General features: G+C 42.1%; 2 protein-coding genes across 4 annotated transcripts; both read right to left on the reverse strand.

Moving 5' to 3' along the window:
* Positions 1–5,347: 5,347 nt before the first annotated feature.
* On the reverse strand, positions 5,348–64,915 carry CCDC88C (coiled-coil domain containing 88C). Of its 3 annotated transcripts, none has more exons than XM_029911469.1 (26): positions 64,862–64,915; positions 62,929–63,012; positions 60,960–61,100; positions 59,925–60,109; positions 59,096–59,177; positions 58,469–58,627; positions 50,338–50,484; positions 48,131–48,275; positions 44,873–45,054; positions 42,059–42,196; positions 39,380–40,450; positions 37,150–37,274; positions 35,692–35,833; positions 34,720–34,908; positions 33,919–34,080; positions 31,703–31,980; positions 26,441–26,584; positions 24,550–24,736; positions 23,084–23,229; positions 21,447–21,536; positions 19,705–19,946; positions 15,733–15,918; positions 13,622–13,690; positions 12,618–12,686; positions 10,749–11,050; positions 5,348–7,757 (listed from the first exon to the last, which is right to left on the reverse strand). In XM_029911469.1, the coding sequence occupies exons 1-26, from the start codon at positions 64,910–64,912 to the stop codon at positions 6,744–6,746; spliced, it is 5,730 nt and encodes a 1,909-aa protein (XP_029767329.1). In that variant the 5' UTR covers positions 64,913–64,915; the 3' UTR covers positions 5,348–6,743. The 3 variants fall into 3 exon arrangements, with proteins under 3 accessions (XP_029767329.1, XP_029767330.1, XP_029767331.1); XM_029911470.1 differs by lacking the exon at positions 5,348–7,757 and adding an exon at positions 9,123–9,506; XM_029911471.1 differs by lacking the exons at positions 5,348–7,757; positions 10,749–11,050; positions 12,618–12,686; positions 13,622–13,690; positions 15,733–15,918 and adding an exon at positions 17,691–18,210.
* A 44,436-nt stretch (positions 64,916–109,351) lies between these two features.
* Positions 109,352–130,365, reverse strand: LOC115271202 (protein Daple-like). The gene is made up of 4 exons (XM_029911472.1): positions 129,740–130,365; positions 128,197–128,297; positions 118,783–118,891; positions 109,352–109,458 (listed from the first exon to the last, which is right to left on the reverse strand). The coding sequence occupies exons 1-4, from the start codon at positions 129,797–129,799 to the stop codon at positions 109,396–109,398; spliced, it is 333 nt and encodes a 110-aa protein (XP_029767332.1). The 5' UTR covers positions 129,800–130,365; the 3' UTR covers positions 109,352–109,395.
* Positions 130,366–144,179: the final 13,814 nt, after the last annotated feature.

A 144,179-nucleotide genomic window follows, 5' to 3' on the forward strand; every position in this document is an offset into this window, starting at 1 on the left:
AACTGTGCTGGTACAAGGCCTACTTGGTGCATACTGCTTGCTTTTCTCCATTTAATTTTGTATTACCATGAGACAGCTTCTTGCTTCAAAGCCCTGCAGTCAGGCTAAAAACCCCTAAAATCTCCAAGAGCCTCCCATATCAATACGTGTTCCCTGATCCTTGATGGTTTAACGTTTTTCACTCTTCAGCATACAAATTTGCAGATTAAATGGCATTACATAAATCCACAGTGCCCACACACAAAAATTCAAATTTTCAGATAACTAAAGAAAAAAATATTTCTAATCATTCACAAGCACTTACAGCTTTTTTCATAGGTTCACAAGGAATTTGAGAAATGTTTGTAAAATATATTTAAAGATGCAGGAAGACAATCTTGTGAGTCCCATAACCTTCCAAATGCCCTGCAGAATGATAAATTAATCATAATTCAATAGTCTCTGGAGATGCCTTAGTTTTTGTCATTTGGTTCTCAAGCTGAAATATCCTGCTAAAAATTCTCATGGCTTTCCCTAGTAATCATAATTATTGTACTATTTTCTTCTCTTTCCCATACACTCCTTACGTTCAGCTGATCCACAGGTTGTAAATCATTCCATGACTAATTGGAGATTCCCTCTGTATGTTTCAGAGATTTTCCTGGTTTAAAATTATTTACCTTAAACCAAACTTAAAAAAAACCAACCAACCAACTCACCCACCCACAAACCATCTGGCTGATCAGAAATAATTTCCAGCTATGTGGTGTGTCTCTGTCAATGATCTAAACATACATGCTTTAGCCATTTTTAAAAAGAGCTCCTACTCTGCACTCCTTTATTATGGAAAAAAATAACTTACATTTGGTATTCTGCTTTTTCAATTTCCTACACTTTAGTCCCAGTTAAACTCAGAATAAACAGTCTGTATATTTGAAAGACAACTTCAAACTTTGGGGCGCAGGGGCAGAATATCCAACAGAGCAAACACTCCTGTCACAAGGCTGCTCCTTAGAGGAGCAGGGCTTTACATTTCCTAACCAGGCCATACTAGATGAGATAGCATCAATGAACAAAAGGGGTTTATCAAGAAGTACTGTACATATGAGTTGCTTTTTTAATTCAAGAGATTAACAAGGTCACTCGGGTGGTGGTGGTTTTTAAAATAAAAATTACTCACTTATATTTAACAGCCTCGCCCAGTTCTGCATATGAGTGCATTGCATAGTGAGAGTATTTCCACGGGCACAAGCCTTGACTACAAATCTAGTCACACTTATGGACAGATTCTCCAGAGCTCAGCAGTCAAGGGATCGATCTCTTTGGAAAATCTGTCCACTTATTTGGGTGCCTAACTATGAACAGCACTTCTTTGGAAAATCGGGCCCTTACTGCAAAACGTGATCACCAGGAAAAAAAAAAAAAAAAGCCATGACTATTGCCCTCTCACTAGACTGTTCTTCACAGTACTTTTTCCATTAGTTTGTATTAGGAAATCAGCTTATCTAGCCTATTAAATTTCTCAAGTGTTGGGGATTCCACTGCTTCCTGAGGGAGTTCTATTGCATTGAGGCAGGGGATTCCTTGTCTCAAAGGCCTTTTTTGAGGGAGGGAAATCTTTCAACTGCTCACACTGAATAGAAAATTAGTGGACTGATATACTCTGTAGGAAAGATTTTATAGCCACCAAGTCTATTAAAGGTCAAGTGATAATGATGTATACATTGAACAGACTGCAGTATAATGGCCCTATATCAGAGCACTCACCTTTGCCTATTCAGTCTTTAATGTTAATTCTCTTGATACTTTGAGTGTTACAGCACAGGATATTAGGCTCACAGTGGCTTTGGTTTTTAAGACCACTTTAAGAGATATTCACTGTTACAATTCGTGTTTTTAAAGTTATGTGATGCACTTAGATATGAGATAGAGGCAATATAAGTTTAAATAAGACAAATAGGGATTCAGAGGATAATTAAAAACACCTCGCATGCCAGTTTAATAAATAATTAGAAACATTGGTTTTCAAGTTGAAGAGATCAAGGCTGTGATGAAACTCATGGGTCTCCATCAAATCAGAGCTGCTACGACTGTAAGCTCCCAGATAGGGTTCTAATTCTTTAGCAGTTTAACCTGGAGGTCAGTGAATATATTCAAGCAAACTCCTTGATGAAGGATTTTTAAAGAGAGGAGAATGCAGTAGATAAAGACATATGCCTTTTTGGGGTTCTAGATTGAAATAACAGGGAATATTGCAAGTCACTTTACTACAGTTCCTCAGTTTGGAGATAATGTTTATCCACGTTTGTAAGATGCTTTGAGATTGATGCATGAAAAGTGTTATGTAAATTCATACTTGTTAAATATCAACAATGTGCTTGGTGTTGTTTAAAATGATCTCGGCTCAGAAATGCTTAAATCTAAGTGCCTGCTCCTACAAAGACATGCCTGTCATTTAATTCACAATTCGTTGCCCTGAAGCCCTCATTAAGATTACAATCTAAACAATATCAATTTACGATAAAGCTAATATGGAAATATTGTACAGAGAAGTTGTAACAAGTCCTCTGCCCGGCCTTCTTCCTGGGGCCCACTGGCTGCCCCAATAAAGCACAGAGAGGCGTTTCCTTCTGCAGCACCCGTGGCTTTATTTACAGACTTCTCCCACCACCAGTGATATACTATATAGTTTGCAGGCCTTACAATCTCCCCTTCCACCTAGAGCCTGCCCTCAGCCCGGAGACTGACCTTCCCCGGCCATCCCCCCTTCCTTCTGGCTGCCAGCCAGCCTTTATAGCCCTTGAACCCTCAGATTCAGCCAGTTCAGGTGCAGCCAGTTCTAAAGGCCAGGCACCAGCCTTCTCCCCAGCGCCAATCTATTTCCCCTGATTGGGGGTGGCTGAGCAGGGGCTAATTAGGTGCCTCTGCACCAGCACCCTGCTACACACCTCCCCCCTTAAGCTGGTGCCAGGCCTGGTCTTCCTCGGCCTCGCTTTCCTCATCCGGGAATTTTACTCTGGGGTTGGGCCTCCTGCCCAGCTGAGGGATCCCCAGGCACCACCCCATGGGGCTTTGGCACACCCCACCCATAAAAGGTGCATTGGGTAGGAGGTGGGGCACCCCACATGTCCACACTCACCCAGAGGTCCTCACACCAGTCACATGGTTGGGCCGGCCGCCCCGGAGGCTCCCCTTCCTTTTCTAGTGGGGGTGACGGCTCAGAGCCCGCTGCCCTGAGTCGGCCCCCCGTCTCTGGTCCAGGCCCTCTGTCCCTTTGATGTTGGGCCTCCCCCTGTTGGGTTTCTTCCACCCTCCCTGGAAGGTGGTCCTGCCCAGGAAGCTCGCTTTGCTCCTCAGTTACTCCCTCAGGCTCCTTATTTTGGCTTGGTTGTCTAGGCTGCTCGGCTTTTCCCCCTGGAGGTCGTGGGGCCTCCCCTTGCTCCGGGTCCACCTCCACCAGGGTCTTGCCCTCTCTTTCCAGGGTTCTCTTTCCCCCTTTCTTCGATAGTCCCTTCTCCGTGGTCTCTCTCCCCTTCTGGGGAGGGCGCCAGTCCAGCCCCAGGACCACGGGGTAGGCCAACCCCTCTATTACCCCCACCCGCTTCCAGGTAAACCGCCCTTGCACTTCAAGGGGTACCTGGGCCACGGGACAATATTCCCTATCCCCATGGATGCATTCTACTAACATGCATTCCCCAGGGATGAGCCAATGCGGCTTCACTAAGCGCCGCTGTATAAGGGAGCGAGTGGAGGCTGTATCCACTAGACCCCTCTGGGGCCTTTTCCCAACCCGCACCAGGATAGTGGCCAATCCGTGCCTCTTTTTCCACCCCCCAGTCTTAATCCATCCACAAAATTCAGCTGCCCCACACTCCATCACCGGGCAATCCCGGCTTTTATGTCCCAGCTGTCCACACCGCCAGCATACGAGCTGCCCCAGGCGGCTAGGGGTCCCCTTGGGCTCCTCCCGTCGCCTGTCTACCGGCTTCACCCTGGCGTGCTCACGGGGTTTCCTGCCCCCCTCTGTGTCCCACGGGGCTCGATGCTCTCTTGGTGGGAAGTCAGCCTCTGCATACTCCTCCATTCTTTGCACGGCGGCTTGTACGGTGGCCGGCTGATGTCGCCGCACCCAAACCCACATGCTATCGGGAAGGCACTGGATAAACTGTTCAAGGATCACTTGATTCATTATCTGTCCCATGGTGTGGGCATCGGGTCTCAACCACCGTGTTGCCCAGTCTGTTAATTTTTGAGCAAAGGCCCGGGGTCGCATGCCCCCCGCCCACCAGGCTGCCCGAAACTTCTGCCGATATTTCTCAGCCGAAAGCCCGAGGCGGTCCAAAATCGCTGCCTTCACAACATCATAGTCCCTGGCTTGGGCATCCGTCAGGGCCATATATGCAGCCTGTGCCTCCCCCGCAAGATAGGGGGCCAGCCGCAGGGCCCAGGTTGTCCAGTCCCATCCCGCACCCAGGGCCACCCGCTCGAAGGTACCCAAAGAGGCGTCGGGGTCATCTGCTGGGGCCATCTTACAGAGGCTGAGGCCCGGGTGCCATCTCCCCCAGCAGGACTCACCAGCTTTTGCAGGAGCTGCTGCTGCACTGTCGACTGCTCCTTGATGAAGTCCTGTAGGGCCCTCTGTTGCTCTGCCTGCCAAGCGAGTAGAGCCTGCCTCTCCACCTGGTGGGACTGCTGGAATGACTGCAGTGCTTTCTGCATCTCTGTCTGTTGCTCGGTGAACCACTGCAGGGTGCTCTCCATTGCCGGGTCGACAAACTGTGTCTTTGGCACTAGATCCCGGACAAGCCCCCACTTGTAACAAGTCCTCTGCCCGGCCTTCTTCCTGGGGCCCACTGGCTGCCCCAATAAAGCACAGAGAGGCGTTTCCTTCTGCAGCACCCGTGGATTTATTTACAGACTTCTCCCACCGCCAGTGATATACTATATACAGTTTGCAGGCCTTACAATCTCCCCTTCCACCTAGAGCCTGCCCTCAGCCCGGAGACTGACCTTCCCCAGCCATCCCCCCTTCCTTCTGGCTGCCAGCCAGCCTTTATAGCCCTTGAACCCTCAGGCCCACAGGTGCAGCCAGTTCTAAAGGCCAGGCACCAGCCTTCTCCCCAGCCCCAATCTATTTCCCCTGATTGGGGCTGGCTGAGCAGGGGCTAATTAGGTGCCTCTGCACCAGCACCTGCTACAGAAGTGCAACTATATTGTTTGTGAATACTTTTCAGTATTAAAATAAATTTACACAAATCTCCCAGACTCAGATCTAGACCCATCTCTGTGAATCTGGGATTTTCTAAAGGAAAAAATATATCGCACCTATTTGTTTTTTTAATCTTTTATTATAAACAATCCTGTAGTTTTCAGAATGTGATTGCTACATACTATATAACAAAAACATTCCTAGCTGACCTGATATCAGTTTAAAATTGCTTACATATGTCTTTTGCTATATTAAATCGGAACCAGTGTAAGGAAAATCTTTAAATTTTTTAGGGATTTAGTCTAATACAAGGAAAACACCTTTACAAACATGAAATAGAATTAAAGATACATGTTTCATCATATATACATAAGCAGCTGATGAAACTTGACAGACACATATGAGAAATTTTATTTGAACATAAATAGATTTTTAAAAGTAGATTTCTTTCTCATGTATATAACATTATTTTGGTTTCTACACTGAACAAGTTCTTTAAGACAGAAACAAAGACTTCATCCTATGAGAGAGATTCCTGTATATTACTTCGGACATGGGCAATCACGCACATGGGGATGCAAGAAGAAGTGATAGCACATTAATACAGTTTACACAGCAATCCTATACAATGATTTAACTTTTCATTTACATGTGTACAAGTCACCTTTGTAGATGGGATGCCATCTTTGCAATGCCATTGAAAGCAGGCATCTCCCTGAACAGGCTGTATCAGTTCCAGTGTTTGTATAAAAGATAAAGCAAGTGTCAAAAGGCAGCACCACTTGGCTTTCAGAATCAAGGATCCGCTGAACTGTGCGTGTAGTGGAGGCAGCGAGGCAAGTACACTGACCTCTTTGGGTTCAAACAGTTCCCAATGTGAAAGGTTAATATGGGACCCTTTAATTCAACTCCTCCTATTTATAAAATGCAGCTGTTACAAACATAATTGCTTTTCTTAGATCCACTGCAAAGCCATACACTTTTGCCCTTCAGCTTTTCTTTAAGCTGCTGCAAGCGTCTGGTTCTTTTCCCCAGAGAGGAGTTCGGCTTTTACATGATCTTTTATGCAACTTAAGCCATTTTTCAAACTGAGGGCTGAATTCAACACAGTTAAATTTGACCCATGAATGTTTCTTTAATGCAGAATCTGGGGGAGCATGGGAGAGGGCAGTACAAAGATAGGGAGAGGCGGTGACCAATTGTCAGAGTGTGGTGAGCCCTCACAGATCCCCTTGTCTTCAGCTGGATTTGTGGGTGCTCAGCACTTCTGAAAATTAGGCCTAAAGTCTTGTGGGAGTCTGTAAGGGGTCCACTTTGTTTTAGGCACTATAGTGTGAAAGGAAAGGCCCTGGTTTGGCTGTTCAGTTCTTTGTTTTAACCGTGAAAATGTCCTTTGTTCCATTAAAAACCAATGCCTGAAAGGCATTTAGACAAACTAGAAAATGAGGTGCAGGTAATGCCTTTTAAGACCTGCCACAGTGTTTAGACAAATGCCACTAGCAAATTCCACCCAAATGTCACCAGCTTAAAACACGTTACCAAGAGAATCAACGGATTACACACATCCATATTCATACCAGACAGTCTGCTGGTCCCCATGGGGATCTGGAGAGCCAGGAGTGCTCCTGGAGCTGCCCCCTCTGTTGGATTCCTCTATTCCCCCTGCACCAGTGTGGCCTTCTGGTGACCTACTCTGGCATTTGGTAATGAGGGCATCACTCCGACTTTGCCCTTGGGTAACATCGCCCTCACTGTTACTAGAGGCAGCTCTGACAGGAGTCACGGTGGCCACTTCCCCAGAGCGTGCGGCTGGCTTGGATTTGACTTTAGCCGGTGCATATTGTGTGGGTGAACAGTGTTGCCCAGGCACTGCACTCACTCGTTCCTGCTGCTGCATACTGTTGGCACCGGCAGAGGAAGAAGACTGATGAAACGAAAGAGGCCTCTCCTCCTTTGGAGGTGCCAGAGAAAGACGTCTCACATCAAGCTGCCGACAACGGGAATCGACAGCTTGCAAGGTGCACGCTGCCTTTGCAGACTGTGGTCTGTCTCGTACAGTAGCATGAGAGCCCGGGGGCACAGACAGCCGCAAGGTCTGACTGCCAGAGTCTTTGCCCGCACGAACATCTGCACCCAGCTTCTGAGGGCTCTCCTGTCTGTATGTCTCTGGGCCTGTGGCTCTCAGGAGGTCTGCAGAGGCCAGACTAAAGGCTCTGCTCAGGGAGGCATTCCTCTGGCTCATCGTACTGGTCTGCTGCGGTTGTGCCATCGGCCTCAGCCCACTGAGCGGCTGATGTGGTGGTGTGGGAGGAAGTTTAAGAGATCCTGTGGCGTTTGCCAGCGCCTCAGATTCAGCTGGTCTAAGGTTGGGTTTGACATAGTGTCCAGGTTTAGCCACTCTCCCCTCTTCACTGGCGATGGTCATTTTTATAGTTGGTGACACATAGCTGGTAGGCGTCTTAGCTGTCTCCTTTCTACCTGGCTGACCCAGCTGGTTCCCAATAGGAGGGGGTTCATTTGCTTTTCTAAAATAATCACTCAGCAAGTCATCTCTGCTACTGGAAGTGTCCTATGGGGAGAAAATATATACATGGCACATTAATGGCAATACTGTTATAAGGAAAATGTGTTTAGCGAGCATTTTTCCTCTCAAGGATGTCACAACATAATTCCACACATCAAGCAACCCAGGGATCAACACAAAGTAACTGTAATGACAGAGAGCACTTGGCACTATGTACAACATGCCTCACCTTCAAAGTGCTTTACGCACTAATTGGTGTGTCAGTGTCAACTTTTGAGGGACCCTCAACATCTTATATAAAACCACTTATTTCATGCCTATAGCGGAGAGCACTGGGGGAAAAGAGTATCTAAATGTATATCAATGAGTTACATGATGATCAAAATTAGATTGTGACAGCCTTATTTGCCAGTTTAATTGTCACCAGTTAAAGAAATTCATCTTGATAGCACCCTGGGCTGCAGCTCTTTTGCTTCATTTAGTATCGGCCAATTTAGTGCACATCAGTGATAGAGTGTTTGTCGTTCCTAGAACGCAGGCTGTTCTGAACAACACCTTGTTCCAATATTAGTGAAACAACAGGAGATTACTCTAAGTGGAGATGTGCTAGCAGCCTACTATAGGGCAATTTCATTGGGCTTGGGTTTTTTTGGACCAAGACCAACATACTGCGTGTGTTAAATGCTGTATGTACAATAGATGAATGATTGATCATCCAGAAATTAATCTGCAATATTCTGAAGGCAAATAATTAACCTGGCCGCAAAAGAAAATATACAATAAATGCTTAATGGAGATGGACTCATGCAAAACATACGGATGACACTATCAACTGCTGTTGAGATATTAGTACAAGGCATGCTGTGAATAGTTAATGGACGTGTTAGTTATAAAAAGAATGTGCTGAAACAACCTGATGTACAGACGCTCCCCGGGTTATGCAAGACCCGACTTACGGAAATCCGCACTTACGGAAAAAGTTCCGTAAGCTAGAGATAGGAGGGCTTTTTGCATAATGGTCAGAGATACGTTTCCGACTTAGGCAAAATTCGAGTTACGCAAGGCGTTCCGGAACGGAATGCTTGCGTAAGTCGGGGAGCGTCTGTACTTCATTTCTTTGCTCTTCTCTGGGGAAGTATGTCATGGTTTAATATATCTTTTCATTTCACTAGAGTTTACAGAGAAGGTTACATCCAGTAGCAAAACCCATTTTGCTCATAGTAAATAGTAATAGTTATAAAACGGCAGCTCATGATAATTCCTTACTGTGTCAGAAGCATTCCAGGTTCAATCAAATGCTAAGAGCCTGGGTTATTTTTTTATGTTAGTCTAAATCTCTGTAGTGCATGTTAAAATTAGAGGGCCACCATATTGTGCTATTACAATCCTCCCAACAAACAGGGGCTCATGCGCAACACTAGAAATACTTTAGGGATCATTAATATGAGTAATTTGGCTACTTTAGTTTTTAAACTAAAGTAGCGATGAAACATTAAAACAAGCTTCCATAGGCATTAATGTGCTTGCAGGCTGGAGTGAGGGGTGAGCTGTTAACTGCAGAGTGATAGCGATGGATACCCTGGGGATATACAGCGAAGTTGCTCTCCTATTCCCCCTGCCAGTTCTGTGCCTCAGACTGTCACGACACGAATGACTGAGGACTGGTTCGACTGAACGCGAAGGTTCCTGATGGAGGGAATGAGATGGGAAATGGCAAGAGGGATACAGTGCATCAGCCTCTAACAGAAATTGGTGCAATGAGATAATTTCGGTCTCATTTAAGCTGTGTCGCCGCTGAAAAGGAACAAGGATGACAGAAAGAATGAAAATGGAGACATGATCACATGGTTACAGACAACAAGTGTTTTGCATTCAACTAATTTACCCCTAGGGACTCAGAACAAGGGACTACGATACATTTTAAAAGGTTTGTCTGAAACATTGAGGACCAAAATTCGCTGATGTCATAAGAAGGTGGGACTCCAATGACATCAGTAATGCTACTGGGCTGTTGATGTACCATTAACTTTCACTCACTTATGCCAGCAGTGAATTTGGTCTGAAGACATCAACATGTTTTGTACTGCGACATTTCACGTGACTGGTATGCATCATCACTAAGCGATACAAGACATTTACAAACAAATGCATATTATTTCCTACAAAACATCTTTAACTGCACAGTGAAATATTGCAGCATTGATTTCACCAACAGCACAACAGTACCACATGGTTCATAGAAACAGATAACACAATCCAGGGGAACAGAGACTTCCCTCCCTCAAATCCTTAATAAAATCCTCCTGAAAAAACTGGATCATAAGATTTTTTAAATAGAGCAGACCTTCTTTAAGATGCACACTTTATAATTCAATTAATGATGGTCGTCAAGCTTTAGTTTTCGGCAGAGATTTAGCAGCCGAGAACTGTATCAAAGGCTTGGATGATTAAAATTTAATTCTGCAGAATACTGCACAGTACAGTTACTAGTTCACAAATAATTAAAACTCACCTAAACTTAGAGCTGGTGGAATAATGGGAAAGTTTAATCACAAAGAATTACTGGATGAAAAAAATACCAATATTCCAACAAATATCACTTACAATGAATTATTTCACTAGCTCTAGCTACAAATATAAAAATAAACTAACAGGATATTTGTGATGTATTATCCTGAGGTTTTTTGTGGGGGTTGTTCGCTTAAATACTGATTTGCAAAATTCATAGCTCACAATGAGTTTTGTGTAGCTCGAAGGCTTCTCTCACCCAGAAGTTGGTCCAACAAAAGATATTACCTTACCCACCTTTCCACTGTAATGAGTCTCACAGTCATTAGTGAGGATCGCACTGTATTTCACTGTATTGGGGATTGGTCCTGCTTTGAGCAGGGGGTTAGACTAGATGACCTCCTGAGGTCCCTTCCAACCCTGATATTCTATTCTCTATGCTCCTATTTCTTATTTGTCACTTCCCTGTCAGATCAGCTTGGAATATTTTCATGTCACCTGAGATAGCTATAGTTTTATTTTACATACACTCGATGGGGATAACTTGTTGGTCTCTTCCAGAAACTCTTCCAAAGTCACCATGTCACTGCCAGGAGAAGCAGATCGCTGCCTGCCAGCATAGGATTGGCTTGGGTTACTCCTCTGAGGTATGTCATAAGAAATCGAGCCATTCCTGTGAAGGGAGGGGTCTTGTCTGTTGTTAGAGCTTAAGATGGCAGAAGTGGAATGACAGATGTAGCTGTCTCTGGGCAAGGCAGGTGTCTCTCTACTTGGCACCATATCTTCACTGCTGAGGCTCTCAGCTCTGCCGTAGATACGATCTGAAGAACCTGAGGAGGGGAAAAAGCAACATTAAAAACACTTATTTTCCTCTATTTTAGAAGAATGTCAACTCCCTACTGAGGTAGGTATGTATGATTCAGTTCCTTTTCCATGCTGAATATGTCAACTAAAATTGGACTTTACAATCATTATTTCTTCCTCCCCAAAACCATATGAAATCAGAGCTTCAGAATACCAGGAACAGTACATATTCCAGAGCTTCAAAAAGGAATCCAGTTAAATGAGCCGAGGTACTTGCCCCCAGAACAGTAGTAAGAAGTTCTACTTCATGAGCCAGATTCTGAGCCATAAACAGAAGAGCACACAATAAAAGTCAGCTTTGCACTACCTTGATCTCGGGGCTGGTGTGTGCAGGGCCAGTCCTCAAGTACAAAGTACAGCAGCCTTGATGCTCCTCTAAATTACGCTGGTTGCTAATGGTCCTAAGGAGCTGAAACAGCCGCCAGGGGGTTGGTACAGTGTGGTAGTGTCCTGGCCACATCCCTTCCTATGGCCACACTCTTTGCTAGCAGCAGGGATAACAGTTGAGCCTCTGTGTCAGCTCTGTGGCACTAAAAGAGCCTCCTAGCCCTGGCATTGTGCCAACTTGAGAGCCACAATTTGCCAGTGAGGCAGCACAAAGTGGTTTCACCACGTTTAGCCTAATATGTTAATCCTTGTTAATAGACAGAACTCTAGCAATCTAGAGAGCATAGAATCATAGAATATCAGGGTTGAAAAGGACCTCAGTAGGTCATCTAGTCCAACCCCCTGCTCAAAGCAGGACCGATCCCCAACTAATTCATCCCAGCCAGGGCTTTGTCAAGCCTGACCTTAAAAACCATTAAGGAAGGAGATTCCACCACCTCCCCAGGTAACCCATTCCAGTGCTTCACCACCCTCCTAGTGAAAAAGTTTTTCCTAATATCCAGCCTAAACCTCCTCCACTGCAACTTGAGACCATTACTCCTTGTTCTGTCATCTGGTACCACTGAGAACAGTTTAGATCCATCCTCTTTGGAACCCCCTTTCAGGTAGTTGAAAGCAGCTATCAAATCCCCCCTCATTCTTCTCTTCTGCAGACTAAATAATCCCAGTTCCCTCAGCCTCTCCTCATAAGTCATGTGCTCCAGCCCCCTAATCATTTTTGTTACCCTCCACTGGACTCTTTCCAATTTTTCCACATCCTTCTTGTAGTGTGGGGCCCAAAAAGCATGTTTATCTTACGAAGTTGTGCACAGAGTGAGAATGCTGGAGAACTGCTTGTATATACAGACAGAGTTTAAATCTGGACTTTCATCCATCAGAATACCCCAAAGTGATGCCTTTGATATGGCAGAAAAATCGGTCTCTATCTCTGTCCTAGAATTCATGCCCCGTTAGTCATGATCATGCTTTAAAAAAGTCATTCTTGCTAACATTGTTTCAAGTCTCTGTGGTAGCCAGGCCCCTGCTCAGGTAACAAAACCATGTTATTTGTTCTAGCCCAACTGGAAAGAAAAGAAAATGCTTTGCATGCAATTCAATTTCATTTCCTATTCGTCAGAAGGCATCTCAGCTCTGAAAATATCTTACCTTTCAAGTTGAGAGGTGAACTACTGCTAGATGCATTTCGACTGCTCTCTAAACTATTTGGCTTGGAAACTGTAAAGAAAGAGGAATATTAAGTTCATGAGCACATAAGGTCTGGACAAAACGTAACATTTTCAAAAATGCCTATGTGACTTAAGAGCCTAAGTTCCATTGACTTTCAGTGAGACTTAGGATGCTAAATGCCGAAGTGACTTTTGAAAATATGACTGGCACTTTTGAAAATTTTACCATAATGTGATGTACATCAAGTGAGAAACACAAATCAACCCTGTTCTTCCTTTGTCAGGTGTTTAAGAACATCTCATTTTCTTACTATCATTTTGTGCAGAGAAATGTATTCTTCAGTTTGCTTCTACAGTAATTAGGTTTGCCACAAAGAGAAATTTTAATGATGAAAAGGGCTAATGTGATGTTATGTTTGATATACTAAGGTAGTTTTTATTGGTCCAACTATGAAACATGCATTTTTATTTAAAACGTTAAGTTTTCTCTTCCTTCTCCTCTATTTTCAAGTTCAAGTTTTAGAGGTGAGCTAGTGAATTTTTAGTGCTGTTAACCAGCTTGCAAATTCAAACTCCTCCAGGAAGGCACTTATTACCCAGTGCTGCTGCTTCCACCCCCGAAGAAATCTACTACGGCTGATTCCTTCCCTCCCTGTTATATGCAAATATTGATCTTAAAAATCAGTGCATGCACCTGTATTGCATGCACTGAACATGCTGCTGCTGAGGCAGGTCAGTTTGTCTTGATTAGGAATTTCTTCTTCTTTTTTTAAGTTTCATTGGGAAATAATGAATTTTTTAAAAAAAATCTTAAGATAAAAATAAAACATTTGGATCCAAAACCCCGAAGAAATTAATAATAAATAATTTCAGATAATTTTATAATCCAAGTTTAACTATAATGGCCTATGAGGGTTTGTTTAGACATTATGAAGCAGGCCCCAATATAGGGAGTTAGTGTAATCTTACATTCCATAAACTTACCATGTTGTCTGTTTCTTGAAAACTCTACCTCAGGGGATTGGTCACAAAGATTATCCTCTGAATTATATCCTGGAAAGAATATAAAATGTAGTAGGTAACATTAAGTTTAGGAAGGTCAATCCCACAGATTTGCCTCGAACAGGCCATTACAGTATAAGTGGAAGAGCCTGTTGAGTGACTTTATAAAGGTTACATGGGAGAAGTATCCATCTCTTTGGCCACCATTTTGAATCAATGGGCCCACAGTCAAGTTGAGTTGGAGGGAAAGACTAGTGCATTGTAATGCGACCTCCCACACGATAGCTTTGCTAGTGTAAAGAAGCCCTATAACTAGGGCCCTACCAAATTCACAGTCCATTTTGGTCAATTTCACAGTCATAGGATTTCATGATTTCAGCTATTTAAATCTGAAATTTCATGGTGTTGTAACTGTAGGGATCCTGACCAAAAAAGGAGTGTGTGGGGGAGTTTGTAAGATTATTGTTGGGGGGTTGCACTACTCAGGGCCGGCTCCAGGGTTTTGGCCGCCCCAAGCAGCCAAACAAAGAAACAAAAAAGCCGCGATCGCGATCTGCGGAGGCAATTCGGCGGGAGGTCCTTCGCTCCGAGCAGGAGTGAGGGACCGTCCGCCGAATTGCCGCCGAACAACTGGACGTGCCGCCCCTCTCCGAAGTGGCCACCCCAAGCACCTGCTTGGTAAGCTGGTGCCTGGAGCCGGCCCTGGCACTACTGCTACCCTTACTTCTGTGCTGCAGCTGGCAGTGGTGTTGCCTTCAGAGGCTGGGCAGCTGGAGAGTGGTGACTGCTGGCCAGGACCCCAGTTCTGAAGGCAGCACCGCCACCACCAGCAGTGCAGAAGTAAGGGTGGCATGGTATGATATTGCCACCCTTATTTCTGCGCTGCTGCTGGCGGGGCACTGCCTTCAGAGCTGGGCACCCGGCCAACAGTCACCACTCTCTGGCCGTCCAGCTCTGAAGGCAGCCCAGAAGTAAGGGTGGCAATACCATGACCCCCCTAAAATAACCTTGCGATCCCCCTGCAACTCTTTTGGGGCAGGACCCCCAATTTGAGAAACTCTGGTCTCCCCCATGAAATCTGTATAGTATAGGGTAAAAGCATACAAAAGACCAGATTTCATGGTCTGTAACACGTTTTTCATGGCCGTGAATTTGGTAGGGCCCTACCTATAACTTATCAAAGGGACCACTGTGTTACAGCTAGAGCCCTGCGTGGATACAAAAATGTGGATCCGCATCCAATCCTCATCCACCAGAATCAACATGCAGCCAACCCACGATCCGCTAGCCTTCTTGCAAGGGCTAGCGATGGGGAGGGTGGAGGAGGGAGCGGAGATGAGCGAGCGGGGGGTGGGGTCTTGCAGGGTGGAGGCGGCACAAGGACGGGGACTGGGGGTAAGGGGCGGTGCAGGGCCGGGGTCTTGAGGAGAAGGGACGGTGCGGGGGTTGGAGGGAAGGGGCGTCGCATTGTGTGCTGCTCCCGGGGGCTCGCAAGTGATGGCAGCAGCAGTACGTGTTGCATCAAGTGGGGCGAAGGGGTGAGGCGCTGGGGCCCTGCCTGCTCCAATCCCTGTGGCCGGAGCCAGCGGGCCAGGAGCGTGGCCAGTGCTGTCAGGACGAGTCATGGTGGGGACGCCGGCGCTGCCCGAGGGACCCGAGTTGCTGGACAGGAAGCAGCGCAGCGAGTGGGTGCTGGAGAGCCCTGACTCTGGACTGCCACCCAATCCTAGCCACTGGCCGCTGGTCCCAAGTACACTGTACCCCTCGGGCTGCCCATTTGGATACTGCGGGGCGGGCGCCGCCAGCGAGTAGAGCCGTGCGCGGTTGTATCCGCATCCGATCCACTATCCACAAAAATGGTCCGTGGATATCTGCATCCGGGGATTCGGCTATCCACAGATATGAAGCGGATATCCATGGATTTGCAGGGCTCTAGTTATAGCATGTGCTGAGCTTCTGTAACTGTAGAAGGCCTATTATGTACCTTGCAGTATCTGTTATGATGGGAGGTCACATTACAGTGAAGTGGGGGCTCCAAGTACTGGGAGTTGGACTAGCTGTAAATAGACTAAATACTAGCTTACACAACACACCTTTGGGTTTGCTTTGGTGCCTGGAAGTGGGAGTAGAACTTGAAGTGGTCAAATGGATGGCTGAGGTAGAGTAAGTTCTGGAACCCAGCTCCACGCAGTGCTTAGTAGCAGAGTCTGCTGAATTTTCAACATTATCATTGCTGCCTCCACGTTGGGAAATTCGGTTTTGTTTTAGATCCATTAATGCTGAGTAGGGGAGAAAGAGGTAAATAAATGAGGCAATAGAGGACAACACAATCAAACATGTATCTATCCACTTTCATATAGACACAACAAGCAGGCACACACAAAAACGCACAACAGAGGCGCTAGTTTTGCAAGCTTTTCAAGAACCAGTTCACTCTTGGGGAAGAGATTTCTGTAACCAGTTTTGCAATCATATGTCTGCTCACTACGGAGCTTAGGAGTGACAAGGGCTCATTTAGTGTCAGTAGGAAGGTTGTTTTTTATACATGCAACACATATTGTGAAAGGAAGAGGATAGACATGGGAGCAAAGACATGAAAGCAGAAAAAATAAGTGGGATATGAAATGCCTTAAGGTACATTTTATAAGCACTTGCTTCAGTAATAAAAGGGAATAAAGCTTTGATATACTGACAAGTCAAAGCCATATTCAAAACAAAGGTTCCTGATTTTAAAATCACCTAACAGGATTCATGCGAAGATATAATCTCTGTCCATACAGAATTCTGCTGTGATAAGAGCTCAGACTCTCCAGAGGGTTTAAACTCTCCTCCTTCAATGCACTGATTTCTTAAACAGCATTTTGGGATAACAACACATACTGCCTGCTAAAATATTAAACACCCCTAGATGGACAGAAAGGCTTTTTTCCAGTGATGAGGTGGAATGTATTAAAACCCCAAAATTAACACAGCTGATACACATTTTAAGGCTCAAATAAAACAGAGCGAAATGTAAAGCCTTCATTTTAGAAAACAGCCTTGATGAGAAGCAAGATTCTGGTTTCCTAAATTTTTCTGAAGTGAGGTTAATTAATGGTAATTAGATACTGAAAACAAAGCAGAGCAAGGCGGTCAAAATAAACAGCTGGCAGGGACAAAACAAAACTGGTTAGTTCAAAGGCACAGGGCAGCAACAAAAATGTAGTAGAGAAGGTGGACTAGGGTACTATTGGGTTATGCTGTTTCTGAAAGTTTCTCTCAGAAAAACAAATGTCTTTTATAGCAGAGGTAGTCTGTGTGTGCTACTACAGCATGGGGTCTGCACCATTTTTACTCTCTCCCACTTTTTATAAGTTTATAGCACAGCCATAAAAATTGTTATGGGCTAAAATTTGCCATGCAAGTCGATATTTCAAATTGCCTTTGAAAAATGAATTTAGTGCCTTTCAAAGATGCTGAATTAATAGCCCTGGAGACTGATGCTCTCTATTAATCCAAAGAACAGGTAGTGACAGTGCAAACTTCTCTATGCTGCTATACCAGTGTGCTCAGCTCTGGTATGGAGGAATCACCTCTAGGAGAGAAAGGGGAGTTTGGCCTCTCTGCTGAGGATGACCACAAGGGCACCAACTGTGATATGGACACCTGTCCAACAGGAAGTGGATTGTGACCATGAGTTCGTTTCACAAGCCACCAAACAGCAATGACTATTAGATGGTAAGGAGTTTGGGCAACTAAAAGAGATCAAATCACCTTTTTTGACATAAAAACACACTCAAAAGCCAAATCTTACCCCCCCCCCAACTTATAAAACTTCTAAAAATGGATGTTTAGACTGCAAATGTTGAGACATTTGGACAGTAGCATTGCTAATGAGTGCCACTATATTTCCAGATTTAGACTGCCTGGAAGCACAGAGAAATTGTAATAAGTTGGCCATCTTAAATTTAGCTGCACAGAGGACTGGAAAAATCTCCAAGATTTGAGCGTGCTTATATATTAGCTTCGTATTTTAGTAGTGATAATACATTGTAGGAAGCATAGCAAAAGCAATTTCCACATTTCAACTGGACATGATGCAAGTCTGTGATTGCAAGAAGACAATGAAGCGCACAGCAACTTCACTTACTTATAACGTGCACCACAGCCAGTATACATACGCATACTGTATGTCATGAGGTCCCCTAAAAGTATACTGCATTGAAGAAATGATCCATAGTGTGCAATAATGATTCATCTTCTACTGAAAAAATTAAGTCCACATTCACTAATCTGTGCTTGTATTTAGTTTATTTTAAGGACATGCTGAGTGTTTGTACCAATGTGTGTGTTCATTTAAGCATGTGGGTTTTTTTGTTTTAAACTGGAGAAATATATGAAAATAAAGACAAGGTGTTAGAAATCTCCCATTTCCGAGAAAGAAAGAGTTTCATTAGGAGAGGATGGGATGTCGGAAGAAGACCAGAACCGCAGACGATTAGTGAGAGACTGATGATTCGATGGAGACTTAGGAGACTTTTCTTTGTCCTTGCTTTTGCTTCTCAAAAAGGCAATCTTTTTGCGTTGAGCAGCTAAATTGTTATCACCCAGGTATTCCAAAAAGAAGAAGAAGAAAAATAGTGAACAAAAAAATAGAAATATAACTAAAATGTCTTAAAACAGCTAAGTGACAACACAATCCAGTGAAACATGAAAAAGACTAAACTAACACTAAATAATGTTTAGGAAATCAGAATCATGATTAGTTAATACAGTACACATGAGCAACCTCTACCTAAAATTGCCAATAATGTCATCCGTGATATAAAATGTATTAAAACATATTTTATATATATATATATACTTGATATAATTCATGTTCATCGATACATTACTTAGTGGTACCATACACTGATTACTTAGGGTTTTATACAGATGTCCACCACCGCAGGATCTGAACACCTTCCATGTAAAATCAGTAGTAACAGTGAAGTCCTTAGAGGACTTCATGGAGTCCCTGGCACTCTGAATGAGCCTGACTCTACATTTCTTGCTCATCTCAAACTTTCCTTTAGGTCAGTGGGAGCTTTGGATGCACACAGATTGCATTTCACATTTTCTGGAATTACACAGTGCTAAGATACAGATGATTTTAAATATGCCTTTTCATTGTAAATTGATCACAGACCATGCAGAATGGTGAGGGAGGAGAGGAATTAAAACAATTAAAGACTTTTCTAAATTGCCATTTGTAATAATGGAGCCCTCCGTTCTTCCCTCACACCCAGCATGAAACCATGAGTGTAAGGTGTTGAGACCATTAAAGTTGTTCCTTGAAAAATATTCTTAGAGGACAAAAAGTTAAAGGGAGGCAGATCTGAGCGATCTCAGTAGCAGCACCGAAGGCTGGAGATTTTTTTTTTGCAAAGTTAATAATTCATTACTTTTGTGGGGTTTCCATTAAAATTCTGCATTATTGAGAACATCTGATTATTGTACAAAATAATTCTCCCAACTGCACACAAAAACACCACACTACACTACATATACATGCACAAAATTATATACCTTTTATATCACATTTTTGCAACATCACAGAAATCACTTATTATAACTTTGCATTAGGAAACTCTTAAATCAACTACAAATGGAAACACTCCATTGTCTCCACAAATAATAGGCATTTATTAGAAATTAAAATTATTTTACTCTTCTTGCATTTATTTTCTGAGAGTGCCCTCTACTGGTGCCAGACAATACCACACCAATAACTTTAACAACAGAAAAGGCTAGTGAATTGCATAGTTTCACAGATGGACTTTATTTTCGTTTTGCAAGCTAACTTAATTTTGCCCATCATCTTATTAACTAACATGGCACATATGCAGGGAAAATGTGAAACTGAAAAACAAGTCACAGATAAGGAAAACTAATAAATATAAATACTGGTTTAATATTAAAAGGGTATAACACATGGTGACATAATATATTATATAAGAATCATGCCTATTAAGCCTTCCCAGCAAATAAAATGCCTAGTGTGTGACTTCTATTTCATTAACTACCTCTCTAAGCCAGACATATACCTTTGTTTGAAGCTCCATTGTGGCTCCCTTTCTCTTCCATAGAGTTTGACCCCAGAGAGGTGTTATCCAGACTTTCCTGCTGATGCTTGAGTATCTGAGAAGCAGATGGAGATGATGCTGTCTCTGTGGATTCAGAGTGCCATGGAGGACTCTCCATGGATGATATCAATCGCTCCTTTGTAGCCTCTTTCTTTGGCTTGATCAGTTTGACTAAAGCTCTGGCTCCAATCCAGTGGTTTTTCCTGTTAGAGGCACATTTTGATAACGGAAGATCATAAAATACTTGAATTTTTTTCCTTGAAATCTAGAACTGTGCCACAGCTTCCCCTCTCCTGCACTTTTAAATTATGCTGAAAACTAAGGCATGGTGCAGGGTCCCCAGAGCGTGAGATGTGGAGATCTTATCATTAAACACATGGTCAGGGAATGATTTCACAAAATGAAAGTGGCTGGTTCTACTCCTTCAAGGTCAGCATCAGTCTAGGGAAATATTTCTCCAGAGCTAGTGATCTGAATAAGGGGACTGTCCCATGGTTAGAAGCAAAACCATATGTGTGGACCCACATGAAACATTTTAATAGGGTGGGAGGTCTTGCTACATGAACAGGCTGAAAAGTTGTGAAATCAAGGCTTCTAACCATTAGTATGGATTCTCCTGTGCACTGGACGTGTCCGACATTTATGTTGGGGTTTACATGGCTTTGTTGTTTAAATTATTTTTTTTAAAGGCCTATTCCTCTTTTTGGACTGCTTATTCCCCCACTGAAAGAGCAGCTCTGGGAGCAGTGCTGCTGCTTAATCATTGTCTGGTCATATTGTCTGTGATGCCAATTCAGTGTCAATGGGAAGATGCAGTTCCAAAGACAGACAGAGGTGGCTTTGTTGATTAAACCATCCCACTGGTTTGACAGCCCAGATTAGTGGCCATTCATCGCTTAGCAGCCCCTCAGATCTGATACACCAGCTTGAATTCGAGCACAGGATTTGAAACAAAAGCTGACAGATTATATTGTGAGGCTTTCACAAACAGATTAAACGACCCCAACCTGATCAGCAATTCAGCATCCTTTGGATACCAGGATCTTATATGGCCCTCACCACTGGAATACCTCTGCCTCTCCCATTACTAAAATACGATAATTTCTCTCTCTCTCTCTCCTCTGCTACCAGGAAGCAGGTTTAGGGATTGGTCTTTTAAATAGATGAATCTGAGATTTTACTTAATAAACAGTCACTCAGGCCCCGATTCAGGAAAGCATTAAAGCACCAATGGAGGCACTGTTCTGTCCCCGCCCCCGGCTCCCTCACAATGATGGGTTCTGCTGCTTGAAGCTCACTCCTGGAGGAAGAAGGTACTCCTCAGGGCAAAATGACTCCCTGTAGAAGCTTATATTGACTCAGATCCCGATATGAAGTTACTGGGACTCCGCATGTGCACAGGGGTCTATGTTAGCACATGCTAAAGCAGGATTGCTGCTTGAGTCAGTTAACTTTTGTGTGGCTGTCCAATGGAGTTTGTGGGGGACAATGAATAGGCTCCCATCAAGGAGAATCCCAATTAAAACAAGAGGCTTCTGGAGTGAGAGGAGGAGAGCGTAGTGATGACCAGACACACCAGTTGCCCTCTTTGTCACCTCTCCTGACAGGGAGTCACAGGGTTTTGGTCCTCTCCGGCTATGAAGAGCCCCTTTTGTTCTCAATTCTGTATTGCAATAGTGGCATTGAAATGGAAGGGAACTTACTTTTTTGGAGCAGGATCATAAAACTTGTACTGATCCATTATCTTCTCTTCCAGTTTTTCTTTGTGTCTCCTTAATGTATTTAATTTATCACTGTGAAAATAAAAAAATAAAAAGGTAGATCGTGAAGGATTTGCTTGGATTTCACAATGGTTACAAAATGGAAGGGCAAGGCCAACAATCACCAGGAGAAGAAAGAGGTCATCCTAGAGGTTAGATCTTTACAGATCAAAAAAGCCTTCTTATCCAGTGCATTCAAGCAGCAGAAGTAATTTAACCCTAGCGATCTTATTCACTAACAATCTGGGAAAACAAAATGCAAACACACGTTAACCTTACTGACAGGTCAGTTTGATACAGTTGTCATAGATAGAAGGCTCACCAGTTACGGTCTCAATAAAGAGAAGACAGGAAGTAGGAAACCAAAATGCCTTGTATTTTGAACAACGCCAGTGTTTCCAGAGAGTCATGCTACAATGCTAAATTATTTCTCCCAGTTCTTTTAGCTACCATTTAATTGACATGCTAGCAAATCTACAGGCACAGTTTTTCTTTTCAGAAGCGGGGCTGGTTTGTGTCTGTCATATGTTCATCCAGGTGTTTCATTTACAAACACAATTTCAATAGTTTTTCATGGTACTGAAGTAAAACTCAATCAGTTATTCCCAGGATCGCTCCTAGCTCCTGGGTCTGTAAATCCAAGGATCTACCCTAGATAGGAACAAGAATGTATTTTGTTCATCCTCACTGTAGTACAGGGAGAGCCCACATATCCCTGTGAAGATTAGATTGTCTGTAGATGTAAAAAAGAAGGAAACAGTGCCATACTTCAGTGAATCAGCCTATTTAAAAACGAGATTGTGAAAGTGGATGAAGAACTTGGACCCTTAGAGACTGTGTCCTTTAAAAGAATATTGTGTTGAATATTTATGGTAATATAAATCAATAAAATGATCTTAAATATTGCTTAATTGGCAGCATCCCATGTTTAGTGCCTGGAACACATGCTATCTGCCCCTGCTCCAGTATTGTACTTATTTTAATGAGAGGCTACAGGTGTTTGTTAGCAGGTCAGCCGCTTCGTTCTTAAATTCCTTCAGAACTCTTGGATGCTGCTCTTTAATCATCTGGTTTCAGCACCTCCTGTTTTCACCCCTCAACATCCCACAGTGCCTCATCTCTATTACTTGAAAAGAGTTGGTCTAGGGCAGGGGCAGTCAATTATTTTTTGTCAAAGTCCAAATTTCTCGGACAAGGTATAGTCAAGGTCCGTACTCCAAAGAAACATTTTTCACACCGTAATAACAATAATATGTAACTAAAAAGATTTCACAGTCCATTCAAAAGCGTATGCTTGTCCAGAGTTGGCCTGCGGCCCAACTATTGACTATCCCTGGTCTAGGGTAGGTATCTCCTCAAAATCCTCTGTGGTGGAGGCATGGAAAGATATAGCTTCTCTACAATGGCTTTATTCTCCATAAATGGTCCTTTACCTACCTGGGGAATCCAGTGGGCCCACCAGTTCTCTTGGTCTTTCTGCTTCTGATATATAACATTTTCCATTTTCCACACTCATCATTTCTTTTCTTGCCTACCAGATTACTTCTAATTGTCAAAAGTCAATATTTCTAGTCTCTTACATGTATTGCTTCTGCTCTTCATGATACTGTTCCTTGTTCTCCATGTTTTGCTCCAGTAGCATTTGGTTCTGCTGACTCAGCATCTGGATCTGGCTCAGGAGATGATGGTTCTCTTCTTCCAGATTTCCCTTTAGACGGGTAAGCAGCTAGTCAACAGAATAAGAGGTGAATTTTCCTTTTGCACTTGACTTCACTCTGAATGCAATATAATAAACTAGTACGAGTACAGAATTACCTGGGTACAGAGTCAGAGACTTTTAAGGCCAGAAGGGCCCATTATGATCACTTAATTTGACTTCCTGCATAACATAGGGCAAAGAATTTCCTTCGGTGATTCCTGAATTGAGCCCATCTCTTGTGGTAATTTGTCCTCACAAATCCTCTTTGGAGTAGGGGAGTGGTGTATCCCCATTTTATAGATGGGGAACCGAAGCACAGAGATTAAGTGACATGGCCAAGGTCACACAGGGACTGTATACCACAGCCAGGAACTGAACCCAGTGTCCCAAATCTCAGTTCAGTGCCTTACCTACAAGATCATCCTGCTTCCCAATATCCTGTACTTCCCTCTCTCCAGCTGTGTCTTGCTAATATTGCCCTACTGCTACCCAAAAGTCCAGCACCGCAGTGTGCTGAGTATCTCCTGAGCATCACTGGACACCCTCAACTCCCACTTAAGCAAGGGGAGCTGAGGGTGTTCAGTACTTTGTAGGACTGTGCCCTAAAAAAATGTGGTAGGAAATTCAACTCAACGGAAGTGGATCTTTAGCCAGTAGTTTAGAACTCATTCAAAGCCAAAAAGGCCAAGGGGTAACTGGATTTCTCCCCCTCCCTCATATTTTGGTAAATAAACCATGTACAACTTTTACCACAGGCAAATACTCTTGGTCTTATCAGTTCCTTCATGCTGGCTGTCACTGTTTCAATCATGTGGAAGAATTCAATATTGTCATCGGGTTAAGGACAAAACACTAGTCCTCAAGCCGGGGTCCTCAACTGCAAGGGCAAGCAGCACAGGAAGGTGGTAGAGGGGTGGCTGGTTCAGGAGGTCAGAGGATTCTTCACCTTCCAAATAATTCCTGCCTCTGGGTTTAGCCCCCTCTGAAAGCCTTTTTCTCCTGCCTTGCCTCAGCCCACATCACACATACTCCCCAAGGAGCAACATCTACAGTGCAAATTTCCTGCTACTCAGTGTTGCGTAACCAAATCTTCCCTACGGACAGCGCATCACCTCTTTGATGTGCCTGCCTCGGAAGTAATAATGCAAATGCGCGGCATGAGAGGCAGCTGAGCTGGAAGTCCAGCTTCCATTTCAACGGAAAACTTAACCGAAGGTGATTTTCTTCTGTTGCTTAGAGCTCAAGGTCAACAATTTCCAAAGGACTGGGGCACAGACACCCTTTTAACATAGAGGGAGATGGCCCCTTTGGAGAGGCTGGGAAAATGTCCTGCTGCTAGATGCTCACCTCACAGTGGTTATCAAGCTTGGTCAGGGAGATATCCATGGACTGGTGCTGCTCCTTCAGTTCATCATAGCGAGCCTGCCAGCGGTTCAGCTCCAGCTGAGAATTATTCAATGAGGTTTTCAGCTCCTTAGTATGTGCATGCAGCCCCTCATACTCTGCCTTTAGCTGGCTATGCAAGAAATTTACCCTGAAAATGAAGAAACCAGGAAGCTTACAAATAATAATCAACAACTGAAAGTCACAATACCAGTATACTGAGCCACGGTTGTTAAATCTAAACTGAATTTGTCAAGGCCAATTTTTAAACATATCTTTACTTGATCGTATCTTACATGTTTGCTACAGCACCGACAGTGTTACAAAATGTTCCATCTCTACCAAAGAATTGAAAGGAAAAGAATACAGAGCATAATGCTTACTACCCCTCTTTGGTACTTAAGCATTTAGGATAGGTTACAAGTTTCCACGATAAAAATACATTTAAAAGCATTCTGATGTAAAAACAGCCCCACTGGGCACAGGTAAAAACTATCCATTGGAATTTATTTTCCTGATGCATGAAATGTAAGTGTTATTGTGCACTGTATGTCATAGACATTGCAATACTTCAGTAAATTAGACAACTTGTTTTTTTTTTTTTTTTTAAGTCAGTAGTAATGCTAAAAATATCTACTATTCCTGGATGCCTTTTAAATAAATAAATAAAAAAAAAGAATGAATTCTGACTCTGTTGACAAATAAAGCAAACAAACCTACTTCTCCCCCAACCCTCTGCAATTTTGGGACACTGTTCCCAAGCCCTGTCCACATAGGAAAATTACCCGTGGTTGAAAAGAGCAAGCTCAGAGAACCCTGGCTTGCACAGCAGTAGTGCAATAACCTACATTCCATGAGAAAGAACAGCATAAGGGTATATCTTCAGCAAACTCAAAGAACGTTTGATTTTTAAACATGGTTCAAATTATGATGTAGACATAAAGCCTCAGGTCTTGCTTACACCAAGCTACTTCTTAAAATTTCCCCATGAACCCGCCTGAATGGTGCAGGTTCACTGGTAGCACAACTGTAGTGCTACCAACCTGAAACATTTTTATCACCGTCTTGTCTAAACCTGCTCAGTGGGTTCCAGCATGGTTTAAAATGTGCCCAGCGAGTATACAAACTACTGAGCCCACTTTTAAACCATGTTTAGTTCTTGTACTTAAGCCTTGACAGTGTTTCTAGTCTGGACAGGCTATTACAACTTAAAATAAGGAACATCAGAGCTTTAACTCCTGGCACCAGACCACGAGAACAAATCAGAAATAATATAGTTACAAATGTAAGGGAGACAATATTGGGTATTTGGGTAGCAATTTCAGCTGACACTGAATACAACATTTCTTCTACAAACTTTTTGTAACAAAGCACCCTCTAGTGATTCCTCAACAATTGGAAGGCATGTTCCTCCTGTTCCCCACCATGGGGCAAATTCCACATTGATTTATGCCCCATGCAATCCCCTGGATTTTCATGAGATTGCAATGGCCAGAAGTCAGCACAGAATTTGGTCAGTAGACCCTTTATAAAACAGATACACATGCAAACAAAAACCATAGCCCCAGCCTATCTGGAATGAGTTCAAGTCACAGCAGCAGACTACATCTGAATCACCGACTAACAGTACCCATTTACAATTATTAGAAAGCTGATTATCTACCAGCGATTAAGCAAACATGAGCAGATTAACAAAACAGAGCTATTAGGGAACAGAAATTCTGTTATGACTAGACACACTGATGAAGGCTTCCAGGAACCTTATGTTAGCACAACAGTGGATTAGAGCAAGTCTGTATTGCATAGGATTGAATTTTTACTAATATATGCAAAACACAGTTCCAAGCAGCCATACCTGTCCAGTTCTTCTCTCATCTTTTGATTTTCTCCAGTGGCTATTGCATTTGTTCTCCTTTCTTGCTGCAGAACCTCTCTCTCGGTTTTTAGAACAATTTCCAATTCTTCCAGTTCTGCCTTGTGTTTTACTAAACTGTTGAACCTACAAGAGACGAATAATCATCTTCTGGGCTTTGCCTACAAAATTTTATTCCTTTAGCACAAGATTTCTCAGTAGATAAAAATGCATCTATCCGAAAACAAGACTTCTTCAATATATATATATTTTTAGTTGAGTTCAAAAGAAATCTATAGTAAGTGAGTGAATTCAGGCTAGTGTATAATCCTACAGGGAGGCTGCACAATTATATTTTTGACTGAACTGAAATGCAAGTTGTAACTGTGATCACTGTACATCCTGATCAACTGGTACAAAGCAAGGATTTCTCTGGGGTGAAGGAAACCTAAAGGGAGGGTTCCCAGACAGTGCTGCACCATTTACTCCAACACACCATTCAGAATCAATTACCAGGGGCAGGTCCCAAAGCATCTGTGCAGAGCATAAAGAGGCAGCCAAAAACAAGAAAGGAGTGAAATCAACTACTTATATCAACCCTCAAATATTATATATAGGAGGCAGACAATGTGATCATGACACATGAGTGCCAATGGAGTGTTGTTGAAGTGTTGTAGCCTTTTGTAGTGGTTGCTCAAATGGTTCTGCTTGTTTGCTAATGAGAAATCCCAGAGGGTAGCACAGGGGTTTATTTGCCCTGAGACCTCCACTCTGCAGCATTCTATTTCACCTCCTGATTTGTTCAGTTTGCCTATGGAGCCATCAAGGGCGTGAGGAAGGGAGTGAGAAGGCACAGTGGTGTCTTCTCTGTGCTGAGGATACCTAGCTTTATAGTGACATCTCTCCTGACCCTGCTGGCACTGTGGAACAATTTACCTAATGTCTAAAGGAGACAGGCATGGATGAGGGGGTTGAGTGCCCCTTCCAAGCCATGGCTGCCCATTTCTCAGATAACACACTTAGTCCCTTACTGCCACTCTGACATAAGGCAGGTTATGGCCACTTTGCACTGTAGTAAGTTGTTCTTAGGTGGATTTTCTGCAGCTGGGGTCCTCTGTCAAGGTTTATGTTTGCATAAACTGGGGTAGACTATACAGGAATCTGGCTCAGTGAAGTAGAAATGACCAGTGTCTTGACTTAGCACAGCTTTGTGTGACAATGGTGTGCAACCATTGCTGGAGGTGGGACAGCAGATTTTCACCCCCATAGCATGCTCTTGCTGGGGCAGGTATATCTGTTGTGATTCATGGAAGAACTCTGTTATAAGAAGTGTCAAAAACAGCAGCCAAACAGAGGATAGAGAAGTACATTAAAAAGGTACAGTGAACAAATAGACTTCTACTGCATTCATCCAACCAGGCATTGGCAATTCTCATTTCAAGAGAGGCGAAAGCAGACCAAGGATAGTTGCTTTGCAGCCACAGTAAACAGTAAAAACAAAACAAAAGAGAGCAGCACCAAATGTATTGACTCTTGCCAAGTTATTTCTCTTTCAGAATACCATCCCTCTCCCTCGGGTCACATTACAGCCCGTTCCAAATTCCAGCCCAGGGAGCCGCCTCACAGAGGAGTACCTGTCTACCAGACAAAAGGCTGCTCTTTACTATTCATCACCAGGGGCAGTGATGGAGTTGAATTAACCTTGTTTATTTCTCTCATTCAGCTGCAGGACATTTTAAATACTGAGCATTCAGCATCCACATGATGAATGGAAGATCCTGAATGTGGGGGATAGTTTCTCATGTAAACCGGAGGTATTAGGGGTTAGATTAGATGACCATTGCGGTCTCTTCTAACCCTATGATTCTATAATTATTTTCTCTTCTGTGAAAACATTTATGGATTTAAATTTTTTTTTTTTTTTTTTTTTTTTTTTTTTTTACAATCCCCTTTCTTTATACCTCATCCTTTGCCTTTGCATCTTGGCTCTAGTTGAGACTTTTATGTCCGTCTTCAAGAATTATTTTCGAAAGACAGCCCATGTCAATCCCAGAGTTTGACCAAACCAGCTCTACGTCAATATCCTGACAGAGGTCATCAAGGCCTTGTCTGTATGGAGCCTTTCAGAAACTCTTATCACTGCCCTCGTGTTTCTGCAGCTTGACTGGCACTAGTATAGATTTGCTACCAGCAGCTTTACACCAGGTGTCCAACTCTGAGCAGGGTTAGACAATCTACAGATAAATCAGTCAATGGCCAGTCTTCACTAGTATCCCCACCATTGGTGTAGCACTGGTGCCAGTCCAGTGGTGGGAAGATTTCACTCTAGGCACAGACCAAGTGCATCCCAGTACTGATTCAGCCCACACTGATCAAGGACTTGAATGGCCATATTCCTCTACACTCCTTCTGACAATATTACTTGGCTTCCACTTGCTGCTGCTGTGTTTGTACCGATACTATGAGTGGATATTTGTGACTGAGAACATTTTTAAAATGCACAGCCATGATGAGAAACATATGTAGAAGCAGCCCACAAGCAGGATTACCAACCAGCCTTGGTAAGTTAATAATGAAAGTCCCTGCAGCATGTAACCCTGCCTGGCAGGACCTATTTTCTCCAGTGGGAAGAGTTATTTCAATATCTGTGATGGATTACAGGTTTCTACACAGCAAGCCATACAGAACTGTGTAATCTCTAGCAGTGGTGGCTAGTTATTATGATTCCTTAGTCATAAGTAGTATCCAAAGTACTCAAAAAATGCAGAAGATGGATCCAGTTCCTCTCAGCACAAGCCAGCCAAACACACGACAGCATAAAGAAAATGTTGTTTTTAAATAGACGCCCTGTAACATGTCAACTACTCTTTTCCCTGCCAAGTCAAACCCACAGCTTCTGTGTATGGCTAGGCTTTGGCAGACTATTTCACTGAACTTAGATACAACCTATGTGGTGGGACTAGGATCTATATTCATGATCATCATTTGAGAAAAAAAAAAAAACTATTGCCTGGAACAAAGAAACCTTGTCCAGACACGTTCTAGAGTAGACAGTTACTTCATGCCTACTGGACATGCTGAGGAGCACTTACAAATTTTGTGTGCACTTCCTGGGTGGTGCATCCTAGTTGAAGGTGAAAGTGAGAAATTTCCTGTCATCAGTTAAATACCTCCTGAGTAGCAGAAGAAAACAGATGACTTTGCTGCCTGCTATTTTGCTAACTTCCTCCCCGGACTGCTCTCAGCCAGTTGTGCCCCATGTTGCACACAGATTAAAAAAAAAATGACATGCATATTTTTTTCTGACAGCTGAACAAAGATACAGGCTGGCCTTACACAAATCACCTTGACTAATATCTTCCCAACTTGACCTGAGATGAGATGAGATTATGGAGAAGCGCATCCTACTCTTAAAACTGCCTAAATCAGTCTGTTCTGAGTACACAAAAAGTGACCATCTGTTTCCACGCCAGCATTTTTCACTGGTAGTTATATCCCAGCAATAGTTGGGGCAAGAGAGTTTGAAACGTTATCACCGGCATAGGCAACGATGATCAGAGCACTTATCAGTGACAACAACGTATTTTTCAGCAAACCACTGACTCCTCAGGCTGGAACCATTTAATTATTGATACTCATCAAGAAAACAAGGAAGTCAGCAAATTGTCTTTGCACACGGCAGTGTGATGAGCTAAGGCAAGGCTCACATCAGTGGGAACCATTAATCAGTCTGTGAAAGACACAGCAAGCAGGGATGGTGCCTGTGTAATCACTTATAGCTCGTTTAGCTGAGTCAGGGAGCTGTCGTGTCATACAGCTCTAATGCATATTTTCATCCCAGCACATACCCTATCAAATCCTGCTGCACATTGTATGGCCAGATCCTTCAAGTTTAGGAAAGAAAAGTTTCTATTAATCCACTTCCTAGGACACTGTCAACTTAATCTGAGCCTCAAGTTTAGCTTTTATATAAAAATACAGATATGTTGTTGGGAAAAATAATCAAAACATTAAAATTAAAATTTCCTTTTTTTTCCTTTAGAGCAGCGAGTGGGAAAAACACATTCTCGAGTATTAGACCAATACACGATCACCAGAAAGTGAAAACGACTCGCAACTAAAAGTGAAACAGATCAGTCTAATTTCATTGTGCAAACTGAAGCACCTAAATGGCACAGATGGTGAAAAGTAGAAGGAGAACAAAAAATATAAAGAACATAATTTATATCTATCCCAACAGGGTCTCTGAGGGTATGTCTACACAGCAAAGAAAAACCTGCGGCTGGCTCATGCCAGCTGACTCGGGCTCACTGGTCGTGGGTCTGTTTCATTGCTGTGTAGACGTTTGGGCTAGAGATGGGGTACAGGCTCTAGGATCCTGCGGGGTGGGAGGATCTCAGAGCCCAGGCTCCAGCTCGAGCCTGAACATCTACTCTGCAATTAAACAGTCCCACAGTGTGAGTTCTGTGGCCTCCTGACGGGGCCAGCCACAGGTGTTTAACTGCAGGGCAGACATAGCCTCTATGACAGTGGTTTTCAACCTATTTTCATATGTGGACCCCTAAAAAATTTCAAATGGAGGTGTGGATTCCTTTGGAAATATTAGGTATTAGTCTGCAGACCCCTATTGGTCTGCGGACCACAGGTTGAAAACCACTGCTCTAAAACAACCTCTTTTGTCACAATAATCCAGATCTTTCCTCCATACAATTCTCAGTGATTCATATTGTTTCACAATATTGTTCTCAAGGTACGCATCATTCTCACTTTACTAGTTAATTAGCTGATTTAGAGGTTTTACCCTGTGACTCTACCACCACAAAACAGGACCAGGGAAATCTTTTAAGGGTCTACATTTTAAAGACATTAAGGGCAAAATTTTCAGAAGTACCTAAATGATCAAGGATCCTAAGTCCCATTTTCACAAGTGCTTAGACACTTAGGATCCTACATTTCATTGAAAGGCACGTGCTTGGTAATTCCCAAATTCACCCTCTTGCAACACCTACTCCTTTGCAGGCAATTATGTTTCCAATCTTAACCCCTTGATGAAAGTAAGAATAGGAAGGAAGGCTTCCAGAAGCAATGAATTACTCTAATGAAATGCTAGTTATGTCTACTCTCAGAGAACAAAAAGGAAAATAGAAATCTGCAACATGAGTACTTAGCACACACTAGCCATGCAATTCCCTTGGGTACTGCTGAACTGTAATTCCCTTATTAGTGACTATTCAGCACATCGTAATGTATTTTAAAAATTCATACCTTTCCCCAAGAGCTTTGTGCTCCAGTTCCAGATTTTTGTGCAATGTTTTCAGGCAGCTGTGCTGCTTTATTAGCATTTCATATTCTGTGGACTGTCGCTCATGCAGTGAGGCAAAGTGTTCGTGGTCCTGCAGCAGTGACTCGAATTCAGCTTTTAGCTGATCTTTCTGTTTCAGTAAATTTTCATTCTCATTTTCCTTAGCTGTCTGCTGGTTTTGGAGTAAAGCATTCTGGGCCATCAGTGAAGTGCTCTGGGAGCTCAGGGTTGAATTTTCTACCTAAAGTTTCTCAAATAAAAAGTAATTATATTTATATACAAATGCTGGTACACACCACAGACATGCTATGCAGTATACACTCAGACATGGGTAAACATACACAAAAGATGCTTATACAGTTATTGGCAATATGAAGAAATTTGGAAAGGAAACTTGAGCAACCTTTTAGTATTACTGGTAATGTACAGGATATGAAGTCATGGCATATGTGAGATCAATGTTTGTCCTGTAGCAAGACAATCTCAAAGCTGGTACAGCAATATTAAGACTAGATTTGTGAAAGGTAAGTAACCTGGAACATTTGGGTCCCATGTATAACTCTGACAAGAGTGTACAAGAACTGAAATTGCTCCATGTTTGTATACAACTGAATGGAAGCTTGTTAATTTCATCTAATGCAAGTGGGGATGAAATTCACCACTGTGCAGGGGGCCAGTATGAAATCTATATCTCAGTTAAGATCACTTTTGGTACTTACGTGGTACATTGGCTTTGTGGTGACCACGTGCTTATGAGTAGGACTAAGTGAATCTAAACTGGTGTAAAGTGCATGTTGAAAAGGTGGAAGAAAGTAAAGTTGAAGTAGAGGGCAGAGTAGGGCTAGTTAAAAAAGTTTCCATTGAAACTGCTTCGATAGGAAATTGGGTTTTCAATTAAATGAAATTGTTCTCCAAAAGTTTCTGCTTTTCATGGAAAATTCTGATTTTTCATCAAGAAATCAAATGACTGAAAACTGAAATATGTTGATTTGGATATGCCGCCTCATTCTCACTTCCCCGGGGAAAGTTCTTTCTGGGACACAATAGGAAAAGAAAAAAAGAACTAACATGAAGAAGGAATATATGATAGGCTAGTTGGAATAGCAAAACTGGATAACTACCGTATAGACTCGTTCATTAGCCCGTTTGTTTATAAGCTGACCCCTCCCCCCCCAAAATGGATAGGTAAAAATAGCAAAAACTGTATGACCCTTTCATAAGCCAGCCCTATATTTCACGGGTTGGAAAACTTTGGCTCCCGGCCCGTCAGGGTAAGCTGCTGGCGGGTCGGGACGTTTTGTTTACTTGGAGCGTCTACAGGCATGGAGCCCCTCAGCTCCCTGTGGCCGCGGTTTGCATTCCCAGCCAATGGAAACTGCGGGAAGTGGCGTGGGAAGTTCCCATTGGCTGGGAACAGCGAACCGCAGCCACAGGGAGCTGAGGAGCCTGCAGATGCTCCAGGTAAACAAAACTACAATGTATTAGATCAGGGATCGGCAACTTTAGCACCCTGGCGGGCCGGTCCGGTTTGTTTACCTGCCGCATCCGCAGGTTCGGCCAATCGCGGCTCCCACTGGCTGCAGTTTGCCGCTTCAGGCCAATGGGGCGGCGGGAAGCGGTGCAGGCCGAGGGATGTGCTGGCCGCCACTTCCTGCCGCCCCCATTGGCCTGGAGCGGCGAACCGCGGCCAGGGGGAGCCGTGATCGGCCGAACCTGCGGACGCGGCAGGTAAACAAACCGGCCCGGCCCACCAGGTTGCTTACCCTGGCGGGCCGCGTGCCAAAGGTTGCCAATCCCTGTATTAGATATTTAATTCAATGATTCCATAGAGTTTAAAATCATCAAATTTTGGTGTAGACCCGTTTATAAGCTGACCCCTGCTCTTTGATGCCTCATTTTTTTACCAAAAATATTCCGCTTATGAACGAGTATATACGGTAATTACTTCTTCCCAAGTACTATAAATAGCAATTTCTTAATAGTGATGAGCCACGGCTGAAATTTTGGATCCAAACCCTTTTTAATTTGAAGGAAATTCAGATCTGAATCTGAATTCTCTTGCTTCAGCACCATCTGATTATTGTCACCACTGAAATCTTCCTTCTCAGCTTCCATCCTCTCTACACAACTAAAATCAAATCCAAAGTTTCCTGAGACATTGGCATTTGGTTCTTCTGACCTGGAGCTTGGCTGTTTGGGTCTGCAGAGCAGTGTTGTGCTCTTGAAGGAAGACATTTTGCTTCTGTAGTGTCAGGATCTGATTGTTGAAAGAGACATTCTGCATTTCCAAATGCTTCAGCTGTTCTTTAAGCAGCTGCTTCTCAGCATGGAGGGCTGCATTCTAACAGAGAAATAGAATGGAAGTGTTGGGGGAGAAAAAAATTAAACAGCTGTTCTGATTATTTAGAGCCCTATCAAAGGTGAGAAAAAACTTCTGATACCCCTTAAGCCATGAAGTTTTAGTAGCAAATACTTCACAGCATTAAATCAAAGGTCGAATAGATGTTATGGTGCAAGATTCACCCCTAGACAGAGGACAGCACAAGACCCATGTGTCATGCAAGTCCCACATAGCCCCTAAGGTGAGGGCTTAAGTGGTGCATAGGCCTGGTGTTGGTTCTCTGCACATGGGTAAATTTCCCCTGCAATGATAAAATTATTCCAAACTGTAGTACTTGTATGATCCATTACCATAGTATCTGAGCTCCTGACAATCTTTAATGTATTTATCCTCATAACACCCCTGTGAGGCTATCAGCCCCATTTCACAGATGGGGAACTGAAGCACGGACTTCCCAAAGGTCCCCCAGAAGCCTGTGGTGGAGCAGGGAATCAAACCCCTGAGTCCCAGGCTAGCACTCTGACCATTGTACCATTGATCCTCTCTGAATACACAGAGCTCGGGGTTGCTTCCTACTTTAAAGAATGACACAAACATCCCCAAATGCCTTATACCCGCATTCTGAAGGAGAAGACTTACATTCCTTTCCAGCTCTATAGCCCTGTCTTTCACTTTCAACAGCTCCATTGTTGTTTCTCGGTGTCCCGTTTCCCATTTCTCTTTCATCTGGTGGTTGGAAATAAGTTTTTCTGCAGGAGATTTTAATGAGTTTTGCACACATTGCCCATCTTCTTGACTTTGCTTAAGAACTTCAAAGTCCTTCTTTATCTGTGAAGTAGACAAGAAATATGCTTGTAAAACTGGCTTTTTGGAAAGTAATTGCAGCACACTCAAATAAATAAAACATTAATAATAATAATTAGGTCTTATGCAGAATTTTTTCTCACGATTTCAAGATACTTTATAAAGATGGGGGGGGGGAGTATCATTATTCACATTTTATGGATAGGGAAAGTGAGACACAGAGGTGAAATTATAAATCAGGAAAAGAATGCACATCCCTCACTCCCAGTCAGGTGCCCTCTCCACTTGAACTCCCTGCCTCCTAATAAATAATAATAATATAAAGGTGATATCTGGTGTGGGGATTTTTAAAAGCATTCAACATTGGCAGAACTCTGCTCTCATTGAAGATTATTATTTTTACTTGTATTACTGTAGCACCTAAGAGCCCTAGTCATGACCAGGAACCCACTGAGCTACGTGCTGAACAAACAGAACAAAAAGGTGGTGCCTGCCCCTAAGAGCTTACAATCTAAACATAAGACAAGAGACAGCAGATGGTGGTAAAACTCCATGACTTCTAAAGGAAACAGGACTAAGCCAAACCTGAGCACTTTTGAAAATCTCATCCTGGACTCCAAAAAAACCAATAATGCCGGTATTATTATTAATTATTATTATTATTGGCTAGGATATGATAGAAGAAGGCATTTAAGTCAAATAGGGTTTTTGTTTTTTGCTATCTGTTTCTCTGGAGTAAAAATGCATGTACCATGCCAACCTATAGAATAGCTAAACCTTACACCTTAAAATGGAGTTTCCTCTTACCGTATTAAGCTCATTCTGCAACTGCTGATTCAAGCTAAGAGACTCTTCCACTTGAGCCTCTAACAATACAATCTTTTCTTCTTTAATAGCTAGTGTTGTCTTTAATGCAGAGTCAGTTTTGCTTTCCAGAATCTTATATTTGCTGAAAGACAATGAGAACAACATTCCAACATTTGTCACTGGAAAACATGCACCCATCTGGCTTGCAGACATTTCTCTCCCACATCATATATCTCATAATTACATGTATTTGCTCTTATATACACCTGGTTTCCATCACTACTCTATATTTTTGCATTTGGACAAAAGTAAATTGAAAGATAACTAAGGAGGAAAAAAATTGCTTATGGGAAAGTTCAACAGATTTTAATGGGATAAAACCAATTCAGTTCTATAGAAGAAACAAAAACTACAGAATTCAATATAGAATAACTTTTCTAATTTTCTTCCTAACCACACTGTAGAATTTAATAGAAAATTATATCCCTGCTGTGGATTTCTTTAGCTTCGGGGGAAACCCAACCCTACAAAATTCTGCATTAAGGATATAATTATCCATTAAATTCTATAGGACAGTTCAAAAAGCCTATAGAAAGAAGATCTTTTTTGTTAAATTCTATAGAACTTGCCCATCAGGGATGTTCCGTGCCACACCTTTACACCTTGTATTTATTTTCACATCTGGTGGATCACCACTTAAATGTTAGAGGCATGGAATGCACCATATAAAGGATAATGGTCAAATACAACATCTTTTACCTTGCCAGCAGAGTTCAACTATAAATTCAGTTAGCAGGTGGCAAAAATGGTTGCCCATCTTAAATCTAAAAACCACCTCCCTTCTCAAGTGAAGGCAAAACTTAGGACACTAATCACCAGAAGGGTTTCCAGAAGTAGGTTTCATGAAGATAAGTGAATAGAAAACTGGTAAGTGGATATGTACATGCAAGCCTTGATTCTGAATCCACACTAATTTCTACACGGGTATAAACTCCTTTGACTTCATTGGAGTTACTCCTGGTATAACTCACTGTAAAAGAGGTCAGAATCCTACTCTCTACCTGCTAAATTTATAGGGGGACACAAAACAGCTGTAATCCAAATGTACTGCAGTAGGAAGCTATGTAATGATTTTACAAAGTTAATGTCACCAGTACAGCACATTGAACTGGAATTCACTTCTCCTTCAAGTAGATACAGAACACCCATCTGTGGTCGCCTGCCTGCATGATTTCCATTAAGACTTGTTACCGTGGCTTTGCTATTGTTAGAAAACAAAATCTAAGACAAATGGTTTCATGTAGTCTCTCTTGTCTAGGACATGAAACCATGATTTCAATGCGAGTGGGTGGAAGTGGGAGGGGCACAAAATGTGAAAATGAAAAAAGCAAAAGGCTGTGGTTAGCAGGGTTTAAGGAGTTATGGAGTTACACTGTTAAAGGAGCTCAGTTTCCTCACTTGTCATTGCCATTATCATCCTGTAGCAGCAGCTCTTTGTTCAATCCAATCTTCTCCAGCTCTTGGCTCAGTTTGTCCATTTCACTAGACAACTGTTGGCTCTTTAACTTTTCAAGGACCAAATCCTGTAACAAAACTAACATCATTAACCATCATACAGAAGACAGTGATAATTACACAGTACCAGTGATTTTAAAAACCCTGAGGTATGATAAAGGCATTGGGTGAAATCCTGGCCCCATTAAAGTCAAAGGGAGTTTTCCCATTGATTTCAGTGGGGTCAGGATCTCACTCGTTTTTTGTGGCCTGTTTCTTCTCTCAGACCTGTGTAAATTAAGAGCAGCTGCACTGTACATCACTGTGAGAGAAGAATCAGATGCTTTGTTTTTAAACAGCAATCTATTTTCATTCTCTATTTGTAGTTTTCTCAAATAAAATAGAAGGATTTTTCCTTCAGATTTTGGCCTTTGCTAATTTATATTTAATTCCTGATGCTTCCATTAGCATCACTGTTGCTAGCATATTGTAGCACTGAGACAGGTTTTAGTAAATTGATATTGGGCCAGCAGAGGGAGCTCACAGTCCTTTGAATCCAACCAAAGAAGAAGAAAAAACATTTTAGAATTACATGTAAAAGTAATTTTTTTTTAAATCTTCTGAATAGCACAAAAATTAACTAATGAAAACCAAATACATATACAGTGGTGGGACTTCAATTTGCCAATTTCCTGTGATAATTAAATAAGAATTTCAGTTTACTAACCTCTGCATTTACAGTATTGAAGGTATTTCCTAAACCTATGTCGATGGGAGGGCATCTCCTGTGGACATAGCTAACGCCTCTCGGGGAGGTAGAGTGCCTATACCTATGGGAGAAGCTCTCCTGTAGGTAGCATCTTCACTAAGTGCTAAGGCAGGGGTCGGCAACCTTTCAGAAGTGGTGTGCCGAGTCTTCATTTATTCACTCTAATTTAAGGTTTCGTGTGCCAGTAATACATTTTAACGTTTTTAGGTCTCTTTCTAGAAGTCTATAATATAGAACTAAACTATTGTTGTATTTAAAGTAAATAAGGTTTTTAAAATGTTTAAGAAACTTCATTTAAAATTAATTTAAAATGCAGAGCCCCCCGGACCGGTGGCGAGGACCCGGGCAGTGTGAGTGCCACTGAAAATCAGCTTGCGTGCCGCTTTTGGCGTGCGTGCCATAGGTTGCCTACCTCTGTGCTAAGGTGCTGTAATTGTAGACAAGCACTAAGACTACTTCCTCACCGAGATCCTTTCTTAAATCATCCTTGGGAGGAGAGGGGCAGACAACTGATTACAGCCTTTTCCCCAAGAAACATTTTCTAAAACTAAAGAAAGTGGATGTTGAACAGCAGCTAGACTGAATTAACAAATGTGGTTTTTTTAATTAAAAAATTCAAATGTTATCTCCCCAAAGAAATTTAGCCCAATTTGTACATATGAAATCATTTGTTTAGACCACAGAAGACTAAGCAGAAGTATAGATAATAACAGCACTCAGGTTTTCACTTTATCTTGTTTAAAGTAATTCTGAAAAACATCAGCCTAATTTGTAAACTAGAAACTGGTGGCTTGAAGACTTTTAAAATAAAACCAACTTTATAATAATAATTATATGATCTGTGCTTATGCTGTGGCATCCCTTAAAAACTTGGTCATTTAACTAAGTTATCTCAATATCTACAATATTCCCTTACATGTCCTTATACTTTCTACAGAAAATTCTTTGAATACTAGAAATATTTCCTAGGACACCAATCCTGCAACCACATCTGAATGTGTCCACGCAAACCCCATTAGTTTTAACAGGGCTCTGCCTGGGCTGAAGGCTCCAGCCATACGGCTACGACTGCAGGAACAGGTCCTTATTAACCTTGTGCAACAGAGCCACTACTGTATAATACACGAGGCACAATAAGTAGTGTTGCCTTGTGACACAGCAGAACAGGGTCAGGACTCCACTGTAGTGAATGCAAAGCTAAGCCTGATTATAGAGTTATGGACACAAGACAAACTGCAGTTCTAGGATTCCACTTCCTCGGGCAGCACAACCTGTGATGCCTAGAGTCACAACACAGGGTCTCTTGGTCTCCCTAATTCATGGTCTGGATCAAACTGGCATGGAATGGACCACTGTCTACACTACATAGCATAAATTAAATAAATAAAATGCATATGATGAAGGCAATATTATTATTTTGATTACCTCTCTCAATGTAGCTAGTGTTCTTTTATCAATGGTAACTTGCTTTATAAGGTCTTTATTGTCTTTTTCAAATTCTTTCATCTTATTAGACGAGTCTCTGAATCGAGCTACTTCTTTTTCAAGTGTTCTGTTTTCCTTCTCCACAGCCGCCAGCTTTACTGTGTTATCATCCAAAATCGCATCTTTCAACTCTACCTGCTGCCAAAGCCTTTTTGTTTCCTTCTCTAGCATCTTTTTGTCTTTCTCCAGTTGGGACACTTCTTGCTCCAGCACTTTGTTCTCCTTTTCTAACCTCTCCTGCCATTTGCTGGAAATCTTCAGCTCTTCAAGTTTTCTCTGGAGGACCTGATTTTCACTTTCCATTCCCTGTAGCTCTTTCTCTAGCTCTTGGGTTTTTTTGCTGCTGTTCTCCAGGATCTGCTGAAGCCTCTGATTCTCAGAGTTCACACTCTGATAGCTCAGCTCCAGCCTTTCCGACTTCTTTCCCAGTGTTTTTAACATCTCCACATTTTTTCTTAGCTCCTCTTTCTCCCTCTCCAGCTCCTTATTTTCTGCCTCTATCTGTGCCATTTTTGTGCTGGTGAATCTCATGGTCTCTACCATCCTCCTGAGCTCCAGGTTCTCTTCATCCAGTTGCTTGTTGTCCCTCTGCAGGTCCTCTAGCTGGATGGAAACATTCTGTAAAGTATCCAGGGACTTTCTCAACTTCCTGTTCTCCACTTCCAGATCCCCATTTTCCTGCTCTAGAACCTCAACTTTTTCTGTTACAATTTTCATGGCTGCTGCCTTCTTTGTGAGCTGTTCATTCTCTCTCTCTAGCTGATGGAGCTCTTTCTCCATTTCCTCCACACGTTCTACCTTTTCTTTAACCTGTTCAAAATCTTTATGCAATTGTTTCTTCTCAAACTCCAGCTTGCTGAGTTTGCTACTAGTCTCTGTAACTGTTTCATGGAGCATCTTGTTCTCTTTTTCAATGTCTTTTACTCTGGCCTCGCTACTAACCTGAGCCCTCTGTCTCAGGGACAAAACCACTTGGTTGAGGTGGTCATTCTCTTGTTTGAGGTCCTTTATCTATATTAAAAATAAAACAAGGAGAGAGTTATCTATAGTCAAGTAGACAGTACCTGAGGTGTTCCTAGTGAGTATGTTTTTTTAGAGCAATGTACAGTCTGGCAATTTACCCTCGAAGCAGTCAGAACTCTGTATTAACAAAACAACGCCTATTTAACACAACACAAATTCTTCAACCATTACCCATTGTCATCCCTGACTCAAACCCTCCCCACCAATCCAAACTAAGGAAGAGGCTTCTTGAAGAAAATTTGGTTTTATCTAGCCCTTTTAATACCATACACGAGGTATCTCAAGGTACTAGTGAGTTAAACATTGTGCTTTATTCTTTTCAAATCTTGAACTAAGCAGGTCTAGGCAGAGTCAGTACATGGATGGGAGATCTCCATGGAACAGCTTGGACTTGATTTCTGAGGAGCCACTCCTGTCTCTGAGTCAGATTGAACCAATGCCCTAGCACAGTGCTCAGAGGCACTGTTCCCTCTCTTTTTAGGTTCATATTCTCCACTTATCACTGTGAAAACTGAAAGCACAAGTGCCCTTTTTCTTATAAGATGTAAAATTAATGTGCTGAACACTAGTAGTTGTTAAAGAGTTCATTAAAAAAATATTCTTTGTAAGGGAAGAGAGTTCATCACAATTTCTTGGCCAAATTCCAGCTGAGGTAGTTACGTTGGACCAAATACTCAAATCTTTAGTCAGATTTTTACCTAGTTCTTACTCAGGCAGAACACCTACTGAAGTCAAATGGAGTTAGGCCTGAGTAAAGGCCATCCCTACCCTAGTCTGTGCCTACTCGAGTTTTCTTCACTTCCTTTCCTAAATGTGAAGCGTCCACTTCCTATCATGTCATGAAGAATTCCTGTGTGCTTTTACACAGCAGCTGTGCTTCACCACAGCTGTATTTCAGAGGTGGAGTTTTCCCGGAGTATAAATCTGTAAAGCACTTAAGAATGCTTCAGGATGAAAGGCACTACATATAAATGCAAGGTTTACTTTTATTATTTAACCTCACCCCAGCCTTGTCACACAAATCAATTTAATATATTTTAAAAGCAAGCACACCATTCTCCAATGACCTACACATCTATTCCCATTATTAAATTACTAAGTATGAATGACACCTTGTAAGCTTGTAAAATAGTGGTATTGTACTTGAATTGCATCACAGCAGTAAAGGCTGCAGGGTATTTAAAATGTCAGTCTTGTGGGTGTAGTAGCTTTCTCAGCATTTTTTTACTTAGATCAAGGAAGTCTAAGAAAACTACCATGACACATAGCTGGTATCAATCCAATCTTTTTCAGCAAGATGGGATTTGAGTTGTACATCCTAATCTGTCTAGTCAAGGCTTTTTGAAGGGCAGGGAAGAACCAATGTTACAAAGAACCTGAAGGCTCCCAAAGAGCAATGGGATGAGCAGCAGACACCATCACATGTAGTTATTTTTGCTCAAAGCCACCTTGACTTGTATTTGAACAAGTGTTCTGCATGCAATACACTCTGCGGGCTATTACCAACCCCCTGAGCCATCGAGACCCTCTAAATGGCCATGGTAAAATGACCACTACTGAGCATAAGCTTTTGGATCACATCTGTGAAGTCGGCACCTGTCTGTCTTTGTCGGCTTTTACAGTCTCCATGACACCCTGTAGCTGTTCTTTCTCTTTTATCAGCTCCTCGCTTAAGGTCTCCAAGTCTTGGTTGCTTTGTTTCTCTTTTTCAATCTGATTTTGCAACTTCTCAATCTGCACGGAGAAAGCACCACAAAATACATCAGACAACAAATTGAACCATGACTATTTTTATTTCAGGGCATTTTGAAAAGAAGAGATTAAATAGATGGCCAAGATGCTATCTATCTGTTATGTCAAACCAACAAGACTGAGCAAACTAACCCTTCCCTTCTGAAAGTTGTTTAACGAACTATACAAATTTAGGTCAGAATTTTCAGAAATCTGAAAGTTCGTCAGGGACTAGGGGTGAAACTCTGGCCCTATTTAAGTCAATGGTAAAACTCTCATTGTTTTCAATGAAGCCAGGATTTCACACCTGGTACCTCAAGTTGGACACCCAAAATGGAGGCACATGAAATTAGAAAAAACGTCTAAAAATGTGGCTGCTAGTTCTTTGATCTCTCCACTTACATCAACATTTTGCCCTATTGTCTTTAATAGTCCTTACACTCAACACTATAGTGTCCTTTTCTTCCTGCTTGCATTAACTATCAAGCAAGTCTGAGGGAACTATGGTTTGGTTTACCATTGTTTTTTAAATTACCTCTTCCTCCATTAAAACTTCCTCTATCATCACCCCTTTTCCACATTCCCTATATCTGACACCCAGGCCACTTGTGTACAAGTTCTGAGTCTCCCCCACCATTAATATTTGCTTTGCTGCTGCATTAAAAACAAAAAATACTTTCCCACTCTACAAAAATCCCATTGATCATTCTTGGACATGCAGTTTTGTCAGCATCAGGAATCTCAGGATTATAGGTCTCCACACAGCATGTGTGAGGAAGACACATTTTGTTAAAAAAAAAAACAAAAAACACCCGATAAACCCAATGTAAGATACATTACAAGCCTTATATCTCTTAGTATCAACAGACCATGTACCACTGACACAGTAGTTGAGCAGGCAAATGACTGTGCAGTAACTTCTTTTCAAATCTCCTTGAATAGGTGACAGAGTCACCAGCAATATGATCAGATTGTGATATTCAGTCAACACTCGCAGACTAGGTTGCCTCCCATCATAGTCTAAGTGATGCATCATTAGCAAAAAATTTTAGTTCTGTTTCATGAATCTCAGCTGTTCTTGATCACAACACTTTAAACCCACTGGCATTTTTGCTCTGTCTCATGCCCACACATTCTGCCCTGCCCCTGCACTGACACACTCTATTACTGGGTAATCCTACTCATTTAAGGGTGGGGATCAAACCTTTAGGTAACCCAGGCTTGGTAACACTCTCCCACTGCCAAAACAGTAGCAAATCAGACTAATGCTGGGCCCACAAGTGCTGGTACTGATATAGTGCCACAACTTGAGGTATCAAAGAAATATGTATGTGGTAAGCCAAAGTCAACTGCAGCTGTTCAAATGACTTAAGTTGCTGGGCACCAGAGACATTTGTTGGGCACTTTATACCCTTAGATCTCAAGTTCTGAGTGTTTTAATTACAGAACCTAGTTTGAATGACTGTCACAAAGGGGCCGTGAGGGAATGGAGTGGGAATAGGGAGAGATGAATTTTTGCAGACTCTCTCTCTTGCCCAGATAGGGACTTTGAGAAGTGGATTTTGTTCTCTCACCTTGGCAAAAGCATCCTTCAAAGTGCTCCCTGTAGTAAGGGGATGCCAACCCCCTCTCACTGGCATAGAGGCAGGTACTGTGCTAATTATAATCAGCCAATCTACATCTAGACTACTATCTACAAAACAGCAAATGGGCGCTCTCATTTAGGGCATCCTAATGGTCCAGCACATCTTTAACGGGAAGCTGAGCAAAGAGGGGAGCTCAATATGTTTCAGGGCCAAAGTGTCGTATAACCTTGTATCAATACCACAAAAGACATTAGTTATAGCAGCAAAGAGAAAGGCAGGAGTAGGCCCCATAACACGTGTAGTGTTATATAGAGGGGTGAGGAGAACTAAGTCCCTTACATGGGAATTCTTCAAATGCATCAAACTAAGAAGCATCCTGTTTCCTCGCTGGCACTGGGTCTGTTACTTGGAGATCAGAATGCATGCTGTAGCCAGACAAAACCAAAGCAGGTGGCTGTGGCAGAACTGAACACTCCTTTCCAAAGGCAGAGCTGGGCTGGCACATGAGCTAAAAGTATTAACAGTTGATAAGGGAGTGTAGCAAAAAATGTGACTAGCAGCACATTCATTACCAGGAATGAAAAGAACCCGTGGCTTTGTGGGAAGGGGAGATGCAGCAGAACGCTGTGATAGCCAGAGAAGTCAATCAAGGACCCTGAATAGCAGAGGACGTTTCTTTAAAAATATATCGGGCCGAACTCACCTTTCATGTAACTTCACTGGTTTAAATGGAATTACACAAAGGATGAGTGTAGCCCATGGTTTTCTCCTCTGTAACAGAACAAGCTGAGGAAATACTTGTCATGGAACAGGCAGTGGGACAAGAGCACAATCTGCCAGTGGCAGAATAGCTCCATGAAGTGCATATATAAGGAAGAGGACAACTATAATTATCTAGGCAAGCACTAAAAAATGAGTTGAGAACCTCATGCAGAACATGCATGAGCTCTCCAGAGTTGACAGTACTGCCATCAAGCATCACTCAGGAATGCTGTAAGCTGCAGAGTGTAACAGGTCTAGTTCCAGCACACCGTTAGAAACAGCAGAATCAGCTCCCAAATAGCTAGGCCAGCATGAACCTAGAGAGAGTTACCTTCTTGCTAAGTTGTTGATTCTCCTTTTCCAGCTCTACAAACTTTAGGCTGCTCTCTTCCGTGGTCAAAGAGAGATCTCGGAGCTCTTGGATGGTGGTTTGCAGGCTCTGATTGTCCTTTTCTAGCTTCAGAATGCGACTCGATGCACATTCGTTTAGCTCAAACACAAAGGACTTTCTAGCTGTTGAAACACAAGAATCAGAATGCAGGAGTTTATACACATTCATAAACATGTTATCATTTCTAGGATCATAAAACATAGATAATTAGGGCCAGACCCCTAGGACTTCAGCTGATCTTAGGTGGTAGAGTGGTCCCTAAGTAAAAACACCTACATAAAAAAAAATGAAACATACTTCCATAGATAATAGTTACACCCCTTCATGAACAGGAAAGTGTCCAAAGACATATCGCAAAAGCTGCTTATTTTCATAGTCTGATCTAAGAATCAGGTTAGCTACTAAGTTGAATGGTTAACTAGAAACGTTTGGTGTGACACACTTTTGCTGAGATAGAAATTCTTTAAAAAAAATCAACATCTGAAACTAGGAAAAATGCCATTTTCAATCATTTATACCATGAAGTTGCAGCTTCAGCAGATGGCCAATTAAAACTTGTATATTAACCACCGAAATCGCTCACGTGAATGGGTGCCAGTGCTCTGGGTTACCCAACTGCTTTAACAGGCACACACTGAAGCAGTGTGTGTATTTTAAGGCTGAATACACATGCACTAAGCATCAATCACAGAGAATTCTCTATGAGTGTGAGTTTTGCCACTGACTTCAACAGAGCCAGGATTTCACCCCAGGTGTTTAGAGTTCACAAGTTTTATCACATTTCATGTGACATTTCCCAATACCAGCGTCTCCATTGCACATTTACCTTTTTCACAGTGCTTGATTTTAGTAACTCAGCACTGGAGTAACTAAAATTCTACTTCCTGTTTCAAATGTAACAGATCTACTCTCTACATAAAAATCATATGTTTAACATGCAAGTGACATTAACTCTGTGTTCTAGTCTTAGAAAATACTCATCCTTGCAGGAAGAAAGACAAAATGTAGTGCTGCTACAGCCCCTTAAATAGCACTTACAACTAGGGTGAACAGATGTCCCGATTTTATAGGGACAGTCCCGATATTTGAGGCTTTTTCTTATATAGAAGCCTATTACCCCACACCCCCGTCCCGATTTTTCACACTTGCTGTCTGGTCACCCTACTTACAACTGGCAGAAACTCCTGGGAGGTTGAATGGTTTACAACATCCATGATCTTTATGAGCAATACGCTGGTGAGTTTTGGTTGCATTGATGTTTAACACTAATACCATCAGCATGGTTCAATTTCAATTATATTCTGAAATAAAGACTTTAAAAGTGGCTTTATTGGTTTCCATGCTTATTGTTGCCCATTGATTTCTGTATCAACTGTGCTCAGTTTACAAGTAAAAAAAAAAAGGGGGGGGGGTTTCTATGTGTCATCCTTCCAAACTCAACCTGAGATCCAACAGTCAAGCTGGGTTCTTTACTGATCATCACCACAGCTAAAATAAAAGTTCTGGAGACCAAACTGTGCTCTCAGTTACATCTGCACAATTCATCTGTCCTCAGTGGGATTAAAGTGTAACTAACTGGAACTTCATAAATGGAGCTGGCTGAAAAATAGGAAAACATTTTTGGGAAAGATTTTGAAATTTTTAAGTTATTTTCATTTCACAGGGTTCAAAAAAATGAAATAACTTTTTGTTTTTTTCCAAAATTTTAATGATTTTTTATTCAGATTTTCATAAATTTGCCTCTCCCCCCCCCCCTTTTTTTCTTTTGCCACTGAGTGCAATAAAATAAATGATGTCGTTGACTCCCCTCCACTTTTCTTTTGCTACTCTGGTGAAGTTTTGAAAAGCTACAACTTTTGAAGAGTTACAAAGTTTATCATTAATTATTATTCCCCCTTTATAACTTTTCTAAAGTTGAGGACGTTTTGAAAGGTTACAAAATGGACAAACAAAAACGAAAAATGGGAAAGAACCTTGACATCATTCATTCTAATATATTCAGCGGCAAAAGAGAAATACAGGAAAAAGCAAACAAAGGAGGGGAAAAACTAGAAAAAAAAACAAAAAAACCCTGCAATTTGAAACGAGGCAGAAATTTTTGCACTGTTTCAAATTTGTCATAGAAAAATTGCATTTCCCAAAATGTTTCAATGTTGATGAAACCGTATTTTTGCTGCACAAGAAGAACCAGAATACAGTTCATCCTCTCTGAACTTGCTGAGCTCGCTCTGCAGGGCTAACAAAGTAACAAGAACTAATTAGTCACTACTGTTAGTAGATATAGCTCAGAATACATACAGCAAGCCAATCGGAGGAGCAAGGTGGTGGTGCCATTTTTACATATAGTCACTTTACAAGACCCTGATTTTACCAAGACACGTGCACGTGCTAAGGTTTACATAATGTGATTTGCCCCACTGACATCAACGAACCTACCCATCGTGTGTAAAGCTAAGCATGGGCATGAGTCTTTAAGGGATTAGGTAAGTGTTCAGTAAAGTTCGGATACTGAAAACTTCTGCCAGTAACATCCTGTTATATATACCAGGATTCTTTAAAATATGATTTTGTACCCTAGTATTATAAACTGAATTAATTTTATGAAAGAAACCAATTATCAAGCCTATGATACAGGGCACTGATTTTTTTTTTTATGTCTTGCATATAATTACTGAAAGTGAATCACCCACTTAAAAAATATCCAGCCGGTTATTTCCCCTCCCTCCCACTCATTTTTCGCCTACTATTAAAAATAGTTACCTCACAGCATAGGCTTTTTCCTGGGACTTAAAGATCAGCTGGGAGTAGAGAAGGGTCATCGACTCCTCCCAGCCACTAACTATTTAGTTAAAAATACCTTGTGCTGGGATCATTACTGTGCAATATACGGGCGTGTTTGTTTATTTTTGGGCACTTTCTCAAGGGAGGTTTAAATATAAAGAAGTCATTGTTAATAGTTACATAATATAAGGAAAGAAGCTGGAAACTGTGGCATTGTTAGAAGCTTTTTGTTCAGTTTAAATAATAAAAAGTCAAGTGGCTAAATATGGAAATTTATTTCCCCATGTGAACTATTGAGCCTGGAGTTTGAGGTTTTGCTCCTGCCCAATGCAGTAACTTGTTCCCCCCTCCTCTTCTACAAGGAAACCTTGCACAAGCACAATAATAATTAAGAGTCACCTCATGACTGCTACTTACTATCTGCGAGGTCTGTGCTCTTTGACAGCTGTTCTAGTTCCCAGCCCAGGTGTGCAGACTCATTCATGCTCTGTTTTTGCGCGATCTCCAGTACCATATTCTCTTCCAGCAGCTCTTCAATTCGCTTCTTGTCTGTGTCCCGGTCCTGTGGAAAGAGCATGCAAATGGAACGTCATGCTGAGCGTATTAACTAGGGAGCCTGATCAGGCTTGCACAGTTATTGTTACTAGGAGTGATGAATGTATCAAGAATTGAACGGACCCCTCTACACAACATGTGTGCATATGTTAATATACACATACAATATTAAGAGAGACCCCACACAGATCCAAGATTAAAGCCACCCTCTGGATGGGCCAGATCCCAAATGAAACTTCCCCAGGTTCAGAGGTACAAAGATCCAGGGTTTTGGTTTAGACGATTCAAGACATGTTTAATCAATCAAGCCTGCATAATTTCACTACTAACTTGACAACTTTTTGACACTATCTGGGCTCACAATAAGCTCTCTGCTCTTCCTAAAGCTGAAGATAAGCATCACAGAATCAAAGATATTTTTTCTTCATTTCTTGAAATGCCAAGAAGTGAAATCTTCATGTCACATCATTATCAGTTTCACACAGCTTTTTAACAAAGAAACTGTGTGAATAAATGGAAAATAAATTCATATAATTTAATTAAAAAAAAAAAAAAAAACTACCATACCAGGTGACACCACATGCTGTAATTAGAACTAAGTGCTGTTAGGGTAGGAAATCAGTAATTTCTAATTGACATTAACTTCTTGATTTAATTCTTGCCTTTCACATGCAAAATGCACCAAATATGCATGGGCTCAATGAGACACTGTTCAACGTTTCCCAATGGAAGTCAGTTTTTTACTGCTGATTGACAAAATGGGAATTATTCTAATGAACAGATGAAAAATAGGCTTATATACACAGAACAATTTCCATTAAAGTGAGTTGGTATTGAATGGGATAGACTTTAGAGAGTGATGAATAGTTGTCCCAGTCACAGTACTGGTGTAGCATATAGATGCAGGCATGCTTTTTTTTATTTTTTCCTCTCTCTCTCTCTCACACACTCCCCACCCCTTTCTCCTTATAAGACACTTGCATCACTCCGAATAATATTTACATGCATGATATTTGCATTGAAATGAGAACAACCATCTCTATATGCTACATAATACGCTAATACATAATACACTAAGACAGGCAAAACACACCTAACATGAAAGACATCAGCTAGGTTAGTGATTTGGGGCAATACATTTTTGGTTGCTCAACTCGAGACACCTGAAAGGCGCGCCAGCCCTCTGCATGTTATGCCTCTTCAAGGTATCTCAAGATGGGCACCCAAAATTTGAGGCACCCAAAATTATGAGCCAATTTTGAAAATCTTGGGTATCATTCATTTCTTAATTTACAGTGTTCTGAGCTATGCATTTAGCATAACACTAGTGGATCTGACCAAGACCTCCATTCCAGCAAAATCTTTTTCAGGTTAATAAATGACCACACTTTGCAAGAATTCAGAACAACGAACCCATAAGAATGAGGAACACTAGTAACTAAAATCACGGCACATGAAGTAACATTTCTTATGTTTAATGCAATAATAAATGTCCAATGTAATTTATTAGCCTTTTAGTTGTGAGTGATAAACTGCCAGGTCTTAAGTCTCTCATTTGTGTTCAAATGAATAAGCCCCTTTTCTCTGATTTATGTAGTATTAAATATTGAGAACATTTTATTTTTTGCAGTGGTCAATGCCTCATAGACCTGCTGCAATAACTATAAATTTTATTTTCAGCAAGAACAGTTGTTCATTGCAGCAGATTTTCATATCCCATGTGTAAGATACATTCTAAACCCTCTAACATCCATGTACATAGGTTCAGTATTTGAAACTTGGTGATATATGCTCATGTAACCTGAAATCTGTCAAACCGTTTGCTTCTCCCAAGCAGATCATATTTTTTTATATTTATATAAAATATAAATATATTTTATTTTAAGTCGAGTGTCACGCTATTTTAAGCATGCATGAGGCACTGTGCACTGACACAAAGTTCACATGGCCTGAGACACATTGAAAACGGGATTTGTCCAACTCCACTAGATTATGTAAAAAGAGTATGAAACCTAGTTTAAAAATATGATTTAAAAAAAAAAAATCGCATAGTTAAATAAAGAGTGTACCAGCTCTACATCATGAAGTTTGGATTTCAATTGCAAGTTTTCCTTCTCTAGTTCATGCAATTTATCACCACGAGCTCTTGCTACTGTTAACTGTTCTTCTAGCATAGCCTTTGTTTCAATTAATATGATGTTGTCTTCTCTCAATTCCTATAACACAAAAAGAAAAACAGCATATGAAGTTAATAGTTTCAGAATTTTACGTTTCAAACAGCCAACTTTAATAAACTATAGTTTGAAAAAAAGGATATATAGCACACCTATAACAAGGGCATTGAAATACTGGATATTTAACTATGAATAGCATCTTTTAATCATTACCTCTAAAATTACAATTTTACATATGAAGATCCCATGAAGACAAGGATTTACACTTTAAAATGTTCCAATATCAACGTTGGTGAAGCACTTGGAAGACAGAGAGTGCACATATAAATAAACAGACCTAGACCTTTAGAGGTTACGGGAACATTTACATGAAAAGGTCCTTTCAATAACATGTCAGAAAGAATTCTCTTTCCCTCTTTCTCATGTACATGGCTTTATTTCACTTAAAGAAGCACTGGTTTGCAATGACCTCTTAAACACCTGACACAATCATTAACTGTATCAACAGTTTTGTTTTTCCTCTAGGCCAGCAGCATTTTTGGTTTGTGTTTTGTACACCACAAACCAATCTGGTCCTGCAGCTACAGCAGTTCTAGCACAGCTCTAGGAACAAGGCTGGTGAATTATATGGTGCTCCCCTTGTTGTTTGAACCACAACAAAGCAAAAATTGCAGCATCATGCATTCATATACCTTATCTCCAGAAATAATGCATGTGCACAGCATAAAATCTGGTTGACGTTTTTGACCAGGTCAGAACAGCTTTAAATTGTCTGATTTCAGGTAAAAAAAAAATAAATGACTGCTTACTTTTATCTTTAAATGCTTTTGATATCAGAAACATACATGTAAGGCCTGCAATTCTCTCACTCAGGAATGCGATGGCATTTGAAAGATGAGAAAGAGCAAGATGTTACATAGGGGAACCGAGGGTGGAATGGGGACAAAAAAAACCAATAATTTACCTTGTTCCGCTAAAAAGATTTGTACACCTCTACCCCAATATAACGCTGTCCTCGGGAGCCAAAAATTTTTACCGCGTTATAGGTGAAACCGCATTATATCGAACTTGCTTTGATCCACCGGAGTGCGCAGCCCCGCCCCCCTAGAGCGTTGCTTTACCGCGTTATATCCGAAATAGTGTTATATCGGGTCGCATTATATTGGGGTAGAGGTGTATTAGTTTATTTTTTCCTCCAACACACAGAAAAAATGGAACATGCACACATCCACGGAGAAATAATTATGGGTTGACAGTTTATTGCTGGACAATAGCCTTCAAATTGTAAAGCCTCTGCTGATATCAGTGAATGAGTTTGCTCTCTCGGACAACAAACCTTCAAAACACATAGACTACTGAAAGATTATCAGGAATGAGTAAGTTGTGGTGATCCGTTGGACAACAGCTGCCTTCCCATTTTTGGAAGGATACGATCAGGGGCCTCAAAAGTCTCATAGCAGCTCAGTAAGACTCACTCCCGGGTTTGAATGTCGCATTTCAGAACATAGTTTGCAGAGATTGTTATGAAATCTCTAACATGCTCTAACATGCATACAAACCTAATATATACATAACCCTTAACCATAACCCATAACCAGTCTATTAATGCTGACCTAAAGAGAAAGCCTACAAAGGCTTTCAATTTAACCCTAATTTATCCTAAAGCCAGTGGGAAGAGTCAGCAGTTGACCAATTAATCTTCAGGCATTTCTTGCCATTCACATAGGACTTTCCCGCAGTATGCAAAACTCTAGCCATCAGCTACCCTCCTTAGAAATAGAGAGTGCTGTGGGGTGGAGATGTGCTGCAATTTCTTGGAAATAAACTTTGGCAGGGGAAAAAAAATCTCATGGCCCATAGAAAAGAAAAATCCCTGGTTATTGTTGCTACTGCTTAGAACCAGCACTTCCATCACCTATTGTGTGGAATGGCTTTTAAGTCCCCATCACACTGAAACTGATTAGTGCAAAGCTGTTGCAAAACTTTAGATGAATGTGTTTTTGGAACAATTCCAGTAGTAGTAAGAATCCATGGAGAAACATTTCTATTAGTTTTAGGTTTTATAAAAAGAGAAAGGATGTTCTTGTGGTTAAGGCTGGACTGGGACTCAGGAACTCTGGATTCCGTTTCCCGGCTCTGGTACAAACTTCCCGTGATATCCTAGACCTAGAGAAGTCCCTTAATCGATGTGTGTCTCAGTTCCCCCCATCTGTAAAATAGGGATGATTGCACTTTGTGCTCACAGAAGATACTATGATGGTGACTGCAATAGAGACGTCTGTGAGTAAATGAATAAAGAGAAAGTGTTGAAACTCTGATATTTTAAGACCTAAATTTTGGACCAAGTTTGACCAGAGTGGAGGGATATGTTAAACTGTCTGACACCAAAACAGATGAGTGTGAGTGGAGTTAAAAACAAACAGGCAGCATGCTGGGTATAAAACAAGTACCAAAAATACTCATATTGAAACAATGGGTCAATCAGAATATATTTAACAAATTGTCCTGCTCAGTCTGGACCACAGCCGTGAGAAGTAAGATGGTGTTTGACCTCATAAACATCACCTCAGAACTATCTCTGAAACTGCTTACCAAGCAGGAACTGATTATTTCAGTGTCTCATGAAGAGTCTAACTGTGTGCCAAGTAAGGTATACACATATTTGGTCTCTGTTTGCAAATCACATATTGTTGGGAGCCATAATATCTGAGAAATGGGAGGTACGCACTATGCATGTGCCTGAGGGGCGAGGGGGAGGAAGACCTGTCAGATCAGAAGGTTTCTGATGAAATCTTAAATTAAGAACCTTTTGCAGAAGCCTGTTAAAGTTGGGCCAACATTATTTACTTGCACCCATTTTCTGAGGTCATCTTTATAGTGCAAACTTAATTTAAGTAATTACTCCAGGATAGCTTTATAAAGTTATATCTCAGAGCCTGGAAGGTAGAATTGTTCTTAGCACAGCATATTATAACTAATGTCACCACAGATAACCCTAGAGTAGCACAACTGACCTGAGAATTGGTTTGGCTATAAATCATTTTTGTATTAGATAAGCAGAATGGTTGAGTGTATTCTTCATGGGAATGAAGATTTTTTTTCCTTTTAAATTAATAAAACTCTCAAAATGGTTTTATAGCCGTGGGGTATTTTTAAATCAACAGCACAGAATAGTTATCTATGGTCTTTTAAGATTTATAATATGTTTACTTATAAGAGATTCAAAATCAATTAGAGGAAATTTACCTTAAAACTAACTATGACTATAAAATATCCAACAATTTCTGATCTTGCCTTCATAAACCTCTCACTGAATTAAACCATAGAATTTGGTCTGCAGCCTTAACAACATGGGCCCTGATCCTGCAAACACTTATGCCCATGAGTAGACCACTTAAAATTAAATCTTGGCATAAGTATTTGCAGGATTGGGGCCCATGTTGTTAAGGCTGCAGACCAAATTCTATGGTTTAATTCAGTGTGTTTAATATTCAGAGTGTTTAATATTCAATTGAAACTGGAGAGTTCTCTCTCACACACACACACCTGATGCTATGGAAGTTGCTCCCGCTGAGCTGCAAAAATGTTAACGAATGCCCTGGAATAATTGCATTTTGCATCCATCAAACTAAATGAAAATGTAAAAAATGCTTTTTTTTTTTTTTAAATGTTCACAGGAATTTCTTCCTATTATCCTGTGGGGAAACTTATTGCAGTTGGGGGAGGAAAAAATGCAAGTAAGACTCCCTGGCTTCCAAAAAGAATCTGATCTCCTGGAGAGGCACTAGACTCAATGGAGAGGAATGCTGCAGCAGGGTTTTTATGTTGGAGGGACCCACCTGCTCAGAGGAAGCACTGCATTAAGCCTGCCCCTGCACATTGATAGCTATGACCTCATTAAGCCACCACAGCGGGCAAATCCATAGACTGCATTTGCATTGTGTTTTCTTAGAGCTATAATCAAATTAAAACAGTGTTTGGTAATTTCTTCTTGTCATGAAAGACGCGGAAGGAAAACATTCACCTGCTCAGACATGTCAAGTCTCGCTCACTTGCAGTGAGGCTTGCTCCTTTTGCACTTGTTCTAAGACAGCTTCTCTAATCTCCCTCCTGCCATTAGGGACTTTTAGCCTGTGGTTTAAGGAGCTATTTAAAGTCTCACTCCAATTTCTCTACTCTTACCTCTTGTAAACTGCCTCACATGGGCTGCCCTCCATATGGCACTTTCATGACCACTGCCCGGAGATGACATTCTTTAGGGGCATGTTTTCATGGCTGTACTTCAAGTACCAGAACTAGAGGCTTGTTAAGTGCCCATCATATGTTTCTTCATTGAAGTGCATGCAGTTAAAATGGCCCCATCTATGTGAAATTCGTTTCAGAGTCTCGGACCCTCTGAGCTTAGGAAGCTACCAATAAGCGTCAGGGGAGTTGGATCAGCTTTATAGCCTAGTGGTATCTCTCACCGTCAAGTGAGAGACTAGAACTAGACCCCTGCTCTGACACTGGGAGTGGTTCTGAGGAAACTGTAAATCCAGCTATTTTTCAAGGGGGTGAGAAAAGTGTGAGCAGGCACAGCTCTGAATTAAGTCCTATTCATTACACCTCACTTTGAAGGACAGTTGCTTGAGGCAGGGGGGAAATGGAAGGGAAACTGAGGGATAACACTGTCTGAAGGACATATACATTGTCAGATTCTGGCCTCATTGAAGCCCCTTTACATTGGTACAGCAACATAAGAGGGCCAAAATCCCCCCTGCGGAATTTCCTGAATGCAGCCGGCAGGAGCAGCACAAGGCCAAAGGAGACAGAGTTATGCTGCCCTTCTACATCTTGGGATGTGCTGGGGTATTTAGGACAAGGAGTGGCTGGAATGCAAAATACTGGGAATTTTACACTGTGGAGCAGCCCAAAGGCAGCTGAAGCAGCTCCTAACTTATGCCAGAGGACACATTGACCCCCTAGAGCAAACAGAGTTCGAAAGGTGCCAAGAAGATGTAAAATGACCTTTGCTCCATCCCCATGCCTCCAGATTGCAGCTCTTAGAGATGCAGCACAGAATCTCACCTATGATGCAGAACCTTGACACCCAACACGGAAGAGACAGAGGTGGGAGACTGCATAAGGGATGGAAGAAAAGACATGAAGGAGAGCTCTGTAAATTTTACATTATGGATCAAGTTAACTTAGCACATATGAAGCAGAAGTGGTTAGTTTGAGGGTATTGCTGGCTCTAGGGCAAGCCACAGTGCTGAGAACCCAAGTACAGTACAATAGAATGGCTGCCCTCTTGTCTCAGATGAAGATAAGAGGAAGCACTAGCCTCTCCCATGCTACCAGAACCAACTCCTCTGCATGCTTTGGGCAGCAGACTAAAGTACAGCAGCACAAGACGTGGCTCTGCTATCTAGTGTGCATGATAGGGTTAATGCACAACTGATTTGCCAGCTTGAGGGGAGTAGGAGAGAGAGACGACTTACAGTAAGAGATTCCAGTAAACTGGAAATTGCCTGCAGAGAGAAGCCTGCCTCAGTTTGCAGTTTATACATTTGATACTCAGCACGCTTAGTGGACCTATTCATAAGACGCAGTGGACAGCTGGTCCCCTAGGTTGGCAAAGAGAAAAATGTATTTACAAGGCGAGGTTTGCAAACTATAAAGAACTGCCATGTTTTCAGCAGGGAGTGTTATGGGCATATGTTTTAGTGACACTCCATTATCTCAGAGCCAGGAGCTTTATATACTTACAGTTTGGGCCCAATCTTGAAGTCAATTGCAAAATTTCCACTGGCTTCAATGTAAGCAGAATTGGGACTACATGATTCCAAGATTCAGCCTCCAGAATCCATCTCAGACAGTCTTTTGATTGCATCTGACTCTGGCTAAAGTGCCACATTCTTCCATTGGAAAGGCAAAGAATTACTCAACCAGCCCAAAACATTCTCATTGTTGCTAGTGGCATGACAGTCACAATCAGATATTTATCCATAGGACAAGCAGAAGAATTTTGTCTGTTTTTGGTTACCATAAAGGTTTCATACACAGTAAAATAAACAAGCGACTTGGATGCTGTAAGGTAGAGGACTTCAGTATTAGTCTGATTCAGTTCTGGAGCCCATATACAGTAGATTCAGTGAAGTATTTGTTGACAGCTGTTTCCCATAATCTTAGTCACACGTTGAGTCTATCAATTTTCTTCAGCATGAACCCTAACAGAAGCAAGCAGGGCTAATGCAAATGCACTGAGCAGAGCCGTCCCTTGGGTGCTGTGAATCGGGGTGACTGCTCCAGGCCCTGCGCTTTGAGGGGCCCTGTGGGCCGGACCGATTGGCTGGTGTGGTCGGTCCCAGAAGTGACGGATTTGTCACTTCCGCCCCAGACCCCGCACCCGACTAAGGACAGCCCTGGCACTGAGGCAACCCTTCCTGCCACAAGGTCACTGCTATCTTGTGTGACAAAGTTCCTCCTCTATCTTGGTGGGTCCTGCGCTTATTGGCGGATTTTCTTGCCTCAGAGATTCACCATGTGGGTTGGGGAACAGCCCAGAGACCTTCCCCTCTGGAAGAATCCACAGTCCAGGTCAATTGGGAGGTTTGGGGGGAACCGGGCCCGCCCTCTACTCCGGGTTCCAGCCCAGGGCCCTGTGGACTGCAGCTGTCTATAGTGCCTCCTGTAACAGCTGCATGACAGCTACAACTCCCTGGGCTACTTCCCCATGGCCTCCTCCAAACACCTTCCTTATTCTCACCACAGGACCTTCCTCCTGGTGTCTGATAACGCTTGTGCTCCTCAGTCCTCCAGCAGCACACCCTCTCACTCTCAGCTCCTTGCGCCTCTTGCTCCCAGCTCCTCACACTCGCACCACAAACTGAAGTGAACTCCTTTTTTTAAAACCCAGGCGCCCTGATTAGCCTGCCTTAATTGATTCTAGCAGCTTCTTCTTAATTGGCTCCAGGTGTCCTAATTAGCCTGCCTGCCTTAACTGGTTCTAGCAGGTTCCTGATTACTCTAGTGCAGCCCCTGCTCTGGTCACTCAGGGAACAGAAAACTACTCATCCAGTGACCAGTATATTTGCCCTCTACCAGACTCCTGTACCCCACTGGTCTGGGTCTGTCACACTTCCCACATTACCAGAAACAGGTCCATCTATGTTTCTAGCACAGAATCCTCAGATCTCCCTCTCTATTAGTTTTAGGTGGAAAAGAATTAGTAAGAATGAGCAGTAGAAAAACTCCAGAAGGGTAGAATTAGGTGCTTGTACTGTGGGTGAACTGAAATGGGGTGGAAGGTATCCCTCTGTATCAGGGAAATGTAGGGGATCTCAAGAGTTAAAGATGAGATTAGCCAAGAGGCCTAGAAAGAGAGTGAAATAGGATGAGCAGTGGCCTGAAGTGGCTAAGCAGAAGATATTGGTATTACTAATAGCATAAACTTATAAGTACAAACACTCCACTTAAGAGCAGTTTCTCTGTTATTTACTAAGGCCAACATTTGCAGATTTCGATTCCTAAAGTTTGCCATCTGAATCTATACTTAAAAATTTCTAGCCACTTCAATCGGAGCCACAGATGCTAAGAACCTCTGAAAAAATCAGGCCACTTATTTAGATAATTAGCACAGGGTACTCACAAATAGAAAATTTTGGCCAAAGAATCAACTCTGGCACAAAGACAGCTTGAAAATGTACTGCAAGGAAGTTGCAAAGAGGACCCAGACCTGTAGTGTCAAAGAACAGGGCTGCTACAGTCAGCCACATAATGGAGACCCAATAGATCTATAACGAGGGGGCTTTTCAGCACTGGCCTAGCCCATCTTTCACTGTTGAGTCTTACCACTGACTCCAATGGGGGAGCAGAGCTAGGCCATTGCTGAGTGCTTTCAAAAGCCATCAGGTATTTTCTGGAACTTCAGTTTGCTTTAATGTGCTGGTAGAGTGAGAGTGATTACAAATGAAGCATGAACTGGTGAGCAGCACTGGGGAAAATGGGTCCTGCACAGCAGATTTTTTTCCTGATCTTCACTTGCCTCCATACGAGCCTTGTAGAAATCCACATCATGCAGTTTCTCTTTACACCGGACCAGTTCCATCTCGAGTCTCTCGACTCGGTTTGCTCTCTCTCTCAGTGAATCCAGTTCATCTCTGTATGCTCGGGCAGAGCGTGCATCAGCTGCCAGGTGGATGTTCTGGGAAAAGTGACAGACAAACGGAAAAAAATAAAATTAACCCCCCCATTCTAGTAAAACTCATGACATACCCCTTCCCCTGCCCCCAAGTCCAAATGAGCGGAAGTGAATGGAAAGCCAAGAGTGAGACCACAGTGCAAGTGTGGAGAACTCTTCAATTAGCCATCAAACTCATTGCAGGATTGAGTGGTAACTCAGGCTACAGGGATTCTTCAGTTTTCAATGATCAGCGCTGTATGTGCTCCAGGCATTATTGGACTAGTCGGTGAACTGAGCAGATGAGACCTGCTCTCACCAGTAAAGTCACTGCATTACTCTGTCACAATCAGACCAACACACAACATGCTGCAGTAACTTGGTTCCATTTTCATTCAAATTTCATGAGAAGAATTTTTATCTTACTATTGAAAGCAATATTTAAAGTGATGTGTGTCACGGCGGTGTTACAACTGAAGAAGCTCCACTTACCTCCTGTTTTATTTTCTGCAGCTCTAGTACGAGCTGTTCTGCTTCATGTTTAGTGTCCACGAGTTGCTCAGATTTTTCTTCCCTGAAAATGATTAGGGAAAACTTAATAAGAAACTATAACAAGGGTTCTTGGAACAGTATTTATGGCATTAACATCATGGCAAGATGTAGGGGGTATTAGTCACAGGAGTCCACCAGGATAATCTGGACATGAGACCTTCTAGATTTTCTTGGTGCTGCTCCAGTTACCAATAGCTACAGATGTTTTCTTGTGGGGCCCGGAGCCACAGGAAATTTGGGACTGTCTCTCTTTTTTAAATCATCATTTCACCTGCCATTCCTGCTGCCACCGTCATTTGTAACCAGTTCTTCCCAACAATCACTGCCAACAAGCGAGGGTAATGTGTATGCATGTAGGGAAGGGGAAATACCAGCTGGAATCAACAATCTTTGAAAACTTAAGGATGGCATGGGGTGGGGAGGGAAAGAAGGAAGAAAGAGTGAGGGATGTGGGAAGGCAAGAAAAGAGGGAAGGGAAAGACAAAATAATGGAGGTTTGAGATTGGTGACAAGAAAGAGGGAAGATGGGAAAAGGTGAAGCCAGCTACTTTGCGCACATCCTTTCCTTGAGCAACCCGTCACCCCCAACCTACAAGACCCAAATCTACAGCAAGTCTGCATGTAGAACTCCGAGACAAGTCAAGGTGTTGAAGCCAATGGGCAACCCGATGCTGCAGACTCAGGCTTAATACATGTTTACTTGTCGCTGTTAGCAAAGAACCTGAAATAGAGAGCGTTTCTCCAGCAGCCCAGGCGTTTAGTGACTTACAATTCCTGTCGGACCCTTCTCAGCTTTGCTCTTGTGTCTGCCAGCTCAACAGCCAGGTGCTGCTTGTCCTCATTGGAGAGACGATTGGCTAGGTTTGGTGAAGAATCTGGACTAGATGTTTTCAGAGGACTTGGTGGTTGCTGAGACTGCAGATAATCTCTCTCTTGAGTGAGATCCACAATCAGCTGGAAAAGGAGAGAGGCCAGTGGCATTAACAAGAAATAACAATACATTGCACTTATAGCTCCTTTCATTCAAGCATCTCAAAGTACTTTGCAAAGGTGGGTAATTATTAGCCTACCTTACAGATGTGGAAACTCAGGCACAGAAGGTTCAGGTGATGTACCTAATGTCACACACTGAAGTCGGTGACAGAGTTGGGAACAGAACACAATTTTGATTCCCAGTCCTTTGCTGACCACTGGAATACACTACTTCCTAGTGTTTCAGATAAGGACTTTATTTTGCTTTGAGTTTTTATAAAAACTGCAACAATTTACAGGTTTAACAAATACAATCAGAGTCAAATCAATAACAGTAGGAAGAGGGGGAAGTTAAGAGATCTAGGTCGGGAGAAGAGAGGTTTCTAGCAGAGATCTGAAATAAGATTAACTGATGAGTCACAGATACAGAGAAAAGATGTCACTGGTGGCATAAACTAGAGAGAAGGCTCTTGAACCAACAATGGCATATATTGTGGGAGGGACAGAAAAGTATCCACTCAGAGAAGAGAATAAGAGACAAAAGCTTTAAGGCAAATTCACAAAATAAAGCATATTGTGTTTCCTGCACACACTTCTCCTTCACAGATCAATTCTCTGTAGCTCGAGTATACAATTTATGAGAGCAGCAAGGGAAGATTAAACATCACTCTAACGAATGCTAGAATTTTTAGAGATTTAATAGAGTGACAAGAGATTGAACCTTAAATGAAACATAGAGGCAATCAGTACAAAAGCAAAAGACAATAGAAAAGCAGAGCCTGTGTCTGATCCCTCCAATGAACTGTATGAGAAACAGACATCTCATTCATACTTCTGTGCACTCGTCTCTCTCATCAATAAGCCTCTTGAGATGGAAAACCATATTCCTTGAGAGAGACTCCAGTTCTTCTGGGGCCATATCTGGCAGCTCTAGCCACTGCAAGTCAAACACATTCTCCTGGTTATGAGTCACCTGCAAACCAGAACAAAATACAGTTTTTGTTTTTTTAATTTTCCCTGGTATATTTTCAAATGTTGCTTGTTGAATTGATTCATTCTGTGCAAGGATTTTCTTTCAAGTTTGCTACTTATATAACTCAGCTGTTGGAATCAGTACAGTTCCTCTTCCAATTGTCACCAATTTTCAAGAACTGATGAGTGGGCAAACCTAGTCATAAATGTCACTTTTCAGCAAATATAGCCAGGAAATGGTGCAGAAATGCTCAGTTCAACTGCAACATCATGTAACAAAGCTTCTAGTTTTCACAAGATAGCTAGATTTAGAAAAAGTGGCTGGATAATTTTGTGCTCAAGAACACTAAGAGTACTGTACTCAACTCTCAATCTTCATGTGGGTGAGCTAGTCACTGCAAGAGTCAGGAAGGCATTGGCCCTGTATTGCACAATTAGCTAGATGCATTATTAGGGGGGTGACAAGGTTTGTCCTTCTCCTGACGCTCTGGCTATTGACCACTGTCACAGGGAGTATCTGACTTCATGGATCGGATGTGGCAGTGATCTAATCTGGTATGAAAAAAAAATTTTTTTTTTACTACGATTCTCTAAAAATTGCTTTTTTCCAAATAATGTTACTGAAAACTGCACTAGACTGGAAAGGTTCTTTTCAAGTTGCTATGTCCACATTTAGGACTATGCATGTTTCTGCTTTTACCAGAACCATATTTTTTATGTTCCTTAGTCTTTAAATGAAATTGCTAGTCTGTGGGATCTGCTTTTAGAAAGCAGATTTTAAAATATATTAAAAGGTTATTGTCAACATCTTCTAACAGTATGTGTTCCCCAACCCCCCTAGATTAGTTGGTTTTTCGCTTTTGCATCAGATGAAGGCAGCACATCCTGAGAGAACGTGCATTTTGTACTTGAGGCCTGTCCAGTAGAGGGCATTTACAGAAGGTTTCACCTGAACTCCCGAAAGTGGGATGATAGCTGTTGTTTGAGCAAACATTTTTTTTTTCTTTTAACGAAGCATTTAGAATCCAGGCGACATATGTCACCAAATTATACCATTTTTAAAAGACTGAAATCAAATTTTGGACCATCAATAATACTTTCAAAAGCACTTATGTGACTTAGGTGCTTAAGTCCCAATTTCAAAAGTGCCGCAGGTACTTGGGAGTCTCATTGCCTTCTAATGGGACTTAAGCTTCTAAGTGACTTTTGAAAATAAGACTAAATCACTGAAGTGCTTCTGAAAATTTTACCTGAAACCCTTTTTGTGTATCCTTATAAAACTATTTTCAGTCTGAGCTGATGTTAGACAGTTCTGACATTTATTACTGCCACTTTTTGAGAAGTGGTTAGCCCAGTTAATTTCCCAACAACCTAGTAATTTTTACCTTTTTAATTTGATTACACTTAGAGGGAAGCAGTGATTCCCAGCTCACGTAGACATACCTGTGCTAGCACTACACAAGCTAGCATGCTAAAAATAGCAGCGTAGCTGGAGTAGCAAGGGAAGGTGGCTTGGGATAGCCACCCAAGTACGTACCTAGTGCATCCGATTGGGCACATATTTGGCAGGTAGCCCAAGCTGCTACCCAGGCTATCCAGACTACACTACTATTTTTAATGTGGGTATGTCTATGCGAGCTGGGAATCATACCTCCAAGCTCAAAAATAGATATACCCATACATTCATGGAATGTATCTTTCTTTGTATGAAACACACTAGTGCTACTATGAAAGGTTAACCTGTGCTACCACATAGCAGAGTAAACAATACCACTGAACCGGCAGGAGAAGAAAAAAAGAAAGGAAGCTTCAAGCGCTGAGAACCCTACCTCCTGAATGTGTGAAACAATTGCAGCCTGGGTCTCAATATCCAGTTGTTTTATTCTTTCGATAAACTCTTCCTTTCTTTCACACTGTAAACAAACAGAAAATAAATACACATGTCACTTGAAAACAGCTATGGGTCAAAACTCTACCATGGTGTTATTTTCTTTGAACATCTCTGCACAGCTAAAAGGACTCTTGCAACACCAAGGGCCAGACTCTGTCACACTTACTCACATTGAGTAGCTAGTGCTTTATTCCACTATTCCAATGCTCCTTGAGGTCACTGAACTAACTGAGGAGTCAATGAACATGCGGTGTGAGTAAGGGTGACTGAGTCCTGCCAAAAGTTTTTAAACTTAAGGCTAAGTTAAATGTAAAAAAAGAAACCCAACCAAAACCCAACCTCCCCGCCACCCAAGCTAAAAATCAAGGATTGGATCCACTTGCTGGTGTAAATCAGCAAAGCTCCACTGATTTCAAAGGAGCTACACCAACATATATCAGCTGAGGATCTGGCCCTAACTTTACTTTACATCATTTAAACCATTTGTTTACTTTTGGCATTTTGCTCGTTTTGGGCAATGACAACAGATCAGTTGGTTTTGCTTTTGCTTCTGCCCACTTCAGCTTCATTTTTTGGTTCTTGGGCACTAATTAAATGTGTGCTTTGTATGTAAAATATTTAATGAAAAAATAAACGAGAATTTCACTTCATAGCTTCACAACTCTATTTTTATCAAATTACTTTTGTAAATCTTAAAAAACAAAAGAATACCCCACACAATGACAGTCAGTGCAAATTGGGGACCTCAAGTTGGCAGAAGCTCTAGACCGAAGTAACAGAGAAGTAGAACATTTCCACAGTCTGTTTTCTGTTGATTCCATGATATACAGTGCTGATTTTGGCCCAATTCTGAGTACAACCATTAATTTCAGTGGGAGGAGGTTCAGGTCTTTAAACAGGAACTGAGACTATTCAGCCCCTTGCCGAATCAGGCCTTTCATTCTTTGTGTTAAAATGTGTTAGTAAGAATAAAGTTCCGAACAGCTACATGAAGAGAGCACTGCTCTGACATAATTGACTTGACATAGCTGGGCAGGAAGAGTGTCCTAAGGCATGACAAGAACATTAGACAGACACACAAACAAGGTCAATTATAAGCAAAGACTGGCCTGCAACATTCCTATTGTCTGTTACAACAGTTTACAGTGGAATTCCAAACACAGAGCTTTGGTGTGCAGGACACTGATTCCTTTATTTGGTTAACTGTCATGTATTTCAGGGGAATTTACCATATGTATCGGCTGTCCATTTGGTTTAACAACACAGCATAAAAACCCTCATGTGATCATACAGAGTTCCTATTTAGGACTTTCTATCTACACATATTAAAAAAAAAAAAAAGGTGCGGCTGAGTAGTATTTGTTAGAAGACAGTGATTAGATGTTGGTTTATCTATTCTCTTTGCACTAATGTACTCCACTATATTCCTACATATTGTAACAACAACAAAAAACAACAGCCCCAGAACAAAAACAAACCAACTCCCTCTCCCTCACAACAATCCTTAGACTAAGGAGATTGTTCACACTCACATTCTCTCCTGCAGGAATTACTGTGTGCCAATGATTTGGATTGCCTAATTGTGACAGCATGTATCAAAGCACTGGTTCAAACAGTGGCAAGGCAGGTGGCAAGCTGAGGCTATAGCTTATTATGCAAAATGTGCTAATTTTTCTCCCATCTCCTTTCCCCCGGTTTTTCTGTTTCATCCATCTATTGTGTCTTACAATTCTAGACCACAAACTGTCTGGGGCAGTACAGCACTTTGCATAATGGGACCTGGATCATTGATTGGCACTTCTAGTTCTAGCACCAAAATCAGATTCAAACGACATATTAAAATATTTTGTAATTCCATAAGGCATGTTCACCTGTACAGCACAGCCCAATACCAACAACAGCATCTTCTTAATTTCATCCATACTTTTACCTACATTGAAAGAAAAGAGGCAAATCAGTCCACATGCACAACATGAGTCACGAAAAATACTTGCATAAAGTGATTATCTCAAAACGTAGAGCAAAGCCCTGTTGGATTGGAGTAATAACCTTTGATTTAACTGAGTGCTTGAATATATACACACACATCTAAATCTGTTTAACATGATTTCAATGTAGCAAAATGGTTGTTATAGATTAATTTAACAGATCCAGCAAAGCACTTATGCATTTGCCTGTACAGGCACCATGCTTGATCCCTTAATTCTGATGAAGTAAAAATACAAAGCAGGAGTGGGGGAGGGGTTGTTTTTAAAAGGAAAATCCCCCTGAATACCCAAATTACACATTTTAAAAGTAATCACCACACAGCTTCCCCCAGAGTTAAACTCAGAATGCTGAAGAATACTAGTGTGTACTTAAATTCATTGTCTATCAAAGAGTGGTATGCTTCAGCAATGAGCTTTGTCTCTGTTCTGCATCCAAGTGTACACACTTTGAAGTGAATGCTCCATGTGCTAAGAGGGAAAAAATGGGCTGTGTAGAACGGAGAATATTCGGCTACCATACGGTCGTGGATCCGGCGGGGAGAAAGGGCATAAACAGGATGCTATTGTAGGGAATCTTGCTGTGACCAAGAACGCAGCAAGTATCATTCTTAGGTGAAGGAAAAGAGTGCTACGGAAGGGAAATTGCTCTGGCTTATTGCCAAGTTCAGATCTTGTCTCAGCAAAATTAAAATATGGCTATTACCTCCTCATTGGGGAGCAAAGAAAGTTATACACCTCTACCCCGATATAACGGTGTTCTCGGGAGCCAAAAAATCTTACCACGTTATAGGTGAAACCGCGTTATATCGAACTTGCTTTGATCCACCGGGGGGCGCACCCCCCCCCCCCCCCCCGAGCACTGCTTTACCGCGTTATATCCAAATTCGTGTTATATCGGGTTGCGTTATATCGGGGTAGAGGTGTATATAGTAAAGATAAGGGATGAGGAAATCAGAAGAACCAACGGTTGAGGCATAATTGAAATTGCATGTCCAGCTGGTAAAAAACTGGAGGCAAGTTAGATTCAAAATGAAACATCCAGGAAACGCCTGACATCATATACATCATGCTGAAAAAATAGGCAATGCATAGCTTTCTCTCTCTTACCCATCTGTAAATGTATGCACTCTTCACACACTGTATAATAGTGAGATAAACATTTTCACATTCTGCACCTCTCTACTTGGGTGTTTGATTGTTCATATCTATATACAGGCAGAGGAAGGAAATTCCCTCTATTCACTGAGAAGTTTTTGTGTGTAACTGTATTAACACACCACCATGCCCTTGTAAGGCTGTGCTATGCAGTAAGTTACATGCATCTGCAGGACTGACAATAGAGAACTGGAGTGAAATTGATTAATCAATTATGCTAACCCAGCATTTCAGATTAACAAAGAAGGCACACTGACCTAAATTAGCAAAGGGGTGGAGTTTCAACCTGAGAATCTTGCAATGCAGACCAACCAAAGTTACTGTTAAAATAGGGGAAGAGCTCTACTGAAAGAATTATTGGGCTTTTTTCCCCCCTCCCTATTTTCTTTTAACAAAAGTGCCCCGAAGTGTCTAAATAAACCATTTTTGTTAGCTAAATTTTCCAGGACAACCTGAGGACAGAATGCTTTGTCTGTTTAAAGAAAAACCAACAATTTTAAAAGAAATAAATAGTTTTTCAAGAGTGCTTCACATAAATTCTCAGTGCCTGATATGTATAAGATCTGATTTATCAGTAGGGCTCCATAAGTAGAGCTCTAGTCTTCTAAGAAAACATATAGTTGTAAACCCTGCCAGATCCCAGACTATCTTACAGGTATATTTTTATTTCCCTTGAGGCTATTTAAAACTTATTTTTCAAAAAGGGTTAACATCCTTCCTACATAAACACACAGTGTTACAGTATTCATGACTCACTCTCTTTTGTACAACTGAATTTTTGTGTACACATAGAATCCACAGTTTTGCACAAATAAAATAATGCTACATTATTCTGAGGGATACAATCAAATGAAATGTAGTCAATACCAAAAATGAACTGAGTTAAAAGTACACCTCTACTTCGATATAACATGAATTCGGCTATAATGCGGTAAAGCAGTGCTCGGGGCGGGGGGGGGGGAAGGGGGGGGGGGGCTGCGCACTCTGGTGGATCAAATCAAGTTCAATATAACGCAGTTTCACCTATAACGCGGTAAGATTTTTTGGCTCCCGAGGACAGCGTTATATTGAGGTAGAGGTGTAGTTTCAGACAATATTTCTGCTTCTAAGTACACTTGCCAATTCTTGTGGCTTTACAATCAAATTTTCCTAATTAATTTTTTTTCTGTGTCTCCTATTACACCATGAAAGACCCTATGTAAAACTGACTGACAATACAGGAGGATTTGTTATTAGGTGTTTTAACAACAGGAACATAAACAATTCTCCATGCTCCCACCAAATGCAGCTGAAACTTACTATATAGCAAGTGCTGTCTCAGGTGAATCAGCTGCTCCTGTATGGGTGTAAAGTGAGCTTTCTCCCTGTGCTTACAAAATACTCCTTTTACAGGAATGGGGCCCTACACATTTTGAAGCCAGTGTCTGATAACTATTTGGTCCAGTCAGTCACTATTGCCCTAAGCAGATATTTAGCACTGGCCAGAAAACAAGAATTTCATTTAATAAAAAAAATGGAGGTTTTGGCATCATTCCACATCAGTTTCAGAGCAGACTCTGAGCAGGGACTTGAACCTTGGTCTCCCAGATCCCAAGTGAATGGCCTAGTCACTGGGGTTCTTCTGGGGTCATTCTCTCTGACCAGAAATTCCATTCCTGGGCCTGAGAAACCTTCCTGACAAAACTTTAATCAAAATGGACATGGTTTTGGCTTTGACATATCAGTATTTTCTGATGAAAAAAAATGTGTCATTGAAAAATTCCCGCAGTTTTACAGATATTGCCCAGGCATCTCACACATCTAATAGGACAATCCTAGGGCAATTTTGAAATGAACAGTTTACATTCCAGGAAGAGCAGAATATTCATCTAAATTAGAAATCTTGTTTGCTTCTGCATTATTTATTTGGCATATGCAATCAGGTCAAGCCAAGCTTCAGCATTCTTATCAACAATGTTCAAGACATGAAGACCTCCAGGAAGCTGAGTAATTTTGCAGTCCTCAACAAAGTGTGTGATGATTTGTGGCTGTCCACATTAACATAGTGTACTGTCTTTAAAATGCCACCGAAATTCTGCTGCAGCAAAAATTCCATGTCTGATACGAAACTAGTTGAGAAGACTCCATTGACGTCATGGTAAATCAAACCCAGGTTGACATTGTGTGGGGTCCAAGACAGATAATTATTTGTCACTTTCTCTGCGAACCATGAAGCTTGCCCTACATCCTCTACTGTAAATCCCTCACCTGGTAAACTTATCCACAACGAGTGCCGTGAGGGCAGACGACCATATGGTGGATTAAACAAATCTTTAATTAACAGTAGAAGTGGTATATCACACAATTTCATCACAAGCTTTGCTGTGCTTTCCTCTCTGCGAACACTGGGTGGAGCAATATTGCAAAGAACCAGTAATCGTGGTAGAGGAGTAGATGTAAGTATGCCTGAAATAATACGCATGTTGGAATGAAGTTGTATGACGATCATCCTTGTGTGAGATGAGCGAGCCCATACTGGAGTGCAGTACTCTGCCTCTGAATAACACAGTGCCAAGACTGAAGTGTGTAACATTTGGGCGTTGGCACCCCATGTCATTCTGGCCAGTTTTCCAAGCAAGTTGTTGTGCGTTTTGATCTTAGTTGCTGACTTTGTACAATGGTCATGATATGTGAGAGTTCTATCCAAAGTGATGCCTAGATAGAGCAGGTGTGAATCATGCTTTATTCACTGACCACTGAAAACTATGTACAGCTCTCTGCCCACTTGTGCATGATATAAATGGAAGACACTCGACACAGTCTTACTTCCACTATTAATCAGGCGACACCAATGACAATAATCGGCCATAGCCGCCATATCTACATTCAAAACACTCTCAAGTACATCAAAGGAGTGTGACTAATTGCTTATCTGCATTAGGAAGTTATCACTATATCCCTATGAAAAGAGGGCACCATTAAAATACTTTGTCTATTGCACTGTTGTAAAGACAGGATTGCGGAATGCCATGAATACTGTTAGTGGTTTGACGACAATAAGTGATAAGTATCGAGATATAACTATGATCATTGCACTCTAATCACTATAGAGTACCATCAAATACATACTTAACTACCTGCAAGCCTTACTACAGCTTACAGTATTAGCTCATATACAATACTTCATCAAAAATCTGTGTTTAACATTTATCAGTATGCCTACTGATATGGCAACCGAAGCAAATAACTTCGGTTATTCGGTTAGGATAGGTGTGATGGTACCTGTAGTTGCCCACAATGAAATGAAGTTTTCCAAAAATAATGTGATTGATTTTAGTAAGTGTATAACCAATTAACCCAAAAGGTGTAGATGTTACTTAATCCAGTCTGGCTAGGTCTTCACTATATGCACTCTGAAGGTCATGAGGTATATTAATAGTTTTACTCTATAGGCTGCACAAATGTTTTAAAGATAATGTGTTAAAGTTTTAAGAGCCACATTTAGTTCAATTCAATGGGGAAACTGAGGAACGGAAAAGTTAAGTGGCTTATACCAGATTACAGAGCAAGTCACTGTCTGGAACTAAAACAGTACAGTACTATGTACACTTGGGATTAAAACAACACAGTGACAGACCCGGGATTTATGTACAGTATCATGTACATTTGGGATACAATATACATTGAACAAAAACAACTATTCTTTATCCCCAATTTAATAATGCTTCCTCCACAGCACACGCTCCTGCAGTGCTTTCTAAAGGGTTGATTTGCATTAACATAATGAGGTGGTGAAGCCATAAGGCACCATGCTGATAAAACTGGAGACTGAAGTCCTACATCCATAGGAAAGGCACAGCATGAGCAGTCGTAGGCAAGCGTCCCTAGGCTGCTTCACCAAAGTGTTTCAACGCTGTCCTATGTGGTTGAGAAGATAGTGCCCAGCTCAATCCAGCCCTTGGGATCTTTGCTGAGATGGCCAAGAAGAGTGCCGCATTGCGATGTGGATAACGTCTACTAGGAACTGAACTGAGATGTACACACTCATATTGTGTGGGTCAACCAACGACGGACCTGGAGTGGACTTGAACCAGCAACCAAAGAGAAAGGCTCTAAATTCAACCCAACAGCATTTTCCACCTTGCTGAAAATTCCAGGGCAGCTGTTCCTATGCTAGGTCTCTGAGCCAGTGAGGCAGCCAGTGACCTGAGGATTTGCAGAAAGGCCATCTGCTCTCAACAGTGGGAAAGGGCCTTTGGGCTTTTAGGAAAAAATCCTGTGCTCTGGGATTTTTCTCTCTGTGCTGTGGGCCCAAAACACCCCCATGGTCTCTCAGGAGAGGGAGGGTGAGAAACAGATGGCAGGATTGGGGGGAGGGGGGAAGAAGATTAGGAGACAACAACAAAAAGGAGGATAAAGGTAAAGAGAAAATAAGAGAGATAAATGAGGGGAGGAGGAGAGGAAGCCGGAGAGAGAGATGAGAAAGAGAGAGTGCAGAAGAAATGGTAGATTCTGAGTTGATACATTTTATTTATTCACATTCCTACTCTGTATTAAATTTCCTCAGCAGAAAACAGGGAGCTGTAATGTGTTCGTGTGCAGGGGTTAACATCCAGCAGACAGTGGAGCAGGTGAAACGTGGGAAAACACATCAGCACTCATTTCTTCCAGTCAGAACAGAGTCCCAACTTATATAAGCCTGAACTCTACAGTTAACATTTTAGAGACAGAGCTTTGTTATTAACAGGGAAAAACTGTACAACATATTTTACAAGCCTTTGTCTCCTTGGATAGTTATGAAACAAAATAAGGAAGGAAATCAGGCATGAAAAAAATATACCAGTGGGAGACTAAATCTTTTATGATTATAATGAAAAACATTTTCTACAGACATTTATTAGCAGGGACTTTTGGCTCACTCCCGTGCAAGGACTTAACGGCCTTTAATTTGAAAAATGTACTGAACCTGCAAAGTGTTTCCAGAGGACGGAAATGAGCTGTAGGTCTAGTAAATTAAGTCACTATTTTTAATCTTTTGGAGGAAGTGAAGCTAAAAACCCTAAAAGGCTCAGTTAAAAAAAAGAAAAGTGCACGTTTCCAAATGTTCATTTCCATCAGTTTCTCAAGTATCAGTACTGTGTGTGTTAGGGTCTACGTGAAGGTTGCCGGGCAACTGAGAAAAAGAAACAAAGTCAGTTAGTGTGTGTGTGTGTGTGTGTGTGTGTGTGTGTGTAAAAAAGACATGCTGCAAAGAGGAAATTATGAAAGACAGCCATGGTGTATTATGTTCATTACAGCTCCCCCATTGGCGCCATGGGATATGTGGAGTTATAATGAATTGATGAGATTGTACAGTGAGAATTACCACTGGGGGGAAAAAATATTCCAAAGGGAAGAAGATGGCAACGTGTGAATGTAATGCTCTAACAACTGTATATTGTACAAAGCAGTAAAGAGAGAACCAATCCTGTATCTCCCAGCAGCACTGTCTAATGTGTCTCAGAAGTTTTCCACCGCTATGAACTCACAGATTTTTTTCAGTTCCTTACTTTTCAGCAACTAACTATTAAGTTCAACAATTCAGTTCACAGGCTTTTTTTTTTTTAATATTTATCCTCATCTTCATCTGAATTGAACCACATGAAATTAGCATGGACTGGAAAAAATATTTAGAGGGCACGGGGAAGGGTTACATCTTCTAAACCCAGTGGACATGTGCCATTGCATAAGCACTGAAAACTGTAATGCCATTGTTTGAAGTGTTAAGTCCAGGAGGTGGGACTGTACTTCTAAGAACAATATAGCAGTTCCAGTGGCCTGAAACACTCACATATATACGTGGATGAGTATTTAAGGGATATAAGTATCCTCGCTTACTACCAAGATCCCCATTTTAACATATATAACGTCACTTTAGTCTACATCTTACCAAAGGCAAAGGAAAATTCACAATCTGAATTGTCAAACAGGCAATTCTAGAAGATATGTTTTAGGGAAACACAAATTGGGCTCAATACAAGAGTGACTGTCCCTTCTGGCTTTGAATTAATGACTCTATGAAGGCAGAAGGGACTCAGAAACCTTTCACAGTTTGAGCAAAACAAATCATCCCTTTATTTATTTACTTATTTTAAATTAAGCAAAATTCCAGGAATCTAAATATGAGATCTGATTTATTTCCCCTACTTATATGGCTGTCTCAACATCTCCCTTTTCCAGGAAAACACACAGACCCTTTACCAATGTTAGTTAACTCCTGATTTCCCCCTGCTCCCATCAGTACAAACCCAGATCCCACATCTACACCCTCTTCTGCCTCCTCCTCCTCACCTCTGGTGACATTTGCCCCAGTCTGGGCCCTCCCTCCATCTCCATCCCCACCCTCTTATGCCATCATTCTTAACCTCACACCCATCCTCCTCTTTCCTCCCCTTCTCTTGCTGTCTCTGGAATACCCATTCCATCTCTAAAAATAATCACATCCATCCATGACCTCTTCATATCTCGCTCCCTCCAGCTCTTGGTTCTCACAGAGACCAGGAGTCCTTCATCTGACATGGCCTTAGCAGCTGTACTCTCTTACGGAGGCCTCTCCTTCTTTCACACTCCCTGCCCTGGATCAGGCCCTGCTGGGGGTGTTGGGCTTCCCCTCTTCCATTCCTGTCACTTCCAACTCCTCCCTTCTCCCCCTTCCCACTCTATCTCCTCTTTTGAACAGCACTGCAGCTGACTCCTCTCCTCTCCCCCTCCATGTTGCTGCTGTTTACCATCCACCCAACTCCCCCAAACATCAGCCTTCCTCTCTGATTTCAACCCATCTCTCTCTTCTTCTCCTGACAGTCTCCCACACTCATCCTCAGTAACTTCTTCTTCCATGTTGGTGACTCCTCTGACCCCTTAGCTTCACGTTTCCTCATCCTCACTTCTTCATCGCATGTGGAGCTCAGGTTCAACTCTTCCACTCATGAAAAGGACTCAGCTTGGTCTTCATCAAGCTCTGCTCTCTCTCTCTAATCTCTCTCTTGCGGAGTTCCCCCTTTCCAACTATTGCCTGTCACACTGCCTTATCACCTCTATGATTTCCAGTGCAGCAGTGTGGTTGATTTCTTATCTGCTCTCAGCCCTCTCTTCCTTGCATCTCTCTCTCCCCATTTTCTTCCACCGATATAGTTATTGATTCTCTCGTTTTATTTTCCTCCACTCTTGAATCAGACCTCTGTCTAGGCTATGTTTAAATCTTTGAGATTCTTTCTGAATGACACCTCTAAGATACAGCCCTTCCTATCATTCCACACCGCTGAAGCGCTTTTCCCTCATCATGTTACATCTTGATTACTGCAACTGCCTACTCTCTGACCTTGGCAAATGCAATCTTGCCTCATTCATATCCATTCAGAATGCTGCTGCAAAGATCATTCTTGTACCATTTCGCTTTGCATCCCTTCACTGGCTCCCTCTTTATTGTATCAAACATACCTATTGTCTCCACTGTCAAAGGCCTAGCCCCACCCTACCTATCATCTCTCACTCACTAACAAAGTGTTGACTGCCACTTCTGACTGGCCCATGATATGAGCCTCCATCGCCCACTCGTTAAATTTTCAAACAAGCACCTTCATGCTTTCTCCCAAGCTGCCGCTCATGGTTGAGAAAAGTTCCCTGTAAACATCTGCAAAACTACCTCATTATCCACCTTCAAATTCCTCTCCAAAACACTCCTTTGCTGTGATGCCTACAAAAAACTTAACAACAGCTAGGCCACCGGTGTGCTGAAACCATTGTTTCCTTGTACTCCCCTTGACTACCTGTCTGTATCCATTTGTTACCTCTTGTCTTATATTTAAAGGTCAGTGTTTTTGTTCTGTTTTTGTACAGCACCTACCACGGTGGGGTCCATGACTAGGGCTCCTAGGTGCTATGATAATATAAATATTAAATAATAACTTCAAATTTTCCCACCAATCCCATTGCTTTCAGCCTTCAAGCTGTTCCACTTTTGCATTACCAAGCCTCTACCGCAGTGTACACTCCTGTATAATATTAGCAATAATACTTATAGTGTTCCCCTACTTGTCGTAACAAATTAATTAAAATCCACCTTCTAAAAAACTTCAAAGGGATTAAGCAAGTGAGTGGTTGTAACAGAAGAAGTTTGGAAAGTAATGAATATGGGCCAACAGTGGCCATTCTAAAGCAAGACTTTTCTACAAGAAAAATTTCAGGTGCTTGTTAGAAGTGGGAAAAGAAGGACTGAGATTGATTTCAGGTGGGGGAAGAGAGTTCTACACCAACCGGACTCCCACAGCAATGATCTCCTCACCAAACACAGTGGCAGGACTGTTTAATATCAAGTGGTATCTAAATGCAGATATCCATCAGGTTTGCATTCTAGGATGTTTTGAATGCAGCTTCCACTGTAAAGGGATTTGAAAACCTACCGTGGTACCTTTTTGTCAATTGCTGTTCACATCGGGCCAGGAAGACAGGCCAGTCAGCCTTTTCCTAAGATGGATCTCAAAGTTGCTCTGGGAGGGACGTTACGAGATAGGAGGAGAGGGGAGAAGGATGAGGACTGGTGACCTCTGAAGGTAGAAAGCAACACAGCTACATCTACTTCCAGAAGAACAGTGGCTCAGAGAACAGAAGTACTCGAGGGGGGGTTTTGCAGTATGTAACACACAGACTACACTGGCCATATATTAAAGGGAGACAGCAACTTCACAATCTGCCCTGGGCGCGGGGTGTTGTGTAGCTGAGCTGCCCCAGGGACAGACCAAGAACGACCCTCTGATGCACAACTCAGCTTTGACGGGAAGGAAGAAGTAATCCGAGCCTACTCTTGGCCAACAGCAGATTAACTCCCCCTTTGCTCCTGGACATCTCTGCTGCCTGGTGCATTGGATGGATGGAGTCAAGGCTCTGCCCTCATCTGTTCTCTGTGCACACAGCACACCCCCATGCCTGTTCTCCCTGTTGTACTGGGCCTGGCCATTCAGGTAGCCTCTAAGGGGGGGAGGAGGGCTTGCAGACCTTACACTCTCTTTTGTGGGCATGCTGGGCAAGTGGTAATTGTAACTGCAAAGGTGCCAGGAGTACAAACTGTAGTGGTCCATGGACTGGAGGGTAGATTTATTTTCTGACTAAAAATAAAACAAAACACCTCAACACTGCTGCTAAGCACAGCAAAAAGAAACCTCATGCTGAGGCTTATTATTCTGGTGAGATGTTTGTTACACCACATTGTTCTCAATCAACGCTGGCTATCCAATTTTCCTTCTATGGTAAAACTGGTATTTCTTCCTTGGCTTTTGCAAGGAGGTTAAGGAAATGGGCATTTGGCATAAAGTCAAAACCTAACAAGAAAACCCATAATTTTAGAGACGTGCAGGCTGGGAAAGATCAATTTCAATATTCTAAACCCCAGCAATGAACTGGGAAAGTCAAACATTAGCTCAGTGGTTCCCAACTTATTTTGGTGGTATTCTCCGTGCGATGGAGTGGCAGGGCAGGGTGTCTGCCCTGGTGTCCCTTAACAAAACGCCTGGCATGATTGCTAACCATCTGTTGTCCCGTTCCCCCACCCACACCTATTCTCTCCTTTCCCTGGTCCCCTCTACTCCTCCTTTTCATTTTCTCCCTTTCTCCGTGTTGTCTTGTGTATTTTTGCCTCTTCCCCCACTTTCTTGGTGGCAGTCCCTTCATCACAGCACATGCCACCACTTAGCAAATGGCTACTCAGCCAGCACTGCTCTTGGTGCAAGCATCCACAGCTGGCTCTGTGGGGCCACGCTCATGTGTGCTCTCACGACTGAGCTGAGTGCTGCAGGAGCAGAGGACAGGAACACAGCAGGACAAGAGACATTCCCATGTCAGCCTACATCATGGGCTGCACTGGAGCAGAGACCCAAGGAAGGTAGCTTCCAAGAAAACCCTCGCTGCTCTTTACCAGCTATGGGAGCACATGGGGAGTGGGTCCAGAGCCAATCTTCCACAAGAAGAAGGATGAGCCAGTGGCTAGAGTGCTAGTATAGGACACAAGAGACAGGGTCAATTCTGTGCTCTGCCACAGACTTCCTGTGTTATCTTGGGCAAGTCACTTAGTCTTTCTGCGCCTCAGTTCCTATCTATGAAATAGAAATAATAAGCCTTCTTCATCTCACAAGGTAATGTCTGGATAAATACACACACAAAAAATTGCGAGGCACTCATATACTATGGTAATAGGGGCCACATAAGTACCTGAGATAGAAAGAATTAGCTTTTTCTCTGTTCTCCCCATCCCCCAGATTAGTCCTAGTTTGGGAAACTGCATGTACAGTATCAAAAGAAAAAAATGTATGGAACTAACAATGTTGTGTACAACTCGAAGGAAAAAACTACCCAAATTACTCACCAGAAAGAGGATCTTTGCCAATCATTAAAACGTTTGGTAAATGCATAACGATCAGCTGCTGGAGGACCTCCTAAATGAAATGGAAAATTGTAAACAAGAGTCAGTCAAGAATCCAAATCAATTAAATCACACAAAATACACAGCTCTATTGATTCGCAAGGCTTCAGCATGCTGGCAGTTAAGGAGGTCACAAGGTGAAGTCTCACATGAGACATAAATCACTCTTTGAAGATGGCTACAGACTCTACAATGGTCTGAGATACACCAATGATCTCTTATAATGATGGTTAACGTAGGACTTTAGGGTCTCACGATACTAATAAAAATGAATGCAAAGTGATGCCTGGGCATAGCCATCAATCACACCTTTCCTCCTGACAAGACCTTTGTTCATATAGCGCTCAACCCATTTTTGCTGCCATTTTTCTGGATTTACAGCTGCAGCATGTTGACCAAAGCTATGTAAGCCATTTTGGTATGCCTGGTTAATTCAAATAATTCATCAAATTATTTCATGGGTCTGGACATTTTAAGGATGGATTGGGGGGAGGAGAGGAGGAAAGAAAGTTATTAAAGTGATCTCCTGCACTGCTGTGAGAAATTGGACTGAAAAGCTGTAATTCTTTAGGTACAGGCGAGCTGACACCCTGCCTAAATACTAATTTTTCCCATCATGGGTCTTGGGCAAGTGTAATTTTAATTTTGGGGTGTGTGGGGAAATCCCCACAACAGATGGAGAACAGGAGGTCACGTTACTTTGGCAGGTTCCATTTTTCAAAAACTGTCAGCTGTTTGAAGCTGAGCTGGGCCTTGAAGTGCCAGAATGGGTCCTAAGGAGATGGATTGGCAGACAGAGGGCAGGTGCAGTGGTCAAAGGTGCATGGTAAGTACACCACAGAGATGACATTCATGGGATAAATTGCAGAACCATGTGATTCATGAATATTTTGTGACCTAGCATGAAGGTAATTTGCACTCATTTGGGACGACACCATCATTTCTCTCGCTTTCCCCTCCCCCGAATAAAAAGATGGTCTTGTGTTTCATGCACTGGACTGGGACTCAGGAGATCCAGATTCTCTACCCATCTCCCCCTAACCTTTGGTAAGTGCCTTAACCCGCCTGTCTCCATTTCCCATCTTACCTCAGAGGATGCTGCGAAGATAAATTCATTAGTGTCTCAGATATTATGGGAATCAGAGCCATAGCAAAGACTATAAATAAAGCACACAGTGTGTGTGTGTGTGTCTCTCTCTCTCTATATATATATACACACACACACACACACATACACACATTTCTAGAAAGAGTTACCAATTCATCCAAACACCGCCCCCCCCCTTAAACTACTGGATTGTTATTTCTGCACTTTGAGAACCATCACAAAAGGAAAACTGAATCTGAATGGGTAAGGAAATCATTCACTGATCTAGCAGTGTCTAGGGAGGAATTGGAAGGGATTTTTAAAACCATTTTGGGTGCAATATGTTTCATCTTTTCTCTGCTCTCAATTTAAATAAACAACACATGCTTAAAGCAATGGTTAGTTTGCATAAAGAAGAAATGTGTTAATACCACAGCTGATACCTTTGGTGATGTTAGGAAACAAGAATTTAACCAAACACTACATTGCATCAAGATTTATGACTTAGACTGACTGTTTGCTGAGTCATTATCCAAATGCTGTCCGGTACACATATTTTCAAGACATGCTAAACAAAAGTTTGTTTCCACTTGTTGCCAACAGGTGCAAAACACATTAGATTTCACAGCACATGGCCGGAATATGATACTCTGCTAATCAGTTCCATAATGCATTGTCTTCTTTGGCAGATGCAAATTCTGACAATTCTGTTAATGAACTTGTCTCTTACTACTGAGTTCCTTGGCAAAGGAAAATTTTGTTTCAATCATCCAGCGCATGGAGCGGCACTGAGGCAGGAATGCATAAAGAATTCTTGTTGTCTTTGTCTAATCATCAGATCTCTTGCTATTTAACCAACAGAGACAAAAGGCACTGGGGCTAAACTTTATGTAGTTAGCATTCCCACACACTCCTCCTGCAAATTATTATTTGATTACATCACCCAGTATTTCAATGACTAGCTTCCCTTCTAGTTGTGTGATTTCATTCTCTGTGAGGTAGCATGCAAGAATCTTTGTTTAGTTGTTACTAACATAAGAAATGGGCCCAAACTGTGAACATCACATCAAACCATGATTTTCTAATTCAGATTAAAAGATTCCATCTGATGCAAGAGATTGTACCTACTTTTCTCTGACCTGGTTTTAAGCTAAAGAACAATTATCTTTATCTGTGCTATTAGCATCATCTTAGATATTAATAATAGTAATATTCTTATATAGTAAATAGTAAGGCTCTTATATGGAGCTTTTCATCAGTAGATCTGAGGAGGTTGGTATCATTGTCCACCTTTTACAGATGGGGAAACTGAGGCACAGAAGTGAAATGACTTACCCGAGTCACACAACTGGCCAATTACAGAGCTGGGAATAGAAGCAGAGTCCCAGTCTAATACTCTATCCATTAGGCCACCCTGCCTCCCTCTAACAAGATCACAGTATTCTTAAAATCCTGAGTGTGCATCAATATTTCTTTTATTTGTTTAGTTTTGGCATTTCCTCTCAGCTTGGACAACGAAAATCCATCCAGCCAGTTTTACTTTCAGATCCTCAGTGCTGCATTATTTGAGTTGCATACACTGATGGAAAATGTTTGTTTAAAGGCAGCTGTTTTCTATTGGAATTGTAAAAATTACAAACATTTCTATTAGCCGAGGGTTTTGAAGTCATCAGGATTTATAAAATATGAAGCAATTTTGAGCTTTGAGCGCACTCACATGTGACTCTAAAAATGAGCTGGAATGTTTACTGTCCCAGTGATTTGCAAATCAACTACAAGTAAGACTCCTCCCACCCCCCCACCCCCAAATGAAAGCTCTTCAGATTCAACCTGGGCTCCAACAATGGAGCTGTATTCTTTACGGCTCGTGAATCACCAGTATTAAAAAGATTTTATGGGCCAAATTCTATTTTCAGTGTTACAAGCCCACAGTCTTCCAATTATTACAACAGGAGTAAATGAACAGGAGTACATGAAAACGAAATCTGGACCTACAACTGGAATTTAGTTGACAATAAGCAAATGGTAAACAGAGTGCAACTTATTTCTAAAGGTGTAGTAAGCACTTGTATTAGGCTATGTCTACACTTACGGCAGCGTGTAGTGCACAGACATTGCCGTAGCATGGATATACAGAGCAGTGTAGATGGTGATGCGCTGCTTAAGTGAGTACAGACATGCTAGAACTTTAGGGTATATTCCCTACACAGTTCTCTACACGCCCAAGCAGTGTCTCCTACGTCTACACTGCTGTTTTTAGCAGTGTAATGTCCCGCTGCCTACCAACTATCAGAGCCATTCATCTCCACGTGTAGCTATACATCTCAGTGTGGATGCAGCCTGCTTTCCAGTGCCGCATGTAACTACATGTACATGTACACGCCACCACAAGTGTAGACAAAGCCTTAGACAACAAGGAGGTTGTAATACTTGTTAAATGCTTGGAGCTGGATATGGATTTTGAAACAGAGGAATCTGAAAGAAATTGTAAGTCTCCTCTCCCTCCCCTCCCCCCAAGACATTACACTGTGTATGGTAGCCAATGTGAGAGGAGAGTCACTAAAAAGAACAGCAGAATAAAGAAACTACACTGTCCAGAAAGGTTGGTGTTCTTCAGAGCACCAGGGAGGGCTGGTATACAATAAATCCTCCTTTCTCCTAGGAGAGATCCAGTTAACGATTTTAACAGCCAAACTAACCCTTGATTAAAACAATAAAGGTAAGAACAACAACATATGGTACCAATCTCCCTTAACTATAAGCTATTAGAACAATTAATGGTAATGCTGTCAGCTTTACACCTGAGGCCATTAACCAACCACGTGGCCATCAACTGCAAGTCATAAATCATTTCACAGAGATTACGGTTTTCCATGTTACTTCGTAATGAAATTTCCATGAAAAAAATAATTTTGATACAGGAAGTGACACTTATGGGATCCTATTCAAACAGCTCATTACTCAGTTTTCAATGCGAACGGGGTGATATCGGAAACCAGCCTCTCCCAAGATCAGAACATCAGAAGGCTGGATGTATTTTCTGAAATCTAGGACCCTTTTATGGTATTGGCAGGTGCCATATTGAACTTCAAAGAACAAGGCTGTCCTATAGCTAGCAGAACCAAGCCCTATCCCCCCAAACTTTAAGGATGTTTAGCTTCAGATCCAAACTGCAGCTTGGGTCTATTTCTATTAATTGATAAAGCACCCACAGATCATAAGAGTGGATTAAGAATTATGAGCTGTTTCTAAAATAATAAATGTTGTTGGCTTCTTGTTATTTGCCTTCTGTTTTCTGAGCCTTCAGCGTCCTTTCACGTCATGTTTTAATAGGGTTACCATATGTGGAGTGTCCCAAAAGAGGACACTCCACGGGGCCCCGGCCCCGCCCCGCCCCAACTCCGCCCCCTCCCCCAAAGTCCCCGCCCCAATTCCGCCCCCTCCCCTGCTTCCCGCGAACATTTGATTCGCGGGAAGCAGGCAGCAGGTAAGGTAAACTTTTAAGCTCTTCTCCGCAACAACTAGGAACGAAAAACTCACTTTTAAAAAATGAAAGTTGAGATTCTCCTGCAGTTCTCTGATTGCAGCAGCTGGGTATTTAAGATAAACAGAAAATAGCACAAGACTCGCAAGAGCCGGCAACAAGGCATTACTAGGAGTCTGAGTCATGAGGTCCCCCTTTACTTCATTCTCTTTGGCTGATAAAAGTGCTCTAATTTATTCCTGAGGAGTTGCTGAAAACTCTAGTTTTCTTTTTTACAAACCCAAGATTACTCTCAGGATATTTGCTTGTCTGTCGTTATAGGCAGATGGAATGTAAGAGCATTTCCCATTCTTAGTCTGCATGGTCATATGTTAATATTTTATTCAGCAACAGGTTAGTTAGATAGATCCTCTGAAGTTTAGAAGGGAACATTCTTGAGCAGCACAACCCTATTCCAGGTTAGACTCTTAAAAATACCTGTGAATCAGCAGTGCGAGAAATGGCTCAATCAGTCTGCAGTTTCTAACAGCTCCTGCGCTGATGGCTCCAAGGAGCTCAGGGCTGGAGGGTAGGCTAGACTTCTGTCCCCTCAGCAGTGAGGGAGAAAGCTGATTCAGACTGGTTCCTAACTGGCATCTCTGTATTAGGAAAGCAAGGTTGCTGGGAAAGGTAGTTTCTCGTGGCAGCCATAGTAACTCCAGAGTGAGGAGCAAGTGGTTTCAGGGAAGCAGCTCTGAAGTTTATAACAAAGCCCATGACTTTGTGACCCCAGCTCTAAACAAAGCATGCTAGGAAGTATGTAAAACCGGCCTTTCCACAGCTGAGAGAGACCTGGAAGGCTGCAGGTTGTGCCAATGAGTCTCTCTTGGGGAAATAAAAACAACTTCCTTTTGTTTGCTTGTATAATCCTTTGCTTTATAATGGCATACCCCTCTGATGAGTGTCTGAACCAATCAAACTGTGGATGCATTTTTGTCTTTTAAGTGAACTGAAATAAAGTCCTGAGCAGGACTATTTTTCTGTTTACCAGTTCCAGAGTTGGGCTTTGGGGTTTTCTGCTTGTCTGGTCTGGGAAATAGAACTTAAAATGCCCACTTAACCGGAGATGGGCCAACCCCAGAACCCCAAAGACGTGTCTCTGGATTGGGGGTGGGAAAGAAGACTTCTGTTGCAAGTAGGATCTAAAACCTTAAGAGGCTCATTTTAAGGCTATGGGGCAGCTGAAATCTCACAAGAACAGCCTGAAAGATTTAGGTGACATGGAAATTCAAACCCCAAACTGAACCTCAGCCCTGATTCAGCCTCAAACCAGAATCCCGGCCTAATCAGGATCCAAACACTACCTCCTCAGCCCAGCTGTACCGTCCATTTACATGTTTTTCGAAGGCTACTACATGATTTACACGGAACTTCTCTCTGCAACACAGTACAGTGTTAATGTACATTCACCATTAGCTTCTCCTGTAGATTTAAATTAATCTTTCCCTGAATCCTAAAAAAACATGTAGGCACTAAATAAATTATCTAAAATTTGCAGTCTCTTGGCCATTGTAATTCAATGCCCAAGCCAGGTAAGTCCACTTAAGAATACTATTTAACTAGAAAATGCTAATTGCCCAGATGACTGAAAGCCAAATGGCCCTTTCCTACTTACTCATAATTACCACAAGAAATATCATCACCAGTTTTATCTTCACCACAAAGACATCACTACTGACCCAGAGCGGCTAGTCTAAATTTCAACATAAACTCAGGCCCCATAGAGTGGATGGGGCTAACAGAAATATTAAGGCTTGTCATGAGTTTCTTTGAGTTCTTAATTGTACATTATGATCAAAGTTTCACCCCCCCTATACCTATGACCTTAATACGTGTACCAGAAAAATAAAACTATGAGCCTGATCCTGGAAATATCACGTGGAGTGGGACTACTCACTGTAGTAAGCACCACACACTGGGGCAGCTCCTCATCTGGTATAAATTGTCAGAGCTTCATTGATGTCAGTAGACATCTGACAATTTATACCAGTTGAAGCTCAGTCCCCACAACAGTAAGTGTTGGCAGTTCTGGATCATGATAGCAACTGATGGTTTCATTCATTATACCTGACTATCACAGAATCCAGGGGTACACATGGGATGAAAATTGCACTGACTAGAGAGGTAGGCCCCAAGTCAAAGAGGTGATTGGATTCAAGGTATTTTTGGTTCAGAGCAATTTCTAATTTGCTAGAGAACATACAGGAAAATAGGCTTTTCTTCAAAACTAATTTAATTATATTAAATCTAAGATAAATTTAAATGTTTTCAATTTTGTTTTTATACATCAGTGAAAACAGTTATTTTTAAAGTAGTAACATAATCTGTTGCTTGCAGACTGCAGAAACAAAAACCAGGAAGGAAATTTGATGTTCAGGGACCCAGCTGGGATAAAGGTTAAAAACTGACAAGTAAATTGGATTTTAAAAATTATTTCAGTTTTAATGAGCCCGGGGGTTATTAGTTACATGAGTAAATACATTAAACATACAATGTTGTAAACCAAAGTGACAGTGCCCCTTTAAAGGTTAGACAAGATAAAACAAGTTGTTGCTGGGAAATTTCAGTGCAATTAAATACAAACAGATCTATCAAAAATCTCTACGTATATAACTTACAATTTGCACATACCTAAGCACAGTTCTTGTACAACTAGGAGGTACTTGTTCCCCAGGTAACAATTATATACATGACAAATTATTTGATTAAGAACTTTGCTTACTTCTGCAACACTTTTATTTATTATTTGATGGACAACAGGATTAGAAGTGTTTCAAGGGCGATTTTTGAAAACCAGCAACTTAGAAAGAACAATTCCAAAACCCCATCAAGTGGAAACTAAAAGCCAATAAAATAGCTGTTGCTTCATCCGTTGAGAATAATCAGCCCTGACAATCATAGGCAGGAATTTCAGCAGGAGGGCAAAGTGAAGGAATCATATCTCATCGTAACTATACAATGCGTACGTGGGATCCACATAACTGCAGTAGCAGCCAAAGGAGAGAAAAATAAACCCAACATAGGTGCAGCATGAGCAATGTTCTATTAAAAAGTTTAATAGGGTCATGGCAGCATACAGAGGGTTATTCTTAGACAACTGGCACTATAAAAAGAGAACCTCCATAAAGCCATCTTCCACCAATCCAGTGACACATTAGTGGTCAGATACCATCACTAATGATCAGTGTTATGATTGTTATGTGTGTTACGGGAGCACAGAGGTCCCAGTCAGAAGCGAAGTCCTAACATGCTACATGCTGTACTAACACATTACAAAATAACCTTTGCCCTGGTTAGCTTATCATCTACAGACCAAGTGCAACAAGAAAATGTGACAAACAATAGGAGGCAAGGGAGGACAGTAGGGTTGCCAACTTTCTAATCGCACAAAACCGAACACTCTTCTCCCGCCACTGCCCCGGAGGGAGTTTGAGTGTGGGAGAGGGCTCAGGGCTGGGGGAGGAGGTTGGGGCATGGGAGGGGGTCTGGGCTCCAGGCAGCATTTACCTCACTCAGGTGTTTCCCAGAAGTAGCGACATGACATGTCCCTCGGCTCCTAGGCACAGGGGCGACCAGGGGGGCTCTGCCTGCTGCATGCACCTGCTGGCGCCACCCCCGCACCTTCCATTGGCCGCAGTTCCCAGCCAATAGGAGCTGCGGAGCCAGCACTTAGGGTGGAGGCAGCCTGCAGAGCCCCCTTGACTATCCCTCTGCCTAGGAGCCAAGGGACATGTTGTCACTTCCAGGGAGCCACGTGGAGCCAGGTAGGGAGCCTGCTAGCCCCGCACCAACCAGACTTTTAATGGCCCACTCAGTGGTGCTGACTGGAGCCGCCAAGCTCCCTTTTCAACCGCATGTTCTGATCGAAAACTGGACACTTGGCAACCCTGGAGGACAGAGGAAGTAGAAAATGAAAATAAGATCCTCTGGTTATAAAGAGAGATACTGCATAACTAGATTATTCCTGAAGGTACCAAATTTACTATTATTATTTTTAAAATAAATAAACTGGCTATTCCCAGCTGGCACACAACGAAACCACCACTGACAGGATGATGTCTTGCAGAACTTGCAGCAAAAGTGGGTCTTGAAGAGGGCATGAAGGAGGGCAGGGGGGTCTTATAAATGATTTCATAATGTCAAGTCATGTAAGAGAAGTTCTGATTAAGATGCACTTCTTGGCATATATAAGTGGCTATTGAAATATTATTAAAATATGGCACAATGTATTGCATTTTAAGACGTTTGTTCCATTCCTTAAAGTTTGAATTCATTCCATGTAGAAAGTGACTCCCTGCGATTTACATACCACAAAGTAATAAACCCAGAAAAAGCTATTTTATCAAACAAAATACAAAAACTGCCATGCCTAACAGTGTAAAACAAGGATTCACAAAATATAGGGTGCACATTTTAAGATTACTTCTACATAGTAATTCAGTATGACACAAACTTTATTCCCTCGCCTCCCTGACTCAGAAATGTCAATCACTTATTTCCATACAATATGCAGCACAGCAATTGGGTCCTAGTGGCACTATTGATTTGACCCTGAAAGGGAAAATCCAATTGTCGAGGTCTGTGTCCTCCAGGTTTTATTGCCAGCAGCACATTTTACTAATTTAACCACTCGTTGAAAATAAAAAGCTTATTGATTTATCCTCAACTCCCTTCAAAGCCTGTGCAAGTGACTTCACATGCTTATAACAATATCCAGACAAATTACTCTAGACTTTTATTTAATTCCGCCTCCAAATTGTCCAGGGGTGGTTTTTGCAGTTGCAGGGAATAACAAACTGTGTTGTGTTAAAGGGCTGTCACTTAAAATTACAGATGTAACCAGCTAAAATGCAATCCATCTGTTCAACATACATTCAGTTAATCTGTGGTGGTCTCAAGGGCCCATAATGATTTAACCCAACACACGCTGAAAAGAAATAAAATTAAAGCGGTTTAAAATTCAGTGTAACTCAGCAGTAAATACCCATTTAAACAAAAATCATTTTTCCATTCACTTTTTGAGCAGCGTGTGTGCGCGTGCATGCCTTGACATTGTACATCAAATTCTAACACTGAATCATTAAGTATATTTCAATTTTTAGGTTGAAATTTGCTACCTACTTACAGCAGCCTTGCAAAATTGCCATGAACATTTACCAACCCAGCAACAAATTCTATCAGGCTGCCTGTTAATGAGACGAATGTTAATGACAAATGTAACAATAACATTTTACTTGCCCATCAAAAAAACACTCACCCTGATAAGTGCTTGCAAAAACTGCTTTTATTATAGATCTTAAATAGGTGATAGTTTTCTAACTCTGTTCATAGAGAAGCCAAAATACACAGCCATTGCTACTAACAGACACCTCTTGGCATAGAACACCATTTGATGTTAAATTCTGCCACTGGATTTGGTAACATGAAGTGATCAATTTGTAAGATGGCATCTTAAATGTCATGAAGAGATGCCAAAATATCAGCCTAAGAGACAACCATGTATTGAGTGGTGGGGCTGGTCTAATGGCCTAGTGTTAGTGCTCTGCACTGCAAATGAAACATCTGGATTTGAGTCTTGTTTCATGCTCACCAGGACTGGGATTGCTGTGGAAGCAGAAGGTTCAGCCCCTGGATAGTGTGAGGAAGAGGGAATGTCTCATGCTGCTCACCAATTATTACTGTGTAAAGTTAAGAAGTATCATTCATGGGCTTCAAAGAGGAATCCATCCTGTCCTTTTAGACCATACGGGTGATAGCCATTAGGTAAGGTCTGAAGAGGAGGATGTTGTACAAACTGTACTAGGGAGTGGGGAAGTACACAGATCTGACAGGTAGGAAAGAATTAGAACAAAGAATATGAGACAAAGTAATACAGCTATATCCAAAGGTGTAAAGTGCCCCCCTTCAAAACACAGCCCCTTTACCAAACTCTAACCCACCTACTTTATTTCATTCTTGCTGTGCTTTGGAAAGAACCACATGCCCTGGGGAAAATATTGTAACACAAGCTGCTGATCCAAGGGCTAATACCAGGAGGAAGCAAAGCCAGCCACAGGCTGGAGCCATTTCCAAGTTTCTCCAGAGAGACACTGAGATGTCAACTTCAGCTTTCAAACAAGATTGAACTCCTGCAATGTTAAACTGAGAGCAAGCAAGAAAAGACAAAAACAGGAACGTAGCCGGATGTTGGGGATGGGGGCAGTGGATCAGGTGATGGTCCTTGGAGGATTTTAGAAATGACTGGCCTGTCACGACTAATGTTTCAGTAAGAAATGAAAATCTTAGCAGACATCATCAAGTTCAGAACAGCTGTATGCATCAGGCTTCACGAATGACTCCAAACGGAATGTACAAAACTCAGCCAGGAGCACACAGACCGGTCATTGCAAGTCTGGTAATCAGGGAATCCTTCTCTGTGTCAGTTTCAGATTGAAAGTCCGCCAGTTAAGTCCCACAAGAGACTAGGGGCTATAGTCTGCCACTCTTCCGCATAATGAGTAGTATCTTACTCAGCAAGTAGCCCTACTGATTTCAATGGGGCTACTCATGGAATATGCATTTCTCAATGTGAAGAAGTGTGGTCTTAAGTACATAAAATGACTTCAGGGTTGCTTGGATATACAGATGCTAAGTTGTTAAAGTTTTATAAAGAGGCATCATTTACTGGCCTCAGTTTACCAGGCTAACACTCATTTACCATACAAGAGTCATGAGACAATTCATTAATGTTTGTAAATTGCTTTGCGATCTTTGGCTGGATGGCATTAGGGAAATGCAAAACATTATAAGCAGGTACCTGCAAACTAAGCAGCAGTAGATATATGGACATAGGACAGTTACTACTGACCTACTGTATATATGGAATAAATCAGATAAGTAAATGGTTTCAAAGTGATGTCTAAAGTATAGGTCAGAGTTCTTCAGATCAATAATAAGGTATGTAGTGAGATCCAACCTATGGTTAATGTAAGGTGGAGATCTGCAATAAATTCTGCCAGTGGTAAATACTGGAATATTGTGTACAATTCTGGTCTCCCATGTTTAAGAAGGATGAATTCAAACTGGAACAGGTGCAGAGAAGGGCTTCTAGGATGATCCGAGGAATGGAAAACCTGTCTTATGAAAGGAGACTCAAAGAGCTTGGCTTGTTTAGCCTAACCAAAAGAAGGCTGAGGGGAGATATGATTGCTCTCTACAAATATATCAGAGGAATAAATACCAGGGAGGGAGAGGAATTATTTAAGCTCAGTACCAATGTGGACACAAGAACAAATGGATATAAACTGGCCATCAGAAAGTTTAGACTTGAAATTAGATGAAGGTTTCTAACCATCAGAGGAGTGAAGTTCTGGAACAGCCTTCCAAGAGGAGTAGTGGGGGCAAAAGACATATCTGGCTTCAAGACTAAGTTTGATAAGCTTATGGAGGGGATGGTATAATGAGATTGGTCTTTGACTATTAGCAGTAAATATGCCCAATGGCTTGTGATGGGATGTTAGATAGGGTGGGATCTGAGTTACTACAGAGAATTATTTCCTGGGTGTCTGGCTGGTGAGTCTTGCCCACATGCTCAGGGTTTAGCTGATCGCCATATTTGGGGTCGGGAAGGAATTTTCCTCCAGGGCAGATTAGCAGAGGCCCTTGGGGTTTTTCGCCTTCCTCTGCAGTGTGGGGCATGGGTCACTTGCTGGAAGATTCTCTGCACCTTGAAGTCTTTAAACCATGATTTGAGGACTTCAATGGCTCAGACACAGGTTTGATACAGGAGTGGGTGGGTGAGATTCTGTAGCCTGCATTGTGCAGGAGGTCAGACTAGATGATCATAATGGTCCCTTCTGACCTTAAAGTCTAAAGTCTATGAAAAACCATCAGCTCCTGGATTAAAACGGTTGTGAGGGCGGTCTAGGAGTACCAGAGAAATAAGTTGAGCCCTGCACGGATACAAAATTTGTATCCACATCCAAGCCACGATCCGCAAACATGGTCCGTGGATATCCGCAGATTTGCAGGGCTCTAGAAATAAGTGAGCAACTGGTCTATATAGGTAGGTTTGGAAGGATTAGATTTTTATGGGTAATTGTTGGAAAACATTGATTTCACTGTATACACAAAAACTGATGAAAGCATATTGCTATTGATAATAATTGAAATCTACAGATAGGCAAAGAAAGAAAAATGCTGCTTAAGAGCTTATTAGATTCGCACCTTAATATATATAAAACATGTTGTAATGCTGGCATTAGCAGAGCTGGTGCAGGGGCTTTAACTTTTTGAATCTCAAAATCTGCTGTCATTAGTCTGCCTTCCTTCCCCATAACTGTTAAAATTTTAATTGTAAAAACAGAAAAAAATGCTTACAAATAAACCAATATTATCCATCACAATTATAAAAATGAATAAAAATCTATTGGTGATCATCTTACTTTCCTCTCCCCAAAAATAAATAGAAACATGGGACAACAGTGTAGCCATGAGAAGGTACAGAGATCAGTGTAGGATTTGTAGAAGAAACAAGTTTTAAAGAGGCTGGAAAGAAGAAAGAAGGGTAACTTTGTGCATGAGAATTCAGAAGCTGATCCGAGCTCAGAGTGCCGACCTGAAAGAAGGTGTGAAACCAAGAGGGCCAAAAGGAGACAAGGGGAGCAGTTAGGTGGCAGGATATGCAGGGAGTGAGTTGGAGGTGGGAGCAAATGAAACGTTTTTACTGCTAACTGCTATGGCTGTATAAAAAAAGATACCCAAACGGATGAGATTAGTTTGCTTCCAGGATTCCCTGCAGCAACTCAGCACCATTTCTCTAGGCTTTCAGTGACAGGGGAACTGCTGCTTCTGTGTATTTATTAAATGGTGTAAAATCTTTAAAATGGGTATTTGAAGGAAAGATTTCACTTGGTTCTGTTTGGCTTTTATCTAACACAGGAAGGCTGTTGGTAAGTTTGAATAGGGGAATGATGACCTGACAAAATGGAGTCTTGTTTTTAAAATGTAGATTAACTTTGGGGCCTGTTCATTTAGTGTGTCCCTTTGTGGTTTGGATTAGTTACATACAGTATTGCTGCCAGGATCTACTACCCTGCCCATCTAGTTTATCAGTTTTTGGAAACCTTGGAATTCATCCACCAGCAGGTCATTAGCCAGAAGATTTATCCTATTCCACAACTGTGTGCACATAATTTTTTTCTTGAGGGGCCAATGAGGAATCTTGAGGCAAAGATCATGTGATTCTTCTAAGCACTGCTCTACAGTAGTGCTCTCCGTCCCTCACCTTGGCAAAAGCTAGTAGGGGAGTGGATTATCACAGGCTGGTAATTTGCACAGAATTCCAAGGGCTTTGTACAGCTGGAGAAGATGAAGCACAAAAGCAGTAAGTTATTTGCCCAAGGTTACACAGGAAGCCTACGACAGAGCTAAGAAAAGATCCTAGAACTCCTCACACCAATGCCAGTCTGATCTCCAGGCCATGCTGCAATTTTAATACTCTATCAAGTGACAGAAACTGTTCAGTAGCCCTAACAAAAAAAAGGGGGGGGGCACAAAAGGGAGCTAAACTTCTGAAAAAGGTTCCACACCCTCAAAACATCCCCTCCACCCTGATGCGCCTTTAGGATTTTTCCTCTTAGGCCATATCTACACTCAGGGTGACCAGATAGCAAGTGTGAAAAATCGGGACAGGAGGTGTGTGTGTGGGGGGGGGGGAGGGGGGTAATAGGAGCCTATATAAGAAAAAGCCCCAAATATTAAGACTGTCCCTATAAAATCAGGACATCTGGTCACCCTATCTAAACTATAGACTTCTGCCAGGATAACTATGTTGGTCAGGGTGGGGTGTGATGAGTTGTGATCTCTTGACTGACAAAGCAGAGCTGGCAGAAGCCCCTAGTGTAGATTCAGTTTTGCACTTTACTGGTATAGCTTGTTTCACTCAAGGAGGGCTGGAATAAGCGTGCTGGGAAAAGTGCAGTTTTTCCAGTATAAGTTGCATCCGCACAGCACTGCTGATACAGCATACTGATACAGCTATTACGGGAAAGGGCTCCTAGTGTAGACATGGCCTTAGTTTGCTAATACTTTCTGATGGCTTGGCCACTAAGCATCCTTTGGAGGAGGGAGGAGTTCTCCATAGCAGAGCAATGCCATGTGGATGAAGACAGGCATTTGCAACTGACACTCAGCTACTAATCAAGTAGATTGCTGCCACAGATTTGTTTCTTCAAAGCAGAGTCATGTGTGGCCCAGAGACGATTGTATCATATCACCAGCAGAACAAAATCTCTGTTTTTTTGCAACTTGCTGCCATCAAGGCACTTGAAAGAGAAGCCTCCCCCCTTCCATTCCAATGAGACCTTTCACTGACATCTGTTCACTTTGTTAACTGTCAGCTTGAAGTTACCATGACAAAAAGAGACAGCGTTTCCACAGTGAATAGCCCCCAGCAGCTACTAAATGCAAGCAGAGCCAGAAGGAAACCAGGGGCACCAGAGAAGTACCTCAGCTTCCGCCCCTGTATGGAGATCTCTGCTTTTACCATCTCCTCTTTCATTCTCTGCCCTAGCTTATTATATGATATACATAAAGCATAACAAAACTAGCCAAGCTTAAAAAAAATCGAGAGCAAGATAGACAACGGAAGCAGCTTTTATTGGTCAGAAAAAGCAACTGCTCTCTTAATGGAACAGACTGACCTGTTCTGTGACTACATCAAAGTCCAAATGGAAGATAGAGGGTTGTTGGAGAGCCGAGGAAGGACACAGCCTTGCATTACTTTAACCCTTTACGCTCCTTAAGGGGTGCAGTACATGAAGAATGCAGGAACTGGCCAAGAAAAATGTGGAATGAGCAGGGACATACTCTGGAAGCTTTGTTTATGCAATGGTGACAAAGCTAATACTTCCCAATGGAAATGGTGCCCTTTGCCTCATTGTTAATGGCACCGCATCCTATCCATCTCCACCTGGTTTACTAAGGGGAGGGGCAAGAAGCTAAATCATTAGCAGCTTACAGTTCAGATCTACTGTCTGAGTATAACCTGATACCAGACTAGTAGCTTTTGCAAGGGTTAGAAATTTTGTATTGCAATAGTAAAAACAAGTCGTTGCAGTTACTGAAAGCCGAAGTCTAATTCTGACTTGATGTGAACAGGAGGCACTGCATTGGCTTTAATAGAGTTACATAATCTTTCAACTCAGCCCCATGTGTTAGCAATTAGTCCCTGCTGCTTGTAACATGCATGTGTGTGGCTGAAGTGAAACTCAGCAGCACCCTGAAATGTGCTGGTGAGCAAATAAGTTGGAATATGTATCACTTAATAAATAATCATCATCAGTTCTCATGCAGCACTCTTCAAGAACCACTTTCCATGGAAGTATTTCCAATGCACCCAATACCAGTAGTGCCAAAACACCTTACACATAACAAACCATCACTGGGAAAGACTATTTTTCATTTAGTCCCAGTATCACTCAGAGCTAATAAGCACAGAGTAAACAACAGGCCCGCTGACAGGAATTCTGGGCTCCAGGGCAGAACAGTCAATGGGCCCCCCATGCCCGCCTGACTCCTGAGTGATGCTGTGTCTGCACTGCTGGTTCCCAATGAGCTGCCGGCTGCACTGCTGGGCACGCTCTTCTGGCACAGCCAGGGCTTTCATATGCCCACCTGGTTGGGTTGGGTTGCCAACTGTCTAATCGTGCAAACCCAAAGGCCCTTTTTCAAGAAAGGGGATGGGCAACGTATATTTATACAAACACACACACTACATATCTGTTACATATGGCTATGTGAGAAGTGAACTTATCTCATAGTTCTGTACTTTATCAAGCACCTCTAACCTTAATCTTCCCTTTGTCTATTAGTTAATTTCCCTAGCACCTATTCTAACATGCCTGAGCTATCTTTTCCCCATATTAACTTACCAGAGAAATATTTCCTCCTCCTCCTCTAAATGTGGATTTCCCTTTCAATTACTACACCTGCCTGAGGCCCAGGATGGGCAAGATTAATGCTTGGAGCATTGACAAATCTTCTATACATATAAATGTATTTGGTAACTTTAATGTCTGAAATCACATGGCTATAATATATAATTATAATATTGATGGGAGGGAAAGATTACCAGCTTTTCAGTGGAACACACAGCACTTAATGTCCCATTTTAATGCACAAAATAAAATAAACTCTACAGTTATTAGCAACATAGTTATTAAGGCACCTGGCTTCACAGGCTCAGGGATTAAATAAAAATAAATAGTCCGAATGCTATTTAAAAACTCTCAAATGTTTTTAACATATGTGGCATGTACAGAACATATTTTGCTGTGGTGTGGCATTGTTTGGGATGATCTGCATAATTCGCTTGTGGCTTTGCCACTCATGAACAATGCACCCATCTCACTCTTATGATAAAACCTGAATGTCACCATGTAAGCTTTGGATATTCTATTTCACACACATCCCATAAATTATGCCATTAAAAATTAAACAATTTGCCACCCCATGGTGATTGTGTTACTGTAATATTATCTCCTATTTTAAATACAGAAAGGTACTACTATTGTTGTAAAAACTGCAGAACAATTTTTTTAAACACAAATACAGTCATTAGGAAATATGATTTTAACAGTTGCCCCAATTTTTGCTTATACTTAGACTATAAAATAATGCGTATCCAAGAGGTCTCTGTGTGGTAGCTGTTAGGAAAGGCTGATTTATTGATTGTAACCCACCCATGTGTGTGCACGTACACACAGAGTGTCCATACAGTTTTAAGGAACACTGTGTTTCAGACTTGCCAACCTTAGCAGTGTCCCTTTAAAGATCTGAAACTACTGATTAGCCCTGCTTAATACAATCTGTGTAATCTACTGTGGATCTTACAGATAACTAGCAACTGTTAACATTAATTAACTCAGCAGAGCTTTAACCTCTCCTTCCCCCCACCCCCAGGCTTTCCCTGGAGTCCCCAAGTTAAGGGTTTTCTTTTAAAGCAGCACTAGTGCATGACTTAGCTAGAGTTATTATTTAAGTGTCATCCTTGTGCATCTAGGGTGGAAAGCCATTAAATAATTTACACACATTTTTAAAGGGATTTCCTCTCCCCTTTTTGACTTGCCTTCTCTAATACCTGCTGTAGTCCTGACATGCTTAATACGTATAATATCCTGGGAATATCCATGAAACCCCAAGAAAAATTTAGAGGGTGCAGCTGCATTGTAGGAGCTCCTTTCTTCCACCATCTGTCACAGAGACAAAGGTAAGCTGTGTCACTATGTAATTTATTAACATTCACAAAAGATTAAGGACCTAATACCCCTGCTATTCCAGTGTTAAGGCTTCCAAGCATTATAATTTTCAGTATTGTCAGCTCTCACCGTTGTAATCTCGAGTCTTGTGATATTTGGTAAAGCCGCAGCTCCTGGAGTCAGGTAATTATGTGACAAACCTCTACTTTCATTTGAAAAATAAAATAAATAAATAAAGGTTAAGGTTCTAGCTCTCGTGGTTCAAGAGAAAAACTTGAAAAATGTGACCCTCTACAGCAGTGGTGGGCAACCTGCGGCCCATCAGGATAATCTAATTGTGGGCCATGAGACATTTTGGTGACGTTTACCGTCCACAGGCACGACCCCCCACAGCTTCCATTGTCCAGGAACGGCAAACCACTGGGACCTGCGGGGGGCTGTGCCTGCGTACGGTCAACATCACCAAAATGTCTCACAGCCCGCAATCAGATTACCCTGATGGGCCGCATGGGGCCTGCTGACCGCAGGTTGCCCACCTCTGCTCTACAAGTTCAAAAACTGGAAGGCAAATAAAAACAACCATACATGCATTATTATTTAAAATCTCGTGATTTGGGGCGTCTGGCTTATGATTTTTGAACGCGTGGGATTGGCAATACAGCATTTTCCTCAAAGGTAGCCCATAGGCTGTTATGGACTGAGGAGACAGTCAACCAGAAGGAAGATGTTATTCTTGCTACAAGTCAGGAAAATGGAGAGGCCGGGAGTTACCACACGTGCTACAGAAAGCCCCGTGTTACTAATTTCATTTCTCAGTTATACTTCTTGATCCATGGTTTCTTTGGATTTAACAGCTGGGGGCTGGGAGAGAGTGACACTCAGAATGACATTTCCTAGCGTGTTAACATTTGCAGAGGTGCTGGCGGTTGGCAAGACTACGATGCTTTAAAGCAATGTCCAAAAGCAGCCATGTGTTTCTCCCACCATGCCCTTTACCTGTGCTGCTGGAGATCAGGATTACTGTGAAAGTAACACAGTCAGGCTTGGAACGAAGGAAGAAACACAATAAGATGTATATCAAATTATCTGTACTCTCTCTTGGCCAGATCATGAAACAACAGGAGTGCTGCTGCCATGGGGCTGACCTCCCAGAAAGGGAGGGAGGATATGAAAGGGGACTAAATGTTAAATCCCCAGAAAGAATGCTTCAGGCAAGGAAAGAATCAAGCCTCAGAACGCTGAAGGGATAATAGTGCCTCCCATGCTCTCGCTCTAGGAGGGTTTTAAATGCTGATTTACAAATAGCAAAGGCTGTAGGGAAATAAGGCCAACATTTACTAACCTTGGTGCCTAAAGTTAAACCGCAAAATCCATATTTAGGTGCCTAAACAAGTGACCTGATCTTCAGGAGTGCTAAGCAACCAGCAGCTTCAATGGGAACTGCAGATCCTCAGCGCCTTTGAAATGCAGGTCACTTATTTAGGTGCCTAAATATAGACATAAGGGCTTACCTTTAGGCACTGGAGTTGGAGCATTTGGGCTCAAATCTCTTTAAAAAGCTTAAAATAAATACTAGTGTAATAGTCACAAATATCTTGATTACAATCCAGTTTAAATTTCTGTCATAATTGCTAACAATTGATGCAAAGGCTATAATGGTTCTGTACCTAGTACCCTCTCCTCAGGCCTGCCGGGGGGGGGGGGGGGGGGGAGAGAGCAACTGCCCAGGGGCCTGGGCGATTTAGAAGGGCCCAGGACTCCAGCCTGCTGCTAACACGGTTGCAGCAGCGGCGGCCAGGAGCCCCGGGCCCTTTTAAATCGCCCGGACAGGCCACAGGACTCCTAGGTGCACGCGAGGTGGTGCCGGCGGCGAAGGCAGCTGGACAGGCACGTGGAAGCCCTAGCTGTGCCGGAAGAGCGCCCCATTGACTGTTCTGCCCTGGGGCCCAGAATTGCTGTCGGCAGGCTTGCCTCTTCTATACCGTGTTGAGTCAACACTGTAGCTAATGGCAAGAGTTTGTCTCTCCTACTGCAACTAAGTTTAGAGGGCTTTCAAATCAAGTCAGAAAAGCACACCGGAGCAAGTAGTTCAGTTAATACTTAATCAGCAAGGGGACTGTGTCATCTTTCGTTCTTGTGGCACACAAAAACTTTGCAAAGCACGTGTGTAACTAGAGCAACACAGTGTTTATTATGAGCTTCAAAGAGTTGAGGGTAAGTGGTGGAGTTAGGGGAGAGGAGAGTTTTGTTCTGGTTTACAAACAGCTTTTCACATCACTTATTAAAACTTCCCTGAATCATTGTTTAAATATATTTATACTAAGGTGTCAGGTTACTTTGTCAAACCTGTTCTTTGCTGAGAATACCGTGAATTAGTTGACTCTGGTGAATGGCTGATCTGAAACTGGAGAGCGGTGGGAATTAGCTCAGTTGCTTACCAAAGCAAGTGCTGCAGGGAAACAAATATGTCTTGCACTCTTAAAATCTACAATTAAAGTGTGTTAGGTACGAGGGCCGACATTTTCAAAATTGCATGCTTAAAGTTAGGCATCTATAGTTAAGTGCCTAAATAAGTGATCTGATTTTTCAGAACTGAGCACACACCGCTCCCATTAACTTCAAAGGGAGTAGTAGATACTCCATATGTCTGAAAAAAATCAGACCGCTTCTATGTAGGGATCTGAATGTAGATCTGGATGACAAGGTACTTTCACAGAAGTAGCCTGATTTTCACATATGCCAAAGTCCTACCACTCTCTTTGAACTCAAGGAAGCTGCATAGGTTCAGTGCCTCTGAAAAGTCCAGCCACGTATTGACATGTCTAAATATGGGTGCTAAAGGTTAGAAATTTAAAGTTTGAAAATTTTGATCTAGGTGCTCAGTTTCTGCACCTGATAATGATAATATGATAATAGCCACTTATCTTACAGGGTGCATAGGAATGTTTGTAGAGCATATTGAAATCCTCTAACGAATGGGGCTACATAAAGTATTAATTAGACAGGAATCCCCAATACCCACAAATAATGAGGAAGCTTGCGCCTTGATCCAAACTTGATGACTCACGCCGATCTCTAGCATTAACATATATACATGTACAAATGAAGCAGAAGGTAAGAATGTATTGCTAGTGTTCCAGATCAGTAGATTAATAATTCATTGTGAATTACGATTGAATGCGATACCATGAAACAGAGAGAACAGCCATTTTAATCTTACCCAAAACTAATGCAGGCAGGAGCTCTGCAAGCTTTTTCAAACAGCTCTGCCAATACAACTCCGCCCTGAGCTGCAGCATTCCTGGTATTTCAAATCCCAGGCCTCACTAGAGCAGACTGTCCATTTCGTCCAATTGTGTGGCAGTTTTATGATTTGCATAATAGGGAGCAAGAGGAAATTAAGTTTGTCCACTTGTGATGTAAGATAGGATTTGAAACCAAGTCAAGATCAGGATATTTTGCCACCTCTCCCTTTTCCTCAATAAAACAAAAGGATTTATAGATATATACACGCACACTCACCCTTTTGAGAGTACAGCTCTAGACGTATGTTATATGAACTGTTTTTTTTTTTTATATTCAAGAGATCAGAGGTGGCACTTGTATTGGTTGGAATCAGGAACAACTCCACTGAAATCAATGGAGTTTCACCACTGTAAAGCTGATGCAAGATGACGATCAAGCCCCTTATGCATGTTAAGTAGCCACGGTCCTATTATTATTGTTAGTGTACTAGGTGCTTCACAGAAGATTAGGAAAGATGTGGTCCCTACCCCAAAGAATAAAGCCTAAATTCAGTCCTTGTAAGGAACCTGGGGGAGCCTCTTTTTATCCATAAGGCAGTTGCTACCTACTCAGAAACGTAGCTTGACCATCTTGCTTGCTCTTGGCTGGGGTCAGACATTTAGCTCTTTAGTTATTATGCAAGGGCCACCAAATCAGGATGAAAAAACATCAACCAGCTTTTCCAGTTGATCATAAACATGGTGCATTAGAAGTCTTTTCCCTGGGGATGGCTAGACCAGAAATCTGAATGTATTTCAGCCCATATGGTTCAAAGCACTGAATAATGTACTTCAGAAAAGAATGATGATGGAAAAAAAAACACATCACCACATTAAAGAATGAATCACATGAAACAAATAGCAGGTGGTGACTAACAATACATATTTAATGAGGGCCTCCTGCTTCATGAATACATACAATATAGCCTTGGTTTCTCTGGCTAATTGACACCACTCCTTGTTATAGACTGAAAAAAGGGCTCTGTTATATGGAACTACATATTTGAGTTGTTCATATTTTATACAGGAATTTTCTTGGCAAAAAATATTTTTAACAACCAAGCAATATGAACTTTAAACTCCTAACCATTTATTTATCAGAGCTATATTCCCCCCACCCCTTAGCTACGTTTGCAATTACTGTATACCAGGGGTCGGCAACCTTTCAGAAGTGGTGTGCCGAGTCTTCATTTATTCACTCTGATTTAAGGTTTTGCATGCCGGTAATACATTTTAACGTTTTTAGAAGGTCTCTTTCTAGAAGTCTAAAACATATAACTAAACTATTGTTGTATGTAAAGTAAATAAGGTTTTTAAAATGTTTAAGAAGTGTCATTTAAAATTAAATTAAAATGCAGAGGCCCCCGGACCTGTGGCCAGGACCCGGGCAGTGTGAGTGCCACTGAAAATCAGCTCGCGTGCTGCCTTCGGCACGTGTGCCATAGGTTGCCTACCCCTGATGTATACTCTAAAACATTCTATATCCTGTATAGTTGCCTTGGATTCAAAAACTCATGCTACTCTTTACATGAATTTAATTAGCTCAGGGAATGAACCCCAGTGGTTAGAGCAGGTGACAGAATTAGGACTCCTGGCTTGTTTCCAGCTGTGCCGCGGACCAGCTGTGACATTTTATACAAGTCATTTAACCTCTCTGTGCCTGAGATGCTCCTCCTGTAAAATAAGGATAATTTATGAACATAATGGGGAGAACACACAAGTATAATACCCAAGACCCTGTGAACTTCACAGGTACTAGTGCTCAAGGATTCTGTGCTGAAAGATATTCCATGCAAATGCTTTATAAAACCTAATTTTGGGCAAATTTATTAAAAAAAATTAATTAGTTTATGAACACAGGCTGACTGAAGGATTTGCCAAGAAATTTGGAAATAAACTCTGCCTATGGATTCTCGGAGCTGCAGGGTCTGGAGGGCTAGCCAATGCAGATTCACGGTGACCTTCTACTTGGGTAGAAGCTGGTCACAAGCTCCTCCTGGATCTATTGGGCATAAAGCCTGTGGCCAAGTGTCATAGACACGACTCTGCAATGGCAGATATCCTTATACCACAAGACATTCAAGGGCCCAGACAGAATCAGGTCACCAATGCTGGTATCCCACAAAGGGGAAAATTAGAGCAATGAGTTATGGGAAAGAGAATGGGAAAACTGTTATTTGGGAGGTTTAGCAAGTCAGGCTGCTTTGGCAGGCCAGTGTACCAGGGAAGAAATCTAAGTTTTAAACTGTTAACATAGTCAGGAAATGGGACTTTATTGCACTAGCTCTACAGTCTGATAAAGTACACGTAGCCAAAGCTAAAAACTGCTCTGGCTCAGCACAAAAGGTTATCATCTCCAGGGCTGTGGTAGCAATTTAAACTGTGACTGATGTTTAAATTTTTTCATGCCCCCTTACGTTACCCTTCATGCAACAAAATTCATTCTCCTTTTTGCTCTGATATAGGAAGGATTCTCTTGTTAACTACAAGCAAGATCTCTCTCTCCTGCAAAACCCTAAGCTAGCATTCTACATCCCTGCTTCCGGGGGAGACTTCACGGGTACCCAGCAGGCTATTGCTTCAGCAGGTTTATTTGAAAGCTAACTATAGTACATCTCATAACTGTTAACTGCTTTCCCCCTTGAGGGCATACATCATACATTCTGGGAAGAGAACCTGAAGAGACTTGCTCCAAATCCAACCAAGAAAAATTAATGGCTTGTCCTTAAAAAAAGAGGCAAGCAGCAGCAGTTAAAAAAAAAAACAAACAAAAAAAAACTATCCTTTAGTACTTGGCCCCTCAATGAGATAAACAGATGACATTTCTCTGTTTAATGATCCTATAGAAGATGCTTTTTTGAAAGCAAAAAAAACAGGTTTGGCCCTCTACTAGGGTGAATATTTTATGCTGTGTATTTAGTACTATATTAATTTTGCCAGCATGGCTGCTTTTATAGGTTTGTGCATTCACTAACATCTGTGTTTGAATGCCAAGAAACCAGTTTATTCCATTCCTAATTTCTCTCTGATACTCCAGCAGCGTGTCTCAGGGTGCCTACTGGCTTGTAAGATGAGTGGAATTCAGATGGGCCCTCCTCGTACCACATGTTGGAGTGGGGAGGAGTGTGATCAAACAAAATGGAAGCATTAGAATCCAAAAGCCTCATAATAAAATTGGTGGGTGGATTTTAAAAAAATGTTTAAGAGTCAAATACTGCCGGCAGTATGCGCGTGAAATTCTCTCTAGTCCTACATATTTAGAATGCAGGGTACAATCTCCACTCCAGTCCCCCATATTTAAGACCAGCCATATTTTAATGCTAAACAGGCTGACAGCATCTATTTAATAGCTTATCAGAGCAGTCAGTGAAAAGCACTGCACTGTAATTTCAGCTGGGCCTCACTGTGCTCTGAACCCTTCTTTGTGTAAATAGAATAAATGGCAAGTTGTTTGTTGGCCATGATGGATGAACATGTCAAGATGCTAAAATTTGCAAATGTGTTTTATTTGAGATGGGGAGTAGATGATGTGCAGGAGTGGTTGACCTTGACTAGAGACAGTCCCCTCCCCCCGAGTATAAAACTGAGTTCTTGGAAAACTTTACACTGGAAGGGACAATTAACAGCAGAGGTTTGAGTCACTAGATTTAAAAGAAAAGACTGTTCAGTTCATGTGAGCTTCCTTTTGTGTTGCAAAACAGCAAGAGACAAGGAGGGGAACAACATACCCAACACCCAAATGCTTTGGTCTTTAGGTTTGAATAACTGCCTGGGAACATGCTCATAGAAGGGTTTATTGTATCTGATGAGGGTTAATGCACCTGGGGTCTGATTCTGTGTCCAGGGCCGGCTCCAGGCACCAGCAAACCAAGCACGTGCTTGGGTCGGCAAATTTTCAGGGGCAGCATTCCAGCCAGCCTTTTTTTTTTCCCCCCTCCCTTCTTTCTTTTCTTGGGGCCGCAAAAGCCTAGAGTGGCCCTGGCAGCAGCAGCGCGTCCTACACAGGGGGCGCCCTGGGGCCGCTGCAGTTCGCGTCGGGGAGCAGCGCCCACACCTTATGGCCAGGCGGGCTCCGAGCGCAGGACACTAGGGCTGGGGACCGCCCCGCGGGGCGGACGGAGCCACCTGCAGGTGCCGCAGGGCGGCCGCCCCCCAGCACCACAGCCGGGGATGGGCGAAGTGGCCCGAGCCACCCAGGGACTGTGGCAGGGTGGCCAGGAGCAGCAGCGGGGCCATAGAGGGGACCAGTGCCCGGGGCGCAGCCATGCGGGGCCCGCATCCCGGGGCTCCGCTCTCTCTGGGGCTGCCCTGCCCTGGCTCCTCAGCCCTCTGCTGGGTGGTCCCCCGGCTCTGCCCTCCCGGGTCCCGGACGGTCCTGGAGGTGGGAGCCCCGGCTGGAGGGGCCCTGAGCTGAGGCGGGGCCCGGGAGCCCCCCTGCTTACTCCGACCCTGCCAGCGCTGGACTGACTGGAGGCAAGGGGGGAGCGGGCGGAGTCAGCACTGGTGGGGGGAAGCCCAGGGCTGGGGCAGCAGGGAGTGCAGGTAGGGGGAGAGCCCAGGGCTGGGGTGGCAGGAGGGGTGCAGGGAAGCCTAGGGCTGGGGTGGGGGGCAGCCAAAAATTTTTTGTTTAGGGTGGCAAAAAACCTAGAGCCGGCCCTGTCTGTGTCCCCCTGCAACTTGTAGAGTCACTCACACCAGTGCAGAGTGAGTATAAAACAGTACCAGATCACCATGATAGCATTTCACATGCACTGTGCATTAACAAAAGTACCTGCACAAAGTGTAGGCAACAGAGAATAAAGCCATCCAGCTGGCTGAGGGTTTGAATAAAGTTTCTAGAGTTCTGGAAGTGGCATACTACATCCTAGATTTGCTTTTGTCATCTCATCTCTGTTCAGCAGATTGCATGTTGTAAATAAATTAGACAAAGCATCCTGTATCTCTATCAACTCATCTCTCTCCCAATAAAGAAGTAATCTACCTCCTGGAATCCAGGACCTTCTGACCACTCAGACAGTGGCAAGAACTAGATTACTAAAAGAATTTCTAGCCTCACCTCTGTGTGCCTTACATTTAGTTTGAGGTGCTCTCCTAAAAAACAGAGGTTGTCTAACCTTTTCTCCAGAGTGAATGATAATAGAAAACATCTTGGGGTCTTCCTTCCTCCCAAGCACTACTACTAGATCCCTACAAAATTCACTGTCCATTTTGGTCAATTTCACGAACATAGGATTTTAAAAATCATAAATATTATTTCAGCTATACAAATCTGAAATGTCATGGTGTTGTAATTGTAGAGGTCCTGACCCCAAAAAAGGAGTTGGGGGGAGAGGGGGTCACAAGGTTTTTCTAGGGATGGTTGCGGTACTGCTACCCTTACTTCTGTGCTGCTAATGGAGACGATGCTGCCTTCAGAGCCGGGCAGCTGGAGAGTGGTGGTTGCTGGCTGGGAGCCCAGCTCTGAAGGCAGAGCTGCCGCCAGCAGCAGTGCAGAAGTAAGGATGGCTTGGTACGGTATTGCTACCCTTACTTCTGTGCTGCTGCCTACAGAGCTGGGCCCTCAGTCAGCATCCGTTGCTCTCTGGCCAGCCAATTCTGAAAGCAGCAGTGCAGAAGTAAGGGTGGCAATACTGTCATTCCCCTAAAATAACCTTGTGACACCCCCCTCCCCCCCCGCAACTCCCTTTTGGGTCAGGACCCCCAATTTGAGAAATGCTGGTCTCCCCTGTGAAATCTGTATAATATTGGGTAAAAGTACACAAGACCAGATTTCACGGGCAAAGACCAGATTTCACAGTATGTGACGCGTTTTTCATGGCCGTGAATTTGGTAGGGCCCTAACTATTACACAGACCCCTCCCATTTGTAACCATGTAACATGCTTGTATCAACTGCAATGGTTGTTTTCAAGGAAGAGCAACAGGAAAGTATAAAATATATTTTAGCTGAGTTTTAATGCAATTTAGCAGCTAGAATCAGGAAGGAGGAGTCAGCACCATGTGACAAACTAGCTCTGCTGGACCACAGTTTGGGAACTAAAGTCTTAAATAAGTGGGGATAGAGGAACACAGTAACATAAAACTAGCCTACTATAGTGAAAATACTTCAAGGTGCTTTTTTTTTTTATATAAAGTACGTGCATCAATACCAATATATTAATATTTATGTATTTTTCAAACGTTGAAAAGAGGCAGAGAAAAGTCAGATATAATGAAGTCAAACATCACATACTTCTGAATTATTTCTTGCAGCGTTTGAAGTGAACATCTGGTTATAAAGCATTTCTTGATTTTACTGCAATTTCAGCATTTTCCGACCTTTACATTCTTGTACATTTTCTAATACCCATAGATATTAATTTGGTGAAAGTATAACCAGCAACCATGAATTGGATGAGAAAACTAGTTACAAGTTTTAGCTGTCTCTAATATTACACAGTTCTCCTTTTTGCCATTTGTTTGCACTGTATAGGCATGGAACTAACACCTGTGACCATAGTGAAAGAAAAACAACTGTTGCTACTACCATAATAAAAAAAAAAAAAAAAAAAAAAAAGACTATTGTGGTAGTCAACCACACAGCAGCTTTGGCAGCTCTGGGAGGAGAAAACAAACAGGGAAGCAAGGAGACCTGTAATCCTGTCATGTATGCTTTTATAGTTTATATTTGCCTCTGCTTAAAAAAAAAAAAATCATACAGTTCAAACTACAAAACAGGTCTTTCATATGGATTTGTTTATATTACTGCAAGACTTTAAAACCCACAAGTGTGGTGAGCATTCCATATTCTCAGGCATTTTCTACATGCATCTGTAAAGTAGCATAATTCAGGCAAGTGGTGAGCTACGACTCCTGTTTTTATGCTAATGCTCAGGTATACAGAGTAGCAAAACGCAGCAGTTCATTTTAAATACGCTTTTTGTTTAGCAGTGTAACCTGGCTGTCACCAACTTTTATAACAACTTTAAGACTTTATGTATTAAGTAATTAGAGAAACATCCAAAATGCTAGATTACACGACGTTTATTGGATAAGCATCATATTTTACAAGTTATCAAAACCAGGGCAGTCAGATTCTTGCTTATTTGCATTTTGTATATCATTCTGCAAAGTGGATAGCCAACTACAAATAAACTGAGGCTGGCAATTATGCATGGTTACGTTATCTTTCTATGTATACTAGGACACAGATTGGGTTATCCAATACATGAGGCTTCCACCATGAATACTGACTAGATCCATCCTTCTGCTTTTGTTGAATTTGGTATTGGAGATAATCACCAGATACCCAGGAGAATAGGATCACTGGTCACATAACTTATTTCTTCATGTTTCATATCTAGATGGCTGCAGAATGAAAGCATGACCTAGGATCACGTTAAGGGAACTTCTATCTAGTCTTGCTGAAATGACTGAAGAAATAGGTCTGACCTTAATTCTGGACATTGGAAAATAGAAAAAGCAGTATTAAGATTGCTGTAGAAATAGGCAACAACACTGACTAACTAAAAAAGCTCTTTCTTTGGTAAGATGGGCAGAGATGCATTATCAACCTAACATGCTTGAGCAAACCTGAGAAACCCACTTGTGCACAAAGATGAAAACAATTGATAAGGATGGTTTCAGGTATCCAACTGGTTGCTGTAAACATTGAAAGAATTAGTTTTAATAAGCTATGACCAGTACCTTGAAAAGTGTTTAAGATTGCAACAGGCTGTCAAGGAGAAGAGCCAAAGCAAACCGTGACCTGACATCCAGCTTTGTTTTAACCATACACAAGTGTATCAAACAAAACTGCTCTATGGCCCAGTCATGGGAGATGCTCAGCATCTCATCTGAAGCCAGCTGAGGAACTGAAAGTGTTCAGTAGCACTCATGATCAGGCTCCAAGTTAGAGGATGAAAAGGAACAAATTGGCTTTATTTTCTCTGTAGGATTGGAATCGGAGGGCAAGATTAAGTGTCCAGGCACTGAAACGTAAGCAACTCTTGCAAAACTGGCAGCTTTTGTTACTGTGTATCAGCTTATGCCTTCTGCACATAAAACCATAAAGAAATATTCATGTGCTACTCAGATAAATACAAATCATGACACTGGAGACAAAAGGCTGGCTGCACCCTGGGCTTTTCACATTCAGGAAAACCTAAAAAATACATGCAATCTTTTTTAAGGGCAAAAGCCAAGAAGCGACTTGAAGACATGAATTGTATGAGAGGGTAACTTTTTTTTTTTAAGTTACACTATGGGTCTGGCTCTGAAAAATGACTAAATAGTATTAAGTATCAGAGGGGTAGCCGTGTTAGTCTGGATCTGTAAAAAGCAACAAAGAGTCCTGTGGCACCTTATAGACTAACAGATGTATTGGAGCATAAGCTTTCGTGGGTGAATACCCACTTCGCCAGACGCATATAATGGAAATTTCCAGAGGCAGGTATAAATATTCTGACATTTCATCTTTTGGAACGGAGTTCGGATAGCACAGATTCATCTCCCCATACAGCGATCAGATGCAGTACCTCCCGTTCGGTCCATGCTGGAGCTCTTTTGCGATTCTAGGACTCCATGGTCACCTGTGCTGATGAGCTCTGCATGGTCACCTGTGCTGATCAGCGCGCTACGCTGGCCAAACAGGAAATGAAATTCAAAAGTTTGCGGGGCTTTTCCTGTCTACCTGGCCAGTGCATCTGAGTTGAGAGTGCTGTCCAGAGCGGTCATAATGGAGCACTCTGGGATAGCTCCCAGAGGCCAATACCATCGAATTGCGTCCACACTACCCCAAATTCGACCCAGCAGAGTCGATTTCAGCGCTAATCTCCTCGTCGGGGAGGAGTACAGAAATCGATTTTAAGAGCCCCTTAAGTCGACAAAAATGGCTTTGTCGTGTGGACGGGTGCAGGGTTAAATCGATCCAACGCTGCTAAATTCGACCTAAACTCGTAGTGTAGACCAGGGCTCAGTTTGGGACCAGGAAGTCAAGCTGTTTGCTTTCAGTGTCACTACCAATAACAAAGATGCTATAACTAAAAAATTAAGAATTCTGTTGAGGATCTGAGAGCCAGAAAATAACCCACCTCCCTCTGCCTTAGCTGCTTTGGCTCAGGAGGGCTAGCAGGGATGATCACCAGTAAAGAAAACCCCAGGATGATACTTCTGTCACTAAAATAAGCTGGTATGACTTGAAATACACAAAAGGAGCAAGTGTGGAGGCTCATTTTTTGGATCATAAACTCACTTTAAAGCAAAACATGTAATTAGTAAATTTAAAAGGTAGTTTAAAAATTGAATTCCACGTTACTCTGTGTTAAAGTACGGTAGCTAATGTTCTAAAGCTAGAATCTTGAACAGGTATCCTATAAAAGGTCTATTATAATTCAGAAACTGACAATTTTGGATTGAACATTTACAAGAGAAGTTTTACCCACCACTATTTTCTAGTGGTAATTCTTATGGTTCTCATGGGACTACAGCCATTTAGTCTTGCTGCAACACAGCTGTTCCAAATAAACTAGGCATTAACCCCAATATGACCCTCTCCTTCCTCTAACCCACTGTGCACCAAAGGGGTTCACTGAAGTAGGTCTCTTCGCAAACACCATTTGGATATTGGACTCCATTCCAAAGGCCACACTGGTGGATCTTTCATGCATTAGTCTATTGGGCCAGCTTTTGAAAAAAATATGTATTTAAGATGCCATGGAAAAAATGACATTTACTTTTCTCTTGCTTTTAAACCAAAGCAAATAGATTTGGCAAATATTTTAAATTAGCCATTGAACATGAGGTGACTAAATCCAACAAATTGGATCCATTTTCCTGAGAGAAGGACTAAGCTTATTATTTAGACGGTTTTAAAGATATTCAATAATTCCAACAGCTCAATTTTTAATAGAGAGAGGTATTTAGATGCAGTGTGCATGATCTCTAACTTTATAAGGGGTGGGCTTGATTTTTAAAAGGAATAGCAGAATTAATGGCCTCTATCCATGTCTTTAGAAATACTAAAATCCAAGATTACGTAAGTATCTAGGGACTTTTAATAATGCTAATTATTAAACTGACAGACAGTGACAGCTCCACAGGGGTGATTTCAGTCTGTTGAACAGATTCTTATTTAGGGACTTTTATTGGCCAGATTAGAGCCTGATAGACTTTAAAAGCTTAACTCCTTAGCTGCTGGATTTATCTAGATTGCTACATGCTGTGTGGTTTAGACAGCGTAACCATCAGTGCACACATTCAAATTGTCTCAAAGAGACAAGAAACAGACGTTGTGCTAGCACAGCTGTTAGTCTATGTTGTTTTTTAAAGTAAGAGCTGTCTTTAAAAATCTTCCCCATTAAAAAAACAAACCCATGAACCCAGAAGCATTAGAGATGAGTGGATGACAAAATTTCAGTTAAAACACACACTTGTGAACAGGTGCCCTTCACAACCAACTCTGACACAAAGTCCATGCTCTGTAGTGTCATAATTTCACCTTGTTCCTAGGGCTTGCCTTTATTAACAAAACAACAAATTTTAGCTCAAGCGTTCTCCCCAGCCTGCTCCATTCCTACACCAGGTCTGCTCAGCCCACACTCTAGATCCGCTCTCTAGAGAGTCACTCCCAACTCCTTTATATCCAGGTGCGGTAATCAGACACGATTCAGCAAACCCCACTAACCCATTTTCTCAGCAGGATCTACACCTGCTAGGAGGATTGGGTGTTTCAGACAAACACTGCCAGCCAGTTACAACAATGAACTGCATGAGACATATGACAGTATCAAAATCAAATCTAAAAACAGTAACTTCCTTTTCTGGAATGCCTATGATTTTAAATAAATAAATAAATAAATAAATAAAAATCGCCCAAGCTTTTTTCCAAAATTAAAAAACACCCTGGAGGTATGGTTTGTAGGTCCAATACCTTGTTGGGGGCAGGGGAAACAAACAAACAAACAAACAAAAAACAGCCTATGTTAAAATGATGGCCAAGTAATAAACCTGCTACTTTTAAGATGAAGTGCTAATATAGCTGAAGTCATAGGCCCCGATCCTGCAAACTCACAGACACAGGCAGAACCCTTTGCTCATGCAGTGCCCCATTAAAGTCAGTGGGGTGCATACGACATTGCAGAATTAAGGTTTTAATTCCCCTCTTTATATACCACTTCTGTACAGGAGATTAATCTAGATTTATAAGGAAACCAGCACCTAAAACAGAATGGATCTAATATGGTGTCATATACACTATTTACATATGCTGATATATACAGATTATGTTTTCTGAGATCATAATATAAAATTATTCATTGATAGAATGTGCATATAATCAAAGAAATATTATTTCCATTTGTGACCTGCCAAGAAAAAGCAGAAATCCTGCGTTTAGGGAACTGCTGTGCAACTGGAAGATTTTTTTTTTAATTTACCTTATATTTATGGAATTCATGTAGACTTCACTTTAAAATATCTGTATGCAAAAGGCTAAATTAAATGGAACCTATTACAGAAATACAACTGACCAAAGCAGGCCTTTAGAGCTGCAGATATTATAGCTATGCAACAGGCATTACAGGCAGTCCTTGGACTTATGACACAATTGGTTCCTGAAAATTGCTTCGTAAGTCAAAATGTCGTAATTCAGAACCGCAATCCACTCCATTGCAGGACCGAACGTCGTAAAGTTGAAACCGATTGTCGTTAGTTGAATCAGGGTGTCAATTCAGAAATGTCGTAAGTGCCATTCGTGGTAAGTCAAACATCGTAAAGTCGAGGACTGCCTGTATAAACAATTAATTTAGCAAAAATAAATCCCTTTACTACTACACACTGCACACAGCAGACAGAATATTTTCCAATATATCTGAAATCGTAGCTTCCTTAGGCTACAGGGAACCTAGGGCTGCAGAACCTACCTAAACAATACTCCAATTGATGTAAATGGGAATTTTGCCTGTGTCTAGATAGCAGAATTGAGTCAAAAGTATGTTAAGTCTGATGAGATTGTCTAGATACAGTGATATATGCCTTAAATCTAATCAAAAACTCACAATAAATATGGTAGTGGAAGGTAGCAAAATGCCCTGTAATTTTACTCTTGCAAGTCGTAGTGCAACAGTTTACTAGATTAACACTAGAATAAATTAAATTCTTAAACAGAAGATTTACACCAGGTAAATTCAAATTAGTACAGACCTAAATTAAACATTCACTCATTTTTTTAGCTGTCTAAATGACAGTGGAAATATTCTCTCATTCAGACCATTCCAAGTATCTCTCCCCCCCCCCCCCCCCAGTTGATGATAAAATGTCGTGGGTTAAATCATGAAGTGCTGAATAAAAGCCAGAGAGATATTTCATGCTGTACAATACCCATTTTTGCACCTCCAGGTCCAGTGGGTGCTGGAGCCCACCGTGATCACCCCATGGCAACTGAACCCACCTCCCCACCTGTGCTTTCAGAATAATGCCCCTTTGCCTCTACTTCTGATGTGGCAACCTTAACCAACTACTGCCACAAGTTAGAACAACAAACCCACTGAAACCTTGGATCGGAACAAAAGAGGAAGCTGATGACAGCAGCACAGCCCTTCTCCTCCAAGTACATTCCATTCAAGCTATGAGTCTAGAATTCAGAGTCATCTTCATTGCCATCCGTTAGTATTTATATTACAGGAGCACACACGAGGTCCCTTGCTATCTCAGCTTGGTTTCCCCATTTGTCTGTATAATGAATTCACACCTTCCTAGCTTATTAACCAAAACGAACACAGAACTAACACAGGCACATGCCAGCCTATTCTGTCCTTTCCTATATTCCAGCTCCAGGAAATTACGGGCCATAAAGTAGTAGAAGGGCAAACAAAGGAGACCTGGGGAATTATAGACCGATTGGCCTAACTTTGATAACTGGAAAGATACTGGAACAAGTTGTTAAACAATCAGTTTGTAAGCAAGTCGAGGATAAAAGGGTTAAGGTACAGCCAGCATGGGTTTGTCAAGAACAAATCATGCCAAACCAACCTAATTTCCTTCTTTGATGGGGTTACTGGCCTACGTGGGAAGCAGAAGACAGGCTATATCTTGACTTTAGAAAGGGATACCATCCTTTGTGACAGTCTCATAATCAAACTAGGGAAACGTTGTCTGGATGAAATTACTATAAGGTGGGTGCCCAATTGGTTGAAAGACTGTACTCCAAGAGTAGTTATCAATGGATTGCTATCTAACTGGGATGGTGTAACTAGTGAGTCCCTCAGGGGTCAGTTCTGGATCCAGAACTATTCAATATTTTCATTAACGACTTAGATAATGGAGTGGAGAGTATGTTTATAAAATTTGCAGATGACACCAAGCTGGAGGGTGGGGGTTGTAAGCACTCTGGAGGATAGGATTAGAATTCAAAACGACCTTGACAAATGGGAGAATTGTTCTGAATTCAACAATAGGAAATTCAATAAAGTGCAAAATACTACACTTAGGAAGGGAAAAAAAATCAAATGCGTAACTACAAAACAGGGAATAACTGGCTCGGTGGTAGTACTGTTTATGTTATAAAGAAGACTGTGATCAATTGTTCTCCATATCCAGCGAAGGTAGGACAAGAAGTAATGGACTTAATCTGCAGCAGGGGAGATTTAGGTTAGATATTAGGAAAAACTTTAACTCTTAGGATAGTTAAGCACTGGAGTAGACTTCCAAGAGAGGTTGTGGAATCCCTGTCATTGGAGGTTTTAAAGAACAGGTTGGACAAATACCTGTGAGGGATGGTCTAGGTTTACTTGCTCCTGCCTCAGTGTAGGGGGTGGACTCAATGACCTCTTGAGGTCCCTTCCAGCCCTATGTTTCTGTGATTCTATAATGGAAAACCTGACTACAAATTTTATTTGCGTCACAGTAGTGTCAAGAGGCCTCAACTGAGATTGGGGTCCTGCTGTGCTTGGCACTGTGTAAACACACAATAAGACAGTTAGTGCCCCATGGAGGTTCAATCTAAATAAAGATAGACAAAGGGTAGGAGCTGAAATGGAGTCACAGAAAACAGAAAGGTCTTGCCCAAAGTGACCACCAGAACTAGGACTAGAACCAATATCTCCTACCCCCCAATCCACTTGACCAAATTACCTCTTTGTAAAAAGTACAAGTACTTGGTACTAAATTATTCCCAGTATATGTAATAACGTTTATGGTACTAAGAATCTCAGTTTCTATACATCCCCTTCCCCATATCCTGTTACAAGTTATCACAGTTTAAAATCTGTTATCTCACATTAATGTACAAAATTACAGATGTGAGACTGATTCAGGCACTTAAATATATATTACAAACAAATTGTGCTCTCAGTTGCATACACCTTGGAGAAGAAATTGACAGACCCATAGCGTATAAAGTTAGCAAAGTAGTTTGGGTGAATTTATAAGGGACTATTATTTGTTAAAACTGCTGACATTGTGGTCTTGAGAAGAGACAAATGTTGTGGTTTACAAACTTGGATTTTAAAACTCAAGAAAAAAAGGTCCTCCCTTGAGCTTGAAATATAGATATGTAGTAATACGAAGAAATAAAGTTTACCTATAGAGGCCTATTAATTAAGCAACTAGTCAGGGACCCCCAGGAGTCTTCTTACTATTAGAAAAGAGATGTAATTTCAACAAAGGGGCACATTGTATATAAAAACTTGTTTACAGCTGGCAAAACAGCTATTGGGCACAAGTTATGAACCAAAACCAGAACTCGGATTTGCAGCAATATGATATATATAATGTTCTTTCTGCACATTCAGTGAATGACTTCATATTTACTCCTCCCACCATTATTAATGGAACTTCTAAGGTTTGAGTTACTTATGGAAGTTGCACATGGGCCATTTTGTGAGTATAACTGGTTTCAGAATTGTGTCTCAGCAGCAATTCTTTTTTAAATGCAGAACTATTTCCAGCCATTTAGAAATGTCAAGCAATTGTCCAAGGACTTAGTGGTCACAACTATGGGAACTACAGGCATCAAAATGTAGCAGTGACCACATACAGTGCTTCTTCCACTGGCATTTCCAATCTGCATTCTTTAAATGAAAGTTATGCCTCAAAACCACACAGACACTAGCCAAGTGATGATAATGTTAATTCTTTTCTTCCCACGACCACAAGTTTTTATGCAAACTGTAGGGATTTTTGTGATGCAGTATGTGCCATTTGAGTGAATATTGGCATGTCTGAAAGTTAAGGATCTAGCAGATATGGAAACAGATCTTCTTGCTGCTTCTAGTTTTTTCAAACTATATTCAAAATGAATTTCATTGCCCATAAAAGGTGTCAGATCCAGAGGCTGATGCACAGAATGGAGGAAGCATGACAGCCACTTCAAGCTTCCCCAGGCTACCCTGCCAGTCTGCCCCAGCCCAGGCTTGTTTCAAATAACTGCTCCAAAGCGTAGTCCACACAAGCACATTCTGTACCCACTGTTGGTAAAGAATGCAGTTGCACCAGTGTTGACAATGGTTTAAGTGCTAGTGTATGTAGGCTAAATAAAGCATTACCTACACTGTGGTAAAGGGTGCTATGGTGACGAATTCAGTATAAGAACCAAACAGAATAGAATAGGGTGTGTCTACACTCAGGATTTTCCTCAAGTTCTCCTGCCATTGTCCTAGCTACATCTTAACCCCTACTTGATGTCATCTACAAATTTTATAAGCACACTCTTCACTCCATTATCCAAATAATTAATTAATGAAAATATTGAATAGTACCGGACCCAGGACTGACCCCTGAGGGACCCCACTAAAAACACCATCCAGTTGGACAGTGAACCATTGATAACTACTCTTGGTCTTCCAGCCAGATGTGCACCCACCTTATAGTAATTTCAGATCACGTTTCCCTGGTTTGATTATGAGACCGTCACATGGGACTGTATCCATTTTTAAAGTCAAGTTATATCCAATCTACTGCTTCCCCAGTAACCCTGTCAAAGAAGGAAATTAGGCAGGTTTGGCATGATTTATTCTTGACAAACCCATGCTGGCTGTACCTTAAGCCTTTTATCCTCTACTTGTTTACAAACTGTTTAATAATTTGTTCCAGTATTTTTCTAGGAATCAAAGTTAGGCCAACCAGTCTATAATTCCCCACATCTCTCCCCTTTTTAAAGATGGGTATTACGTTTGTCCTTCTCCTGTCCTCTGGGAGCTCACCTGTCTTCCATGAGCTCTCAAAGATAATCACTAATGGTTCTGAGATTGCTTCAGCTAGTTCCTTAAGTACCCTAATATGAATTTCATCAGGCCCTGCCAACCTGAATACATCTAACTTACCTAAATGTTCTTTAACCTGTTCTTACCCTATTTTCCTTCCCCCTTGTTGCTCATATTAATTGTGTTGAGTACCTGCTAACCTTTAACCTTTTTAGTGAAGACTGAAGCAAAATGGACATTAAAAACTTCAGCCTTCCTGATGTTCTCAGTTATTAGGTCAACTTCTCCTCTAAGTAGTGGACCAACACTTTCCTTTGGGTATGTCTACACTACAGGATTAATCCGAATTTAGATAATTCGAATTTGGGAAACAGGTTGTATAAATTCGATTGTGCGCGGCCACACTAAGCACCTTAATTCGGTTTTAAACCACATTAATTCGGTGGTGTGCGGCCACACTAACCCTAATTCGAATTAACAAAATCGATTTAGGCTCTACTCCGTTCGTCGAGGTGGAGTACAGAAATCGATTTAAAGGGCCCTTTAATTCGAATTAACTGGCTCTGTAGTGTGGACGGGTGAAGGGTTAATTCGGATTAAGGCAGCTAAATCCGAATTAAAGTCCTAGTGTAGACCAGGCCTCAGTCTTTCACTTGTTCCTAATGTATTTAAAGAACCTGTTTTTACTGCCTTTTACGTGCATTGCAAGGTGTAACTCATTTTGTGTCTTAGCCTTTCTGGTTTTGTCCCTACATGCTTGTGTTCTTCTTTTGTACACCTCCTAAGCAATTCATCCATGTTTCCACTTTTTCTAGGATTCCTTTTTGATTTTCAGTTCAATAAAGACATACAAATATGTACATCAACAAGGGCGGTGGAAAGCTGCCAATGCTCTGAACCATCAGCTTGATCAAAGCACTAGCTAGAAAGTGCAAACACACCCTCCAACACACGTGTGTACACACACACACACAAAACTGACAATGACATTTCACATTCTCCCTCATAGAAGCCTTCCCAAAATGTCACAAAAGTTCAAAAAGTTAATTACCAGCATTTTGCTGTTAGCCAGTGGCACAATGTTCATTAAATGGAATTAGTGGCAGATCCTCTTTAACAGATTTCTGCTCAAGAAATCCCACAACAAAATGACTAATTTGCTTAGTTTCAGAAGATGAAGTTCTCACAGGCCATGATTACAGAGCCTGTAAAAGTGCGGCTACTCAGTGGGAAATGTAGAGACTTTACTTGCCACCAGGACTAACCCTTTTTTTATACACTCCTATTAAAATAAAAAATTGGAATCGGCCAACTCAAAATTCTCTCATCTTAAAAGTTGTCAAGGTTTCTCCCCATTTTACTGCAACAATCTTGACACAAGGCACTGGTGATTGTTTTTTTACAGCCCTCAGTGATCAAGGTTTTGTGCTGCTGTAAGTGCTGGCTTAACTTCACTGAATTCATAGATTAAATGCTTTTGACAGAGTTAACAAAAACAGCAATTGAGACACCAGGTGAACGTCAGAGCCACCTAAACTGTTCGGATTCCAGTGTAAAAGTGTTTCTTTAGTGCATTTGCCCATCCCATTTATGCCCAGTGAAGCAAATTTTATAAAGAGAGAAGTCCAAGCCACAAAGGTCAGATCTAGATCCAAATTTCCCCAATACCCAGCTCTCTTCAGATACAGGGTTTACATTCAGACCTGTTAGAGAGATAGTGCCTCAAAGTTCTGATCCAGATCTGGAATGTCTTAACATCGTGGGGGGCCATTTGGGTCCAGGGTTCTGGTTTACTTCCACCTCTACTTTCAGAAGAAAGTCACCAAATACTGAAATAAATTTTGTTTTAACAAGGAGATCAACTATACTGAGCACAGTTATGTTAGACATTTATATGGACCCAAAAAACTATCCAGCCTTTGAGTGATATCTTAAAATAGTTTAATTTTAGTAGCTACTGATATCTTATTCCACAAAACACAGGGTCTAGGGGATTTTGATTTTTTTTTTTTTTTTTTGTTTGTGGGGGGGGGGGGGGGGGGGGGGAGAAAGGCTTTTCTTTTGTGACACCCACTTTGACCCTTTGTTTAACAACACACAAAAGAATAATCACCCTCACTTCCCTCCATATACACTCCCCCCACCAAATACAAGGAATTAGCTGTAAATGAGATTTGAGTCCATTTGGTGAAAGTGAAGGGAATTCCCCAAGGCCAACATGGTGTTTTTTAAGCTTGTGCTTCCCTTGAGGAAGCAGCAATTTGTGCTTCTATTGTTTGTCAGGAACCTTCCCTCCCACTTCCAGACTGCCACTGAAATTGATTAGATGTTTTCTGTCAGTAACACACTAGCCTCATCCCGAGCTATTGACTTAGATTACTCAACTATACAAACACAACTAATTTCAGGCTACTTAAAAAACAACAAAAAACAAAGGTTCAAAGGAGGAGAGGTTTCACAATAATTACTATGAAAAGTTTTAGATGGCAAAATTCTCTAGTACATCCCAAAATATCCATTCTAGAAGCCTTGAGTATACTTTGTAACAACCAACCATCATTTAATTCAAATGATATACACTAGCTGGGCTTCTAACACACAAGAAATCTTCCAAAATACAACAACCATTAGTAGAAATGTGACGCTGCATATCAATCATATATAGAACTGCGCAGATTGCCTTTAACTCCTTCCAGGCTATTGGGAATTGAAGGTTACGCAACGTCATTTAAAAGGGAATCTCTCTTAGATTAACAAGAGGCCTTGGATTTGCCCTAAAGAGCTTGATGTGATAAACGAGAAATGAGCTCCTTACATGTAGTGTATAGATACAAAAATATAATTTTTGTTAGATTTGCTATTATTTAACATTTTCAAGAACAAACTAATTAATTTTTGCTATCATACTATTTACATGCAGGGTATGCATTCCTGAGGCAGGGAGATGCAGTAGCCTGACAAAGTAATGGTCTAGATCAGGGGTAGGCAACCTACGGCACATGTGCCAAAGGTGGCACGTGAGCTGATTTTTAGTGGCACTCACACTGCCCGGGTCCTGGCCACCGGTCCGGGGGGCTCTGCATTTTAATTTAATTTTAAATGAAGCTTCTTAAACGTTTTAAAAACCTTATTTACTTTACATACAATAATAGTTTAGTTATATATTATAGATTTATAGAAAGAGACCTTCTAACAACGTTTAAATGTATTACCGGCATGCGAAACCTTAAATTAGAGTGAATAAATGAAGACTCGGCACACCACTTCTGAAAGGTTGCCGACCCCTGGCCTAGATTTTTCTGGATTCTGGCCAGAATCTTATTATTATGCCTCCCATCTCCAGCCACAGCTCTTGCTCCGTTACAAATAGTAAGAAAGTGTGTTATAAGGTATTACTGTAGTGCCTGGCTAGATTAGATTATATTAAAAAAAAAAAACCAACAGCGCAGAACCAACAAGACACTAAACAAGCCAGGTCACATAATTCTGAATCACATTTATTTTCTCCCATACTCTAGCCCCTGTTTGTACATTGTCTAACAAAGGGCCTGATCATCTGCTGCAAGGTGCTGAACTCCCATGAGTGAGATTAAATGTTTAGGGTTCTCAGCACACTAAGGATCGGGCTCTTGGATTGCAAACTTTGTGGAGAAAGGACTGCGTCTTCTGATGTTGCATGTAGCGTAGTTGTAGCAATGTCGGTTCCAGGATATTAGAGGGACAAGGTGAGTGAGGTAATATCTTTTATAAGACCAACTTCTGTTGGCGAGACAGACAAGCTGATGAAGAATCTGGGTGGTTCAAAAGCTTGTCTCTCACACCAACAAAAGTTGGTCCAATTAAAAAAAAAAAAAAAATAGTACCTCACCCACCTTGTCTCTCTCTGTCTTCTGATGTCTGTAAAACTTCATACAGATCTATGGTGCTGAGTAAGCAATAATAAAGACAGACAAGGAAATCCCATCCTGTTATGTTGAAAGATTGAGGAAATGGGATTTACCTGCTGGGGTAGAGAACTCAACGGGACAATTACAGTTATTTATTTTTAAGTGAATGACAACCCATTCCAGCAATACCTACAATGCTAAATGATTGAGCCATACGTTTGTTGTCTTCAAAAATATATAAAATGCCAACACACCACCTCAGCTCAAAAAGCTACACAATCTACTCTCCTGACATGCTGCCATAACTTGCATTTAAAAGTCATCGGTTGTATTTTACTTTCTTCTGCATGAATCCCTCTCAGACTTTCTTTAGCAAGCTCTGTAGCACAGATAGCAATTGGTGGCAAGAATATTTTGGGGTATCTCTCTACTATAGTAGCATCAAGCCCCAGAACTGCAATTAAAGTTAATGAAGTACCATTATTCTCCCAAGAGATGCAACACTCCACCCAGCTGCCTCTAGTGTACAGCATATGGCTAGAAGAGATGCAGGTGGATGAGAAGAGCCTGGGAATGGGAGTTGATGTGGTCAGTCTTTCATGAGACTTATTTAAACACAATATGTATGTACAGGACCATTTTAATACTCCTTGGCATTTCAAGATGTCTCTAAGGGTGAAAGCAACGCTACTTGTTTTAAACACGTTTTATATCCTCAGACATTAGTCCTATTTCATAGATCCTGCAGAAGAGTTGAATATCGACACAGCTAACCAAAGAGCTATCATATCCTTCAAACTCAGTTTTTTCCTTCCTTTTTAAAATCTGCTGATGGGCCATGAAGGCTAGAAAAGTTAGCTCTATCTGTATTTCAAAGTGCTGGCAATGATGGCTGAAAATGCTTTTACATGAACACAATTTCCTCTTCATTTCCTGTGGTAGTTTTCTTTAACAGACTACTAATTCCTGTGCTAGCGGAAACACCACAACCCTCGGCAGACACCAGTAAGAGCAGAAGGCACACCTGATAATAAATCTTGATGTTTCTGACTAAGATGGTCAGGTTTTGGATTCGGAGGTTGACATCATTATCGACGTGCTTGTTGACACGTTGGTTTGTCGGCCGTGGATCTCTAGAAACAAAAAGGGAAAACCCAATGTTAAAGACTGGGCATGCATCAGCTCTATCCTGTCACACTACAATAATGCAGTACAAGGAGGACTCTTAAGCATTTGACTATTTCAGTACAATTAATACAAACTTACAACAAACTAACAACTTAATATTCCCTTTGCAGCCACGCAATGAAAGGGAGGGAGAGAGTTTGGAACGCTTCCACATACCACTCTGCGTAACACATTTTAGGTGACCCTATGTGGCGATTCAAGAGCCTCCCTCACTTCTAAGCAACATCATCCTGCAACCACTATGCACTCCCAGAGCAAGGGGTATGCAGCATACATATAGTTAGACCGTCCCTGATGCAAGGAAATCTCATTCAGACACAGGCCATTTTCTGTCTTGCCTAATTAGATTTAAGCCCGGTCTTATATTTTAAGAGTGTTCAGTGTCTAGCACACTGGGGCCCAGATCCTGACTGGGGCTTCTAGGAACTATTGGAAGATATATAAAGGTGTATGTGTGTGCAAGAGAGCAATTAATTGGGATGGGGGGGAGGGGGAGAAAAGAGAGAGATTAGGACGCTAGAAGGTTTTTTTGTTTTAAAGGAAGTGATTACAACTGAATCTCAAGGGTGAACTGAAATGACTGTTTCTGAGGTAAAGAAAAGCCCCAAATGATTAAGAGAATCTGTATGGAAGTTAAACACACCAATGCACCTTAAAAGGGATCTGAAAAACTTGTGCTCAGTCAATCCCCTAGTTCAGAGTGTTATCAGCGGACACCTAACCTACATAGGCATCTGCATCCAGGACTCTGCTTTGGCAGTTAATCTAGCCATTGACAACTCTTCCAGAGGAAACACTGAATTTTGGTGTTGACAGGTGAATTAAAGGGGAACTGACATACTGTGTGACTGTTTGTCAAAGTTTACACAAGTACTGTAAGCAGTTAAGAGTATTTTTGTGTTTTTAAGCACAACCACGTCAATTCATCTTTGCACTGAATATGGGTGATATGTGTAGACATCACAGAGTGTCTCTCCCATTGAAGAGATGGCCAAAGTCCTGCTTTGCTATTAGACTTGATACCTATACCCATGTGCAGTTGGTGATTTTAAATGCACTGAGGTACAAAGTGGTAAATTTGCCACTGGCATAAATGGGCAAGACTCCTCTTCATCCACTCTTACAGAAGCAGTAATATTTGGCACACTGACTGCAGTTTTAATACACAAGTTAAGAAAAACATAGGACTTCAACATAAATGCCATACTATCACCTTTACTTGAACCATCTCATTTTTGTTGATGTTTGCAGCCCTAAGATTAACTTGCCCTTGTTAATGAAACCGGTGCTCAAATACTTTGGTGATGGGGTCATACAAGTACCTAGTGAGACAGATCAGACAGCAGTGCAACAGCACAAGACATGTGCAAGATTTGAAAGGGGAACCTGGGTTTGGCCTCTCCAGGTCCATGTTAGGCCAGCCTGTACGGGGAATGCTCTAAAGAATACTAGTAGGGAGTCTGATTCTGATGGATGCTGGATACTTAGGCTTTGTGATTAGTCATTACAATACACAGGGAAGCAAACAAACAGTAAAGAGAAGTTGACCAAACAGAAGGGGTAGTTCAAAGTCCTCCAGGTTCTACATGAACCAATCCATTCATACACTACATAGCGGTGCTGCTGTCCAATACTATAGCCCATTAGCCCAAAGTCTATATCCAGAAAGAAGAGATGTTGGCTTTGGCTGTTCTATTTGGCACCTGCTGCCATACTTTAACAAAGGAAATATTAGTTTTGATGGTTGCTTATCTCACAAATCTATCACTGGGACATACTAGGAATGATGATGGGGATGGAAAATAAGTGGACTTTAAAAGTTTGATTAATAAAAAAAACCCACAAGAGGAAAACACACTCAACCCACTGAAGACACATAACTAGCCATGGCAAAGAACTGGTGTTTCTTTTGAATATTCCTATATAGGGCATTTTTAGGCCCAGGGCGAGATTTTCAAAAGCACCTAAGTGACTCAGGAGCACAAGGTCAATTGACTTTTAATGGGACTTTTGCTCCTAAATCATTTAGACATCTTTGGGGGAAAAAAAATCACACCCCCTTTACTGCCCAGAAACTACAAAACACACACACCCATACAGCCGCTTAAGTTTACAGATACAAGTAGCCCCACTGAAATCATTGGGACTATTCACATCCATAAGTGTTTGCAGGATCAGGGCGTGAGGAAAAAAAACTTCCTAAACTGCCACTATTATGTTTAATGACAATAATCACTTTGCCCAGGGCAGCCTTTAATATCATCCACCACGAGGCTTGTTGATCTGCCTGTGGAGCCAGACCGGAGTAAATGGTGTTATTTAAGCGGTTCCATCATTTCCTCTCTGAGATGGAGGCCAAGTGCTTTCTTGAAAATAAAATATAGTCTGAACATTATGTTACAGATGTTTGAAGAAATTGCATAAGTAGGCAGGTTTGTTTAATGTCAGAAAGGGGCACTGTGCAATGCCCCGAAAGCTCCCAGCTGCTAGTCAGTATACAGACCACAGTCATGTACAGTTTGTTGCCCAATAGGACAGACTGGGATAAGTGAGACCATGTATACAGCAACTTTATAAACTTCTTAAGCAGCATGGAATCTTATGCATGAGGTGAGGTGAGGTGAGCAGCTCCTTTCCCTGAAACAGAAATGCTTTTCAACTTGTCACCACAGAAGCACTTTATGAAATGTTAATGCTCACTGTATAACAAATTCAGATACTGATACTGGAGATGCACATGTGCAATAGGAGATCAGTAAGTTATGGAAGTCATGGCAAGTTGCTCTTTGAGACAATGGCTGGTTTCTGAAAAGCAGATAATCTTACAGGTCCTGGTTTGCTTGGTCTTACACGATTCTGTAACCTAAAGGCACCTTGGCCCAGTTAGTACTTGGATGAGCACCTCCTTACGAATCCCAGGTGTTCTAGGCATTCAGCTTTTCTGCAAGAAAAAACTGATACTTCATTATAATATTTTAAAATAAGTTTTTACAATACGTTTTCTATATTTGATTTTCTGTCTAGTGTGAGTGGGCAGCATAATGCAAAGGGGACAGATTGGATTGCTGCTATCTCTACCTCACTCACCAGGATTTAAAAATCCATTTGCCCCAGGCTAGTAGGGATGTGGTGAGCATGAATGGGCTGAGTGATGTCGGGGAGCAGAGACTGGGGTGGCTGGCTGCTAAGGGAAGGGAGCAACTGTGGAATCACAGCAACACGGGGCAGCCACTCCTTTTAGACATTAGAAAGACAGGACCATTGTGATCCAGGGGACACGCCTGTATCTTTAGGACAAGAGGCAGCAGAGTGGCATCTCCCCACTTCTCTTTAACTGGGGGAAACCAGAAATGAGCCTGTGAATGGGTGGCTGCATATGGGCACATGCAGGACAGGTGGGTATGTTGGAAGATGTGGGTCTGAGGAGTGAGAGGAAGGATGTTTGAGGGAGGAGGAAATAAATGAAAACAAGACACAGAGCGAGAGAGAAGAAGATACCAGAAATCTAGGGGAGAAGCAAAAGAACAGAACTCAGTGTAGGGAAAGAGAGAGGAAGCTACTCAAAACAACACAGAAAAGGGTACAACTCAATCTGTAATAGCAAAGAATAGGGGGAGCAAAGTCAGGGAGGGGGAACAGGGATCAACAAAATCACAAGACACTGGGTAAGCTGTGCAATAAGAAGCAAGCTTCACATTTACGGGAATATCTTTTTCCTTTAATTACACTGAGACAAAGAGTCTCAAACCGCGGCCTATGGACTCTCCTCGTTTCCAGCTTCTAAATTCCAAGCATTCTCAGCTCAGCCACTGGCCTGCTAGGCAACTTTGAGCAAGTCACTGGCCTCAGTTTCCATGACTCAGTTTCCCCATTTGTGAAATGGGGATAATGATACTGACCTCCCTTTGTAAAGTCTTTTGAGAGCTCTCAATGAAAAGATCTCTATAAGTGCGAGATATTATTAAATTGTATTAAAAGAAACTAAAAATATATCATACTTAGATTACACAGAAAACGAACAGGGATATTATGCAAGTGGAAGTGACAGCTCACAAGAATCTTCATATTAAAATATGCTCCCCACTATGAATGAGTTTGAGACCCCTGAACTGAATCTCATGAGTACTTCTGCTATTCAGCATTTTCCTTAAAGCCCTGCTCCATATGAGTACATGAGAATCTCAACTTTCATTTCTAAAGAGAAAGTACGTTTTTAGCCCTCATGATTGCAGAGAAAAACATGAGTTGAGTGTAACCCAGAAGTTAAAAAAAAAAAAAAACAGAAGGCAAATAAAAGGACCGCAAAATTATTAATTAAAAAAATCCGATCGTTATTTTTTTTGGAGGAAGCGGGGATGTCTTGATGGTCGAATGCTTTGCGCTGCTAATACGGGGTAACTGTGCTTGAAAAGAGCTCATCAGAGAGCAGTTAAACCAGATCATGAACTATGGGAAAGGATTTTTTTTTTTAAGTTCAAAATTATAAGTCTTGCTTGAGTAATTTGTGGCAAATAAGCATTACAAGTCAGTGGGAAGCCCTCAAATAGGGCCAGCGAATTATCAAATATCACAGATAATCAAATGTACCAAGGGTCACTAGTATTCTATTGCCTCTGGGCTGATTTTGTCTGAGATAAAAGTTGGTTTGGGAAGAACTATCCTGCAGTCCCAATCTCCTGTATTCTTTTGGCTGCACTTTGTTCCCGGAAGTAATTCACTAATGGAAAACAAACAGAAGGGGACTTTGTTTAGTCTAATTGCCATGATTCAAATATCACCTTCCTCTTCTTTCGTATCTAATAGACTAAAAGCCAATGAGAGCCCTAAACTGCCTGTAAAATAAATATTCCAATATGATTTAAAACAATACAAGAAATATGCTTCCAAATAATATAACCCTCATGTATACATGGCTACTTGCTGCTTCCATTATTATACTGGCTACTCCTATCACATATACTGAGATCACAGAAGACGGGTTGATATTATAAACAATGACAATTGCAAGCAAAATTCAAAGATATTTATTATACAGACTTTCCATTTAGGAGTTGCAAAAAATGATGGTTTTGTCAGATTTATTCCCGTCAGATATTTTGTCATTTTATTCCTGTCCGATATGTTCCAGTCTAGGTATTGTTTAACAAGCCAATACACAAATATTTAGGGCTCCTTGTGTATATACATCCACCATTTCCCAATAAAAACACTCCATCATCAAAAACTATGGGCTTAAGCAGTAAATATTTGCTTACGCTAACAGATATTCCTGGCCCAATGTAATCACTGTGCTCAAGGCAATCAGATTTGTGTCACTTTCATACCAGGAAGTGACACAAAACTGTATGCAGCAGAGTCTGAAAAACTTTGAAATGTGGCTGTAGAACAGTGTATTAATTTGATACAAATGCACTCACAAGAAATCCAGAAGTTCTAGTACTACTGCAGTTTCACTATGGATAGCTGTATTATTTTAGCGCCCCACTAAACAATATTGTATCATTTGCTCATAAGGGATATTATTTACAGATATGCAACTGTGCCATATCCATGCTTAGGTCAGAGTCAACTGTGCCAGAATACAGAAGGAGGAGACCATCAACAACAAAAAGACTTATCCTGTTTAGCAGTATTTAAAAATGTAGTGGCATTAACATTGGATGTTGGCCACAGTCTGACTCAATATGTAACTATCACCTGCATGAGTGTGTAAGGAGGCCTATCGTCCCTCCTTGCAAAGTTTGTTGTGCCTGAGGCTCAGCTCATTTCTGCGTCTCTCTGAACTCTAGCTGTCTAAAAAAGGACAGGGTGGCAGCAGGCCACCCCTCACTCCCCCTCCCCCATTTCACACAGCCAGCAGACCTGGACAGGCAAAAAGAATGGCAGCCTGCACGGCACCTCCCTCTGAGGCTGGTGCAGTTGCCATGCTGATCTGACTAAGCCATCCAAAATGCCTCCTTGGGGCCTCTGCCTGCAGCACAGCCCTTCTGCACCCACACCAGCATGCCAGATGGTGTGTAGGGCATAATCCAGCCTACCGTATTTAGAAATCATTGGTCTGCTTGCGTGAATGGAGCCTGCTCAGCACTGCACACAGTCAAAGCCCTATGTTTTGCCAGCAATCAAAGCTCACCAAGTTTAACCATGCCACTTAATAGAGCCACTGGATTCCTTTCAGCGATGATCGGACATTAAACCTCACTTGACAGCAGGACAGAAATAATGTATTTTAACAATGAAACACCTACAGCACCAGCCTCCGCAACTCGAAACAAGGTTTTGGTCAGGGGTGTGGGGAGGGGAGGTAATACAAATACCAGCTTCACCAATTCCCATTTAAAGACATCGGTTTTGCTGCAGCTAAACAATAAGGGTTTCAATCACATGGGACCATAAAAAAATCCAAACCTAAAACTCAAACTGTCATTTAGGTGTGAAGTCATATGCCTGTGTTGTGTGTGTTCAAACAACTTTGTCAACAGGATAATCCTCAGGCGAAACAATTTCAAGTAGGACTGGAAAGAAGAGAACACCTGATTGGTTAGACAACTGTCTAACAGCTCTTTACTACACTCCACCTTCAGAGCACCAACATTTACTACACTCCGTGCCTTCAGAGCACCAACATTATTTTAACATGGCACATAATATACTATCCGATTTATCAAGGACCCTGACAAGCACAGTTTCAGTAAGACACAAGCATTTAAAGTCAACCTTACATGGAACCTGAGGAACTGATGAGTGAGCATTTCTGAGACATTTGTTTTTCTATTCTGAAAACTTTGTGGGGCAGAAACACATTTAGAAAGGCTCTCCTGATTTACAGGCAAGCAGTAATTGCATTGCAAATTCTAAAGGTTGGCTAACAAAGAGTGAAGGTCACAGACAGAAGCTCTCTTCAGCACCTTGCTGGGTTGGGTGTACATAAATACTGTAGTGCTGGTTCCTTAGTTAAATAATCTTGGGCTCTCAATAGGAAAGTTTTGGTTTCTTTGATCCCAAGACACCACCAGAAGCACTGCCAAAGCCATCTCAAAAAAAGGAAAAAGAAAGCCCTGTCCGCTTGTGTTTAATCTAACGGGAGTTTCTTACTCCAGTACTCATTGTGCGTTAGTGCTTCCCCCCCACATTTTCCATGGTGCTGCTGGCAGAGTTGTCTTTTGGATGAGATGTAAGACTAAGCTCTTGAATGCTAGTGGTCATTAAAGAACCCATGGCATTTTTTGCCAGAGTATGGTATCCAGACCAAACTCCAATAGCATAATTATAGTTAACCTGACTCCCTCCCCCCTGCAATTTCAATTGGATTTTATTGTTCACTGCTTGCTCCAAAACACTGTTAAATTTTTGTACGCTGTAGAACAGTTACGTTCCTCGCTAGAGGTGGCTGCATTTCAATAGTTGATGAGGTGATGTAAACACTCTATTTTAATAATATATATACACATATTATTTTAGTCAGCAAAGCACTTTGCATCTCATAATAATGAATCCAAGTGATCTTCTACAGTTCTATCACTAAAAGAAAAACTCAGTTGCTCATATTTCTTTGTTGTAAATAGACACCAAGATAGCACCATTTTTGTTTTCCTTTGTTAAGTACTTTCTCTTTGGATGATACGAGGTCTGCTAAAAGTTTTTTCCCCAACAATGTCCATAATTTAGTTAATTCTAGTTAGTTAATTCCATAGCAGCCTCACTACAGCTGTAACTTTGTCTAGCATGGAGAAGTACTTTAAGGAAAGATGGACATGATGTAAACCCCCCTTCCACGTCTACACATTGAGAAAGTTTAGATGTGGATCTAAATATTGATGCTTAGAGCCCTGATTTTAGAAATTCTATTTAAAAAGGGGTTCTACCATGAAAAATGACTAAGAAACGTGGCCTTTCTGTAACCAGAGTCACAGGTCATGTAAGATTTTATCCCCCCCCCCCCCACACACACACACTTTTTTTTTAAACCACTTCAGTTAACACTGCAGAAACAATACACCTCAGAGGGAGTGTCCTGGATTCGACCTTGGCTCGTGTTAATTGTTAGCTAAATTCCATTTACAGAATCTTTATTGCTGGTAATGCACAAACCAGAAATAATTCAGTTTCACTTTGCAAATTGCATGTGGAGCTGGCCACCATCAGAGACAGGATACTGGACTAGATATCTTGGGGTAAGAAGCCAGACTCAAGACACCATCTTTACAAAGTCACTTTTCAGAAAATACTTGCACAGTACACACCAGTGACAAGTTAATCATCTACAGCAGGCTTTTCAAAAGTGCTCAGGGTTGGCCTAGATCTGAATACAGTGAAATCTATGGTAAAATGTCAATAAACTTCATTCAATGGGAGCAGAATTAGACCCATATTAAGCACTTTTGAAAATTCCACCTTTAAAAGTTAAATCAAAAAAACTTTTCCACATAAATTCCTTATCTGAAATATGTCCATTATGTTTAAATGGAAATACAAATTCATATGAAACAGAATCTGCATATGATAAATTCAGCTACAGGAAAGGATGTGGTAAAAACTAGATTAACGTAGAAACTTTTTACTAAGAGCTTACTTAAATGAAAGGAAAAAAAACAGAGCTAGATTAAGGTAACTGTTTTCTATTTCAGATTAAACTATTTATAAATGTCTTAGTTCTACTATCTGTAGTGGTCCGTGACAAACACGCCACCCAAATGAAAAAGCATTTTATTGAACTACATGAGCACTAAACTTTATATTTGAACATCAATACTTCTACGCAAGTGTGACTCACTGACTACAGTAAAGTTTCACGTGATAAGGCTTTTTCATTTCTCCAGAGATGATGAAATGTGCCATCACAGGGGGATACACAAACAATTAACAAATGTATCAGGGCAATTTTTAAACCTGGGGCAAGTTTTCTGTGTGGTCAATTTCAAATTCAGGAAATTTAAAAAAAAAAAAAAAATCCCCCTCCCAACCTAGGGAAAAATATTGCAAAAGATTTTCCTCTCGCCATGCACCTGTTTTCCAACCAACTCTCTATCAATTATACAGAAGACTGAAATGCTTTAATGCCTGTCAAACAATAACACACACTTTACCTTCACCAATAATGAGGCAATCTGCATATCAGGAAACTGACCTGTCTATTCAAAAGTATTGATTTCCAGTATACATTTAAATGCAAGTCAACTCAATTACAGTAATTTAAGGTTGGATCTTGTAACACTAAGCAGTTTTCATTATCCCTTAAAAGATTACTTACATTTGCAACATGATTTTGTTCAGAAAGACACCATCTACCAGATCCATATACATAGTCAATTTGTCTTCATTTTCATTCCCTAATGGTCCAAATGTCTTCACCTGTCAGAAAAAACAGCAGATATTTTAATAATCCTTCACAATTTTTTTTACAGAATAACCTAAAATTGCACACGTCCCAAGTCTCACTAGAAACCACCTCCAACCCCACTCCTGCCAAAGCAATTACAAACGGAGTAGTTAAACAATCCCTGCACATCTTCTAAACACAAAAGACTCATCTGCGAATAGGCTTTCTGACATAAGGGGAGGGAAGCAGCCCTGCTGTAAAACCATTGATTTCAACAGTGCTGAACTTGTTTACACCAGCATTGAATTTAAATCAAGATTGGATGTTTTTCTAAAAAATCTGCTCTAGGAATTATTTTGGAGACAATCTCTGGCCTATGTTAAACAGGAGGTCAGACTAGATGATCACAACGGTCCCTTCCGGCCTAGAATCTATGAATTTGACTCAAGCTTCTTCACAACCCTGTTCTCGCTGCCTACACATTTTTTTCTTCCTCCAGCAAGAACTGTGTACCTGTGTCATAAAAGCAAAGGACAGTGGTTCTTATCTGGTGACTCTGATCACCAACAGGGGCAAATATTTTGGGCTGAGGGTGCCCAGGCCTATTTGACAACATTGTTCACATTTAAATTAAATGACTGAAACAGATTCCCAACCAGTAGCGGATGTCAAATTCATAGAAAGAAAGCTCCTTGCTCTCACTGTACCAGGGCAAGATTTACACCATTCAGGCTCCTTTCCCATCCCCCATTCCAAAGGTGGGGTTTGATGCTCCCCATTTCAGAGCCACACGGTCCTTTTTCAGATTTCGTGAAAGATTCATCCCAATTACTGATCTCACAACACTTATCTATGGTTCATGTGACAATCATATCCTGGAAGGTATTGTTGCTTTGGGCCTAGCATTCAAACCTCCGAAAAGCAGGTAAGTAGCAACAGAATAACTGGATTCCTGTTTTCAAGATGGTCCCCTCCCTCCCAGGTCAAAATCCCTTTTCTTCTAAGCACCTATTGTGAGCAGCACCGAAGAACAAACGCTGTTACAAGGGGAACAACCCGCTAGCTCTCAGAGAGGAAAGTTTCTTTTTGTTTTGCAGGCAGATCGCTAGGAGACCCCCAGACTGGTCGCAGACACTTGCGGCAGCTTTATTTAAAGTTGAAAAATAGAGCTACTTTGTAACTGCACGATTCCTGGAGCAGACCGTTAATATTATTATTTAAAATAACCAGGACCCATAAACCTGTTTCCCTGCCAGCCGCCCAGGTGGGGATAATTCAGCCTGGCCAAGAGATCTCTGCATGGAGTTGCTTTTAAGAATCAAAAAGCGGTGTTGGTGTGTGCGCGCAGCGGAAGCGGGACGCTAACCTGTCCCCAGCCCCTCGGGGCACCCAGCCAGGTGCTCCCCGAGACGCGGGGGGAGCGGGCAGCCCCCGCCCCAGCACACAGGTCCCAGAACAATGAGGCGCCACTTACCCAGGTCACCAAAGGGCTCTGCAGGAAGAGCTCCATGAGCTCGGAAATGGTCACATCCATGTTCGCGGGGCTCGGCTCACAAAGGCAGCGTGCGAAGGGCTCGCTCACTCGGGAGACAAAGGCGAAGAGCCCATGTTCCGCGGCGCCAGCGCCCGGCAGGAGTTGCTTAGCAGAGAAACAATGCGAGGTCCATCCCCCCTTCCCCTAAGGGCACACGGTGCGCAGGGCCGCTTCCTCTGGCTGCGAGTCCGCTCCCCAGGCTGCCCCGCCAGGGATCGGAGCCTCCCCGCTGCAGGCCGGTCCGTCCGCCCCCGCTCCCGGCAAGGGCGCGCTAGTCACTCCCCCAGCAGGCTGCGGCGTCCCGGAGAGACGCTCCCACTCCGCACAAACTCCGCGGCGGCAAGTTACTCCGCGCGGCAGAAGCGGGTTCTTAGGCGTGCGCTCGGGGGAACCAAAGGAAACTCACGCGCCTCGCTGCAGCACTGTCAGCGCGAGGAAGGGACGTGCGGGGAAGTTGGGTGTATTAATAATAATAAAAGAGCACGGCCCAGAAACTCCCCTGCGCTCGAGAGAAGCCATGCAACGCGCAGCCCCGTGTAGCTGAGCGGGCGATGCAGCGTCCCTCGCTTCACGACTACCTGTAGCAACTAGGAAAGTCCCTGCACCCGCAATTAGACAGGGGGTGGGAGGGGACGGTAAGGAGGAGTTTTGACAGGCATCGCCGGCTGCAAATGGGAGGCTGGAGAATGGACTGAGCCTGACCAATGGGAGTTGCCGCTGGCTGAATTTTGGTGTCAGCTAAGTTTGCTGTTACTTTGGAGCTGAGCGAACACAAGGAGGGGCGGCGGAGGTGGTGGGGCGAGGGGGGGCGCGCTGGGCACTGCTGTGGGGTGGGAAGGTGTGTGCTGGCGATAGCTGGCACTCGGAGGGGTGGCGCATGCAGGCAGGTTCCCCCGCGGGCATCACCCGGATTCTTCCCCCGGGCGCGCAGACAAACCAGGCCACTGCAGCTGGCTCCCAGTGTGTTCCCCAGTCACTAACCCACCACGCTTCCTCAACTCAGGGTGTGGGTGCAGTTGCTCGTGCCGAAGGCCGGGGTATCAGTCAGGGCCCAGAGATCGGTACTGAAAACCAGTTCTTGTTTGCCGAGTATTGAATAGGGCGGATCTATAAACGTGCAAAGCTAAAAGACAATGAAGGAAAGCAAGGGGGGCGGGGGGATGTGCTGTGTGTGTGAGAGAGAGAGAGAGAGAAAATCCTCCTTTGACCTGCAGGATGTTTTTCGTCTATGCTAATGGCCATTGGTAGCATGACTGCAGTACTAGCCCGCTTGTGTTTAAACATGAACTCATGCCTAAGGCTTCCCAAACCCGAGGGAAGGCGGTGGCGGTTGGGCAAGTGACCATTTAGACACAGTAGCTAAATCCTTCAGTTTAACCTCGGAGCCCTGCTAATTTTGAACTCCAATAGGAGCGGATAACTAGATTCACATGCAGCACTTTCAACAGTGACCCTTCGTTCAGTTCGACGTTCTCTCGTTTTCAGGGGGCTCTGCTTATTGTCTCTGACTTTCCCTCATCCCTTAACCAAAGGATGGCACTGGGGAGGCTGTGGTATTTATATGAGCCAAGTATGGTGTTGGTTCTCCTCAATTCTGATAGCTGCATGCATCCCTCCTCCCCTTCTTTCATCAACTCAGCTGCCAAGTCTGCAGTATGTCCGGTCTGAGAGGAAGAGCAGCAGGTTGCTGGAGCCAGCCCGTGTTGATCCATACACGATTGGCTGAAAGACACCTAGGATGCGTCTGACGGAGTGGTTATTCACCCACGAAAGCTTATGCTCCAATACGTCTGTTAGTCTAGAAGGTGCCACAGGACTCTTTGTTGCTTTCTAGGATGAGTAACTGAGCCACTCAATCTCTTCAGACCTCCAAAACTAGTGATTTCTGAAGACAGGTTTCCAAGCAGCACCACTAAATACAACAGGTGGGATGGGGTCTTCTTGTGTTGTTTTCAGCCGTACCCAAATTAGCTACAACTCAATTATCATAGAGATCATCTCTTCTATTTGTCCCCATGTAAATGACCATAACTCTTATTCATCCACTCACGTAAAATTCCTTGGGAAAAAAATAAACCACAAAAATAAAATTAGGTCCCTCTCTGCCCCAAAATGCAATGGCATAGAAAAACATGAACTGAGGAAAGGGTGGGTACAGAAACTCAATGGGGGATTGTTGTTTCTCTGTGTGGTCCCCAAAATTAGTGTACACTATTGCATGAACCTCTCGTCTATTGTAGTCACAGAGGTTGAAAGGGAGGAAGGACAGTCATGCAGTTAAGACACTGAAATGGGAGCTCTGGGTTCAAAAGTCTGCTGCAGACTTTTTGTGTAACCTTAGTAAAGTTACTTAATCTCTCTGTGCTTTAGTTTCTCCATGTGTGAGAGTCTGATCCAAAGCCCATTGAAGTCAGTGAAAAGACTCTAATAAGCTCCAGTGGACTTTGGATCAGGCCCTAAATAGGGCTGCTCCTCCTTACTGACAAAAAAAATTGTGCAGTTAATTAACATTTATAAAGTGCTTTAGGTGGAAGGCAATATAAGTGCAATGTATTATTATTAAATTAATGGATATCTTTTGAAGAAGCAAAATGAACACTCTGAAAGCTACTGAGATGTGTTTAAGTGGGCTAGAACAAAGGAAACCCAGTGGTGTTTTAAAATGCATTACTTTATGTGTCAGAGATACTGAAGGAAGCAAAAAATAGAAGAGGGAAAAGGAGAAATGCTGATGCGTACTCAGGCAAATGAGAAGCATAAACTACTGCATGTCTATTTTTGAAATAAATACAAAATCAGGTGGTTAATTCTGGTTACACTCTGCTAGTTGTATTCTTTAACAACACTTACAAAATATTTACTACTGTCAAATGCTGCGTATTGGGATATGGATGCCAAAATATAGTCTTGGAAAAAGGAAGTGGGAATTATCTTCTTTCAGACAGAATTTAGCCTATTTGAGTTATAACAAATTCCAGATAATTTAACATGCTGCATGATAATCCTATCAAATTCAACAAATTGCTAGTAGGCATTTTGATAGTTACAATAAAATCTGTCCCATTCATTGGTTCTCAGAGTTGAAATGAAACCATTGTATGCAAAATGTTAGCATCTAGCTAGAGTTTACTACATTTATTTTTCACATATGTAGTATTTTATTTACCTTATCAGCCTCCCCATCACTGGCTTTCCTAGTACAACCTATCTTTTTATTGTTTAGACACTAAGCTCTCTAGGTCAGAGACTGCTTTTATTTTTGGGTATTTTAGAGGGGTCAAGCACATTAGCAGCAGTAAGCAAATAGGACAGAATACCTCAATAAAGATACCATTTAAATTATTTTCTGCACTTTCCCCACCTTGTCCAAGGAAAATATCAGCTGGTTTGAACAATATAGCTGTAGAGTTTGTAAAAAGTCTACTGCTAAATGGTAGAAGTCAGTGTTAATTGTAGTGTCTTGTTCATGTCATTTAAGTTGGATTTTAGTGGCTCATAATTATAGGCAGATAAATAGATCCTTGATCCCCAGGAGCCTGTTTCTTGTAAAAGTCAATGGCAAAAATCTCCTTGACATCAGTGGGAAAAAGATTAGGCCCCGTGTGTGTGACAGAGATTTTTCTAATACGACAGGAGGAAAGAAAACATTCTCTCCAAGTTGGAGAGAGTTGCTGAGACAACATGGGATTGATCACACTCACTCATCTGTCATTTAAAGACTAGGTAAACTAAGTGGAAAATCACTTCCTGTTTGAACAACCTGTGCTCTGTCTACTTCATTAAATCAGTCCATCTGGAAAACATGTTTATCTACCATTCCCCACTGCAAGAAGTGTAGTATCTTATTGCAAATCAAGATAGGCTCAAGCCTCAGAGTTCAGATCTGCATTTGGAGGTCTGCACAATTCAGGGCTATTCCTATCTAAGGGGTTGGTTAGTAGAGACACACTTGTAAAATTTGAACCACTGCTAAATTACAACAACCCCTAAACTCTTGGGTACTTGGCAGACTTGGTCTACATGAATTGTCACTTGCCTACATCCCCGTATATCTGCTTCTCTAGCTTTCCTGAGAAAAGTGAACAGCGGTATCTGAACAACAAACAAAAAAAGTCATAATACAGTGGGCCACATACCCACCAGTGTGCCTTACTAAGTGTCTCAGGTACCTATGAGCCTAACCCTGAGAAAGAATGGAGAAAAAGGCAGAATAGGAGTGGTTAACAGTTTTTCTACAAGTTTTAGAGGGATGGACTGTTACAATTTAACTTCTTGTACCCTGTGATCTTCCATACTATTGACTGGTCTGTTCCTCCACTTATTTATGAATGTTCTCTAGTGGCTAGAGCAGGGGACCAGTGATCAAGAAGATCTAACTGGCTAAGGCATAGGGCCAGGAGTCTGGAATCTTGGATTCTATTTTCAGTTCTGCTACTGACTGAGCTTATGTGACCTTGGGGCAAGTCATTTAATCTCTTTAAGCCGTAACTTGCCCATCTATAAAATGGGGATAATTACCCGGTTTGTAAAGTGGTGTGAGATCCTCATCTGAAAGGCGCTATGTAAGTGTAAACATATCCTTACCTGTCATGACTTGAGTGCACTTTCCTCTGTTCTCAAAGAGTCCTAAACTAGAGCAGTCTCTCACAATATAGGATTTGGGCATTAGGAATATGGGATAATTGAAAGGAGCTGTGGAGAAAAAGAGTCATTATAGATCACAAATTATAAAATCAGTGTGTGCTGATCTAAGGGAATAAAAGCCTGATCCTGAAAGGTGCTGAGCACCTCGGCTCCCATTGCATTCAGTATTTGGCCCCTCACAGCAGCAGATGCTCTGGGTGAAATCTTGGCCTCTAAAATCAGTAGCAAAACTCCCATAAATGGGAGTTCAATGGGGCCAGGATTTCACCCTATGATTTCACTTCTCTGTGTAAGGAGATGAGTTCCATCTAGTGGATACAGGAAAGCACAGCATGCTTTCTAGTGGATGCAGAAAGGTACAGCATCATTAAATTAAATTGTCAAATAACCAAATAGCTATGCTGAATTCAAGATAAAAACCTGTGGGTAGTGTAAATTTCAGATAAAAAAACAAATTATAATATAAGCTTTGAAAAATGGATGCACTTTGAAAGTGTGATACCTTTTATTTTTGTAACGACTTCCATTCTTTTCTTCCATTGTTTCTCCCCACTCTCTCACACATATATTTTTAAAAGTATTACTCTAGTACCCAGAAGTGAATGAGGTGTTTTAAAACCACTTAAGAAGAAAGATGCCTGCCTAAAGAGTCTAAATACAAACATTAAAAAATGAAGGATAGAGAGAGTTATTTGGGATGAGTTTTTTGGGCCCATGACTAGGAAAGTTTGTTGCTTTCCAACTTCTACCTCCTATTCTGGAGCGGAGCCATGATCTTCAGGGTGGGGTCCTTCAGAGCACTCAGTTTTGTCTGAACTCTGCTGCTATTAAAGTCAAGGATAAAATTCCTATTGACTTCAATGGGAGCAAAAATTAGGTCAATGCTGAGTGCTTTTGAAAATCCCATCTTCAGTGCATAAAGGTAGTCTAGGGAACAGAGGCTTCCCCTGCCTTCAGAGTCCTTGGTCCAATGTGATTTTTTCCCTTTATCTCCTCCTCCCTAGTGATTCTGTCTCATGTTTTTGACCCATCCCTCACCCATACACACACTGCTTTTCTATATTTACTCCCTGATGGTTGTCCCCCTTACCATAGTATAATCAGCACACTTTCCCATCTCACCAAAGCAAGAGTTGGCTTCCCCAACACCTACCCACCTATCGAGAATTAAGTTCTTGTCCCAGTCCAAACCACTGACAGATCTGGTGCTGCTGCTGTCAAAAAGGCAGTGAAATAAATGTTGATCTGAATGTGATCACAACTAGGTCTAAGCATGAGTATTTGTATGGATAATAGCACTCTCCGCTTAGATCAGTAAGGAAAATAGTTTGTATTATGTGAGTTTTCTAGTGGTTTGTAACATTCATTTCTAAATTTTTTTGTCAAGATTTGGCAAAGAACTCATTTCTTTCCATTACAAATGCTGAACTTCAGCCTCTAAACAAAAAACTTAGTTACCAGAGCAATGTCTTTAAGCAGCTAAGAGAATACAAGACATTAAAAATAGAGGCCATAATTATTGCCTGTATTTATTATTACTGCACACATTTCTAAAGCACCCAGCACCATCATGCTGTAGTTGTGTGACAGACCAACACAGACTACAGAAGAAGAAAATTTCTAAGTCCAAGCATTTTCAAATGCTCCTTTATGCTGACTGTACGCAGCATAATTCACCTCTCTCAAACTGTCCCCTGGCAACAGCTATAAGCATCAACAAAGCTACACCATTCATGTGTTGTCTGAAGTGTAAGGCCCTGAGCGATGGGAATAGCAGAATGTACAAGATTACAATACAGGACAGCTAAATTGATGGTAATGAAAGTAGCTTTTCTATTTCTGTCTGCCTAGGAGTGTCATTAAGAAACTTGCTTGTAGATATGACTCTGCTGTTCACAACCAAGAGTCTTAGCAATGAAGAACATTTATTCTAAATAAACTAGTGTGAAAAGAGCTGCTAGTGCAGCATTGACAGGAGATTCCCCATATCTTGCTGTCTAATGTCCACAGCAATTTTTTATTACAGTCTTTTAATCTTTTTGCAAGCTTGAAACAGCTCTTTCCACAGCAAGTCTGCTGGCTCAGCCCTATAAGACAATTAAATATTGGCCAACTCCTGTTCCCCCCGCCCCCAAATCTAGGGGATTAATTCTTTTGGGTTTTGGAAATCTAATTTTAAATCTGGTTTTGGGCACAAATGAAATTGTTGTTCTCCGTGTATTGCTGTCTAGCACAGGTGTTTTCAAACTTTCATCATATGGATCATATTTTAATTGGTAGATACACATGTTCCAATTCACAACTTCATGAACCGCCCTCATGCTCACTTGTAATCACAGAATATCCCCTGGAGCAATGGCAGCAATTGCTTATGTGGAAAAGTGACACTTGGAAAGTTTCAATATATGTTTAGTCATGTTTAACATAATTTAACAACTCGAAATAAGGAGAAACCAGTTCTGTGCAACCAGCATGCACAGACCACAGCAGGGGAAATTCTGACCTAGTGGATGCTTTTCTGGGTTACCAATGTACCTAACAACTGGCAGTTTCCATTCAGGGTGCCCAGGAATAGTACAATATGGGGGAGTTGTTGGATCGGGAGGAGGTGCATTAGCAGAATTGTTTATGGAAGTTTAGACACTGGGACTGGCTCCCTGCAGCTAATTAGCACACCCTTCTATGAGCTTTCTGACCTAGCATTTTCCTTTCCATTGTAGAGCAGTCTCAGACAGATTCTACTTGAAGACATCTGAAGAATTTCGGGACAAGACTCAGACTACCTCACTGAGAGTGTTACGTTTCAGTTTAGTCTCCTTTGAATGCGATTATAAAAATAAACTGATATGGAAAAGACTTGTTAGACTATTCAGATGACTTCATTCCATTGTCAGATTGTTCCTTAGAGTACATTCTGTAAGGGCCAAAGCTTGTTCCCTAAATGTCACAGAATCACCACAGTTCTGCTATGCAGGGAGATCTAACAGAAGAGTTTTAACATCCTCTCTCCACCATTGAGAAACTAAATCCATAGCAGCATTAGGAGTATGAGAGAAAGAACGGGGATGGCCTTAGGGTCCATCACTGAGAAATTTCTTACCTGATAATTTTTTGTTAGAAGGCTCTCTCTTCATTCACCACTAATGGGTTAATTCCCCCTCTGTGAAATTCGGAGGCAACCTAATGTTGCTGGAGGCTCCAGGACTAAGCCCCACTCTGCAGCTTAGGCCACCACCAGATTTCTTCCACAGCTGTAGAAATACTCCAGCAGCTGATTATTAGCATTAAGACAACTTGATATAATGTAGCAACTAACCTTGAGCCTTAGACATGTAATTGTTTTCCTTTAGATAAACATTTTAATTTGTGTTCTAGTCATTTACCAGACTATCAGGGGGGTTGAATGAGGAGAAAAGCTGTGCAACAGAAAATTATCAGATAAGAAATATTACATTGTGTTGCACAGCGTCTCTCCTCAGTTGTCACTAATGGAAAGCAGAGAAAACACAGCAGCAGTGGATGAAATGATAAGCAGAGTTTTAAGTGGTATAGCAGAATAATAAGCAGTAATGAAAGTTCCCCCCATATAAGGCAAGGAATTATGTGGGAACCAACCCAGTAGCACCTCTCTACTGAAGGAGGCCTCTACAGAGAAATGGAAACCTACTTTTCCTCAGTGCCAGTAGGGGCTTCTGTGAATAGCTTCCCAGATGCTTAATGTGCCAGCAGATGCAGGATTTTTATATCTTGCCTGCAGCAACTCTAAGGTCTTGGCATTTCGGGTAGAATGAGGTGAGCAGGATACTATTGGTGTGTGAATGCCACATGCTTGAGCTATATCTTTAGAGCATTAGGAATGTCTATTTATGACACAACTTGCCAAAGGAGAGCTAAGGGTTGGAACAAAATGATGGGAGAACTGTTTGCCAGGAATTACTGAAAAAGGCACTTATAGCTCCAGAAACCTTCTGTTCAAGGTAAGAATGACCTTTTCCTCATGACAATAATAGTATTGGTCTTGTAAAAACAGGTGATCTGATTCCAACACCTGCCTTTCAGAGGTAATGGCAACTAGAAAGGCCATCCACAGGCTTGTCTAACCTGTCATGCTAATTAATCTTGGCATCTGATGATATTCTAATGAAGAGTCTTATGTGATAGGACTGTTACCCATATTTCTAATGGTGCTTGGTTGTAAGACTCCCATCCAGGAGCGGCGCCAGGGTTTTTGCCGCCCTAGGTGGCAGCGCTCCTCCTCTGAGGAGGGGTCTGGGGCCTTCGGCGGCGGGGGTCCTTCCGCTCGGCGTCTTCAGGGCACTTTGGCGGCGTGTCCCAGAGCGAGTGAAGCGCCCGCCACCGAATTTCCGCCAAAGATCCAGAGCGGAAGGACTCCCCGCTGCCGAATTTCTGCCGAGGGCGGCAAAATGCTGCCCCGGCAAATCCTGCCGCCCTAAGCGACTGCCTAGGGTCGCCTAGTGGAAGCGCCGGCCCTGCTCCCATCTGCCATTCTGGAGAAACTGTAATGTAGCTGAGATCACCAGTACTTTGCAATTATTATTTCTACAATAGCATCTAGAGGTCAGTGCCCCATTGTGCTGGATGCTGCACAAAGAGGGCAGTCACTGAAAAGAGCTGTTTCCCCATGCACCAGACATGTAAATCTGATCAGATCAATGAATGTTATTTCCTAGTTGTGTTCTCTCTGGATACCAAAATGTATCACTGTGGCTAATGGTGAATCAATTCTGCACTACACTTCTCTTCTAATGCACATAACAGCCTGGGCAACTGTTCTAGGCCTTGATGAAGGAGTCACTGGTTCAGGGCATCTGGTCTTTTCTACAGGTGCATCATGGGTTCCATGGCTCAACAGGTTTACTATATATGAAAAAATCTTTGCTCTGAATTGCTGTAATGAGTCTTTGAAATGGCTGTGTATGTGTGTGTGTGTGTGTGTCTCTCCTCACTCTTATGGCTTATTAGGATCTTTTGAAAGGCGTGACTGTTTGTCAATGGTGGAGCTACTGCTGCACCAACCTTAGGTTCCTAAGACTTACGAAATTTATTTGTTTTTATACAACATATTAATTTAACTGTGGTTTTAAGCAGAAGTGCTCTTTTGTATCTGCTGTAAGGAGGTAAGGGAGAAAGGCCTGAAGTTGGAAGTGACTGAGCTCTGCTTGGGAGTAGTGGCTAACCAGGAGTCGCAGAGAAGCTGGATGCAGAGGCTGCCTGGCAAATGAAGAGGTGCATAGAAACTGGATGCAGAAAGGGTTCCCCAGGAACCATATGCAAGGTCATGTGTGCAACAGGTTGAGACTGCTACACATTACAGGTGGGTTCAGGTTTGTGTGGGTCTTATGGGAGAGCAGCAGCAAGAACAGCTGGGCAGGAAGCCAGTGCAGAGGGGTCCCACTGAGACACACTAACTGAGACTGGCCTGAAAACCCACAAGCTCCTATCTGTGTGTAGGAGCTGTTCCTCCAGGGCACATCTAGAAGCAAAAGAAACAATACACAAAGTTAGTATTGTGGGTGCACTCACAGTCTTGAATCATAAAAATTACATACACCTCTTTCTCACTTTCCCTTGGCAAACATGCTGCATGTCAGAGCACTAAACATGGTGAGTTCGGCCCGGGGAGGGGATGGTTGTGCAAGATGGGACAAAGGGTCTGGGTTTCCAGAAGGGGATCAGTACAAGCGCCTAGGAGGGATACTATTCTGAATACTGGCACCAAAGCTGAAATTGCACTACTGAGGGTAACTGATGATGCAAGGTGCATCTCCTGCATGTGTGAGGTTTCAGACCGGGTCTGTATGCTGCTCGCCTGTGTGTTACTTTGGTGCCTCCAGAAGTAACTGCTGATTGGCGCGACAAAGTTTCCTGCAATGAGGGAAGAAACAAAGCAGCTCTGCCAAGGAACCTTCGGCAGAGAATTGCACAGCATCTGCAGGAAAGTTTCCTAGCGCTCTCTATGGAGGATTCCTGGGAGATCTCAGTGTGCATTAACAAACTTTTCTGCAGGGCCCCCCCGCGTAGCTACACAGGGGAATGTGAAGCAGATGCAAACAGTACCTGGTGTTGTTAATTTTGATCCCTTCTCCCACGTGCACCATGTAACAAAATAAAGGAGGCCTCTACCTTATGTAACTGTCAGGGGAAAAAAAAGAGTACTTACCAGAGCTCCACTCTCTTGCTTCAGACACACTGGAGCCAGACTGCTGGGACTGGCTAGACCCCTCCAGAGACAAAGAGGTCCTGGCTCACCACGCCACCAGACAAGCCTGGTACCTGTCCCACATCCTCCTCCAACTCGACCTCCTTGTCCACCACTTCACCCTTGGGGTTGACTTCCTGGGCGTTGCCTCCAGTCCCCCCCGAAGTATCCACAGGGCTCTTGGCCGCAGAGGTGGGGTCACCACTGAGAGTGGTGTGCAGCTCCTTTGAGAAGCTGCACGTTTTCAGCGCCACACCAGAGTGACAGTTGGCCTCCCTTGCCTTCTGGTACACCTGCCTCAGCTCCTTGATCTTAGCACGGCACTGCTGCATGTCCCTATTGTGCCTGTCTCAGCCATCTGAACCATTCTATGGCTCAGACCTGCAACTGCACAGCCTCCTCTCCCCACAGACCGAACAGATCCAGCAACTCTGGTGTACTCCACACGGGAGCCTATTTGCTGCAGAAAGCCAACATAGTCAGCTGGGAAGATGCGATGTGAGCTGTCCATACCAAGCAAACAGGAAATGGAATTGCAAAAATTCTTGGAGGCTTTAAAGCGGGAGGGATGGATGCCTGCGTACCTGGTGGCAGGGCAGCAGAGAAGAAACTGCTTACCAGAGTGGTCATGATGGGCTTTGTGGAACACCTCCTTGAGGCCACTTAGGGCGACATAAGCAAGCACAGTGTCTACACTGATACTGCGTCCCTCTAACTTTTTCACAAAAACCTGTATGCCGCTCGTTGAGGTGGTTTTATGATGTTGGCGTAGCAGGAGAGTTAAATCAGCAGGAGGAGCACTGTTGTGTATGTACCTCAACTGTTTTGTTGATGAAACCTGAAGTTAGTGTAGACATACCCGTAGTGTTAATATTAAAATAGGTATTACAAGTATTCAATAAAGTCTAAACACTAAGCACATTTTTATAATTGTAAGTTGCTGCCTGCATCTCACTTATAACATCTGTATCCCATATTGTAAGGTAATATTTGAGCATTTGCACTGTAAGTCTCTGTAACTGTGTAAATCACCAGACAGAAGAAAAAGCATTAACTAGTGTGAAATACTAGTCTCCAACAGATGATGTTATGACCTGCATGACAAAAAAAGGCCCATCGACACCAGACAAAATTTGTGGATTAGAGAACAAGACTTTGTTGATTGCTCTCCCTTCCCTCCTTCCTCCCAACCTCTCTCTCCCACAATGAGATGTGTAAGTGAATTCCTCCCATCAGCTAAGTTTGCAACTCAAAGCAGACGGGGTGGGAGGAGGGGAATTAATATAAAGCTGGAACAAAGAGGAATTGTATCTCAGTGCTGCTTGGATTCTCAAGGACAAGGTGTTCTAGGCATAAGCAAGAGATCCCCAGGGTTTAGCCTGGGTTAGCCCTGAAGGACATATAGAGCTTGCTTATTATAGAAGTTTCTGCTACTTCTTGAAAGTTAAGATTGGAACTCATTTGCATGTTTGTATGGTTGCCTACTTTCACCTTGTAAATAATACTAATTTCCTTTGCCTATATAATAAATCTTTACACAGTTCATTATAGGATTGGCTACAAGTGTTGTTTTCAGGATGAGATCTAAGGTGCAACTGACCTGGGGAAAATGACTGGGCCTCTGGGACTGGCAGTAACCTATTGCTGTGATGTTTGGTGTAAGACCAGCTATCACAAAGGTAAGCTTACCTGGGGCAAGACAGATTGGAGTAACCAAGGGGACTGTCTGTGACTCCATGTTAAAGGCTGTTACAGTGCCTGAGGAGTGAACACTTGATAACTAGTTGGTGAAATCTAAGCATAGAACTCTCAACCAATTTGAGGCTTGTGCTCCGTTTCCTAAGAGTCTGCCTCGAGGTTGGTACCCATGCTCTTGAGCCACTGCAGGACAGCTTGACACCCCCATCTTCTGTACTGGTCACAGTCTGCCTGAAAGTCTCCTAAGGCTTAAATATGGAGCCAGCCTGTGGAGTGGAGAGGGATGGGGAGAGACTTTTTCCCATCTTTCAGACTCCTTTCCCTGGCAGAGCAGGGTTTATGGCTGATGCTCAAAAGGCAGTTCCCTTTTCCCTGCCAGAGTTCCAGATAGGCACAATTCCCATTAGCTGCAGCCTTAGGCAGGCTGCACAGGAGGAACGGGTATCTGCTGAGCCCAGACATGCTGCAGGCTGAGGTACAGGCAGTGAGCTTGCAGAGCACGGAGAGACCGTTTAGGAGAAAAACACCCAGCAAACACTCCCTCTGTGATAGGGTAGGGGGGAGGAGGAGGAGTTTACTCCCTGATTTTCACCCCACTTGTTCATTAACAATATTGCTACCTCAGGAAGGCAAAGCTAGCTTTTGCCATTTTGGGGAACCAGACTCTCTGGCATTTGCAAGACTCACCCTTGAATACCATGAGAAGCCCTGAATTCATAGTGGAAGGAAGGCACAGAGGACCCAATTCAGTAGTGGGAGTGGATTTTGGACCCTTTCAGGGGTTTTATCCCTCCAGCCCAGGTCTGGTGTGGGACTTACTCTCTGAGCTGGCCAAGTGGCTTCCTCCTTGTCTTTGGACTCTCCATCCGAAAGCTCAGAAACTCAGGCTTTTCTGCAATGGAGCCATGGCTCCTCCGGCAGGGTGGGGACCCAATCTGCCGGTCCACCTGAGCCCTGTACACTGGCAGTGCAAGGATCTGCTGGCTGAGAGCAGTCAGGGCATAATTCTCCCTCTGTCAAGCCTGTAAATGTTACTTCATAGAGGGAGCACCCCTGACTTACCCCGAGCTTGCAGAACAGCTCTGCCTTGCTTGAGTGGGGGGCAGAGAAGTCTCAGAGAGTAGGTGCTGCAGCTACAGATCTGGGTGGTTAAAACCACCATGCTGTTATTTATCAGATGGGGGGCAAAGGGTGAGGAAGAAGATAGATAAGTCATTGGGTTTTTGTATAGTAATTAAAATGATAAAACCAAAATGGTTAGGGCAAAACTTAGCTGCCAACTTGTTCTACCACCAGAGGCAGACTGAGCTGAAGGTTGGGGCTGAGTGACGAATAAAGACAGCAGCTGTGCAACAGAATGCAAATTTAGGGGTGTGCAGTGGTCGCAGCTCATGAGCTATCCTACTTGTTGGAAAGAAAATTCTTGGAGCTGGTCACTGTGACTCTTCTTTCTTCTGCTAGGTGCATTAGGAGAGACTGACCCATGCGTCTCTTCTTCAACCTGGGGCTCATGCTCCAAACTTACTATCTGGAAATCCCTCCCCAAAAGGACCTGGCAGAAAAGAGGCAGGCTAGGCAGCCTACACACTGACTTCCCTCTTGCTTGCCCAAAGCAGTCTTTGATGATGTGGAGACAAACAGGGCCAAATGCAAGCATGTAGGGGAGGCAGTAAAGCCAGCTTTTAGTGGGCACCACTAAATGTGTAGCTTGGCCTGCTTTCAAGCTCTGCTGGTCAGCACAGCACATACATACACAAAGTGAATCCCTGAACACTTCTTTAAGAGGAACCTTAAGGGAAGCATAAAAGGTTCCCAGAG

This window comes from Terrapene carolina, unplaced genomic scaffold, assembly GCF_002925995.2.
Source record: "Terrapene carolina triunguis isolate 2854851 unplaced genomic scaffold, T_m_triunguis-2.0 Scaffold96, whole genome shotgun sequence".
NCBI classification, from domain to species: Eukaryota; Metazoa; Chordata; order Testudines; family Emydidae; genus Terrapene; species Terrapene triunguis.

What these genes read in the sequence shown, in the direction of transcription:
- CCDC88C (XM_029911469.1), bottom strand. Translation starts at nt 64,912, where the DNA reads ATGGATGAAATTAAGAAGATGCTGTTGTTGGTATTGGGCTGTGCTGTA. An exon ending in CTATAGAGCTGGAAAGGAAT is followed by an intron (nt 34,081 to 34,719) that starts GTAAGTCTTCTC and finishes TTTCTCTGTTAG; the next exon opens with AATGCAGCCCTCCATGCTGA. An exon ending in TTCACCTCTCAACTTGAAAG is followed by an intron (nt 11,051 to 12,617) that starts GTAAGATATTTT and finishes TCCCCTCCTCAG; the next exon opens with GTTCTTCAGATCGTATCTAC.
- LOC115271202 (XM_029911472.1), bottom strand. Translation starts at nt 129,799, where the DNA reads ATGGATGTGACCATTTCCGAGCTCATGGAGCTCTTCCTGCAGAGCCCT. An exon ending in AGAGCCCTTTGGTGACCTGG is followed by an intron (nt 128,298 to 129,739) that starts GTAAGTGGCGCC and finishes TTTTTCTGACAG; the next exon opens with GTGAAGACATTTGGACCATT. An exon ending in AACAAAATCATGTTGCAAAT is followed by an intron (nt 118,892 to 128,196) that starts GTAAGTAATCTT and finishes TTTTGTTTCTAG; the next exon opens with AGATCCACGGCCGACAAACC.